Below are 121,896 nucleotides of genomic sequence, written 5' to 3'. Positions count from 1 at the left end.
AAACTTGGACTAAAAGTCAACAAATTATGATAGCAACCTTGGTATACTATGTGAAATAACTGGTATAAAAATTAATTTTAGCACAATGGCTCTATCCTTTTGATATCCTTATGATATGTGGAGATATGACCTTGACCTTCAGAGGTCAGTCAATCTACCCATCCCAACCTCATTTCACATTTTGGGAAAATGATGGAATATCTTGGTGGCTTTATTCATAAACACACAGAAACTATAGCTGGAAGATTCTTAGAGATGAGTTTTCACACTACACAGATGAAGAAACTGAAGCCTGGATTTATGTGACCTGCTTGAGGTCCAAAAGTATAAGTGACTGAGCTGGGACCTGAATCCAGATCTTCTGTCTCCTAACCCACTATCTTATACTGCCTTCTTTAATAACGACCTATGTGATGGGAAAAAAAAAAAACCATTTCCTATTAGAAACATTCAAATTCTTAAAGAATGTTTTAAAATCTAAGAGTCAAATATGTAGGATCTCCTTTTTCAGTTGATGTCATTCCTAACAAGGACATCTATCAATCTACAAATGGAAGCTGACAGTCCTAGATGAGAGTCAGGCACTCAAGTTGTAATCCTGATTCTAAGTAACGTTGTATAGTGCAATAGAACAGAAATTTATTCAGTGGTCCATTAGTGGCCCCCAACTCTTCCTGTTCCTCATCTAAAATAACTCATTCCCAGGGTGTCACTTCTTGGTGGCATCTGGCCAACCAAATTTCCTTTTATCATCCTAAGGGGATCGTCTCCCATATCAAATGAAAACGCACTGCGGGAATTTGTAATTACAATATGCAAGGTTCTATTTTACATCCAGTACACCAAACAAGTTCGAAAAGAGAATCAAGTGTTTTCCATGGGGAAGAAGCAAATTTCCCCATTAGTTCAGGATGGCAAAATCCCAGTACTGGGGAAGTTGCTTTCTTACCCAAATGCTTGTCTGACTGATCTGAGCATTCTCTTCCCACCAAGCAGAGCGAAATGTCTCTACCCACCCCTGGGTAACCTTTGGAAGATCAGAGACAGCAGCAAATTAACATTCTCATTTAGGCTATGTTTTTAAAATATATCAAACAGTAGAGCTCATTCAAAAACAGAGGCCAGCATAATAAGGAGTCTTCTGGAGCTCCCATAATCCAATACATGTCAAAGGTTTATTTCCGTAGTCTAATTAGCATCAGATAGGGAGAGGTGTCTTCAGCCATGAATTCACTGTAGAAGAGATCACATGAAATTAATGGAATCAGTTGGAAGTCCAAGATAAAAATTTAAGGTGACAATCCCCATCACACAGTTGCTACTGATTTACACAGCTTATTCTGCCTTTCTCCAGAGAACTGACCAGCTCTGAGGAAGTCTGCAGGACACCCTGGCCAGTTCATAGCACACTGGTCCATACTGTCATTTAATTGTCCAGGTAGCTAACTTCCATTTTTTCCCCAAAATAAAAGGCCATGCTCCAAAAAATTAATGCTGTGATTTTTTCAACCATAATATAAATTTTAAAGTTTTAAAATATGATTAAGATCATTAACCTTATACCTCATAAGGGCCTTAGAGATTATTTAGTCTAATCCTTTATGAGGAAACTGGGACTTGGACTCATTACGAGGTTAAAGCACAGAGTGCAGACACTTAAGTCAGGAAACCTATCTAAAAATCTTTCTTTGTGGGGGCAGCTAGGCAGCGTAGTGCATAGAGCACTGGCCCTGGAGTCAGGAGGACCTGAGTTCAAATCTTGCCTCAGTCACTTACTAGCTGTGTAATTCTGGGCAAGTCACTTAACCTCGCCTACCTCCCCAGCATCACCCCCTCCAAAATCTTGCTTCTGAAATTTAAGAGGTGTGTGATCATGGGTTTCTTCAAGCCTCAGCTTCCACCTTTGTAAAAATGTGGATAATCAGAGTGTTGATCTCACAAACCTACTGTGAAGATCAAGCATGATAAATTATGTAATCAAGTGTGATAGATTATGTCAAGCAATTCATAAAACTAACTATTATTATTAAGTGACATGCCCAAAGTTCTGTAACTAGTAAGGAACAGAGCTAGGATTTTATCTGACTCCCTCAAACACCTCAACCACTCAGATATTTAACCTGCTAACTTCCCGTGAGTTACTCTACCCTCCCTCACTCCCTTTCTCAATAAAGTTCAATGGCTCCCTATGGCTTCTAGCAGCAAATATAAAATGCTCTATTGGGCATTCACAGCTCTTCATAACTAGTAACTTCCTACCTTTACAATTCTTTTATACCTTAATCCCCAATATGTACTCTTCAATCTAGTCCACTGACCTCCTGGCCACCTCACAATCACTCCATCCCTCAGCTCTAGGACTTTTCTCTGTCTGTTCTACATGCCCGGAATGCTCTCCCTACTGGCTTTTCTGGCTTTCATCTCATCTTTTCCTGAAAACCTTCTCAAACTCCTCTTAATTCTAGTGCCTTCCTTCTGTAAATGATTTCCTATTTATATTGCATATAGCTTGTTTGTATATATTTATTAGCATGTTGTCCCATTAGATTGTAAGCTCCTTGAGGTCAGGAACTATCTTTTGCCTCTTGTATCCCCAATGCTTAGCACAGGACCTGGTACATAATAGGCCATTAATAAATGTTTGCTGATTGATTCCAGATTCAGTTACCTTAACATTATGTAAATGGGAAAGTTCTGTTCATTTCTCCCATTTGAAGTTGGCATCTTCCACTATGACCCACCCACCATTAAAGGCCATTGAAACAACATGACTTATAGGATCACAGACTTGGAACTTAGAGGTCATCTAGACTTACCCCTCTTGTTACAAATGAGAAAACTGAGGCCCAAAGAAATTAGATTTGTCCAAGATTACACAAATAGAAAGTGGCAGTCAGGATTTGAACCCATGTCCTCTGACCCAGAGTCCAGAATTCTTTCCATGGCATTTCAAGCAAAAGACTCCGTATCATGAGATGAACAAACATTTATACATATACACACACACACACACACACACACACACACACACACACACACACAGAAGTAGGCAAATAAAACACAAAGAACATTTAAATAACAGACATTCCCACAAAATCTGAGGAACACTCTCTGTTCCCCTTATCCAACTGAGAACCAATATACCTCCCAGTTGTTTAGGAGCCCCTGAAAACTAGAACTGTGTAGTAATAGAAAGCACTCTAGGTTTGAAATCAGAATACCTGGGGGGTTTGAGTTCTGGCTTCAACACTCACTAGCTGCATGATGCTGGGGAGGGTCACTCCTCTTCATGCATCTTGGTTGTACTATCTGCCTCCTGGGGTCTTTGTGAAGAGAGTGCTTCACAAAATGCAGAGCCATATAAATAGACCTATAGCCATTTTCCACACTGAGGTGGTCGAGAGTCTACACGGTTTCTGAAATGTGTTCATTTTATCCCTCTCCTGGACACCTCTGGGGTGGAACTTTTTTGCTCTTGTAGACATTATAGGGAAAGTAGCTAAAAGATAACAATTTGTCACCTGGGGCCCCCAAAACTTTATGACTTGGCTCAGAAACCGTTTTTCCCTTTAGACCCTAATTACATATATCACTAGGAGAGAAATATTCTACAGCAAACAGTTTAAAGTATAAGATGAATCTGTCTAGATCCCCAGACTGACACTAATCACAGTGGGCTTGATTCACTACTCTGTGCACTGTGCCCATGGAGTTTCAGAAAATCAGAATCTGCCCAAAGGGGATTAGCTTGAGAAACCTAAAAGCTGCTAGAATGGGAAATTTTTAATTGCATCTTTAATGATATGTGTAATTATGGACTATGGTTTTTTTCTTTATGGAAACAATTTTGTGGAATATCAAAGAAAAAGGATTTAGGCCTGGAAGTGTTCTATCATTTGCCAATATTCAAACATGCAAGTCACTTATTCTTTATCATTTGATCCATTCATTCCAACAATTTGCATGAGAATCTATTATGTGCATAGTACTGTGCCAGGTGTTATGAAGGATTAAAGGAAGCAGGAAAAAAATATTTCTGCCCTCTCCTACAATCTAGTTAACTGGGCAGATAAAAAACAGACACACAAACAGTTAAATAATAACAAAAGGCAGTTTGTGATTAAATGCCAACTAAGTCCAAGAGGAGTTCAGAGGAGGAAGTGATCACTATGGGCCAGACTAGAGCAGAGTCTTGAAGGATTTGTGGGATTAAACTAGGCAGAAAGGCTGGAGGGATGGGAGGAAGTATAAGGAAATATTGTCAATCACGGTACAGAAGAGAAATGTATATTATGTTCTGGAGATACTGAGAGTCTCAGTCTAATTAGAAAAGAGTGTGTGTGTGTGTGTGTGTGTGTGTGTGTGTGTGTGTGTGTGTGTGTGTCTGTTTCTGTGTGCCAATATGGAGAAAGGTGAAACATAACCCTGGAAAAGTTAAATGGAACCTGCTTGTGGATGGCCTCGAATGTCAGGCTAATGAAGTTGGATTTCATCCTCACAGATGAAGAGTCACAATTTTAAGCAAGGGAGCAATACTTTGCATAGATCAATATGCCAGAATTGTATAAGGATGTGCTAAAATGTACTTGGTGCAAAGTGGGGGTGGGGAGACTGGAAGCAAGTAAAGCATTTAGGATCCTTGCATTGATCTAAGCATGATGTAAGAAGGGCCTGGATTGGGGAAGTCACCCTAGAATATAAATGAAGGTATATATTCAAAAGAAATTATGAAACAATAGATAGGAATTGGTGACATGATAAATCTGGGGAAGAGGAAAAACTCAAAAATGACTAAAGTTTTAAGCCTAGGTAGCTGTAAAATTATAATACTGGTGATGAAAAGGGGGAAATAGGAAGGTAGAGACAGTTTGGTTGGCAGGATAGCACATCTGTAAGCACTATGTCAACAAAAGGTACACATTTCTCAAGGCTCTGCATCTCCTAGGGAAAATATTCTACTTTTGTTCATTAAAAAAAAAAACATTTACAGAATGCTTATCAAGTATTTACTGTAAAGTTTTGGGAGACCAAATTTAAATAACATCCTTGACTAGGTTCTAACCAAGTAAGTAAAATTCAGTTCAGCTAAATTTGAGAGTGATGACAACTGTAAATGATTAAAAAGTATTCATTTGGTGCAGCTATCAAAAGTGGAACAGAATTCTCTGATCACAGCTAGTAAAAGCTGGCTAGAAGGTCAGCATGCACCATGCTATAAGCTGGGTAGGCTCCTTACAAAGAAAACAAATCTGGGTCCATTTCACTATTTCTGTTCATAACACATCCCATTTCTACTTACTTCTTTCCATAATTCTAAAGTAGAAATAAACTCATGACTCTTTTTTTATATGTCAAGGTCCCATGATTTTATCAATGTTGGCAGAGGAAGGGAAACAGGAAAGGAATAGATCTTTGTATAGCACCTACTTTGTGCCAGGCACATGCTAAGCACTTTTTATAAATATCATTTCACTTGAGATAGTGTAGGTGCCTTCATCAACAATAAAGATTAGAAAGCTTTTTATGTCTTAAATATTTGAAAATGGCTAAAAATTAAACCCAGTGTTCTGTGATATGGGCAGTCTACTGAAGAGCCGCTCTGAACCTAGCTAGACTAATTCTGGACAGTTCTTCATCCTGTTCATACTTAGAAAGGGAAGAGACTGGCCTTGTGATTTCACCAGTATTGGCAGCTCCCAATGAGGAACTTTCTCTACCAAGACATGTCAGAAGTTTCCCTAAAAGCTAGAATCTGGGGGAAGGAGACTCTGAGTCTTTCTGTGTCCTGGACCCTTCTGGTAGTCTGGCGAAGTCCATGGAATCCTGATTAGAATTGTTTTAAAATGCATAAAATAAAATATATAGGATCACAAAGGAAATTCTATATTGAAATACTTATCAAAATATATGTTTTGTAAAAGTTCATGGACCCCCATGTTAAGAACTCCTGTATAAGAAAGTAACCTAGAGCAATAAGAATGAGAATGATTGATTTGCCTAGGAATCTACAGCTAGTATGTGTCAGAACTAAATCCAGTTTTTCCTAGGTTGCACCTCTCCATCCCCACATAATGCTGTCTCTAGCTCATACTTAAGTTATTTAAAATATATTCTATGTTGTCTATATCCTATCAATACAAGTATTAACAATCTGTCATATGTCCAAAGTTGTATACGTAATTACGATCTACACGAGATGTGGTGGGGGACAAGGGGACAAAGAAACACCTTACCTTGTAGAGACTCCCTTAGATGCCTTCATCTTGGAATTGTCTGACCAAATCTCAATCTTGCTTTTTAGGTCTTTATTCTAAAATTGAAAAGAAAATTATATCAAGTTTGTGTAGAAATCCTGGCATGGAATGGTAGTTTTGCATATATGGACTGGGTTTTTTTATACCCAAAGTCTATGTCCCACCTTAGCAGCTAGTCATCTGATCCATTCATTCATTCTTCAGATCACTGATCACAGTACATTAATTGTGTCTTAAATGATATCATGAAAAGAATAATAGCAACCTTGGAAAAAAATTTAATCTAATATGGCCTCAAGCAATATTCTGATTCAGGGTCTGAAATTCAATTGTTGAAAATAATCAATCTTAAGAAATATCTTTCACTTGAAGAATCCCAGAGGATCAACTAAAAAATTAGTTGGAAATAATGAACAACTTTAGCAAGTTGCAGGATATAAATTAAACCTACATAAATCATCAGCATTTATATATATATATATATATATATATATATATATATATATATATATATTACCAAGAAAGTCCAGCAGCAAGAGAGAGAAAGAGAAAATTCATTTAAAATAACGGTAGACAATACAAAACACTTGTGGAGTGTACCTCCCAAGACAAACCCAGGGACTATATGAACACAATTACAAAGCACTTTTCACACAAATAAAGTCAGATCTAAACAACTAGAAAATACTAACTGCTCACAGTTAAATATAATAAAAATTATGATTCTATCCAAATTAGTTTATTTATTCGCTGCTATACCAATCAAACTACCAAAACTTATTTTATAATGAGAGCTAAAAAATAATAACAAAATTCATCTGGAAGAACAAAAGAACAAGAATGTTAACAGAATCAATGAAAAACATATGAAGGAAGGTGTCCTAGCCAAAACAGATGTCAAACTGTATTAAAAAGTACATTACATTAAAACAATCTAGTAGTGGTCTAGAAACAGAGTGGTGAAACAGTGGAAGACATTAGGTACACAATACATAGTAGTAAATTGTTATGATAATCTAGTGTTTATGATAAATGCAAAGATTCCAGTTTTGGGGGGACAAGAACTCACTATTTGATAAAAACTCTTGAGTAAACTAGAACATGGTTTGGCAAAACCTTGGTATAAACCATCATCTCATAGGGCATACCAAGATAAGGTCAAAATGGGTACATGACTTAGACTTAAATGGTAACGCCATATGCAAATTAGGGGAGCACAGAGTAGCTTACCTGTCAGATCTATGGATAAGAGAAGAATCTAGCTCCAGCTCTACCTTGTATATGAATCAGCTCTTTGTGAACCCTTCCACCTACTAGTGCCTTCCTCCCAAAACTAATTTGGATTTATTTTATATATATTCTGTTTATAATACACACAAACACATACATATGTGCATATATATATGTGTATAGGCATGTATGTGTGCACATTTGTGTGTGTATATGTATATTGTGTTACACTGCATGTATGTACACATATAAGTGTTGCACTGCAGCTGTGTATATGTGTACAACACACTTCTGTATATACATGTGTACACTATGTGTAGTTTCATTTATATGCATGCAAAATGCACGTGTATACATATATGTGCATATACATGTGTGTACATCTTATATGTAATACATATCTACACATTTGTGTATATTTATGTGTATGTGTAGATGTAGATGTTGATGTAGTTGTAGATGTAGCTGTAACTTTAGGTGTAGTTGTAGCTGTAGGTATAGGTATAGGTATAGGTGTGGATGCATACATATATTGCATTGTGTGGATGTAGATAAACACTGTCATTGTCCTTCAGGTTTCTAATGAACATTATGTTAACCTAAGCTCATAGTTATCAACAGAGGAAAGTGCTACAGGATATGGACTGAACTTGTCATTTCATTAGCATAGGTACTTCTAGGTAAGTGAACTCCCTCTACTAAGGCCAGTTGGCCCTTCTGCAACTTGGAGAGCTGCCTAGATCACTAAGAGGTTAAGTGACTTGCCCAGGGTCACGCAGCCAGTATATGTCGGAGGCCAGACCTGAGCCCAGGTCTTCCTGGGTTTGAGACCATCTCTCAGTCCAGGATTCCCACTTCTATCCTAGAGGAATGTTCTGGGATGGAATGTGACTAGAAGTGACTAAAATTCACTTCCTGAATTCTCACCCCCATTTCCCTCTATAACTCATCTAAATTGAAGTCGTGTGATAGAGAAGCATCCTCCTTGCCAAGATAACAGGCTTTAATTTGCTGTTCCTTAGTCTCCCCATATGCTTTACCAGCTCTGCCCATGTGATAGTGTTTTCCTTACACAGACTTTTAGGATGTTTCTCCTAAATGAGACACTTAGATAAGTTCTTCTGCATGAATTGCTTTTTGTCAAATAGAGATGATCTGAGCCAATGGTGAAAACGTTTGCCAATCAGGGTTCTGTTTCAGCACAGCCTCCAGGCACTTTCTTCTCTAAAACATATTGATATTTGCCCTTATTACTGAAGCATGGCAGCTCACATCTGAGAGGGGATACAGTTATGCGGAATGATTTGCAAAATGGAAACAAGTGAAGATAGAGAATATTTAAAATATACTTAAAGGTGAACAGGTCATTAGTGACAGGTGCCTAAACTCTTGTATATTTACCAGAAGCTTCAAATGAAGATGAAAAAAAAATCTAAAAAATCAAGGGGCAAGGAATTAAGAATCTCAACAGAGGGAGCAGCTAGGTGGCACAGTACATAAAGCACCAGTCCTCGATTCAGGAGGACCTGAGTTCAAATCCAGCCTCAGACACTTGACAATTACTAGCTGTGTGACCCTGGACAAGTCACTTAACCCTCACTGACCCACAAAAAAAGAATTTCTACAGAGTCATGTTCTGGTGACATTTAAAAGAGATTTTAAAAAACTGAATGTGCAAGAGGATATACAAGACAAAACTTCACAGTCCTGAATCAGTCAATTTCACTCCCAACATGGGAAAAAAATAAGGGCATGATTTATAAGGAAGAGAAAGAAAGAGCCTCACAAAATTGAAAGGTATTTTCCTGCAGAATTTTTGAAATACTTGGAAGCAGAAGGGTATTATACAGTAACTGTGAAAATCACACTAACAAAACCTAAATGGCACTGGACTCATGCACAGAACAAGAAGGTGTTTGCCTCTCTCTATATGGTGTCTCTTTTTTCTAGTTTCAAAATGTTTTTTAGTCAAGAAGGAGGATGTATTTTCTATGGGTCTTAAAATCTTTATCTCCATTAGAAGAGCTTCCTCAGCCAGGATAACCCATATCCTGGCCCTCCTGAGACCACTGTACTGCTTAATGGGATTCCCAGTCATAGAGTGGCCCTCCAGTTCCTGTGACACCTGGCACATCTGTACCTTCAGTTCTTGAGCTCATGAAAACTTCTGTAACCAGCCAGAGAAGTTGTAGGATGTGGTCTGCCCATCTCAAAGCCCAGACTGGATAACATGTCATTATTCCCTTCTCACTATCAAAAATGAATTTTCCCCACTTTAATCAACCAATGTGGAGGATCTGAACATCCATCTGTTTTTCTACAATATTCACTCTTCAACGTGTGAAGAAAATGTCCCAGAAAACATGGGTGTGGAACAAATGGAGGATGGGGTGCCCCTTCTTATACATTGTCATTTCCCTGCAAAAGGACTTTGAGTCAGTACTATAAATTAAATGGAAATTTTCCCTGGGGATAAGTTTTTAGATTTTTTTTTTCAGTCTTCAAAAAAACCAGTCCTTCCTATTCACCAACATAAAGTACATTAATTAATGGATACTCTATTTGAATAGTCAGAACAGGGAAAAAATCTACTCCCAAAGGATCAGAGTTGCTATCCTATTGTACCTATTCTATAGATTCATTTAACAAAACACTTATAAATAACTACTGAGTTCATGGCCCCAAATCTATCAGCTAGTCAGTCACAGTTAGTCAGCCAACAAGCATTTATTAAGAACTTACGTATTAGACACTGTGCTAACCACAGGGGTTACAAAGAAAAGCCAAAAACGAACAAACAAAAACCCAAATCCCAGTTCCTGTTCTCAAGCAGGATACATTTGAATGAGTGAGACAACATGTAAATCATGAGCTACATATAAGAAATATATACAGTAAGTTAAAGTAATCAGAAAAGAGAAAGCAACAACAGCTGGGTGAAATAGATGTGGCCTACAACAGCTCTTCCAAACCCTGTCATTCCTTCCTCAAAATTCCCTTTGCTCTCTCTCCCCCAACCCCTCTCAGATGAGAACCTTGTCTCATATTTTACTATAAAAAATGGAGCCTGCTTCTCAAGAGTTCCCTCCTCCCTCCTCATCTCCTATCACCTAGATGCCTTCTGCCACCATCTGCTCCTTCACCCATCTCATATGAGATAGCCCTTCTCCTAACCGTGATACACACCCAAGTGATCCCATTCCATCCCATCCCATCTTCTCCAGCAGACTGCTCATCTTCACCCTCTCACTAATCTTCAGTCCCTCCCTGTCTACTTGGCTGCTGCCCTGCTGCTTACAAACACACCTGTTTCTCCCTCATCCTCAAAAAGCCTTCCTGTGATTCATCTATCCTCACTAACTATTATTTCCTATCTCCCCTCCCTTATGTGGCTAAACTTGAGAAGCCCATTTACACCCATTGCATCTACTTCTTTCCTCTCACTTTCTTCTTAATTCTCTACAGTCTGGCTTCCAACCCCACCTCATCATTCAACTGAAACTGCTCTCTCCAAAGTATTACCAATTTCTTAACTGCCAAATCTAATGAATTTTTCTCAATCATCATCCTTCTCAGCAACCTCCCTGTAGTCATCTTTCTTATCTGAATGCACCATCTCAACCTGGAAACTGCTGGAAAGCCATCCAAGTCTTGTCCAGTGACCTTGGGTGTCCCAGAGGGTTCTGACTCAGGGCCCCTTCCTCTATTCCCTCTATACTATTTCACTTAACAATCTCACTAGCTCCCATGGATTCAATTATTATCTCTACGCTGATGATTCAAATTTACTTATCTGGTCTTAAGCTCTCTACTGTCCTTTAGCCTCGCATCTCTAACTCCACTGGATATAACAAACTGGATCTCCCATAGACATCTTAAATTCAACATGTCCAAAACTGAATGCAAAAATCATTTCCCCAAAAAACATTTCAACTTTCCAACTTCTTTATTACCTTTAAGGGCATTGCCATCCTCCCAGTCACCCAGGCTCAAAAGTCAGTCATCTTTCTCAACTCCTCACCCTCTCTCACCACCCCCACCTCCTTATTCAATCTGTTGCTAAGGCTTGTCAATTTTGCCCTTGTAATGTCTCTTCTGTTGGCCCCTTTCTTTCTCTGACACTTAATACCTGTAGCATTGCAAGGAGGCTGGTCTCCTTGTCACAAGTCTCTCCTCACTCCAGTCTATCCTCCACTCAGCTGTCAAAGTAATTTTCTAAAACACAGGTAGGACCACATCATCCCACTACTCAATAAACTCCACTGGCTGCCTATTGCCCCTAGGATCAAATACAAAACCGATATGAAAATAGAAATCAAATGCAAAAAACTATTATAAATACCCACATTAACTATAAAGGACATATGAAGGAAGACACTATTTGCAATCAGAGAAATAATTGATAAGGAAAGAATACCAGACAGAATGGAGCTGAGATACTGTATGTGGTCTTAACTGACTCCTTCTGCCCCTGTCCAATAGCCAGGCTGTCTGACCTCTGAATTCTAACAGAATTCCTGTTCATATAAATGCATGACTATAAAATATCTCAGGAAGTTTGGATCAAAGTCACTACCGAAATGGAAAGAATAATTTTCATGATCTGTAAAACCTTGATGCTAAATAAAAACGTGTACAATTTCTAATGCAGTAAAAAAGCCTTGGGTATGCACACACGTGCGCCTAAATGTAGCAAATATTTCCTCCTTACCTGAGCTTCGAGGACATTCACCTTTTCTTTCAGAGTCTCAATCCTTTTATCTTGTTCTTGTACATCATTTTTTAATCCTTCCATCTAAGAATTAGGAAACACAAATGAGAACTTTTTGCAAGTCTTATCAAACCACAGGGAATACTTATATAATTCAGAGGTCATGTGCACTTTACAACTAAATGATTTTCTGAACTAGGGGAGATCCTACACATTAAAGAACATCGCAGGTGATATTTTTTAAATGGACAACAGAAATAGCTTCTGGAGACTTGGACAAAGACTTGTCTTGAGGGCTTCTGAAGTTGCGGGGTTGGTGAGGCTGATTCTGCCCATCATTTTCTCAACTAAATCCAACTCTTTGGATAAATCATTTGGGATCTTAGTGTTTCTCTGCAAGTGAAGTTTTTTGTTCCACAAACAATATTACTTGGTAAGGCCCTGTAAGACCAATGCCTGGTACACTGTGTCTTTTAAGAGCTTCTTAGTCACCCACAACTTTATGATAAGGGCATTCATTGTCTGAGAAGATACTGGAATGCAGGCTCCTTGAGGGTTTATTTGTCATTGTATTATTGCCAAGCCAATGCCTGGCACATAGTAGGTGCTTAATAATTGTTTGCTGAATTTAGCCTGGTACAGAGGAAAGACCTTTAGACTGAGAGTGGTGAGGCATGGGTTCACCCTTGGATGAATCACTTCACCTCTCTAAGCCTCAGTTTCCTCACCTGCAAAATGAGATATTTTTGGACCTGGAGGACCTCTAAATTCTCTTCCAGGTCTAACATTTCAGGATTCTGCTTTACAACCCTTCCATCACTATTCTTCATCAAGTATAGAATACCACGGTTATTTTCCACACAGGAAGGCAAACAATTAAGACCTCTCATCCACCTCTTTGAGAGGTAAATATTAAGGATTTGTTAAAAGTTTTAAATCTAATGCAGGTTGATCACAATCAATGAATCAGTCAGTCTTGAAGACCTGCATGGGCCACATTCTTGGCTGTTTGGCCCAGTCACCACTATCAGCTGACACCACGGCTCCTTCTCCTTGGCTTCTGCCAGAGGTGCCTGGTAAGGAGCTGGTCCCTTCCACTGCACCTACCTTCTAAGTTATCAAAAATCTTGAAGGAAATGAAAACCAGTCCCAGCTCTAGTTGGGAATCTTGAATCTATGAGACACGCTGAGGAATAACCAAGGATTTCTAGACTTGATTTTTTTTTCATATCAGCCAAGAGACTAAAGAACCCTATTTCCAAAGTGCTCCATGCTAAGCACAAGCAGAAGGGCAATCAACCCCAGAGCCAAGTTACATTTAGCAATGCAGGGGAAATGTCAGGGAGGGGAAAACTTTCATTACTTTCATAGCCCAGGCATGCCACTTGTATTTGTTCTTCATCCGGTAAACATTCCATCTCCAGGAGAAAGACACTTGATTAAACTGACCTCCTGGATCACACTGCGTAGGTTCTGATGTTGGGAATGAATCATAAACTGCAAATAGGAAATTTGCCTCTGAAGAGTAGAAATCTCTGTCTGAAGGTCCTTACAACTGGGGAGGAAAGGGGAAAAAGAAAAATGATTTTTGCCAAAAATGATTTTTATATTTTGTTTGTACTAGTTGTTCCTAAATTATTAACAGGTTATCCCCTTACTAAGTGACTTTCCACAGGTGTATGATGAGAGGTATTTGCTTCATTATGGGCAGAATAGGTGCCTATCCACTGGATGACCAGCTGAACAAACTGTGCTATATTAATGGATTTCAGGGGGGTTGGGGCCAAACCTATTGTTTCATCATGGCGGGAAGGGGGCTCCAGGTGCGGACCTCCCTCAAGCAATTAAGATCAGCACTTGTTTTGCCAATGTTTACAGTCTTAGAGATTTTCCTGAGGGAACTGAGATGGAAAGAGCTTATTAAGGGCAATATAGTCATGAGGTGTTAGAGGAAAGATCTGATTGATACCAAGGCTAGTTCTAATTGCCTCTCATATTAACAGAATGGAACATTATTGTGATCTACAGAAACATGAGATCTGTATGAACTGATGCAGAGCAAAGTAAGCAGAACTAGGAAAACAATATTCATGACTACAATAATATAAGCAAAACCACTAAAAGGGAGCAAACCCTGTAGGAATGCAATGAACAAGATGAGTCCTGGAGAAGTGATGAGAAAAGAGAACTCCCTACTTTCCTTGGATAATGCATAGGATCATAAAATTTCAGACCAAAGGGCTTTTGAGGTCATTTAGTATCATCCACTCATGTTGCAAATGAAGAAACTAAGGCTCAGAAAAATTAAGTGACTTGAGAAAGATTATATGGGAGTGAATGGAAGAGATAAGATTCAAACCCTGAGTTCTTTCCATTGTACTGTGCTGCTCTTCAGGTGGGGGACTATGGATAAGAAATGTTGCATATTCTGCCAAAAACAATCACTTTGTCACTTTTATTTGTTACAAAGGAAGCCTCACTGCATGAGGAGGGACAAGTAGGGGGAGGAGGGAGGAGTTGAGGGAGGAGTGGTAATACCTGGAAAATATTGTGATGTTAAAAAAGAGGCATAAAGAAAACTGGTTTTTGGAAGCAATCACGGTTAAGTGACCTGCCCAGGATCACACGAGGACAGATTTGAACTCAAGTCCTCCTAACTCTAGGGCTGGTACTCTATCCATTTTACCATCTAGCTGCCCCATAAAGAAACCTTTAAAAATTAAAATGAAAAATAATTAAAATGGGGAAAAATAGGCAGCTGAAAGTTATAAAGAGTAAAAAAAAAAAAGCTAAAAAAAATATGTAGTTACAGTGAAACAGGATAAGCCTGGAACATAGTAGGGGCTTGAAAAATGTTAATTGATTGATTGATTTAGTCAAATAAGAAAATTCAATAAAGTTCTGAAGAGGGTGAGAGAGATGAAGATAAATGGGAAACACTAAAAATTAAATGAAGATTAAAGTAAATCAGAAGTTATATCCTCATACCCATCTCACACTCACACACACACACACACACACACACACACACACACACCCCAGACTGGTAGAGATGACAAAAAAGAGAAAGGACAACTGTTGGAGGGGCTACATGAAAGTACACATTAATTCACTCCTGGTGAAGCTGTGAATTGGTCCAGCCATTCTAGAAAACAATTTGGATCCATTCCTAAAAAGTTACTACACTGTGCACACCACTCTTCAACCCAGTGATAAAACTCCTTCTAGGCCTGTTCCCCAAAGAAATCAAAGAAAGAGGGAAAGGATCCACATGTACAAAAGCTTTACAGAAGCTCCTTATTGGCGTGAAAACTGAGGGGTTACAGCAGTTGGGGAATAACTGAACTAATTATGGGATATAAATGTAATAAAATAATCTTATGTTATAAGATATAATGAAAGGGATGGTTTCAGAGAAATCCAGGAAGACTTGTATGAACTTACACAGGGTAAAGAGAGCAGAACCAGAACAACTTAGGAAATGACATTATGAAGACATATATATTTTTATTATAAAAACTTCAAAAGACTTAAAAACCCTGATCAATGCAATGACCAGCCATGATTCTTGAGGACAAGTGCTGAACCATGCTGCTCACCTTCTAATAGAGGCAATGCACTCAAAATATAGAAGATTTATGTGTATATACATACATCTGTTGTTTTGCTTGATTATGTTGACTGGGCATATTAGATAAAAAGAGGTTTTTGTTCTTTTCTTCCCTCCCCCCCCCCAGAAGAAGAAATTGAGAGACAAAATAAATTTTTGTTCATTGACATTTGTTTATACTATACATATATCGCTATATACAAATATGTATGAATATATGTATACACACATACACACAATAATACATTATTATTTATTGGTAGTGAACTCCTGGATGAGGAAACTCCCTAAATCAGTGTAGATCAGCAACCTTCCCTGAAACCTATAGTCTTAGAGAGTTACATGGAACCTAACAGGTTAAAGAATTGACCAGTCACACAGCCAATATATATCAGAGTTGGGGCTGTGAAGTCAGTTCTCTATCCACTACATGGCACTATTCCCAGCTAAGCACTAAAGATACAAAGAAAAAGCAAAACTTGTCTAAAGAGTTTACACTCCATTGGAAGAGACAAACAGGCCCATCAATAGGTAGCAAAGATAAATGCAAAGTAGATGAAGGGACTCATGGACAGTGCTGTGACCTGTATGACCTATACATTTTCCAGACCAAAAAACCAAAACAAAGCAAAACAAGAACCCAATAGCAGCTGTTTATGCACTAGTCTGACCCAATATGCCCTTAGCAACTGCCTCAAACTACTTCTGGATGGAATCAAAAGCTCTGGGAAGATATTTATAAAATGTAAAAAGTTAATACAGGTAGTGAATTGACAAAGGGCAATATATGGGATGTTTTCCCTTCTGTCCAACAAAGGCATAGAAAAGACTGGAAAATTGGAAGGTAGGGAGTGATTGGGAGAAAAACCGCATATAAAAACATTACAAGGTTCAGATTGCCATCCTTGGTATTACTTGAAAGTACTTTACCAGAATTTACCATAGAAAAATAAAAAGGAAGCCTTCCCGCAACACAGTCTGCTGGTGATTACTAGGGCATGACCAACCTTGTCAGGTCACCATGATGACAATCACTCACCTATGAAAATATCACTATATATGACAGAATACTGACTGAACTAATCAACTGTGGCTCTGACCAATAGGATATTTCTTATGTTCTTAATCATCTCAGGATAATCGTTTAGGGCTCTTTAAGTCAGAGGAAGTCCAGTAGCCTATTGGGTGAATACTTTGTAGTGAATTTCTGCAAGAATGTGGACTAAAGTCAGACAAGGGTGGACAGCTATGAATGGGCCAAAACTTGCATCTCTGGAGGGAACGCCCAAATGGATGATACCAAAGATCCATCTGAGTAAGTTATATGTTATATAGAAAGAAAAATTATTGCATAATGAAAATGTTAAAGGTCAAAAAGGGGAAAGAGAGGGAGATACTATGATTAAAGGAATGGAAAAAGGAAAAACGACATGAGGTAGAATCCAATGACCTCAAGTCACATGTCACAGCTTAATCTTCCCAGGGATATACCATATGGAACATGCTTTGCTGTCACCTGGTAACTCCTCATATATTTCTTCCAAAGCAGGACCTGACCTTGACTTTAGAAAAAGATTCTCTCCCTGACCCTGCATATATTCCCTAGAATAACAAATATTTCTCCTGAGTTATGATTAAGTCCTTTACAAATAGCCAAATCTAGTTAGTCAATTTCTCCTGATGAAATCGGTGCTACTAGCCCTAAAAATAGTGTTAGGACCACAGCATTCTAGGTTAGAGCTGATGTTTTTCTAAAAGATGCTAGAAATGTATATGCCTATGAAACTGAGAAATACCATATTGAATTTGACTAAATCTATGTTTAGAACTGGAAGGATGGAATCTCAACAATTAGAAGGTTTCTCCCCAATGGTGGAAAGCACCATTCCAACTTAGTTCATATATACAGTTTAAAACACACAGTTAAAACAATCAGTGATACCTACATTCTGTAGAAACAGCTGGTTGTTCAAACATCCTACCAGAAACAGGAAGCATTTGGATACCATAATGCATCCCATAAAACCTCCTCAAAGCTACTTAAGATTTAGTTATAACGACTAAGAACGCCTCACTTGATTTCAAAAAAATTGTTAACAGTAAAAGCTCTGTTTAAATACTATCAAAACACTGGTTCTGATGGTAAAGTTAAACTTAACCATAATGCACTTCCATGCAAGCCTCAGTGGCCATCACCCAGGAAGGAAGCCTAATAGAGAAAAGAGCCCCCCACCACACCAAGTGCCACCAATGGGGCAGACGAACTGGTCTAGGTGAAGCAGCGAGGTGTCCTTAAGGAGAGAGAGAAGGTAGCATACGCCAGCTAGGTTAAACCATCATCACTACCACCACCACTACCCCTCAGATACCAGAGGAAATAGCTTGGACCCAAAGCCCTGGGAATAGCAGCATTCTCCTCCACCACCCCGACTAGCCATAAGCCCTGCTCCCAGGGAAGGCACAGCTATCATTCACTGTGGAGCATGGGGCTTGCCATCTCCACTAATATCAATTATCAACTGCTAAGCAACTTCCATTTATAGAGGATTCAAACTAAAGAGTCCTTAAAATAGTAGCACTCCTTCCCAGACCACCAGCCCTCATTGCAGCCTGGCTCCTGTCCAGGGGAGCAATCCTTCTGGAGATGCAATCTGGCAGCTAACTGCCTCTGTGGGTGCTGAAGCCCATATTTCCTCAATTTTCAGTCAACTAGCATTTATTAAGTGCCTACTATGTGCCAATAGGGGCAGTTAGGTGGTACAGTGGATAGAGTTCTGGGCCTAGAGTCAGAAAGACTCCTCTTCCTGAGTTCAAAACTGGCCTCAGACATTTACTAGCTATGTGACGCTGGTCAAGTCACTTAACCTGTTTGCTTTGATTTCTTCATCTGTCAAATGAGTTGGAGAAGAAAATAGCAAACTATCACAGTATTTCTGCCAAGAAAACCCCAAATGCAGTCACAGAGAGTAGGGCGCTACTGAAAAATTACTGAACAACAAACTACATGCTAAGCACTGCGCTGAGCATCATAGCTACTGAAGACCTCCAAAAAAAGTTCTCAGCATGGTACTTGGCACCATCAAATTTTAATGGAAATGACACTGAAGAAGATGTAATCTCTGATAATGATTGGATTTCCTTGATAACACCACACTCTCTCTATATCCTGCCCATCTTTTCTAAACTACCTTCTTAGTCATTTCCTCCCTCTCTCTAATATTTACCATCTCCCTATCCACTGGTTCCTTCCCTACTACCTTCAAACATACCCAACTTTCCATCATCTTTGAAAACACGCACACACATATGTATATGCATATATACATATATATACACACAAATACATACATATATATACCCGTGTGTATATATATATATACATCATGCATACATACATACATACATACATATCCAGCTCCAGGCTCCCACCTGATTTTCAAGTCCACATCACCAATTATCTTTTGGACATTTTAAACTGTACGTACCAGAGTCACCTCAAATGAAATATTTCCAAAACTAAATTCATTATCATCTAACCCGAATTCACCTCTATTCATTAAATGCTCAACCCTTGCAAATAATGCCTTGTGTACATTTATGAGAGATGGTAGATTTTTAAGCAAGTCATTTAAGAGAAATTATTTGCAAACCTTTTAGCATTTTTAGAGTTCAGCCTGAGATGCTCCAACTTCATTTGCAAAGATACTTTTCTTTCCAACAATAATTTCTTTTCCTAAGGAAAAAAGAAGATGAACTTTAAGATATATTTTCCATTGCTTACAAAATATACTTGATTATGTCAACAACAATAGCACTAAAGATATATATAGCTCCTTCATGTTAAGACCACTTTTCAAAGAAATTGGCAGGATAACAAACGGAAAATAGAAAAGATTCATTTATAATGATCTTTTTCATCATCAGTGACAGTGGAACCACCTCATAAGGACTCTGCCCCCTCAAACTTTGATGCATTGCCATAGGAGGAAGCTGACATAAGACACAAAAGTCAAGAATAGCAGTTGGAACAGATCAGATGAAGTATACTCAGGAAAACCATGATGGAGACAGCGTTATTTTGGAAACATTAAAGGATCATTTTACAAAATATCTCAGGGAACAGAAGATGCCAAAAGAATTGAGAGAAAATCCACAAATTATGTTCAAAAGGTAATCAAAGAAACATTAATAAGTATTGAATTATTCGCCTACTTTAAAAAATCTTTCTAAAATCTTTACAAGAATGATCTACACTTACTGAAGATATGCTTTGTGAAAATATGATAAAGGACCAGCCAAGTTTTCATATATACTTTTCCACATCTGGCCACAGTTTTATAGTCACACAACTGACTAAAACTTTTAGATTACATATATCCTGCTTCAATATTTAATTATTTAATATAAATATATTTCTACTTTAATATTTTTTATAAAAAGGCATTCAATTTCAATGGCCTTAAAAGCTCCCCTCCATAAAGGAATCTCATTCATGCATTAGGATCACACACAAATATATATGGAGAAACAAGAGAACTAGAATATAAAGAGGAATAATGAAGAACAGCAACAAAAAAAAAGAATTGAAGGGTAAACAGCATACTTCTAGACCTCAAGCTTTATTTTAAAGCATTAAACATCAAAAGCATTTGAGGTATTGGCTAAAAAACAGAAATGTAAATGAGTGAAAAAGACTAGACATGAATCAGAAATAACTGATTTCAGGATTTTATAAATCTAAAAACATAATTTCCTAGGAAGAACTCCCAATCTGATAAAAACTGCTAGGAAAACTGGAATGTAGTATGTCAGAAATTAGGTTTAGACTGACAACCTAAATCATACTCCACAACAATTTCAAAATGGATATTTGACTATTAAAGATCTCAGCATTAAAAAATATGCAAAGCAAGTGACGCACCTTTCACTGCCACAGGTAGGGGATGAATTCACAACCAAACAAATAGAGGTAATTACAGAAGATAATGAAAATTAAAATCTTTTACACAAATAAAATGAACACATCTAGGACAATACATCTAGAGAAGTAGTCAACTGAGAAAAAATCTTTATGTCAAATATCTCTGATAAAGATTTTATATTTAAGATATGTACATATATATATATATATATGTATGTATACTTACATATACACACATGTAACCAATAGAAATAGATATGATGGAAAGCCATTCTCTAATAGAAAAGTGAACAAAGGATATGGGCAGTGTACAAACTATTACCAATCATATAAAATAATGTTCTAAGTCAGTAATAATAAGAAAAGTGCCCATTAAAACAAACCTGGGGTGGGGCAGCTAGGTGGCGCAGTGGATAAAGCACCAGCCCTGGATTCAGAAGGACCTGAGTTCAAATCCAGATTCAGACACTTGACACGTACTAGCTGTGTGACCCTGGGCAAGTCACTTAACCCCCATTGCCCCAGAAAAAAAAAACAAACAAACAAACCCTGGGGTTTCATCTCACACTCAAACTAGCAAAGATGACAATAGAAAGGAATAGTCAATGGTAGAAGGCCTATGGAAAGTCAGGCACAATGATGTATTCTGGCGGAGCTGTGAATTCTAGATTTAAAATATAAGCTCCTTAAAGACAGGGACTGTCTTTCTACTTATATTTGTATTCCCAGTGCTTAGCATAATGCCTTGCACACAGTGAATATTTAATAAACATTTGTTGACTAACTAAATGACAGCAGCCACTTTCCTCAGAGATAAAAAATTATTTTTAGAATCTCATTTAGAACAAAATATACACAGAATATCACAAAGTGGGGGGAAGTACTATAGCTTAAATATTAACCTTTTCCAGAGTCTAAAGAAAACAAATTACAGCCTTGATGTTAAAAACAACAAACAAAGGGGCAGCTAGGTAGATAAAGCACGGGTCCTGGAGTCAGGAAGACCTGAGTTCAAATCTCACCTCAGACACTTAACACTTACTAGCTGTGTGACCCTAGGCAAGTCACTTAACTCCAATTGCCTCACCAAAAAAAACCAACAAACCCACAAACAAACAAACAAAAAACTCAAGACAATAATTCTATGTGAGTCTTTAGGCCAGTCATGTAATTATATATATATATATACACACACATATACATATATATATACACACATATATATGCACACACACATATGCCAGTCATGTAATTTTTATATATATATATATATATATATATATATATATATATATATATATATTTACATGACTGGCCTAAAGGCTCGCATAGAATTACTGTCTTCTCTTATAAACAATGAGCTGGGCCCAGAATTGAATAGGAAGAAGAAAGCAGAGCTGGATTGTATCTGGGAAACTGTGTAGCGTGTTTAATGATCCCAAGCTGTTCCTTAACCTCAAAGCCAATCTTTTAAAACACTAATGTTCTCCCAATGTGGCCATATGGAACTTTTCCAAGTTTCTTTATAGTGCTAGACCTACCACTGTCTATATAAAATATACTCATTGAGCACTGTAGATCGAGAGCTTGAAGGGGCCTCAGAGGCTAATAAACACACATAAACACACAGACACAGACAGGATAAGCAGTGGGGTACTATACAGAGCTAATCTGGAGGTCAGAAAGACCTAGGTTCAAGTCTTGCCTCTGACACATAATGGCTCCATAAACCCTGGATAAATCCCTTTTCAGTGTTGTAGGTAGATCTCTAAGATGAAGAAGGCGCTCACTGACCTAAGAAGACCAAGGTTCCTCACCAGGATGTTTTCTGTGTCAAGAGAACCACAGGACTACTACCAATCCAAATGTGTTTATATGTGAACATGGCCTAGTATCTGAAGCACCTATAATCTACAAATTTCATTAGAAAATTTATACAATAGGCCCCTCAAATTCAACTTTGTATTTAAAGTATAATGGAAATGGGTAGGTATATGTACAAGTATATGTGTTCACTATATGTACATATTAATTTATTTGTGTATGTATATGTATAATATATGATCAGATATATGCTCATTTATCTACATATTATGTATGCCACATAACACATATATAATGTACATATATATAATAGTACACATTATTTTATTGTATACTTTGCTGTATATTAATGTATCATATATTGATACGCAATAATATGTACATATAACATATGTATGTTATATGTACAAGGTAAAAAATATATATAACTCTACCCAGTAGGGGCCTGAGGTCAACTAGAAAAATAATCATGCTGAAGAAAAGTTCCTTTCTATAATATATGCATCTTGTGTGTTACACACATGTGTGCATACATATATGTGTATCGTATATAAATGCTTGTGCTAATATGTATACATTGTGATATATACAACTTATATACTGCATCCATATGTTCCAGATGTGCATAGTATATATGATAGGTAATATATACAATATATGTGTATTTTTTGTTGTTTAGTTGTTTTTCAGTCGTATTTGACCCTTTGTGACCCCCATTTAGGGTTTTCTTGGCAAAGACACTGGAGTAATTTGACATTTCCTTCTTCAACTCATTTTACAGATGAAGAAACTGAGGCAAACAGGGTTAAGTGGCTTGCCCAGGATCCCGCAGCTGTGGAACAGTAAAGGTACAGTGTCCGAAGATGGATTTGAACTCAGGAAGATGAGTTGATGACTCCGGGAATGGTGCTCTATCCACTGTGCCACCTACCTGACCACATATCTGTATTTGTATTTATGTATGTATATGTTTGACTGTATATATACACACATACACACACACACATATATATTATACATATATACATATATATTATATATGTATATAATGTGTACACACATTTTATATATATAATGTATATACACACACATATATATACATACACATTTGCATTATATATGTGTGTATACACTTATATTTGTAATTTTAGTGTCATGGAAATGAATCGGCGAGGGCGGGGGGGGGGGGTGGTGCACGTGTATTCTTCCCAGTTGACCTCAGAACCTTACTGGATCAACCCTCAATGACTAAGAGCTACCTCCTCATAATCAGAGTCCAAGGTCGAGCAGTGGCCTTGACTATACATTTTGAGCTTGCCTCACCTTTTTGTGTTCCTACTCTGGCAAGTGGAAAGTCCTGAGCACAGCATATTCTCCAGTCAGTTCTTTTTCTTTTTTTTTAACAAAGCTCCTATTGAACGCCAAAGGTAGCACACAGCACCACCCTGTGGGCAGGTCAGGATAAGAGAGATTCCAGCTATTTTCCTAGCTCTACCATCCTTGCCCTGGTCTCCATCCACATTGTGGCTCTCCTCTAATACTTCTTAGGGATGCTAGGGGCCAAGCAGAGGAGACACAGAACTGACCTTGGAGTCAGGAACCCATCCCTCTGGCACTTGCTGGCCTGGGTAACTAACCATGGGCTTCCTCCAGAGGAGCTCCCTAGACTGAAGAAATGCTAGCTCTAGTCCGAAAAGGGGAGAGGTGGTGCTGGTTATACAATTTAATCATTAAAACAGTAAATATTAGAATCTTTCTAATATTTTTGGTGAAGTCTTTTACACCGTGTCTGAAAGGCATGGCAGAAAGTCAAGGAGATCAAGGTTTTCACATTGGTTTTGCTACCTGATCACTTGAAGAGGATCATCTCAGCAGCTTTGAGAAAAAGAATTTCCTTCTCTGTGCCTCAGTTTCCTCATCTTTAAAAATAAAGGAGTTGGGGGCAGCTAGATGGCACAGTGGATAGAACACTGGCCCTGGAGTCAGGAGTACCTGAGTTCAAATCCGACTTCAGACACTTAACACTTACTAGCTGTGTGTCTCTGGGCAAGTCACTTGACCCCAATTGCCTCACTAAAAAAAAAAATAATAAAATAAATAAAATAAATAAATGAATGAATGAATGAATGAATGAATGAATGAATAAATAAATAAATAAATGAATGAATAAATAGATAAATAGATAAATAAATAAATAAATAAATAAATAAAGGAGTTGGACTGAATGAGCTCTAGGACTCCTTCTGGTTCTAAAATGTAAAAAAGCCAACTATGATAGCCTTTCTATAGCTGACACCAGCAAACTAATGAGAAAACATTATAGAAATGCACTAATTGCAAAATGAACATATGCCCATATTAAATCCTCTTTTTGGACTTTTTGCTTCCTTATCCCTGTATTAGCAGAATTTATTCTCACTGCATTGTTGATTAAAGTGGGACAGATGGTGATGGTTTTAAGTAATACGTTCATTACCAAACCTCATACTACTAATGGCTATTTACCATAGCAGAAATTCATTCAAATAAATAGAAAATGAATCATCCTCCAGAGGGAGCCTACCCCCCACCTATAGTATTGTGAGAAGGTGGTCTGTGCCTGCTATGACTAGGCTTTGGAATTCCTCATCACCCATTCCCTAAAGCATACAGAGCTTCTTGCAACAGCCAGAAGATTAAATGATGAGGAAGACAGAGGCAGAACTTTAGACCTAGAAAGTTAGGCCTGCAAAGCAAAAGCTCTGATAAGTCCCACCAACATGGAAGGTTTCAAATAAGGGTCCAGTGATGAACTGAATAGCTCGCTGTCAGAGGCACAGTCTTGCTAAGGTCAATGAGAGTCTGTTACCCAGGAGCCTTTTTATATGGATCATGGATCCAGAGCAGGATGGGCTTCAGAGACTAAGCTCCTTGGATTTTGGATCAGGAAATGGGCTCAGGGAGGTCAAGGTCACACGAGTTGTTGCAGGTGGGATCTTAACTGAGGGTCCTCCTTCTCAAGGCTGAATAATAATGATTTCTTTGATCACAGCATTTCTCAAAGAACATCTACTAAGTTACAGAGAGGGTGTGATCTGTCTCAAGAAAGAAATTACCCTTCATGAATACCATTAAAGTTACTTGAAATATCAAGGAACCACATTTTGCTAAAAGATACATGAAGCAATAAAATATATATGATATATAACATCTATAATATAATAAGACTATATCATATGATAATATAATATGCCATGTACATTACATATAATATATAAGGACAATAAGGTAAGATTAAAAATTATAGCAAGTTTCTCTGAGAAACTTCTTTCTCAAATTTGTAAACAACTGAGTCAAATTTATAAAAATAAGAGCCAGTCCCTGATTGCTAAATGGTCAATAAATATGAACAGGCAGTTTCCAGAAGAAGAAATCAAAGGTATCTATAGTCACGTAAAAATTCACTATTGGGGGCAGCTAGATGGCGCAGTGGTAAAGCACGGGCCCTGGATTCAGGAGGACCTGAGTTCAAATCCAGATTCAGACACTTGACACTTACTAGCTGTGTGACCCTGGGCAAGTCACTTAACCCTCATTGCCCTGCAAAAAGCAAAACAAAACAAAACAAAAAACAAAAAACAAAAATTCACTGTTACTATTGATTAGAGAAAAACAAATTAAGACAACTCTTGGGAACTACTTTATCCCTATCAGAAGTGACAAATGCTCAAGGAGTTGAACGAAAACAGGCATATTAATTACCTGCTGATGGAGTAGTGAACTGGTCCAACCATTCTGGAGAGCAACATGAAACTATGCCCAAAGGGCTATAAAATTGTGCATACCCACTGATCCAGCAATACCACTATTAGGTCTATTTTCCAAAGAGATCAAATAAAAAGGAAAAGGACCTGCATGCAAAAAAAAATATTTAAAGTAGCTCTTTTTGTGGTGGCAAGGAATTGGAAATTGAGGGCATGCTCATTAATTGGGGAATTGCTGAACAAGTTGTGATATTTGAATGTAATGGAATACTATTGTGCAGTAAGAAACGATGAGCAGGCAGATTTCAGAGAAACCTGGAAGGACTTACATGAATTGATGCTGAGTGAGATGAGCAGAACCAGGAGAACATTGTACACAGAATTAACAATAAATATTGTGTGTTGATCAACTGTAACAGACTTGACTCTTCTCAGCAATACAATGGTGCAAGATAGTTCCAAAGGACTCATGATGGAAAATGCTCTCCAAATGCAGAAAAAAAGAACTGTGGAATCTAGATGCGGATTGAACCATACTATTTCTGCTTTTTTTTGTTTTTCTTTTTTGAGGTTTTTCCCTTTTGTTCTGATTCTTCTTTCACAGCATGACTAATGCAGAAATATGTTTAATGTGATTGTACATATGTAACCTATATCAGAATGCTTGCTGTCTTGGGGAGTGGGGAGGGAGAAAAATTTGGAACTAGAAATCTTATAAAAACAAATGTTGAAAACTACCTCTACATGTAACTAGAAAATAATAAAATACTTTTATGACAAAAAAGAGAAATGATGAGGAAGGTGGTTTCAGAAAAAAACATAGCAAGACCTATATAAACTGATGCAAAGTGAGTTGAGAGGAACCAGAAAATCATTGTGCATAGTAACAACAATGTTGTAATGATGATCAATTGTGGTAGACTTGGTTACTCTGATTAATGCAGTGATCCAAGACAATTCCAAAGGACTCATGATGAAAAATGCTATACATCTACAGAGAGAGAACTAGTCTGAGTGCAAACTGAAATATAATTTTCTTACTTTATCATTTTTGCAATATGGCTCATACAGAAATATGTTATGTATGATTTCATATGTATAATTCATATATTATTTGCCTTCTCAATAGGGGAGGGAGGGATAAATAGGCAGGAGAGAATTGGTAACTCAAAATTTAAAAGGAAAAGAATGTAAAAAAATTTTTTTAAATAAAATTACTTGAAGTACTGAAGTCTCCAATTGAGGAAAGTTTCTAGTTTGCTATTTAAAATAGAAATGAGTTAATCAAGCCTTCCTATTAGCCAGTCCTGATTCCACATCAAAAATGTCTTTCATTAATTAATATAAAACATTCTTCATACCTTATTAGTTTGAAGTTGCACAAGCAGCTAGATAGCATATGAACAGAGTGCTGGACCTAGAGTCAGGAAGATCTGAGTTCAAATGTGACTTCAGATACTTACTAGCTATGTGACCCTGAGCAAGTTACTTAAACCTCTATGTGCCCCAGTTTCCTCAAACTGGGGAATAAAATGGGTATAATGATAGCACCTACCTCCCCGGGCTGTTGTGAGGATTGAGTGAAATAACATTTGTAAAGTACTCTGCAAACTTTAAGGTAGATATATACCTAATTTAAATATAAACGCTAGTTATAACTATTATTACATAATAACACTAAATGCAAATCAAAATAACTGTTTCTCCTCACACCCTGCAAATGGAATATTCCCATCTTTTGTCATCTCTGCCAAAGTTGGAAGGCACTGTATTGCATTGTTGATGGAACTGTAAATCAGTACACCATTCAGGAAAGCAATTTGGAATTATATAAATCGAGTGACCAAAATATCCATACCCTTTGACTCTGAGATTCCCTGCTAGGAATACCCAGAAAGTCAATGACACCAGAGGACAGATGAAGAAGCATGCAACTAGAGAGAGGTTCTAAAGATGAAGATGAGAATGTGGGAACTTGTTTTGCTTAACTATGTATATTTGTAGAAACATTTTGTTTCTCTTTTTTCCAGTGGGCTTAAGAAAATAAATGCTTCTTACTTGAAATTTTTTTTAGTTTAACAAACAAGCCTGTCTCCAAAAGAAGGGATATAAGACACTCTCCACTCACCCCCAACTCTTTTGAAGGGGTGACAGCAAGCCAAGAAATATTTATTAAGTGTCTGATATGTGTCTGACACTGTGATGAGTGCAAAGAAAGGCAAAAGATAGTCCTTGTTCTCGAGGAACGTACAATTCAATAGGGGGAGACCATATGCAAATAACTATATAAAGAATAAACTGGAAATAACAGAGGGAAGGCACTAGAATATACATCAGATGTTTTTAATCTATTGGTTTGTTTTGCTGATTTTTTTTTACTGATTCCTTTTTTTCATTAAAAACTCTGCTGCAAGGGATGACTCTCAGAGGCAGGGACACAGGGAAATGTAAGTGATTTAAAAATAAGAGATTATAAATAATTTTTTTTTCAAAATCAAGATGTACATGGTAAGAAGTTATGGTTTCACAGGTAGTCCTTTTTTCTGTCCTACTCAAAGAACTGTTCATAGTATATTTAGTATACAAATTAACCCTAATTTTACTTTTTGTTACTTCTTTTTTGGAAATAAATTTTTGGGGCATCTAGATTGCACAGTGGATAGAGTACCAGCCCTGGAGGCAGGAGGACCTGAGTTCAAGTCCGGCCTCAGACACTTAACACTTAATAGCTGTGTGATCCTAGGCAAGTCACTTAACCCCAACTGCCTCACCAAAAATAAATAAATAAATAAATTTTTGTTTTTACATCACCTAAGTTACCCATTCCATCCCTTACCCTTTTCCTCCCAGAGTACCATCTCCTATAATAAGGAACAAAAAAGAAAAGAAAATCTCAGTAAAACTAACCAATATAAGAAAAAAAAATCTGACATTATATGAAGTGTTCAATAGCCACTGTCCCTGATGTCTACAAAGAAGGGTGAAGATAGACAGTAACTTTTTTACCTCAAAGATTCCATTTTAAAATCCCGATTCCCTAAATACACATACAAAAAAAGGAGACTGCAACACATAATCTCAGGTCTTTTTTTGTTTGTGCTTCCAAAAGCTCCGCATATGTTCATGTTGCAATGACTGCGTTTGGGCAAATCTTTAAATGGCGTGGCTATTAACACAGAGGGGCTTCGTTTAATGATGATTCCTCTGGCTGGTGGAACTAGCACTAACTAAAAAAGCTAACCAAATGAAAGTTTTCATTTTCCAGCATTTGGAGTCATTTTTTAATTGTTTTGGTATTCTGCTGAAGGCTTGGTTAGAATCAGCTTCAAGCCTCGCTGGGCTTACCTCTTCCATTCTCTGTACTAGGTTTTCCAGTTCTGTGATCTTGCTGTGCTTTCCTTCGAGTCTCTCAGTTACTTGCTTCAAACTTTCTACATGTTGTTTGAATTTCTGTTCTTTTTCAAGTTTGCTCACCTGTGATGGGAAAACACAGTTGTCCATATAAAAACAGTCATTTCTAAGCAATTTATCCATTTCCTCACACAAACTATCAGATTTCCTTGTACAATTTTTCAGATAACCAAAAGAGAGAAGAAAGGGAATGCATAAACCTGTAACAATTTTAAAAATCAATGTTTCCTTTAAAAGTAGCTTGAAATTATTGAAAAATGCTATTTCTAGGGGCAGCTAGGTAGCTCAGTGGATAAAGCACCGGCCCTGGATTGAGGAGTACCTGAGTTCAAATCCAGCCTCAGACACTTGACACTTCCTAGCTGTGTGACCCTGGGCAAGTCACTTAACCCCCATAGCCCCGCCAAAAAAAAAAAAAAAGAATGAAAGAAAAAAAGAAAAATGCTATTTCTATTAAGAATGGATGAAAGAGGGGGCACCTAGGTGACACAGTAGATAAAGCACTGGCCTTGGAGTCAGGAGGACCTGAGTTCAGGTCCAGCCTCAGACACTTGACACTTTCTAGCTGTGTGCCCTGGGCAAGTCACTTAACCCTCATTGCCTGCAAAGCAAAAACAAAAACAAAAACAAACAAACAAAAAGAATGGATAAAAAAAAATTTAATCAAGTGCCATAATTGATATACAAATGATGTAAGAATATTTGCATAAGCAAATATATAATACCTTACAAGGAGATATGGTGATGGGCAGATGAATGGATCATACTTTAGGACTAGGAGGAATCTAAGAAGCCATCTAGTCTCACCCTTTCATTTTACAGATGAAGAAACTGAGGCCCAGAGAGGTTAAAATTTCTGCCCAAAGTCAGGTGGTAATCATATAATTATCAGGTGGGATTTTAACCTGGGTAATCTAATCCTAAATCTAAAGTTCTTTAAACTGCAACATGCAATAATAATTACCCAAAAAATACTAATAATCTTAAGGCAAAATAGAATGGTAAGAACATATAATGTGAAGATCCTGCCTTGAGGCAGTGGAGGAGTAGATAGAGTTCTGGGTCTAGAGTCAGGAAAACCTAAGTTACAATCCAGCCTCAGACACTTACTAGTGTGACCATGGGTAAGTCAATTCACCTCTGTTTGCCTCAGTTTCCTCAACTGCAAGATGTGAATAATAATAGCACCTATCTCCTGGGGTTGTTGTGAGGGTCAAATGAGATAATATTTGCAAAGAACTTAGCACAGAGCCTGGTACAGAGTAAGGGCAATAAATGCTTACTCCTCCGCTTCCCCTCCCACTTCAAACAAACAAAAAAGGACAGAATTTTGTATGTATAATTAAAATCTAATTTAATTATAACTAAGATTTCACAAAATAAAGTTTTATTCTCCATTATACGTCTCAGAAATCGGAAAGTATAATCAAGAAATGAACATATGCTACAATATTTCACTTTTAAGGCTCACAAAGCACCCCAAACTTACTTAATCAGTTGAGGGAGAGATGCTGAAAGGCCAAAGAATATGAGAGGTAGGAATGTCATAGTATCTTAGAATATTGGAGCTGGAAGACCCTGGAGATCATGCAAATTGACCTCCTAAATTTATAGATGAGGTAACTGAGGCACAGGAAGGTGAAGTGATTTGCTTAAATCACTGGTTTGTATCAAAACTGAGCCTAGGACCTAGGTCTCCTAACTTCCACCTGTACTATGCCATACCTATGCAGAAGCATCTCTCCTAATGTCCTGTTACTTTGCCTGAAATTTCTAGCCTTAGCAGCATTTCACGTGTGCCAATCACCTTGTTTCCTGAGACAATAGTCTAACCCTTTTTTCCTCCAAGATAGGTTCACATAGTTAAGCGCCTGTTGTCAGATATCAGATACCAGGCTCTCAGAAAGACAGCATGACCACACCAGGCAACTGGAGAGAGAGAGAGAGATACTTAAGGCAAAATTTGCTGGCTTGATAACTGTGTCCAAGTCAGCTCTGTTCACATTGTAGGAAGATCATCACGTCACAGACTTAGAGTTGGAAGGGACCTCAGAGGGACCAGAGGTCATCTGGTCCCATCCCCTAAGACTCAGAGGTAAGATTGGAACCTCAGTCCCCTGACTCCACAACCAAGGCTCTTTTCATAAGTATCATACTGTCTGTGTGCTCTGTAGTAGTAGCCCAGGAGAGTACACAGGACCACAGGCCTATTTGGACACAGGGCCAGGGTCAGAATAGAGATGGCAATGAGGACCCAGAAATATCCTCTCTACTGAAGGCCCAGTCCATTCCTATGGATCCATAGGTTGCGTCTGCAGCCACTTAGAAACCTGTAGCTTTGACCATTAACTCTTTTACACTCAATTTCCAAGGGAGGAAATTGGACGAATTGAGAGGATTGGCTTTTAATTGGAGAAGGGATTTTATACCTGTAGTAACTTTTTATCATCTTCGTGCTTTTTCCTAAGTTCTTCAGACTGTTTCTGATAGGTGTCAAATAATTTCTGGGCAACATTTCTCAGTGCTGCAGCGCCTGCTTCTCTGGAGGCTTCCAACTAAAAAAGAAAAAAAAGCCACTGTATGATATTTATATTTTAAAGTATTGAGCTAGAAACATTTGGGAAGCAACTAAAATGAAGAGGCAGTAACCTTTTGGAACATAAGAGAAAATCAGGAGAAATAAAACATAGGACATACTGAAAAGAAAAAATATCATTTCAAATGATTAACTTCTTATTTAGTAAAACCAACAATGCAGCCGGACTATTAGGTATATATGAAAATTCTAACACTTTTACAAGAGATAAAGAGCATTACTGATTGTAAAATAGACGATTTTGATTATGCTGAATTATAAAGGGTTTGCACAAACTTCTAACACGTTCGTGTTTACAAAATAATTCCCTTCAAAGGATCAAAGAGCAATGCCTCAACTAAGGAAGAAGATAAAGGTTTAGCCCACGGTACTCAGCTAATTTTTCATGAAGCTGGGAGTAGCACCCATATTTCATTGCTCCCATCACAGAATAAAACAGAAATCAGAAAGCTGAGAAAGTAAAAAGTAGACTGATAGGTAGAAGAAAGTACCCTGTGACTAAAACCAGGCCCTACTCTCCAGCCTAATACAAGACCTAGAGAGAGTAACACAACAATGAGAAAACCAAAGACATTCTGCATGTGGTTGAGCTGAAATTCAGTCAAGTGACTGATCAGACATCCAATGATGTTCTCTGGTTAATTCTTGCTGCAGAATTGGGGGAAGCTTACAATTAATACCCTTGACCCGCCTGTGCATTTTCAAGAGTACAAAAGCACCACTTCTAGGAATTTAAACATCTTACTGACTTAAGAATGCAACCACAATCACCACACCTTGATTTTCAGCACTTCATTTTCTTTGTTCATTTCTAGGAGCTGTAGGTCTTTGCCTTTCATCTTCTCCATAATCATATCAAAATTGGAGCAAGAGGTCTCCACCTGGGATTCAGGCCCACCATCAGTATTGTGACAGCAGTGCTGGAATGAAGAAATATGAAAGATAATGATCTTATCTCTTGTCCAAATCCAAAATCTCTGGTGGCATGAGCCATCCCATTGAGTTTCACAAAGGAAAGAGAAGTCAGGTCAGGGCATATAAAACAGAAATCCTGATTCACTCATATGGCTAATGCAGTATGTAGCCACACCAAATTCTAGACCACATCTCTTGTATCTGGATTTTCTATAGGCTTGGAAGAGACCCTAAACAAGTGAGGTGATGAAGTTCTGTTCTACTACTTCTGATTGCAAAAAATATAAAGATGGTGTTAATAAACAGGAAAATATCATGTCCCTACTGCACTGGTCATCAAGTCATTTAAATATTTAATTATTAATGATTCAAGTACTCTCTTAACCCTGTCTATTGTGTTCATTTACTTTTGTTGATTAGTATGATATCACTGGTATAGGGAACTCTGGATGAGGAACTCCTGCCTCAGAGATTGGTGACTGTTCTGAACCTTCAATCCCTAAAGAGTTGTCCTGGAGGACTCAGAGGTTCAGGTGACTTGCCCAGAGTCACAAATCCAGTATGGGTCACAGTGGGACTTGCACCCAACCCTTCTTGACTCTGTAGCTGGCTTTCCACCCATGATGCCACAGTGCCTCATGGACCATGTAGCTGTTATATTTGTACTATACTTTGAATCAACTTCTTAGATAAAGAAAAGTATGTTTCTAGAATTTATCACTTGATCACTTTGGTGGGTTACTGCCCTCGGTGAGTTTGCAACTATTAATATCTCATCCTTGACGACTTGCTAAGCAACAGGTCAAAAGTACCACATCATCAATAGAGCTGAGATAGTAAGTTCTAGCTTGTGCCCTGCATGCCAGTCACCCAGTGTATATTCTACAAACAATGAAATTCATTTCTTAATTCAACAACTTTATAAATTTAACTTCATCAGTACAGAATTCTTACAAACAATAAAAGTTATGTGTGCCTAAGATAAAAGCAAAGAAAATCTGATCTAGCTCCTATGTTATATTTGAGGATCCTGGGCAGAAACTATTATTTAAAAAAAATAAAAATACTATACCTCTTCATTTTTAATGCAATTCATAACAGGTTTACTTAGAAACCAGATTCCTCCTTACATAAAAAGTTCTCTCATTTATTACCTGGGCTCAGCAAAGCAAAAGTGTGACCACACTTGTTAAGTGTTGTATTCACTCTAGCTCCACCATTCTATCTGTTCCAAAGAAGAGATCCAATCCTTTGTAGCTTTATAAACCCCCTTCTCAATTCTCCCACAGTGCCTAACACGTTATCTGCACAAAATAAGTACTCAATAGATTTTGAGTAGAAAATTGATTTTCATGGCTATCAGTACAGAAATTTTAGAACACGTAGTAACAATGCATTATGGGAAACTTTCAAAAAAGGACCTCCACCCCACAATACTTCCCATCCCAAATATATAGGGTCTCCTTTAACATTCCACCTCCAAGGAATGTTTTTATAGTTATCAAAAGAAATCACAAAATAAAATCAGTGACCTTAGCAATTTCTTGTTTTCTGAATGCAGAGAAGTATGAGGAAGTTTATTAAGCCAATACCTTTGCATCTAGTTTGTGATTTGTGTTCTTGTGACCTATATCGTCTTTAAATATCTGGTATCGGATCTTCTCTAGTGTACTTCGAATCTGTAGAAAGAAAAAAAGAAGTGATTTTGTTGTTTAGGTGGGCTTTTTAGTAGTCTTTCTCTAAGCAAACTTTTTATTCTCAGGATCCCTTTACACTCCTAAAAAATTATTGAGGACCTCAAATGCTTATTTCTTTCCTTCTTCACTCTGATGCTTATAAGTCAAGGTACCCAATATAAGCATGGCAACAAGAAATATGGGCAGGGATATTTAAAATTACTAAGTTCTGTGTAAATATTGCTTTTTGCAAATCTCTCTGGATATTTCTCAGTAATCCAAGCAAAAACAAAGTTCTTGATATAAGACCTTGTCAAGCTAAATTAGAATCAAAGACAATTATAAAGCTGTTACTAAGGGAGAATTTTATAGGATAGCATATCAGAGAGATTGATTCCTTTAAGAGGAAAGACAAATGTTTTGCCGAGCTAAAGAATTTGAAACAAATTTAAACTGATGAATTCTGTTAGAATATATTAATCCTGATATTATACAGAGATTATTCAATCTCAAGCAAGTCACACACTAATTGATGCCTCAATTTCCCCATTTGTACTCTAAAGGCAATCCTGTGCAACAGTTTACAGATATTTTTAAAGCACCATAAACAGGACTTTCTCCTTTAATCAATGACTCGATCAGCAAATATTTATTGGGTACCTACTAAGAACCATTGAGAATTCAAAAGTAGTATAAAACAAAGTCCCTATGAAGAGCCCAAAATCTAGTTGAAAGGATGAGGTTAAATAATAACATATTTTGTTGTTGAGGTTCCATTGTTCTTCAGTCATGTCTGACTCTTCATGACCCTATTTGGGATTTTCTTGACAAAGATACTGGAGTGGTTGCCATTTCTTTCCCTAGCTCATTTTACAGATGAGGAAACGAAGGCAAACAGTTTTGCCAAGGGTCACACAGCTAACAAGTGTCTGGAGTCAGATTTGAACTCATAAAGATGAGTCTTCCTGACTCCAGGCCCAGCACTTTAACCACTGTGCCACCTTGCATGTAACACATATAATCAAATGCTATATAATCAAATGTTTGGTGATACAGAGTACTAAGTCAGACTCAATCACTCATTTTATTAACTGATGAAAGTCTCTGTACTATGAGTATATGACAGCATTCCAGTCTTTGTATAGAAATCATTTAATACCAGAGGGCTGGAATTTAAGAATATTTTGAAGGACTAAGCTGCATCAATTGATACAGTGTACCTACATACACTAGAGACAGTACTATGAAAGTTTTCCTTTCAAAGCAAAATAGCATCTGCTTGTATTTATATTTAAAGTGCATTTGCACAGAGAGGAGAAATTATAGCAAATTACGGTAAAATTAAAAAATATATTTACAAATTATTTTTTAAATCTTTTCTTAATTGATATCCCTGGTCTTTCTCATTATAGAAATGATGTGATTGGAAGAAAACAAATACTATTGCATTTGATGTCATGATTGGGAAGCTACAATAGTATCTAAAACTCAGCACAAAGCAAAAGAGCAAGAATGAACATTTCACATTCACCTTTTTCACATATTCCGTTTCCTCAATAATGTGGGCAGATGTAGATTCATACAATGCTAAATTTTCTTCTTCCACCCGCGTCTCCTCCTGGAGTACTTCCTTGGTCATTGTCAGGGCTGTCATTTTGTACCAGTCTTGTTGCTCTATATTTGGGGAAAACAGAATTGGATTAAGTAAAAGGGATTTCTTTCTTTGAGTATAAAAAAATGCATCCAAATGCAGTATGAAATTCTGGAAATCACTTGTGTTTATGCATGTTTAGAAATCTAGATATAAAAGCATAAAACTCATTTCCCCAAAACAATCCTTACTAAAAATTCAGTAGTTTAAGAGCATTAGAGAAGGAAAAAATGTAAACCTACCCTTTCTATTTAGTATATGATTATCAACAGCCAACAGAAAAGAAAGTGAAATCTGGAAAATGAAACATTAATGAGTAGTTCAATCTAAAAGCACAAAGAAAATGCCCACGTTTATTATTCTTACATTGAAAAATATACAGTCCTTAACATAGCCAAAGGTCTGTATTTTCTCTTTAACCCAGGAGGTAACCATTTTATTGTAAATATCCTAGTAATAGGCATGTCTTTTCTTTATTATTTGTATATTTTAATAATGCTATTCAAGCATCTGCTTTTAGCAAAAGAAGAGCAGAAAATGGAGGCCCAATATCTTTCTGTGGATTAAATTTTAGACTAGAAAGAACTTTGAAATTTTAGGAATGTACTTTCTGTCATGTATTCTACTAAGTTGTCAAGATACAAATAGGGGCAAAAACATGTAAAAAATATGCCCTCAGGTGGCACAGTGGATGGAGCACCGGCCTTGGAGTCAGGAGGATCTGAGTTCAAATCCGACCTCAGATACTTAACACTTAATAGCTGTGTGACCCTGGGCAAGTCACTTCACCCCAATTGCCTCAACCCCCCCCAAAAAAATATGCCCTCATGGGTAAAATATTCTAATGGCAAAGACAATGTGCAAATAATTATGTACATACAGAATATATACAGGGTAGATAGGAGATAAGGCAAACAACACAGTAATGCCTAGAGCTACATGCTTATTCTGGGTAAGACAAAGGATAAGAAAATGAAGAAAAGTTCTATTACCATCTAGGTTTAATTTTGTATTACCAGCTTTACCATTTTTTCCTTTATTTTATGCCATCTTTGCTCTTTACTTTCCCTTTTTTAATATTCTATATCATAAATCTGGAGTTCTCAATACTTAGCTGAAAGAGGTTATGTAAACTGACAGAGTTATAAGACACTATTTATTATTCATAATCATTCTTCAGAATTATTCTAAAAAACAAGCAAAGAAATAAACAAAAAACCTTGAACCTATAGAAATTTTGAGAATCATATAAACCTGTTCTATCATAAAAGGCAAAATACAAAATCTTTATTATCTGAAGTTTTTTATTCATAAGTCAGAAACAGCAAGGAATCCCTCTCGTTTGGCTGTTGAAACTATCCCAGTCACCATGGAACACAAACTTTCTTAATGATAGGGGATGACTTCATTTGCTGCACAGTTCCAAGGTCTACTATCCAAAATCATCAAAATGAAATGAGAGCTTTGTTTCAAGATCTAAAGACAACAATTACAAAGGGGTAACTGCCACTGCTATTTTTGGCCTGGACTATTTTACTATACCCATGATCCATTGTTCTTAAAAAATTTAAAAAAACAAAAACAAAGAAAAAAGACCTGCATACTAGTAGAGGCTAAGAAATGCCATGTGGTATGATTACTCTTGGGGAAAATCCAGTCTGGGCTTTCATTTAAGCCTGAACTAAATCACTCACACAAGTTTTCCATCTAAGTCGGTAGCAGCAGCAGTCTACTATAGGTAAGAAGTGTGTTGCATTTTCCTAGATTAGTCAGGGAAAGCAGAGCTGCCATCTTGTGAAAGTGATAGCTCAGTATTAGGGGTGTTTGACTTCTGCTGTGTAACATTCAAAACAACTTTCAGAATAAATGAACTTGGAAAAAGAAATCTATAGTAACCATAGCACATGATAACCCAAACCAGTGGCATTCATCCTTTGCTGCCAAACCTATTCATAGAGCACCATCCATGCAGCACTTTTTAATCTTTGCAACAAGGAGGGAGAAGAAAAGGGCCTGACTTGTAGGCATGGTTACCACTTACTCCAAACCATGTATCAGGATGAATGTTCCCAAAAAAGATACTCCTTTTTTGAAGACCCCACTAAAATACATTTTCCTTAAAATTGGCACTGTCTATAAAAATCTAAGACATGTGGTCACCATAATGAAGGGCCTTCATCACTTAAGGATACAATGTACATGCTTGCTGCTATCTTACCCTCCGTGGAATCTTACAGGACTTACTGATTAGAAACATAGACTCTTAGGTCTGAAGAAAGCTATGAAAATTAGAGATAAACCCACTGTTATCTGGTCTAACCAAATTATGATCCCTATAAACACAGTGCCTCTGCTTGAGAGTCAGCCTGGTAAAGTAGATCCAATGCTGGGCCTTGAGTCAAGAAGATATGTGAAACTCCTGCCTCAGATAGTATACTGACAGCGTGACCCTAACAAGTAACCTCTCTGTGTATCCGTAAAATGGGGATTCCCACAATACTTGCCCTCATTATTTATTTATTTACTTATTTATTTACTTATTTCTTTACTTATTTATTTGCAAGGTGATGAGGGGTTAAGTGACTTGCCCAGGGTCACACAGCTAGTAAATGTCAAGTGTCTGAGGCCAGATTTGAACTCAGATACTCCTGAACTCAGGGCCGGTGCTTTATCCACTGGGCCACCTAGCTGCCCCCATTATTTTTTATATAGTGGTAGAAATGCTAGCAATAGCAATAAGAAAAGAGAGATAAATTGAAGATATAAGGATAAGTGAATAGGATATAAAACTTCCAATTTGCTGATATGATTGTTTACTTAGAAAATCCTAGGGAATCAACAAAGATGCAATCTGAGACAAATAATAGCTTAAGCAAAGTTGAGGATACAAAATTAATACACAAAAACTCACAGGGGAAATCATGAAAAAGTTAGGAATGAAAGGATTATAGCATTTCCAGACTTTAAACTATTATAAAGCAGGAGTCATCAAAATCAGTTAGTATCAGTTAAAAAAAAATAAAAGTAGATTGATGGAACAGAATAGATACTGGAGAATCTGAAATAAACCAGCTCCATAACCCAGCATTTGATCATTGGAAAACATAAATTACTTAGGAAAGAACACCCTATTTGATAAAAACTTGGGGGGACTATAAAGCATTCTGACTGAAATTAAGGTTAGATCAACATATTACATACACCATATTCCACAACGATATCAAGATGGATATGTGTCCTTATTATTAAAGATCATATTGAGGCAGCTAGGTAGTGCAGTAGATAAAACACTGGCCCTGGATTCAGGAGGACCTGAGTCAAATCCAGCCTCAGGCACTTGACACTAGCTGTGTGACCTTGGGCAACTCACTTAACCCTCATTGCCCTCCACCCAAAAAATAGCATATCACCAAAAACTTAAAAGAAAAACAGATCATCTACCTTTCACAGCTAGGGGTGGGAGAGCTATTCTTAACTAAACAAGGGATAGAAACAATTACAGAAGATTAACTTAACTGATTACATGAAACCAAAAAGCTTCTTCACAAATAGAATTAATACATCTAGAATAAGAAAGGAAGTGGTCAAAGGAGAAACGTCTTTGTATTACATTTATCCAATGAAAGTTTTGCTATCCAAGACATATAGAAAACTAACACACACACACACACACACACACACACATATATGCAATGTGTATACATAACAATATATGATATGCAAAATTTATAAAGGTATACTAAAGACAAAAAGCCATTCCCAATAAATAAGTGGTCAAAGGATATCAATAAAGAGCTTTTAAAACAATTGCAAAGTATTAACAAACCTGAAGGAATGCTCCAAATCTAAGAATAGAAATGGAAATCAAAACAACTCTGAGATTTCAGGGAGCACTTCAAATTGGTAAATAGAACAAAAGATGAGAAGCTAGAATATCAGTAAATTGTTTGTAGACCTGTGAATCAGTGCAACCATTTTAGAATGCAATTTGGAATTATGGATATAAAGTGACCAAAATGACCATATCCTTTAATCCAGACATTTCACTACTGGGATCAATGAGATCACTGATAAGAATATAGTCCTCCTACATGCCAAAATATGTATGACCTATAGATTAGGAAATAACTAAGGAAAATATGGTACATGAGTGAAATGGAATATTACTGGGATGTTAAAAACAAAAGAACAAAAGTGATGAATCAGAGAATCATGGAAAGATTTACAACATCTGATGCAGAATGACCTAAGGAAAGCCAAAAAATATGCACAATGGCAATAGCAATGTAAATGAAAAAATCACAAAACAATTAAAAGATAACAATGCAAAATTTAAAAGAAAAATTATGGTCCCAAAGAAGAAATGTGAGAAGATACCCCTCACCCTAATCCTTTACATAGTTGGAAAGTTTATTGTTGTGGAACATGCCATATATGTTTAGACTTTTTATATATTAATTTGTTTTCCTGACTTTTTTTCTCTTCTACTTTTTCTTTAAAAAAAAATTACTTGTTCTATGAGATGGCTCTCTGAGAAGAAGAGGGGTTAAGATTATTGGAAGAAATTCTAGATGTATAAAAAACCAAAATATATCAATAAAATTTTAGATAAAAAATAAATCACATGAACTTTAATAAGATTTGACTGTACTTGGAAAAAAACAGTGCAATGAACACAATTACAAGAGTGTTTTAAATGGGGTGAAGTAACATTTAAGTAGGCTCTTTTACAGTTCTTTACATTGTAAAATGTTATTCACTATGGGAATCTGGTAAAGTTTTCTCATTTAAATTTATCAATCTTAGCTAGTAAAATGGTTGATTAATCTACCATTTTCAATCTGTAAACAATGTTTTTCCACATGGAATTTTCGATCAAGAAATAACCGTGACCCAAGAGTCAAGATCCAATTTCAGTTATAAAATATGTCAGGGGATAGTTTTAATTTATCTTTATCTCCAGTTTTCCGATGGCTTCAACATAGAATAAAACTTGGTATTTTACTTAATTTTTATTTATTTTGTAAACTTGAAAATCTCAGATCTTATTCAAACTTCTATTTAAAAAATCCTTCAAGGCCTAATTTCTTTTTCTTTTTTTTAACAGATAGATGATAGATAAATGGATGGGTGGGTGGATGGATGGATGGATGGATGGATAGATAGATAAATAGATAGACAGATAGATATAGATAGATAGATTGATTGATTTACTGATTGATTTATAAAACCCAACCTCCCTTTCTAACCTCCTCCCAGGTTGGAGTAGAGGGAAATGAGGCTGCACAAATAGTAGCGAGGAAAGCCCTAGTCCTCAGGTTCAAATGGGCATTGTCAATGGGTACCATTGACAGTCATCTTGCACCCCCTGCTGGTAGGTGGCAATGTCTACAGGCAGTTCAAGGTGCCATCATTGGTGGTGGTACCTCTGGTGGAGATGTGGGGCTGGGGACAAGGCCTAATTTCTACTTCCTTCATAAGGGTCTCACTCCAGTAGTTCATCATGGTGGAGAGATTCAAAAAGCTTTATCAGCTAAAAGCAGACTCTGATAGGCTCTGTCAAGCTGGCAAGGCGTCAAATATGGGCCTGACACCAAGGTATGTCTTCTATTGAAGAACCAGCCCGCTGTACAAGTTGTTGTACTGAACCAAAGCCACATTGACGTGATTTCTGTAAATGAACCCAGAAGGCAAATAGAAGCTGCAGCACATCCACAGGACAGTTTACACATTTTTCCTCAGAAGGAAAGAAAAGATTTGAGAAACAAGAGGTCATTTTGTGACACCAAGTCAGGAGAGGCTGTGTTTGAATCCTGCCTCAGACACTTTATACCAAGATATTGTCTGACATTATCTACTGATGATCACCACCGATGTATGAGCAAAAGCTAGAAAAGGTTTAAGTTTATAATGGGTTGAAAGTGACACTTCAATTATCTCTTATATACAGGAAGAGGTCTTGCTTCCTAATGTGAGCTAGAGGGTTCCTATCAGTTTTCCCTCCTTCCAATATTTATTTATGCCAACTGGGGCTCTTGGAGTCAGAGCCCAAATTTAGCAGTTCTTGTTTCAAGATCTGTGGGAAAAATCCAATTTGTCCAAGTACATGTTGGAAGGGAAATCGTTTAGTCACTTTATCTATAGGCTAATAGTTTTTGTCACACTATAGGAAAGGGTAGAGAATGAATCAGTCTTAGCAATTAAAGGTCAATAATGAGCAAGAAACCACTAGGGCATTTGTTTTTATTCTAAATTTTTTAATTGATATACATTTTATACTGTTTACATTTGGGGGGAAGGGACAATGAGGGTTAAGTGACTTGCCCAGGGTCACACAGCTAGTATCAATTGTTTGAAGCCCAATTTGAACTCAGGTCCTTTCTAATCCAGGGCCCATGCTTTATCCACTGTGCCACCTAGATGCCCGCCCCCCCCACTGTCTACATTTATACTGTCCCTCTCACTCATAACAGTCCTCATAACAAAAGAGAGAGATAAAGATAGAGACAGAAACAGGCAAAGACAAAGAGACAGACGGAGACAAGGACAGACAGAAAGAGAAGAAATGAAGTGAGAAAGAAAGACAGAAAGACAGAGAGAGGAAAATGCAGAGAGAAAGAGAAAGACAGACAGAGACAGAGAGAGAACAAGTTCAGTAAAGCTAACCAACACATGAAAAATGTTTGACATTGGGGAGCTAGGTGGCGCAGTGGATAGAGCACCAGCCCTGGATTCAGGAGGACCTGAGTTCAAATTCGGCCTCAGACACTTAACACTTACTAGCTGTGTGACCCTGGGCAAGTCACTTAACCCAACTTGCCCTGCCCAAAAGGAAAAAAAATGTTTGACATTATCTGAAGTGTTTCACTGCCATAGCCCCCCACCCCACCCTCAGCGCACACATGCACACATGCACACACACCTCTGCAAAGGGAAGAAGTACCTTTAATTTCACAGCATGAAATTTCCATTGTTTTGTGGTGGCTATTTTTTCCATATACACTGTTATAGTCATTAGTCATTGTATATATTATACATATATTTGTGTAAATGATCCCTTTTTGAACAGCCAGTATATGTCACTGTGGATGGTAAAACTGAGTAAAGGAGGGCTTTCTCCTTCCCAACAGAAATGGTCAGTTACATCTCTCTAACTACACCTGTCTTCACCCATGGGGCTTGACTTTGGGCAAAATCTTCTCTTTGGCCACTGTCCCTTCTGTGTACAGTGATAAAATCCCAATTCAGTTAAAACTCTGCCTTTTGTGAAGTTTACATAAATATATAAATTTGAAGTTTATAATAGTACTATTGCTGATTCTAACTAACGCTAAGGACAACACTATTGCATGTTCTACTGGACAGAGGGGTGGGTTTGGTTAGGCACCATGCTAGATTCCCCATCTAAGCAAAGTGGTGACCAGAGGAAGGAAAGGCTCTGGCCAGTTCTTCATTTGCTATTGCTACTACTCAGATCCCCCTTGAAGAAAGGTGCAACTTCAATCTAATACACACAGCTCAGTCCACTCAAGCCTTGAAACATTTTACATCTTTCCAAGCTAAAAAACAAACAAACAAACAAACAAACAAAAAAACAATCTACAAATAAGGAGAGGGTTTAATGTTACTTTGTCTACCAGTGAGAGAATGTTTGAACCTAACCAAATTTCTCATTATATTCTTTTTATATCACTGGCCTCTTTGGGATTTATGCCTAGCAGTGGACACTCTGGGTCCAAGTGTATAGATATTTTAGTCACTTTCTTCTCATAGTTCCAAACTGCCTTTCAAAATGGGTGTAAGTTTTTACAGTTCCACCAACAGTGTATTCGTATGCCTTTATTTTTTTTCCTCTTTTTTTTGGGGGGGGGGTAATGAGGGTTAAGTGACTTGCCCAGGGTCAAACAGCTAGTAAGTGTCAAGTGTCTGAGGCCATATTTGAACTCAGGTCCTCCTGAATCCAGGTCCTGTGCTTTATCTACTACGCCATTTAGCTGCCCCGATGCTATATTTATATATATATAGGTTTCTTTCCCTCCTTTGTTTGCTTTGGGGAGTATTCCTACTGGCTCAACCTGACTTTTGGGAAATAGTTCCACATTACTTTCCAGAATAGCTAGACTAATTCACAACTCGACCAACAGTATACTGGTATGTGTAACTGGGATGCTTTTAACAAAAGCATACACAAATATGTGTCTGTGTGTATATATGTGTATATATACAAATATATGTACATATATATATATATATGTATGTATGTATGTATTTCATTTGATCTTCACAATGACCCTGGGAAATAGGTACTATTATTACTCCCATTTTGCAGGTAAAGAAACTGAGACTAAAAGTGGTTAAGTGATTTTCCCAGGGTCACATAACTCAGAAGTGTTCATGGCAGGATTCAAACCCAGATGTTCCTGACTCAAGTCCAGGACCCCATCCAAATTTTCCTTACTTCATGATTTCTGACTAAAATCATGCAGGTAGTAAACCACCTATGTAGCCAGAGCTATAAAAAAAAAGAGAAAGTCATTGGCATAACACAACTTAGCAAGGAGTCTTATCTACTTTAGTAATCGCAAATAAACAAGTCTCTAGGAAAAAGCTTGCTTCCCTGTACTTTTCATTCATACTAGTTTAGCAGAAATCAATGAATCTCATTAATAAAACAAATAAGGAGGCACAGGGATTTCTAGTTCTTTCTCTTTCAGATTTCAGGGAGGGAAGGGTATTGCTCCCCTGTGCATTGCTGAACAAGAGAAATTGGTACCCATTAACTTAAAGTGAAATACCACCATGAAATTGTGCAGATCTTTTCTGTCGATAGCAGGATTCTCCCTTTGTTCTTGTTTGCATTGTTGCTGTTGTTGTTGTTGTTGTTGTTTTGTCCTCTGTCCTCAAAGAGGACCATAATATTGGGAGGTGATGCCATGACTTGCATTGAATTGGATTTAAGTGAGGAAGGGCTGTGTAAAGTCATCAACCTTACTCTTTCCTCCAGAGCCATCAGGTTCCAGTGGCAAGATATACATCAGGATGACAGGACATGGCCCTGGATGTTAGAGGCAATCAGACTTGCCAGAGATACACAGCTACTAAGTGTCAAGTCTCAGGTCCTCCTGACTCCAGAGCCAGTCCCCTATCCACTGCACTGCCACCTAGCTGCCCTAATTACTGCTCATTGCAGTAAGTCCTGGTACACTACAGAGGGCCCCCCCCCCCCGTGAGAAATACACACACACATACACACAGCTTTATTTTTGAATAATAAGAATCAGGATAAAGCATGTACTTAGCTTAATGGATATTAATATCCAAGTCCTCAATGAGGAGAATGATCTCATATTTCCCAAATGAAAGGAAGCAATTCTCTCTTAGTGATTAGTTTAAAGAGGGGAAGGGACCATTGATAATCACTTTCTTAACTGATTATCCAAAAGAAGAAGATTATAATCAACCTTCCTACGAAGTGATTACCTTAAACAACTGAAAATCTAATATGAAAAAGAAAAAAAGCCACAACAAATACTCTTTTGTTTACTGCTCACAAGAAAGGATGGATGTATCTGGAATGAGAGGGAAAAAGGTTATTTTGAGAGTGGATGTAGTCATATCCAATTGTCTTTGCGGCCTCTGAACTTAATTTCAACAATGTCTCTCCAGAGCTGAAAACTCAGTGTAGGTCAAACCCATTTAAATGATTCATAGATCAGAGGGTACCACATTCATGATCAGCAGACAACTTTTAAAAGCTAGGAAAAGGCTAACCCATACAGCGTAGTAGTTCCATTGTCCTTATTAATGAAAAGGATTTGGGGGTTTTTTCTTCAATTTATAGGTTTTTCCATCTTTCTGCTGTTTGTCATACCTCCTTAGTGTATTTCTAAATTTACTACAGATGACTTTGCTTATTTTTGTCTCTTGCCAAGATTTCTTTAAGTATATTTAAGCTGGATGTTAAAAAAAAAAAAGTACCTAATAAGTAGAGCTATCCAACTGTAGGATGGATGGCCTCAGGAGGTGATCTGTCCACTCACATGATAAATCTTTAAAGTATGACGATCACTTGCCCAGATAAGAGCTAAAGGGGATTATTGTTCAGATTTGGGTTGAACTAGATGGCCTTCAAATCTTTTTCAACCCTGAGATGCTGTCATTTTCAAATTACACAACTAATTAAAAGGTATGGGTAGATTCAGATATGTGTATTAATTTTTTATCCCACATATTTTACCCAGTAGAATAAAATATATCCTCAAATGAGGTGTTTCCCACGCACTTTAAAATCATGAATATTCTATGACAAGTGCAACCATGGAAATCACTTTATCCAATAGGACACGTCATTATGTGATAATTAAAACAAAAAGGCATATGCTGAAGGGTGCTCACCAGTGCCAAGGATGATATTCTACACACTTCAGACCAAGAGGGATTCTCTATTGATAGTCATGTTTTCCAGATGCACCTATTTGCAAGTGCCATTGTATTAATTGCATCAAGTCAGAAATGAGAACCAAAATTCAAAAGAAATCAAAAAAGTGGATGAAAATTAGTATTTCGAAGATTACTTTGTGCAGGTGAAATGCAATTTATCAGTGTATCTGATAGGGACAAATATTGTAGATGAACACTTATATGGTTATAGAATTAAACTAAAGGAAGAAAACAGGCCAAATATAAGGTCTCTTCTAGCTCTCAATCCATGAACCCTTACAGCCGGGAAACTGTACAAGTTTCAATTAACTCAGCTCTTTTAGTGCTTTAAAAGCCCATCTTTTTTTTTTTTTTTTTACCACTAATATTCTTTCATTAAGACCATAAAGTTGTAAAACAATCACTTAGGCCTCTTAAGGAGTTGAACCCTGGATGACAGGGGATACCTACCACTCATTGTTCCTCTTTGAAAACAAAGGACAAATAACAAGGTTGTAAATCACAGAATACCATGATCTCAGAAAAATCAAAATTGCAAATGGCCCAAATAGCAATAGATAACTTTGTGGCGTTTTAGCTAATCTATAGCATATGTCAAAAAAAAATGTTTTCACATAAAAAGTGACATAAAGACATCATTTAAGACATGTACCAGAAAGAAAATGAGTCAGTCATGTAATAATAATAAAGAACTGAATGCTACACAAATGCCACAAGATATTAAAAGAATCAGAACAAAGCCTCCAATGCCTTGGATACATCTTCTATGGGTGATTTGTGGAAAGACGTGGATAAAAATCATCAATATATAATGGGAAAAGGAAATACCCCCAATGATGAAGCCCCATGTCTAACAAAGAAGAGAAATAATTTCCATTTTAAATATTATATCTATGCAGTATTGAAAATATTTCAACTCTTTAAAAAACTACCATCATATTTCACACTGTACTATTGTCAACATTACTCCAAGAAGTGATTTCTGAGCTCCAACTCCCCTTTCCAGTGGGTCACTCTCCTGATCATTTAGCAAATGGTCATTAAAACCTTGAGCAAGGGGTCTGCTGGAGACACTTCATTAAAAACTCAAGAGCTGATTGTTAAATTTTCAGCAAGAGCACTCACAACTCATAATCAACAAACATACAAATCAGGGTTTAGTGTCAAACTCAGATAGAACCCTAGATTCCTGCTAGCCACATGCTGACTTAGAAAACCATAAATTAATATTACCTATATTGTGTTGCATCTTTATTTATTTTGTTAACATTTCTCAATTGAATTTTAGGCTAGTTCTGCCAATGGAGTTATCAAGAGTCTTGAGTCTGACACCCCTGTGTAGACTTCAGAAAGTGACTGAGAAAATGTTAATAATGAAGATAAAGTGTATTGTTGAGTGCCATGTTAAACATTTACCAGCATGTCCTGGCTGACTTGATCACATTCAATAAAAGAAGTACAACTTCTTGGAGGGAAGAGGAGGGTTATGGATATTTGATGAGGGCAAAAGCATATGATCCTTTAGTGACAAGTCTAGCTATACAAATGCCACATGACACAAAGCAGGATGGAAACCGATCCTAGCTCATGTACTATGTATAGAAATAGAGGCTTTGTCTTAATACTCCTGAAGAGGCAAAACTCCCACAAATATGATGAAATTAAGAATAAATGGGGGCGGCTAGATGGCGCAGTGAATAGAGCACCGGCCCTGGAGTCAGGAGTACCTGAGTTCAAATCCGGCCTCAGACACTTAACACTTACTTACTAGCTGTGTGACCCTGGGCAAGTCACTTAACCCCAATTGCCTCACTTAAAAAATAAAAAAAAAAAGAATAAATGGAGGATTTCTTAAAATAAGTAGTAAGTATCTAAAACCAAGCCCAAGTATTATCTATAATGGGGAAATAAATTTGAAGCATTCCCAATAAAATCAGGGGTGAAGCAAGGGTATCCATTATCACCACTATTATTCAATATTATTTTAGAAATGCTAGCTATAGCAATAAGACAAGAAAAAGAAGTAGAAAGAATAAAAATAGGAAATAAGGCAACAAGGCTATCACTCTTTGCAAATGATATGGCAGTATATTTAGAGAACCCTAGAGAATCAGCAAAAAAACTAAAACAACTTTAGCAAAGTTGCAGGATGTATAATAAACCCACATAAATCATCAGCATTTCTATATGCTACCAACAAAACCCAGAAGGAAGAGATAGAAAGAGAAATTCCATTTATAATAATGACAGACAATAGAAAATACTTGGGAGTCTACCTGACAAGACAAACTCAGGGACTATATGAACAAAATTCCAAAACATCTTTCACACAAATAAAGATAGGTGGCAGATAGGTGGCACAGTGGATAAAGCACCGGCCCTGGATTAAGGAGGACCTGAGTTCAAATCCGGCCTCAGACACTTGAACACTTACTAGCTGTGTGACCTTGGGCAAGTCACTTAACCCCAATTGCCTGGCCAAAAAAACAAACAAAACAAAAACAAATAAAGATAGATCTGAACAACTGAAGAAATAATTACTCGTGTGTAGTCTGAACCAATTTTAAAATGACAATTCTACTTAGATTAATTAACTTATTCAGTGCCATACAAATCAAACTACCAATGAACTAATTTATAGAATTAGAAAAAAATAACAAAATTTATGTGGAAGAAGAAAAAGTCTGGAATATCATGAGAATAGATGGGGGGTGGGGAAGTGTTTAGGAAAGTGGTCTAGCAATACCAGATTTCAAATTATATTACAAAGTGGTAATAATGAAAAGAATCTAGCACTGATTAAGAAATATAGTGAATCAATAGAATAGATTAGATGCATACTACACAGTAGTAAATGACCATAGTACTCTACTGTTCAATAAACCCAAAGATCCAAGCCTTCAGGATGAGAACTTATAATCTAACAAAAAAATTCTGGGAAAACTGGAAAGCAATTTGGAAGAAACTAGGCATAGACAAACATCTCACACCATATACCAAGATAAGGCTAAGATAGATAAGTATTTAGACATAAATAAATTAGGGCAATATGGAAAAATGTACCTCTAAAATCTATGGATAAGGGAAGAGTTTATGCCCAAATAAGAGAGACAGAGAGACAGAGAGAGAGTCACAGGCAGTAAAATGGCTAATTTTGATTACATAAAATTTAATAGCTTTGCAGCCAAAATTAGAAGGAAAATAGTAAACAGGGATGGGTATTTTAGAGAAAGTTTCTCCAATAAAGACTTCATTTTCCAAATATATGGAGAACTGAGTGAAATTTATAAGAACACAAGTCATTCTCCAATTGATAAATGGTTAAAAGCTATAAATGGGTAGTTTTCAGAATAAGAAATCAAAGCTATCAACAGACACATGAAAAAATGTTCCAAATCACTGTTAGAAAAAAAGCAAATTAAAACAAGTTCTGGGATACCACCTCACACCTATCAGATTGGTTAAAGTGACAGAAATGGAAAATGACAAATGCTGGAGGGAAAGTGCAAAAATTGGGACACTGATGCATTGCTGGAGTTGTGAACTAGTTCAATCATTCTAGAGAGTCCAAAGGCCTATAAAATTGTGCTTACCCTTTGACCCACTACTAGATCTATATCTCAAGGAGATCAAAGAAAGGGGAAAAGGAATTATTTGTACAAAAAGATTTACAGCTCTTTTAGGAGTGGCAAAAAATTGGACATTGAGGGGATGCCCATCAATTGATAAATGGCTGAACATATTGTGACATATGATTGTGGTGGAAGACTATTATGCTATAAGAAAAGTTGAACAGGATTGTTTCAGAAAAACCTAGTAAGACATATATGAACTGATGGAAAGTAAAGTGAATAGAACCAGAATATTGTACACAAAAACAGTAATACTGTTCAACTGTGATTAACTGTGAAAGAAGTCAGGAAGTCCTGAGTTGAGATCCTGCTATGACCACGTGCAAGTCACTTAACCTTGCCTTGGCCTCAGTTTTCCTACCTACAAAATGATGGGGTTGGACTTGATGGTCTTTAAGATACTTTTTAGTTCTAAATCTACGATCCTTGGTATCTATACTCTCCATTTTATCATATTACATATACCTTTAAAAATGCAAGCAAACGGGGCAGCTAAGTGGCGCAGTGGATAGAGCACCAGCCCTGGAGTCAGGAGTACCTGAGTTCAAATCCAGCCTCAGACACTTAACACTTACTAGCTATGTGACCCTGGGCAAGTCACTTAACTCCAATCGCCTCACTAAAAAACAAACAAACCAAAAAAAAAAAAATGCAAGCAAACATTATAGGTAAATATGTATGCATATTTCATCCTCACTCTATGTTACAGAAATAGAGTCTAAATTACTTAATCTATAACAATTTGGTTTTGGTGAGACCAGTGATTTCACCGTTACAGGGAATTTCCAATGAAGAAATTCCTACTACCAATGCAGAAACTCCTACTACCAATGCAGATTACCATCTACTCAAAAATTAAATTTAATGAAACTGAGGCAACCAGAGTCAAGTGACTTTCCCAGGGTTACCCAGTCAATATCTGTCAGAGGCAGGATTGAACTCAGGCCTTCCTGACTCTGAGGCTCTCTATCCAGTATTCCATGATACTATTCACCTAGAATAACAGTCATTTTCCGCTTTACCCATTGATGGAAATAGAGTTTTAGCTTTAAATGTAGCATGAGCATTAAGGACACACCATCAAATGAGGACATAACTTGAAATGCACAGATCCCAAATGTGTCCCAAATCTTACCCTATATGAGCAAAGGCACATTCCCTTTCCTCCAAAGCAACACCCCAGGCAGGGCCAAGGAAGTGACTACTTTGTATTTAGGACCTCCATCCACCTCCCTCTTCCTCCCCCATCAATACACAGGCATTACTAATCTAGCAGTGAGGCAGGGGATTTCTGAATCAGGGTTGGATTCCTCTCAAGTCACAAAGAGATAACCTGGAACCACTGTCCCCTCTGTTCTGAATCTTACATGTGAAGCATCATTGCCTAAAGCAGTCTAATTAAACTTAAACTAACCCCTCAACTTTTTGTTGCATTTGATATTTTTAATTCGAAAACTGAGAGCTTGATATCTGCCAAACAGGTTCAGTGGAAATGCAGGTTTGCCAGGGTACAAAGTAGGGCAGGGCACAGCAAAGTTATGTGAGGCTATCAGGTGCTACAAGGCATACCCTTGATTGCGTGCATACATACGCTGGGTCATTCTAGACAATGAAATCCTGCTGTTGGAACAGTTAGATAAAGGCACAGGAGGCATTTTCATCAAACTTGCATAAGGCACAAAACTATAAGGGGTAGAAAACATACCAGATGACAGAGTAAAAATAAAAGGGATTGGCAGCTAGGTGGCACAGTGGATAAAGCACTGGCCCTAGATTCAGGAGGACCTGATTTCAAATTTGAACTCAAACACTTGACACTTACTAGCTATGTGACCCTGGGCAAGTCACTATTGCCCTGCCAAAAAAATAAATAAATAAAAGAAAGAGGTGGCACTTGGCCTTCAAGGAAGAAAACTATTTCAGCAAGCAGACATGTGGTGGGACAGAATCCAAGAAAAGGCCTTTGACTAGTAATTTTGGGCAGCTAGTTGGCGCAGTGGATAGAGCACTGGCCCTGGATTCAGGAGGACCTGAGTTCAAATCCAGCCTCAGACACTTGACACTTACTAGCTATGTGACCCTGGGCAAGTCACTTAACCTTCATTGCCCTGCCCCCCCCCAAAAGAATTAAAAGGATCTTGAAAGGCTAGAGCCCTGGGCTGAATCTAACAGTGTGATAGGAGTAAAAGAAGGATAAAATATAAAGTCTTATACTTGTATGTAAAAAAAAAAAACACAACAATTTTGCAAATAAAGATGGGTGAGACATCATCATACAGTGATTTTTCTGAAAAAGATCTGAGGGTTCAAGTTGACTTCAAGCTCAATATTAGTGAGCAATGTGAGATGGCAGATTTGAGACTAATTTGATATTGGGCTACATTCTGAGGAGCTGAGTTCCTTCCTCGGGAAGGTGACAATTTTATTGAAATCTGCTCTCACGGGCGGCTAGGTGGCGTAGTGGATAAAGCACCAGCCATGGATTCAGGAGGACCTGAGTTCAAATCTGGCCTCAAACACTTGACACTTACTAGCTGTGTGACTCAGGGAAAGTCACTTAACCCTCATTGCCCCACAAAAAATTATAAATAAATAATAAATCTGCTCTCATCAAATTTCACCTGAAATATTGTGTTCAATTCTAGACTCCATGGTTCAAGAAGGATATTGAAAAGCTAAAGAATATTTAGAACAGGACAAGCAGGGTGATAGATTGTAAGGCAAGAGCTGTAATTTGCCCTTTTTTACCCCCAGTCTTACCTAGCTGTCCACAAATTAGAGCTGTCCAAAACTGGAGTGGGCTTTCTCAAGACTGGGTGCATTCCCTTTCATTGGAGGTCTTCCTGCAGAGAATGGATGACCACTTGCGGGGTATGTTATAAGGAGGATTCCTTGTGTATAGGTTGGACTAGAGGACTGCTGAGCTCCCTCATATTCTGTGATTATGTGAATGCCCTTCCACACAATATGATTTTTACAGAATAGTCCTGGGTATTAAGAATAGTTAGCATTACTATGAAAATATGTTTGTGTGTGTGTTTGCTTTTGCAACACAGATAATATGGAAATGTTTTTCATGGCTTCATCTCTTCCCTCTCAATGAGTGGGGAAGGGGCAGGATGGAGGGAGAAAATTCAGAACTCAAATTTTTTTTAACAAATGTTAAAAATAAACATTTTAATAAAAATGAGCATTTTGATAACACTTTAAGGATTGCAAAGAGCTTTGCAAATACCTCATTTGATCTTCACAACAACACTGGGAAATAAATACTAGTATTATCACCCCTATTTTGAAGATGAGGAAACTGAAGCTGAGAGGAAGGGAAATGACTTGTCCAAGGTCACATAGCTGGGAAGTGTCTGCAGTGTTATTTTAACATGGGTCTTCCTGATTCTAGACTCAATGCTGTATCTTCTGCTCTATTCATTTATCAACCTCCCGATTCTGTGCTTTTTAAAACTATTCTTGACCTTGGAAACACTTTGCAGCCTCCCAATTCCCTGCTTTTTAAAAACTATTTCTGGGGGGCAGCTAGGTGGTGCAGTGGATAAAGCACCCGCCCTGGATTTAGGAGTACCTGAGTTCAAATCTGGCCTCAGACACTTGACACTTACTAGCTATGTGACCCTGGGCAAGTCATTTAACCCCCATTGCCCCGCCCCCCCAAATATATATATACACACATATATATATACACACATATATATATTTCTGACCTTGGAAACTGCTCCATAGGACAAAATAAAGAAATAGATGTAATTAAATGAAACAGCAAAATTAAACAGCAACATAGTGACTAACACAAGAAACTGATTCAAGTCTCTCCAAACTACCATGATAACTGAGCTTTTGCCACATATTAAATTCTCACCTATTCCCCTAGCTACATATACATATGGCTCAACGGTGATATCCAGTGTCAGCTAGATTAATCTCAGGTGAGTTGACAAAGTTTAACTGAAGGACATGCATGAGGTATTTCTGATATTTTTTGTCCCTCCTTAAAGAAATACAAGTATCACTTTTATTTTTGAATCAAAGCCGCAATTTCATGGTCATGGGAATCTCTTCACTATTCATTCAGAGAATCACTGGCTTTGCAAGTTATGATATTAGGTTTCCTGGGGCACCAAGAGGTTAGAGGTGACTAACCAGGTGCAATGCAGCCTGTATGAGTCAGAGGCAAGCCTTGGACTTGAGACTTCCTAACTCAGGGGCCACAATGCCTACAGCCACATACTCATTTGGTGTTGTTTGTTTTTATTGTCATCATTGTTTCAAATGTAGTACAACAAATGTAGTACAACAAAAAGTTACCTGAACTTTCAATATGAACTGAAAATTATTATAATAGGTTAAAGGGCTGAAGTCGCTGTGTAAAGATTTTATACAAATGAAAGCTTAACTAGCTTAGGTTTATTCTGTTGTAGCATCATGGTTCCCTGTGACCTAAAATATAATGTTGAACCTTTGAAAACCAGGAGAGGCTGCAAGTGACAATACACAGCAGCAGAATGGATAAAGATGGGGCTTAGGAATGGGAGCAAACAGCTGGGGTCGTCCTACTTCCTGGTTGCTATAACTGCCATGGCCATGAATAAACTTTGACAAATAGTAAGCTCTAAATGATTTGAGCCCAAAACAGCTTAGTGGTCAGGGCTGTCAACACCATGGAACCCAGAAACTTAGTGCCCAAATTTAACCTTTGGAGAACCTGAACCAGTGTTCTGCCCTGTCAGTGGAAATCTCACATACATACACACACACTCACACATATACACACACGGATGTGTGAGATTTAAAATTGGATATTAGATCATAAATCTCCCCTACTTAACCTTTCCCTTAATTTATCTCCCAGTCTAGTAAATGGAAGAAGCTTCTGGTTTTCTAGTTAGAGCTTTTATTGTATGGTAGTCACAAGGTGATGTTGATTAGAAGGATAGGAAAGTAGAAATACAATACAAATCATCTTAAATCTAGGCTTAGTCTATATTCCGTATAAAACTCACCAAAAGCCGAAGGCCACCTTTTCCGATTTTCTAGAGCAAGATTCCATTCCCTTCAGAAGTGTTTCTCTAGCGTCTTTTAATCTTTGGAAATCCCTATCGTTATTATAATTACACTCTGGATCCTTTAGAGGCCATTCCACATCGGCCTTACCCTTCACAACAAGGGCATTTCCTGCTGAGATAATATCTGTAATCTCAGTTGGGGACAGTAAAGTTTCCATAAGGCAAGTAACATCAGCCCAAGTGGGTTGATATATATTAAATATAGTCCTTAACTGTGAAATTACAGTGTTTGGATTTTTCTCAAAACTAGGGATGATTGATTTCCATGCGCTCAAGTCACTTGGTTTAAAGGGGCTATATTTTCTGCCTTGAATTGGTGCTCCTTTTTTTGGTATGTTCTATAGTTTCCTGCAGGGGGAGCAGTTTCTGCTGATCTGATTCTAAACTTGGATCATCTCTAGTAGAAGGAGCCATCTTGGCGGCTCTCTCCATATGTGACAATTTCCCCCATATTATAACAATGATGATAGCAAAAATAAATTCCTTAGTCGTATGAACTATGGATGTGGTATTAAAAGGTATTTCAATTGCAGGCATAAAATTTCTACTTATATTAAACGCATTTTCCCAAAGATTCACACTTAGACTATTATACAAAAAACTTTTTGCTGCCTGAATGAAGAAAAAACCAATAATCTTATGAAGGACCATTGAGTAAACTATTCCTCTAAGTCGAGACGTTATGCTGTCCCAATACATTCCGATGAGAAAAATCAAAGGGATAGTAGAATATTCGAGCATCTTGCCCTTTAAACTGGGCCGGCTTTTCTGTTTAAAGCAAGGCTTTTAGAGGCTTAAAGCAAGGGAGATTAGGCAAATGAGGGAAAGTCTGTGGGGGTATTTAAGAGAAAGTCCACTAAATTAGGTGGCTCAAGGCCAAACTATTGAAAACCAAGTTACTACAAAGACATTCTCAACAAAGTGCAATAATTATGGACATCAACTTGAATCCTCCACAGCAAAGTAATAATGATCACTTATTGTATCCTAAGGTGTTTTAGCTGAATTATATTACTTACTGTAGAACATGGGTCTTTGGAAACAGATGGAAGCAGTTTCCTCATAATTTATATATACACAAATGTATATATACACGTGTGTATCTACACATATACATACATGTGTCTATGCTCTGTGTATTGTAACGATTGGAATTCCGCCACCTGCTGGAGAGCTACCGTAGGAAAGCTCCACCATGAAGAGAAGGTGTCTGAGGGCAAGCCATGCAGTTTTCCTTGGTGTCAGGAAGTGATGTTTGCTCGTGGGTACTATCTATAAAAGAGGCGAGACTTGCTCTCTTGGTCTCTTTGTAGAGGACCTCAACAGGGAGAGGAGCTGGAGGCATTCGCTCCCTAAGATAGATACCTGAATCTAAGCCTTTCTCTCTCTCTTCACCAAATTCTTATTCTCCTTAATAAATGCTTAAAAGTCTAACTCTTGCTAAAGCTTATAATTTATTGGTGACCACTCATTAGATATTTTAGACAGACTAGCTAGAATTTTAGCCCCTTACAATATATACACATATCTGTGTATAAACATACATAGGTACACATATGTGTATACACGTGAAGATATATACATGCATATATGTATTGTATCCAAATTTCTCTCCCTTCCCCCCCTTATTCCTACTACTCTGAACTACTCCCACAACTCAGCCCAAAGGCAAAATAGAACCTTACCCAGAAGAGAACATACTCAACCCAAATGCCAGCAATAGTTAAGTTCTGTACCCAACAAGAAAGAGGTTTTCTTTTTACCTTCCCTGATAATTTTCTGAATATGACATGATATTTTAAGTCCAAATTTTGCAAAGGAAATCCCTAATTTTAGCTTGAAAAAGAAACTGTCAAAAATAAAACAGATTTGCATAGCACCTTCATTTACCAGAAGAGTTCATTGAAATGCTCAATTACCTAGAACATTGTGGTGATTTTTATTTTCCTTGAGGATTCAGAGGATCCAACCCACAGGAAAGAAGGGGAAAAATACAAGAAAATAAAGGAAGAGTAATTAAACATAAATTCCAGACAATGAATTTCCCAGGCTAAATTAATACAAATCCAGCATTTGTCAGCCGTACTTTTGCATCCATTCCTTCAGTGATCAATGCATACTGATATTCAGAAGTATAACTCAGCAACACTGAAAGATGCTGAATCAACTAAGAAAGATTTAATTATGATCACTATATACTTATTAAATAGGGCAACTAGGTGGCAAGGGGATAGAGCACAGGGCCTGGATTCAGGAGGACCTGAGTTCAAATCCAGCCTCAAACACTTGACACTTGCTGTGTGACCCTGGACAAGTCACTTAACCCTCATTGCCCCGTTTAAAAAAAAAAAAAAAGGTCCAAAGTAAGTCATAGGGATAAATCAGATTCTTTCCCTACTTCCTTTCTCCTTCCTTTGCCCCTTCCACAAATTACCATGCTGGGAAAAAAAATAAAAAGCCAAAGCATGGATCTGGGAAACAAAAACACCAGGTAGCTAACATCTTGTTTCACTCCCCTGGAGCCCCTAAAAAACCTAGGGTCACTGCCCTAACACACTTCAGAGATGATACTTTTCCTGTAAAAAAAAAAAGGGGGGATAGCTAGGAAGCCAGCTGTGGAACTGCCATGCTCTCACCCCAATCTGAACTCAAACTTGGAGCCCTGCAACATCCACTCCCAAGCCCGGTAAAGAGAATCCTCCAATTAACCTCATTAATTTTAATTAATTAATTAATTAAAAGTCCAAAGACTTTTGTCTTGTGTCCATTCTATCCTTCCCCCTTCAGAATGTGGGAGCTAGTTTAGCTTTTGAAAGCAAAGTAAGAGTTAAAATGGAATTGAAAAACTGGCCAGGTCTCAATTCTAAATTCCTAGAACTCACACAAATAGCCCTCATTGGAACTGCTGCTAGGAGTCCCCCTAATTAACCTTGGTTGAGGAAGTTTCCTTACACCAATGAAATCACAGGTCTGGGCCTAAAACAAAATAAACCAAAAAAACATAAACAAAAACAAACAAACAAACAAAAAACCCTACCACTTTCACCCAAGCCACCATCGCTATTATTATTTTAGCTTTCCTAATATAGGGCTTTACACAGAGTATCAATAATACACGGGGATAAATGTTAACTAACTCAGGGGATATTCAGAAAGAATTTTTTTAGCACATAAATATACACTATAAAGGAAACAATCTTGAGTCTAAGAAAAAAAAAAAGGAGTAGCCTGAGGAAGTGTCTGAGGGCTTGCCGGTGATAAAGTGAAAAGCTGTGGCCAAGCTCCAGTTCAAACAAGCTCAGCCTGTAAAATACTGAGAATTCTTCCTGGAACAGAGGAGGGAAGCTAACCTCAATCATGTCCTGTCTCAAAGCTATGAAGGAAGAGTTGTTCTCCACGTGGATAAGCTATTCAATCAGTAGGGCATTTATAATTAAAATTGGACATCAGTAGTTATACCAGAAGTTGAATGTTCTATTTACCATTTCTAATGATGAGTTTCCTTGGTGAGTTTAGGATTGTTGTTGTTGGGTTTGTGTTTTGTTTTTTTTTAAGTAATAAATGGTTAATACCATGTAACTAAAACAGGAAGGGGAATCAAAGAAAAAGCATGGCAAAATGCCTGACCTTGACAGATGTAAAATGGGTCATAGAAAATGCACCACACTCAGAGTCAGAGGACCAAGGTTCCAACCCCAACAAGGCTCTCTGAAGCTCAGTTTTGTCATCTGTTAAATGAGGAAGTTGGGCTTACATGATCACTAAGGTCTTTTCTAGTTATAATAATATGTAATGTTTGTAAATGGCTTGCTATGTGCCAGGTACTGTGGTAAGGGCTTTATAGTCATTATCTTATTTGACCCACCAACCCTGGGAGGGAGGTGCTATTATTCTCCCCATTTAACAGATGAAAAAACTGAGACAAACAGAGTTTAAGTGACTTGACAGGGTCACACAGCTAATAAGTGTCTGAGGCTACATTTGAACTTGGATCTTCCTACTTCCAGAATTCTATCCACTGGGCCACCGAGTTCTGGCTAAATTAATTACAGCTAAATCCTATGTTCTTATTATCCTTTTTCCATCATGAAGTAAAATGACTGCTAAACCACCAAAAAGAATAAAAACAATGATGGGGGCAGCCAGGTGGCTCAGTGGATAAAGCACTGGCCCTGGATTCAGGAGGACCTGAGTTCAAATCTGGCCTCAGACACTTGACACTTACTAGCTGTGTGACCCTGGGCAAGTCACTTAACCCTCATTGCCCCACCAAAAAAAAAAGAGAGAGGGAGAATAAAACCGATGACCCCAAACCACAACCAGGAGTTTATATGAACTGTGTTGAGGCTTTTCATGAAAGCCTCTTGTTTGGTTTTTGCCCCCAGCTAGGGTTTTCCCTAGAACAACAGTATTTGGCTTATGTCTTGTTGTTCAAACACTTTTCAGTCATGTCCAAATCTTTCATTGGGTGTTTTATTGGCAAAGATACTGGAGTGGTTTACTATTTCCTTTTCGAGATCATTTTATAAATGAGAAAACTGAGACAAACAGGGTTAAGTGACTTGCTCAGGATCACACAATAAGTGCCTGAAACTGGATTTTAATTCAGGTCTTCCCAACTGGAGGCCAAGCAGTCTGTCCAATGCACCACCTCGCTGCCCAGCTTCTGTCTACACCTCCACAAAGAAAAGAAATGATAGGAAATACAGAGGACTTGTACTCCAAGCTCATAATATGTGAAGACAAGGCTCTTTTCTTTTCTAAGTGGGCCTCCCTCCCCCAGGGTCCCGTATAGTCTTTTAGGCTACACGTATCAAACACAAAGCCACAAGAGACCACCAACAGTCCCAAGTGTGTGAAAATCAAATTAAAATATAATTGGGAAATACTTGACAAAATAAATTTAAAATATAATAAAATATATTACATTTTAAACATTACATTTTAAAACTAGATTAATATGCTGCTAGCATCCTTATTTATGGTTTAGTGGCCCCCACTTTTATTTGAGTCTGACACCACTTGTGGTGAAAGCCATATACTTACATTATTTATTTTCTATAGTATTTTTATTCATTTTTGTAAACTATTTCCCAGTTAAATTTAAATCTGCTTCCCCCATAGCATCCATGTTTGACACCTCTGCCCTAGACTTATAGTACCACTGAAAAATTTATATTGATTCTGTATCATTTTATAATTGATGGTATTTACAGTACATTTATTTTGTCCTATAACTGCTGAAGTCATGATTCTTTGTCTCTGAACTCAGTTTAAAAATTCAGCTGGCCTGTAATGAGTTAAGTTTAGAAATCTAGTTCTACTAATCACTGTTTTATTTTTGCCACAAGGAAATCTGTCATCCTTGAGGGAGTGTGGTCCAGGATCTCTAACCTTGCAGGTAGAATCAAACAATTAACATTTCTTAGTCACTGGAGTTCAGTTTCCCCCTCTGAGTTACTTAAAAGAAAACTTGTTAACTCTCATACCTTCAGCTCCTGGAAAATTCCATGACGTGTTTGCTATTTTTGAAGGCCTACAAGCTGACCTGGTACATTTCCACAAGATACACTGTCCATCCTTGCCTGTCCTTCTTCACTTAAGGAGGGTCTTATCTTCTAAGGTGCCGGGGAGTCTGCTAACTCAGGTCTACTAACAAGGTCTATAAGATGCTTCAGGGGTCCCTTAAAACAATTAACATTCCTTAATTGTCAGAGAGGGTGATCAGTAGCCCCACCCGGATGTGCTGGCCCACTTTCTTTAAAATAACCAATCACATTGTCCCCACACCCACAATGCTACCTGTTCTGTAATCAACTGAATTGTCTTCTCCACCTACCCAACTTTGTACTCCCCAAAACTATATTAACGCTGGTTTGAATTGTCTGAGGAAGATTCTGAAGATCACCTGGCAGGATATAAGGTACTGGACACTGAGGTCCTCTCTAAAGCATTCAAACTCTACTGCAGAGAGCACAACTCCAATGATGCTAGCCAAATGTACATTTGCCTAAAAGACTATTTTTACAGAGAACTCACACAAGGCAAGCACTCACATGGTGGTGTGTGATACAAGGACGCTTTCAAGGGCACTCTCAAGATCTCTCTGAAGAACTTTGGAATTGATTGCATTACATGGGAGACACTGGCACAGGATCACCCAGCACAGTGTGCCCGCATCAAAGAAGGCACTGTACTATATGAGCAAAGCAGAACTGAAGCAGCTCAAAAGAAAATCAAGATGCACAGATTTAGAGAATCCGCCCCAAATGTTCACACGGATTATTTGTGCCTGACCTGGGGTAGAGCATTCCGAGCTCATATTGGTCTGATCAGCCACAGTCAGACACACTATAACTTGACTCTAACATAGTGATGTCATTTTGGTCCTCTTTGAGAAGGAAGGACAACAGTCAACCAACCATAGAGGCTGATGAGCCCTCCCTCGGCAGCTTTGGTTATTCAAAGAGGCCACTGACCCAATCAATTGGTACTGCTAGCTTAACTGATAAATTGATTATACTCAGACCACGGTCTCTCAGCTTACCTTAATTTTCTTTTTTTTTTTTCAGTGAGGCAATTGGGGTTAAGTGACTTGCCCAGGGTCACACAGCTAGTAAGTGTTAAGTGTCTGAGGCCGGATTTGAACTCAGGTACTCCTGACTCCAGGGCCAGTGCTCTATCCACTGAGTCACCTAGCTGCCCCTTACCTTAATTTTCTAAAGTGACACAACTGTAGGGTCCACCTCTACAGACAAATAGAGATACACAGATGGAAATCAGGATAGAGAGTCAATCCATTTCCCCACCTTGCACAGTTCACAACTGTAGTGGCAAAGAGCAGGGTCCAGGTTTGTTCCCTGATTTCATGGCTCTACCCTTCTTTATTGCCCTATGGTCCTAGATTCTGATTGCTCTAGGAAATCACTGGTGTCCAGAAGCTCCTCTGATGGGTCCAAGAGCTCCTTGGCTCCCTGATCACAGCTACTAACTCATATTAGAAGAGATCCAGGTTTGGCCTAGGAATTGCTCCTGCTACCAGCTCCAAGGCTGTGTTCCCCTCCTCTCCTGGGCCCTGGTGGCTCCTTGATGTAGCTGCTTTCCCAGAGAAGTCACATGTGACAGGACCAGGGTTCCCCTGTTTCCAGTGACAGCCTGGATTAGTTTTTCCCTACGAGTCAATAAATTTGTCCCCTGTCTCCCTTGACTCAGCTTCCTGTTCAACTAAGGATATAAAAAGTCCCAACAACATGGGGTCAAGGCCCCTCTAACTTAGTGAATGTCTGAAGACTGAACAAGGCATCACACCCGGCTTGCCCTCATGACCAGATGTGAGAAGTGGGGGGAAGGCACATCTATAGTACCTGTGCCATTGTATGCTTCTTCTTGGATATCCTTGCTGGGATGTGGCAAAGCAAATCTCCATTTATTAACTGTTCAACGGTTTCAAGTTTCTCATTTTGTCCCAAATCAGAATGAATAGGGCGCTGGCACTAGGCCCGCCCCCAGTGGGATGACATGGCCACACAGGCTTCTTCCCTTAAGGAAACTAGACTCAGTATGTGTCCAACCAGCTTTTCTCCATCATCTCTTTAATTCTGTCCCAGCTCGGCCCTTTAATGGCCTAATTGAAGTGTACAGGCCCAAACTGGCTGAACTCAACCTATCATCCTTAAATGTGTTATCAGTGGGCCAGATACAAGGCATGTTTATACGTTATCAAGCAGACAGCAATGCCAGAACAAGGCCTCATCCTGTTAACAAGGGGTTACCCTGGCCAACGAAATTTCCCAAATGGTTACTAAGCTACAAGGAGGGATTACCCAGCACCTCCTGGGCATATCCTCTATAATAAACCAATTCCTCCAGCATGAAAGGGTCAATGGCTATTCAAAAACATGATTTGCTGGTGAAGCAAACAGGGTAATTAGAAAGCCAGCTTGGGGGTAGCATTACAGAAAAAGGATCTTGCTAACTGTACAAAAGATGAACCCGCAGGCCAACAAGGGCTCTGTTATATACTTTGGCATCATCGTTTCAACCACTTATCTATTCACAAGCCATCTGTTAAACACCAGTTCTGTGTTAGACAGTGGGGGAGATAGGGCCTAGACCTGTGATTTCATTAATACAGAGAACTCTGTAAAGAGGAAATTCCCTCCACCAACGCAAGTCAGCACCTTCTGTGCAACTTATAATCACAGAGTGCGGCAGAAAACCTAGATTCTTAAATTGTGGGCTGGGCCCCCATGTGGGTCATGAAAAATTTGGCAACGGCAAAAGCTAATGTATACCTCTTTTATATACCCATATACCCAGAATCATGTAAAAAATTCTTGGATGAAAAGGAGTAGCAAGTGGGAAAAGTTTAAGAAGCCCTGAAGTAAAGCAGGGCTCAGTGTTAAGAAAGCTTTTTTTCAACTTTTTAAAATGAAGTTTTATTGTATTTATAAAATGGGAAAAAAAATTCTTAGCTTGCCAAGAGCAGGATATGGCCCCTGGGGCATATCTGCTAACCCCTTAGCCCAAGAGGTTGTTACTTGGGGTGGTCAAAGAGTCAGTGTATGTCAGAAGCAGCACTAATAACAATAATAATAGCTAATATTTATATAGCACATACTATGTGCCAAGCACTATGTTATATGCTTTACAATTATTATCTCATTTATCCAAGTTCAAAAGAGCCCTTGACATTTCTTAACAATCTTCACAACAATCTTGGGAGGTAGATGTTATTATCCTCATTTTATACATGAAGAAACTGGGGCAAACAGGTTAATGGACTTGTCTAAGGTAACACAACTAGTAAGTATCTTTAAGCCAAATTCGAACTCAGGTTTTCCTGACTACAGGCCCAGTACTCTATCTGTTGTACCACCTAGCTGTACAGGTTTCCTCCCTATCCACTATTTTCTGTGTATATGTGTGTGTTTGTATGTGTACATGGATATATACACATATTTATATACATATGTATATATTACACAAATACATGTGTATATACATTATATATAATATATAAATAGTATACAAATGTATGTGTGTGTGTTTGTATGTGTACATGGATATACACACACATTTATATACATATGTATATATTACACAAATACATGTGTATATACATTATATATAATATATAAATAGTATACAAATGTATATGTGTGTGTTTGTATGTGTACATGGATATACACACATATGTATATACATATGTATATATTACACAAATACATGTGTATATACATTATATATAATATATAAATAGTATACAAATGTATATGTGTGTGTTTGTTTACATGTATTATGCGTGTGTGTATATAACCCAGGGCAGCCAGATGGTGCAGTGGATAGAGTGCCAGACCTAGAGTCAAGAAGACTCATCTTCCAGAGGCAGCTAGGTGGCACAGTGGATAAAGCACCAGCCCTGGATTCAGGAAGACCTAAGTTCATATCCAACCTCAGACACTTGACATTTACTAGCTGTGTACCCTTGGGCAAGTCACTTAGCCCTCATTGCCCTGGGGGAAAAAAAAAGACTCATCTTCCTGAGTTCAAATCTGGCCTCAGACACTTACTAGCAGTGTGACCCTGTTTGCCTCCGTTTTCTCACCTACAAAATGAGCTGGAGAAAGAAATGTCAAACCACTCCAGTATCTCTGCCAAGAAAACCCCAAATGGGTCACAAAGAGTCAGACACAACTGAAACAAATAAACAACAACAATTATATATATCCGCATGTACAAATGATAAAATGTATAATGTGATGGCATATGAGACAATATCAAATTATTTAAGCTATATAAAATTGTTTTGCAAACCAGAAAGTACTATATCAGTGCTAACTAATATCATTATGTCTGGCTGGGGGGGGGGGGGGCCGGGCATGAAGATTGCTAAAACACTGTCTCTTCCCTTATACAGCTTATAATCAAATAAGTAATCTGGTAAAACTGAAATATTAGGAATTCAAATTACAGCATATGTAAAAAAGGTTTTTTAAAGATATCCTACTTAGCAAGTATATGGGATGAAATCTCTAACTTTCTTCTTCCTTCCTGAGATGTGCTTTTTAAGGCATCCGTAGTAGTATCTCAAGATACTGATGCTGAAATTATGTCCCTAAGTAAGAACCGAGTCAGAAAGAATAATTTTCCTTTGCCAACAAGCAAATTTCCGAATCTGTCAATGAACAGCCCATGCCCAAAGAATGAGTCATCTATACCCCAGAGCAGTCTGTTCCTATTACCAACTTGGAGGTCTTTATCATTGGGCCTCACTCTGTTTCCCACCTTACTTTCCACTACTTTGCTCACACTGGCTTTCTGCTTCAGCCAGGCCAGTCTTTATAATCTTATGAGTATGCCATGTGTCCAATCATATTGTCTTCCCTCATGGGAAGGCTTCCCTTTTCAATTAATCCAGATTCTAGCCATCCACAATTTTGGTGTATATGTGTGTGTATGCATGCACATGTATATGTATGTACCTATATATATATATATATGGGTACATACATGTGTGTATATGTACATATATGGGTACATACATGTGTGTATAAACATATACACGTGACAATGTCCTTGCCCTCAAAAAGCTTAAAATTCACTTCAGGAAACAAAACATAGACAGTACCATATAATATTAGATTCATCAATATATAGTGGTATATGATTGAGTGCTAGCTGATTTTTTTCATCTGTAAAACAGATATATTACCTGCAGTATCTATCTCACAACAGATATGAAGATCAAATGGGATTTGTGTAGGGCATTTTGCAGACTTTAAAGTAAAATGCAAATACCAGCTATTGTGACTAATGACTAGGCCCAGCTAAGATTACTTCTATAGGCCCTAGTCACTTCGGTGAATGCATCATTTTTTTCAGATAAAAGAATTCTGTATCACCCTACACATCACCAGTATGGTCAAAAATGTTTTCATAAGCATTTTAGTTTTTATGGGTCCTAAGCACAGTGACTGGCCCTGGTGGTACACATATGAGTGCAGACTCTGCCATGCATAGCTCAGCCTTCAGAATACCACTGTCACTGATACCCTACTTGCCTCAGGGCACACCCCCCTCACGTAAGCAGCCAGCCCCTACAGTATCTCCTTCTCAAACAAAGCCCTCCCAGAAACCTCCTCAGTCATACCAAAGAAGGATTCCATTTGTTCTTTTAAGGTCCCACAGGACAGAAATGGGAACAATGGGTAGACTTTACAGAGAGACAGATTTAGGCTCTAGGTAAGAAAAAGCTTATTAACAATCAGAGTTACCCCACAGTGAACTGCGAGCTATAAAAGGAGATGTGAGGGGAAATTTTCAAGTTGGTTGTCAGGAGTTCTGCAAAGAAGATTCCTGCTTGGATTAAATGCTCTCCCATGTGTGAAATTCTAAGTTTCTATGATGGGGCTTTACAAAAAGGCCTAATTTGTGAAAACTAATGAAGTTACAGTGAAAAATAACATTAAAAATAAAACAGGATAATTAGCTATGTTGGCTAAATATTTTAAAACCTCAACCCACTGCTAATCATATTGTAAGCCATCTGATTGATTAATTGGGTAACAGCTCTTGATTAATTGAGCAACTTACACCTATCAGAACCTCAGTCCCCTCATATGAAAAATGAATAGGTTGGATTCAATCAAGAATTCTTAAGCTAGGGTTCCCAGATTGATTTCCGGGGACCATAGACTTAGATTGGTGGAAAATCCATCCATATTTAAATATAATTAGTTTTGTTTGTAATTTTATGGTTTTTTTTTACTTTATGCATTTAAAAACATTATTCTGAGAAAAGGTCAACAGGGTTCACGAGATTGCCAAAGGGGTCTGTGTCATATAAAAAAGGTTAAAAACCTTTGGATTTCATTCCTAACATTCCATGATCTAAGAAGAAAGTGCTGAGTGTACTGTAGGCCAGTCAACAGTTGTCAATCAATTAGGCAAATCACTTAACCTCTCTGGGCCTCAGTTTCCACATCTGTAAAATAAGTAGTTGGTTTGGGCCTTAGAAATCTCTAAGGTCCCTTTCAAATCTAACATTCTATGACTATGATTCATAATCATAAATAAAACCCAAGTAACCTCTGAATTTTAAAAAGAGAGTATTCTTTACATTTTGATCAGGAGAGGGCTGTTGATAATTGAATTATTAAAGGTCATGGGGTTTTTTATTCCCACCCCCCCAAAGCCTAAAATTAAAATATCATTAATTCAGTGTTTTACTTCTTTCCTTCATAAGTGTCCCCTTACAGGAGGGAAGCTTCCTATTTCTGTTTATTCTTAGCATAGTAGCTTTGCTACAGTGGCTGTAAGAGCAAAATTTGCTCTCAAATCCTGTAGAGAGAAAAAAGCAACCAAATAGTGTGACATCACCAAATGTGTCTGCCAATGCCAAGGCACCTGAGACACCAGGAGAGTTCAAATTTCTGGAAACTGTGACTTATGCAAAGGTGAATTTTTAATAGCATTAGACAGAAGCAAAACAAGAGAGATCATTCTGGTCCCCTTCCCTCCTGTTGCAAATGAAGAATGATTTTCTTTTCTATTTTGCCACTCTTCGTGTAGCTTAGATTTAAATAAATATGGAATTGAACATACTTCAACCCAAGCAAGAAGCATTTTTCTTAAACTAACTTAATTTTTAAAAAAATACCTCCAGCTTGGTGGCCTATTATGTTGAAGTTGAGGCTGGCTTGTGCTTTGTCTACTGATTTTTTTTTTCCAAAGAGCATATAAGATGCAAAATTAATTTCACTGTCACCCCTAAAGCATTCTCCACTGGCCTGTTGTGCTTCTGTGCCTTCCAGGAAAAATGATCCCTCTTTATAAATCACCTAATGATACTTCTACTGCAGCAGAAAAGACAGTATTAAATGACAAACAAATGTTCGTTTTGCTTCTTTTACCTCTCCCTGAAGTCTGGGGAGCCAATAACACAGAGAACCATCCATTCCTTTATCTTCCTAAACACTCAGAGCCCCGAAGTGCCCCACCAGCACCCTAATCCCCCACCACAAACAAGCCATGATGAATGGGGGGATGGATGGGAAAAGAGGGGCATTTCTCCACCTCTGGAGTTATAATGGATAGACTTAGCAGAGAGACAAATTTAAGCTCCAGGTAAGAAAAGGCTTACTAACAATCAGTTACTACCCTACAGTAGACAGCTGTCAAAGGAGATGGTGAATTCCCCTTCCGTGGAAATTCTCAAGTAGAAGTTGTTTGTCAAGAGTTCTGCAGAGAAGATTTCCTATTTAGACTAAATGCTCTCCCATATGTGAAATTCTATGTCTCTACTATGGGTGTATAGAAAGTTCTAATTTATAGAAACTAATGATGAGCATACAATATGAGCGTACGCTGAGAATAGATTAGAGCTATATAAGTCACCAATAAATCACGAAGAAAATGAATCATCTGTGAGACTAAGCCACACAACCACCACCAATCAAGCAACACGTTGGGAAAAAGTCAACCTCTCCCAACCAAAGACAAGAAAGTTCATAAGATCACAAATATAGGAGTGGAAAGGACCTCAGAGATCATCGTACAGATAACCAAAGAAAAGCCCAGACACAAAAGCATCTTACACAAGGTCACAGAGGGAGGGAGTGGCAGGGGTGGGATTCGAACATTCGTTCCGGGCCCAGCGTTCTTTCTTTCCTCTGTCTTCAGCGCGAGGTTTAGGAGAGAGGCAATTGACCACAACCGAGACCCAGCAGAGAGAAGAAGCTCCACCGAGGCCCGCGGGGGAGGGAGGGGGAACTTCGTAGAGGGAATCCCCGCCCCCAGGCACCTCGAGGAACCCAGAAAGATGCAGCCCCACCTTACCTCCCAGCTGAGGCTACCTCTGGCTCCCGGTAGCAGGGGGCTGAAAATGCCTGAGTCTGGGGGCGCCGAGCGATCACAGTCCGAGGTCCTCCTCCCGCTCCAGCCCTTCCCGGGAGCTTTCCAGTCTCAGCTGCCCAGGGGAGGGGCTGCCCGCCGGGCGCCTCTGGGTTCATGCTCCGCCCAGGAGGGGGTGCGGCCGGGGACAGAGTCCGGCGTCCGCCCAGGCGTGGGCTCCTTGGCTAAGAGCAGCGTCCCCTGGGACCTTCCTGGGCTCCCCAGCACTTCCTTTCCCTGCTGACACCTGTGTATTCTAGTCTCCCCCACCTCTTCATCTCAACTTCAAACCCTGACCACCTTAAGTTTTCTCTCACCTGCCCATCTTCCTTTAAGAATACACATACAGGGGCGGCTAGGTGGCGCAGTGGATAAAGCACCGGCCCTGGATTCAGGAGTACCTGAGTTCAAATCCGACCTCAGACACTTGACACTTACTAGCTGTGTGACCCTGGGCAAGTCACTTAACCCCCATTGCCCCGCGCAAAAAAAAAAAAAAGAAAAAAAGAAAAAAAAAAAAGAATACACATACACATCCTAACACAAGGAAATTTATTGTGCTTAATTCAAACTTCCCTACACTCTCACCTCATTAATAAACATCGCATTAGTTTAACCTACTTCTTAATGTAAGTTTCCAACAACCCCTTATACTATGTTACAGTCAGAGAATATTAATCTAACTAATTATTTACGTATAGATCAGTTTTTACTGCGGCCAAAGAGGGACTTTCCATTCTGGTCACAGAATCACAATTTGAGAGGAGGAAGAGCTGGTACAATTCGCCAAATCCACAAATCCAGACCTTTTTTCTTTTCTTTTCTTTCTTTCTTTCTTTTTTTTTTTTTCAGAGAAAAGAGAATCCCATATTCAAAGTCAGGCAAAATGATCTTTCTATCAATACTTGTAAAAAAGTGGTGTTCAATGCCATTAGATGAAAATAGACATTCAGGGACCAATAACATGAATTAAAGTTGATTTTTAAAAAAAAGAGTTTTAAGGTAGTTATGTAGTCCTAATTGATAAAACAATCATAATTATTATCAAATAGTTGTGTTGATTATAGACAAATAAATCACATTCTTCAGCAAGCTTGTGGAATTCTGCCTCGAAGGGGCAGATCTTTTGTCATTTACCATTCTAATTTATTTATCCAGGGTTTTGCCTTTTTTTTTTAAACTGTCATATAAACTTAGATTTCCTTTTTTCTGTCTTTTGATCTAGCTTTTGATCTTAGCTTTTGGGGACACTCCTGCTCCTTCCTGTCGGGCTATGGAGTCAGTGGGAGGGAAATCACTGACAACGCAGTTTCCCCTGTGTTCCACAGGTAAACACAGGAAGATAGGACGATGCTGGCATTGAGAATTCCTCAGTTTCTGACGTCACTAATAGTACCAGTGATACTCTGGCCTGAAACCCTATTTTTTTCTCTGAAGAACATGGCTTTCTTTGTGTGCACTGCCATACACACTAAATAACTGAAAGAGAAAAGATTAATGTGCCTAAATTTAAATTACTTCCTAATTCTTCACAAATGTAGGGCAACAGGTAATTTATTTAAATAAATGGAGAACAAGGCAGTTTAAGGAAAACTAAACAGAATAATAAAAGGCTGAATTACAGAATAATTTTTTTGCTTTTTAAAAATTTTTTTCTTTTTAATTTATGAAATAAGACAAGCATTTCCACAACATAGTATAATTTTTTAAATGATTGCATATGAAGCTGCAAATCTATTATGTGTGCCTTACTATTTATTCCCTTTTAAATATATAATAAAGTTAATATTTGAAAGTATATTTTTTGTTTGTTTCACCATTAGGTAGATACAGCAACTACAACTACCCCCAACAAAATGCTTTAAAGGAAAGCTCCAGCTTCAGGTCCCTTCCAGCTCTATGATGCCTATTTTCCTTGATCTCTGGAGATGGTGCTAACTTCCAGATTCTTCCTCCTAATATTGTATCTTAAATGCCCAGAAAATTGAGTCATGAATTGAATTACTTTTTTAAAAAAATTGAATTACTTTTTATCAAAGTGGACTGAAGAACCTATTCCCAGGTGGAAATATATTCCATTTATTTCCTGGCCCATAAATCAAATAGGTTCTGGCAATTCGGGCTTCTTCTTGGTCTGTATTTTCCTGTGTCTGGTTTCCTCAGGTCCACCTCGGCCTTGTGGTCTTCTGCCTGTAATGATTGGAATGACGCCACCTACTGGAGACTTGCTGTGGGAAAGCTCCACCATGAGGAAAATGCCTCAGAGGCATTGTGGCTTTTCCTCCTCAGGAAATGACGTTTGCTCATGGGTGCTGTCTATCAAGGCTACCAGCCAATCAACTTGAGGAGCCTCCTATGGTCTGGGAGGAGACAGGAAGGAGGAAAGGGAGCCTGCGCAGAGAGCACTGGGGCTTTTTGGCTTCCTAACTTGATGGTGGTGGCGGCAGAGGTCTTCACAGGAAATTTGAGGAAAGATAGGAATGCCAGGCTGTTAGAATTCTGTTCTCAATCTTTTTTTTTTTTTTTTGGAATATGCCTATCAAAAATAATACCTCTAGAATCAATTTTTTTAGCTTAGTATACAATTACTTTTTTGAAAAATCTGAACATATTTAAATACAAGTTAAAGCACAACACAATCTCAAAGAAAACTTACAAATGTTCCCCCTTTTTTTTTTTTAAGGTTTTCCTTGATAGACAGCACCCATGAGCAAACGTCATTTCCTGACACCAAGGAAAAGCCACAATGCCTCAGAGGCATTTTCCTCATGGTGGAGCTTTCCCACAGCAAGTCTCCAGTAGGTGGCGTCATTCCAATCATTAGATGCCCAAGTCTCCCTCTTCCTCCAGAAAACCTCTTTGAGCTCAATTCCCTCACCATAAGTCCTTCTCTTTTGCCTTTACCAGGATTTCCCTCTCCAGTTTCTGGTCTTGTTCCCAATTCCCACACCCTCCAAATCTACTTATCTCCTTTTTGAGCCTGAGTCATTCTCCTCTTTCATCTACCCAAGACTCTTCCAATGGTCAAAGTAATCATTTGTCAGGCATGTTTGGACTTAACTGAAAGGATTTTGGTCCTGATATAGGCAGATTGGACTGAATGACCTCTGAGGCTCCTTCCTTCTCTAAGGTCCTACAGTGCTCTTGGAGTCTGGCAATATCCTTGGAAAACAAACAGACAAACAAAACAAACCACGAGACCTAATATGGATTCCTGATGTGGCCCTTGGTAGATGCATCGCATGTGTGTGGTTTTAGAATTTTCTCTCTGATGCTCTGGGGACAGGAATGAAGAATACCCATTAAGCTCCATCACTATGAATGTACATGTGGTTAAATCAAGCAATGCTACCCAAATACTGTGTATGTCCTACTGGGGGAAAAAAATATAATGTATGGGAGACATAAAGACACATCCCTTCGCTTAGTAACTATTGGAAACCAGTGGAGTTACAGAAACAAGGGGGCAGCTAAAGTGAGTTGCAATCAATCAATAAGCATTGATTTAATACCTATTTTGTGTCTAGCACTGTGCTAGGTACTGGGTACAAGAATTCAAAGATGGGAGTAGGTAGGTGTCTCAGTGGATAAAGCACTGGCCCTGGATTCAGGAGGACATAAGTTCAAATCCAACCTCAGATACTTGACATTTACTAGCTGTGCGACCCTGGACAAGTCACTTCACCCTCATTGCCCTGCAAAAAAAAAAAAAAAAAAGAATTAAAAGATTTCCAAGGCAGGAGAAGTGTTCTCAAGGGATTTATATTCTAGTCCAACATAATGGCTTCACAGGAACTGCTAGGCTGAGGCCACTAGGCCTGGCAACCTTCCCTAATCCATTTCCTTCATCTCCCCTGGGTTCATTACTCTGGGATTACTGGCTTCCTCAACAGGGAAACTAGGTTCTCAATACTTCAGTATCATTCCATCTCAGATTCCTAAGAAATGATTCTATTTGAGATTCTGGTGCAAAGGGTCCTTCCTGGGAAAAAGAAGGGAAGGGGATTCAGGACTAAGAAAAGATGAAGTTTTACCCAGAATACAAATAGAAATCAAGTTGGACAATGACAATTTTATTCACAAAGAGGATGCTAAGATAATAATAATAGCTATCATTCATATAGTGCTAAAGGGCAGCTAGGTGACACAGTGGGTAGAGCTACAGTCCTGGAGCTTGATGGAGCTGAGTTCAAATACAGCCTCAGACACTCACTATATGACCCTGGGCAAGTCACTTATTTATGTTTGCCTCAGTAAAATGAGCTGAAGAAGGAAATGGCAAACCTCTCCAGTATCTTTGCCAGGAAAACTCCAAATAGGGTCCCAAAGAAGCTGAAACATTTCAACATCAACAAAAATATACAACTTACTCTGTGCCAGGCACTGTGTTAAGTGCTTTACAATTATCTTACTTGAGTTTCACAACGACCCTAGGAGGGAAGTGCTACTATTCTCTCCATTTTACAGATGAAGAAACTGAGGTTAAGTAAGTTAAGTGACTTGCCCAGGGTACCAAAGCTAGTAAGAGTCTGAGGTAAAATTGAATTCAGGTCTTCCTGACTCCAGGTCCAGGGATCTATCTACTGCACCACCTAGCTGCCCCAAAGAGAGGCTAATATTCAGACATTTTTGGTCATTCTCAAACAGATTCTTTGTGAGAGCTGCTTATTATCTATTTTACAATTCACCTCCACTGAAGGCTGACAGAACAATGCCCACCACAGCTCTTTCTTTTGATTGTTCCTGTCTCTGAAGGTGATTCTTTCCCTCCCAACCATTTGGTCACTATCTGCCATTGCAACAGCACCAGCAGCCAGAGATCAGATGCTGGGTGCCTGGGGATACCAGCTGCCTTTTGAAGTTTCACAAGACCTTTTACCAAAAGAAAAAAGGCATAAACATGAAGTTGCCCCATCCCAAACACAAGGCTTACCTAGGAATCCATGAGTTCGTGACCTTCCACCCAGTGAGGGAAAAGGACACCCCCTCCAGTACCCTGAGAGAGCGATCTTTATATATCAAGGCCAGCAGGAAAAAGAGGCCCGAAGAGTGAGCATTGCTACTTTAATAATCCGGACTTTCAGTTCAGAAATCAATTAAAAGGAAGCTCCTGGGCCTGTGGGAAGGACTCAGAGAGTGTCTGTGCCCCCTCTGTCATGTCAGACTCTTCGTGGCCCCATTTGGAGTTTGTTTGTTTTTTGTTTTTTGGGGGGTGAGCAGCGAGCCGGCTTTATTCTTTATTGTGGGCCCCGTCGGCCTTTTCATGGGGCTGCGTCTAGTCGTGCTTCAGGCTCAGCCTCTGGAACAGGTATTCTCCCAGCCCGGGCTGGGGGTCGGCCTGCACGTGGCGCAGGGTGGTCAGGTGGTCGCCCAGGTGCTTCAGCAGCCTCACAGCCTCGCCCAGGTAGTGGCTCTCCAGGAAATCACAAAGGTGGGGATCCCCTTGGCAGGAGCCCAGGGCGTGCAGCTTCAGGAGGGCCTGGTTCAGGCCCTTCTCCAGGCTCAAGGCAGCCTCCATGGCATCCAAGATGCGGCCCCACTCATCTTGACCAGGCTTCTGCACAGCCTGGAGGAGTACCCGGCCCCCACGTTGGTTCTGGAGCCGCATAAGGCGCTCGGCGCCCTCGTGTTTGTCCTTCGCCCGGTCACAGAAAAAATGCGACACCCTCGGCAGAGCGACATCGTCCCGGTCGAAATAGAAACCCAGGGACAGGTAGGAGTAGGAGGCCTGCAGGTAGAGTTTGGTCAGGAGGTTGACCGCGGCCTCGGCCTCAGAGAAGTTTTGGCGGATCTGAGAGCGGGAGCTCATGGCACCGACGGCAACGGGAGGAGGCGGCTGCTCCCGGAGCTATTTGGTCTCCGAGGCCAAGGGCGAATGGTCCCGGAGGCGGATGGTCTCGAAAGCGGGGGTCGGGTGGTCCCAGGGGCTGGCAGGCTGCAGAAGGACGAAGATCTAGCACGAGGGGAGCTGGGGGAACCCCCCCCCCGTCTGTTCCGTCCAAACACTGTTGAAGCAAGAACCAGAGCCGGGAGACGAGGTCTCCATTTGGGGTTTTCTTGACAAGGATACTGGAGTGTTTTGCCATTTCCTTTTCCAGATCATTTTTACTGATGAGGAAACTGAGACAAACAGGATTAAGTGACTTGCCCAGGGTCACACAGCTAGTAAGTGTCTGAAACTGGATTTGAACTCAGAAAGATGAGTCTTTCTGATTCCAGACAAGCGCTCTATCTATAGAGATTTGATTTTATATTTATGGGTGCCATTAGTAATTGTTTAAAATGGATTGCTCTGCAGCCTGACCACCTATTTCCCAAACATCTATCAACTCTCTCCTGCCCTGAGGCATCATGGATCACAGACTCTTAGGCTTATTGTTCATACCTGGGAAAGACTTGACTTGAAATCCAAGGAGCTGGAACTGAACATGAGCTCATGCCACTCCTTGCCTGAGTGGTCCTGAGCACTTCTCTGTAATGAATGTAAAATGAGAAGGGTTGGACCAGATGAGCCCTTGCAGCTCTAAATCTTATTGGTCTAACAGTTCTTTTAACCACATTTCCAAGTGGTTCCTAAATAACCAAATGTTCCCCAGTATTTCCTAATAAAAGATTTTTCAGAAGAAAAATGATTCTCAGCTAAATTTTCTCTCCTTCCTTTAGAATGAATGATGTCATTACACTTACTAGCTAGCTGTGTGACCCTGGACAAGTCACTTAACCTTTGTTTGCTTTAGCTTTTTCAACTGTAAAATGGGGATAATAATAACACCAGGATTGCTGTGAGGATCAAATGAGATAATATTTGCAAAGCACTTAGCACAGTGCCTGACACATTGGCATTTAATAAATACATATTCCTTTCAGTTGTCTTTTTAAATTGTTATTATAGGGGGCAGCTAAGTGGCACAGTGGATAAAGCACTGGCCCTGGATTCAGGAGGACCTGAGTTCAAATGTGACCTCAGACATTTGACACTTATTAGCTGTGTGACCCTGGGCAAGTCACTTAACCCCAATTGCCTTACCCCCCCCCAAAATGTCATCATAGAATTTTTAAAGCCCTGTTAGATTTATTTTCTTTATATTTTAAAAGCCTTAATGAATGATCACTATTATTACTAAGAATGCCTTACATCGGTATAGCATCTTTTAGTTCCTAAAGTGCTCTCCCATCCACTATCTGATTCTTACAACTGCTTTATAAAGTAGTTAGCGTAAACATTATTTTCCCTGTTTTAGAGACAAGACTCCCAGGATTCAGACCTGCAAGGAACCTTAGGAACCATCCAATCTCCCTTGTTTTACAAATGAGGAAACATACTCAGAGAGGCTATGTGACTTACCCATGGCCACATGGCTTGTAAGTGGTGTACTGGGATTTGAACCCAGGCCAGTGAGCTCCAAATCCTGTGCACTATGCTAGTCTTGTCAAGGACATAAATGACTTGCCCAAGGTTGATTACACAACTAAGTAAATGGTAGAGCCAGGTGCGGAATCCAGATCAGATAACATACAAAAAGACCTTTGTAAAAATGCAATGTGCTATTCAAATATAAGTTGTTGTTGTTATTTTTGCCATCAGCACTTTGTTCAGCAACTACTCATGGTGGAAAACAATCGATGCATACAGAAAAACTTGGCAAAAGCAACGCTGCAATGCCTGGTATGTTTTCATTTTGAAGCTCAAACTTAGCTAGGATCAAGTTAGCACATCAGAACAAATTTAGGCACCTATTTTCCTTCCCTTGAGCCTCAGTTTCCTCAACTGTACATTGTAGCATTGGACTCCAAGGTCCCCTTCAGCTCTAGATCTATGCTCTCTGATGCCAGATCTCTGAACCCTCCTCTAAAAACAATCCTTTGAACTACTGAGTACATATAAATTAAGAGCTAGTCGGTCGAATAATAGGATAATAAATTGCCCATTTACACTTTAGTCTAGCATTGTATTCTAACCAGTATTGTGCAGTTAACTCTTATAAACTACTTGAAAAATGTGCATTTTTTCTCTTCCTCAGGTTCTGATGGAATTTAAATATTTCAAAAAGATTATAAACTTTCATTTTAGATGATTAGCACACTCAAAGCTTAATTTGAGTATAGGGGACACCAATGATGATGATGGTGATGTTTTGTATTAAGCTTCCAGTGCCCTTATCGGACTGTCTACAGGCCTCTTTCCCCACTCCCCAAGCCCAATAGTATTTGCATTTTAACATGTCAATAATCATTTATTACAAAGAAAGGCAATACCTTGATCCTTTTCAAGTAGCTGACAGTGTACTCAAAGGGGAGGCAACATAAAAACAACTCTAATTGGAGATAATCAACAGGGGGAAAGCCAGGAACTGTGCTGGAGATAAAGAAAAAGCCAATAGCCTTCTCTCAAGGAGCTTAAATTCTAATGAGGGAAACAACACATACATAAATATACATTCAGAGGAGATGGGCAGGAAGGATAGCAGAGCTTCGATTTGAGTCCAGGGCTTCTAACTCTCTATCCAGCACTTTTCCCACTGGACTGTATTTCTTCTCTGGGCCTGTACACCTATTGTATACCCCTCAGGTTATTCTTGACTAGACCTGCAACAACTCAGAAAGACTGGACTGGAGGTCAGATTCAGGTCACTTCCCAAGTCTAATTCACTCAAGTGATTTAAACAGTGGCTTGGACCTGACCTTGGTACATGGGGGGAAAGGGCAGGGGCTACCTACTTAAGATTTAAGGGACTCCAAAGTCTTACCTTGGGGCAAGTAGGCGGCACAGTAGATAAAGTACTTGGCTTGGAGATAAGAAAACTCATTTTCACTAGTTCAAATCCAGCCTCAGACAATTACTAGCTGTGTAACCCTGGGAAAGTTACTTATCCTGTTTGCCTCAGTTTCCTCATCTGTAAAATAAGCTGGAGAAAGAAATAGCAAACTACTCGAGTATCTTTGTCAAATGGGGTCATGAAGAGTTAGACAGGAAATAACTGAACAACAACAACACAAAGGTTCTCCTTATTGGTTTATTGATCTGACATTACTCACTTCTTTGCATTAAAACTTTGAAGGCTTTGCCCAAACCCTCTTAATTTTACTGCCTTCCCCCTGTTGATTATTCTCTATGTACACACACACACACACGTGTGTTGTAATATATTTCTGTATCTACATGTATGGATATATGTATTATCATATATCTAATAATATATTCTGCATTTTAAAAATATTATATATCTTTATTTTATATTCCATAGTTTACATTATCCATGTTATATAATATAGTAGGTAGTATAGGTAGGGGAAAACAACCCATACACATGAAAAGATACCTAAACGTATAAGTCAATAAAATGTCAGATCATAATGGAAACTTATTAAATGTTTCTTTCATTTAGCTGCTAATGACTATAAGTACTCTAAGAGATCTAGAGAGAGGAGATAAATCGATGTGAGCTGATGCCATTTGAGAATTCTTTTGGAGGAGGTGGATGCTCATTTGAGCCCTGTGGAACGGGTGCATTTTTTAATAAGGGAGGTAGAAGAAGGGTATTCTAGGTATGAAAAATGGTATGAGCAAAGGTATAGAGGCAAGAAAGCAACAAAAGTGTTTGGACAAGAGAGAATGGGAGCACATGGTGATGGGGAGTCAGCTAGGTGACACAGTAGATAGAGCACTAATCCTAGAGTCAAAAATACGAGAGTTCAAATCTCATCTCAGACACTTAACTGCATGACCCTGGACAAGTCACCTAACCCTTGCCTGCATAAAACAGGAGAAGAAAATGGCAAACCACTCTAGTATCTTTGCTAAGAAAAGACATGGACAATTTGTCCAAGGTGTCACAATGAGTTGAGAAGGGAAAAAGTTTAGGAAAACTTGGGTTGGCCCATTGATGAAGAATTTGGAATGCAGAATAAGAATTTAGTTTAACCTTACTCTCAACTAAATAGACTAAAAGAGGTAAGAACACACACACTCACAGTTTGGTATAGAAATACAACTCCCTCAACAAGGAAATAGGAGGGAAAAGGAAGAAGGAAAAAGAGTAAATCAGAGGGAGGGTACTTTGAGGGAGTAATCAGCCCTAAGCAAAACAAACTGTAAAGATGTACAATATTTATAGCTCTTTTTGACGTAGCAAAGAATTGGAAACTGAGGTTGTGCCCATAAATTTAGGAATGACTGAAAGGAGTATGGTATATAAATGTCATGGGATACTATTGTGCTATAAGAAATGATGAAGAAGATGGTTTCAAAGAAACCTGCATAGTGAAGTAAATGGTATCAGTAGAACAATTATTTATTTAAAGACAACAACATGGTAAAGGCAAACCATTTGAAAAGAATTAGGAACACTGGTCAGTGTAATGGCCAACCACAATTCCAAAGATCTAATGATAAAACATGTGACCTACCTCTGATAAAGAAGTATAAGGCTCAGGGGCAGCTGAGTGGCACAGTGGATAAAGCACAGCCCCTGGATCCAGGAGGACCTGAGTTCGAATTTGACCTCAGACACTTGACACTTACTAGCTATGTGATCTTGGGCAAGTCACTTAACCCTCATTTCCCTGCCCCCCCCCCAAAAAAAAGTTTAAGGCTCAGAGCACGGAATGAGCATTTTGTTTTGTTTTGTCTTATTTTGTTTTTGAACATAGCCAATGTGGAAATTTGCTTTGTTTGTACAAACCTTTTTTTTTTTTCATTCTCAATGTGGGGAGGAGGGGGTGTGGTTGAGATGGAAGGGTGAGGAGGATTTTTTACTGATCTAAAAAAATAAAATTTAAATTTAAAAAGAACCACAGCATTAGTTGTTCATCAGTATATCATTTACAAAACATTTGTGCATAGTGTCTGCAAATGTGTGTGTACATAAACCTGTCTGAAAATGTGACTCGTTTTCTAAGGTTCCTTTCAATACATAATGGAAATAGAAACTGTGACATAACACAGTAATTGCTTACAGCAACCATTGCTATCTTAACAAAGCTCAATAGTCTTTTCAGAATTTAAAAGGTAGGTGGCTATTTTGTTTGGTATTAGTAGAAGCCATTTTTATAAATTAGAAGTGATGAGTCGTTTTATGTATTGTCATGGCCAAGGAATTCATCACACATTGGCCATGAGCATGAATAACCATATATTGTAATGTTAAGAGATCCAGAGGAAAGTGCTCCAGCATTTTGAATGGTCCACCTGCGGATAATTCATGGGAGAATCTTTGCAATCTTTATCCTATAAAATAAGAAGGTATGGATGCATTGGGATCAGTACCAAAGAAGAAAGTATACACCTAAATGAGAGCCAGGATCCACTGACATATTGACCATATATTGAGTCTTGGTTACAACACCCTGACAGTTCTCTGGATAAGAAAATGCCCCTTTCCAAAGGGGATTATGGATTTTAGAGGCTAACATTCTATGGATCAATATCATGCATTTATCATTTTTTAAAATAGTGATGAGAGGAAGGATAGGTTGGAGATAGAGATCTGGCCTCAATCAAAGTCAAGAAAATCTGGATTCATCCTACTTTCACTGTCCAGTTCCAGGTTCAGCTACTATCTAGAATTGCTTTTCTGTAGATTTTTTTTTTACCATTACCTTCTTTTTAGGAACCATTAATGTATCCTGGTTCTTTGGACCCTGGGCAAAGGTCTCCTGTGCAAGGCAATTCTCCAAGACTTTGAGTTTCAGAGAAAGTGCAGATCTCCATTGGTAGAGGGATCCCAGGTCTAGATGCCCCACAAAATAGTGATGAGGATGAGGGTAGAACAAGCAATTATGTTGAGTTATCTGCATCAGAATGGCAATGTTGCATAGTATGCTTTAAACTATCATAGGAATCAAGAGAGGCAATTTGGCACAATAGGTAGAGAACAAGTCTAGGAGTCAAGAACCTTGAGTTCAAATCTTCCTTCTGGCATAAATTAGCAGTATAACTATGCTCAGTCAGTGTTGCAAGCCAATCCTCCAAGACTGGAAGTTACAGATGAGTTGCTATTGTGAGGCATGACATTGTAAAATAAGCTTCAGGGCAGTTTGAGTTAACTTTTCAAGCCTTTTCTTGACCATTCTGTGTTTTGAGGAGGGAGCTTCGGAGATCTCCACAGAATCTTGTTTCAGGTTGCTTTGACCTGCTTTTGGCTACTGGTATGGTTTGGGGTTTTGTTTTGTTTGTTTGTTTTTGCCTTTGGTCACAATTAATAAATAAGAGAAGAAAATATCCAGAAACTGTGGGATGTTGAGGGAAGAGGGGAAGGGGAGGACATTTTCAAGTAGTATGACCTGTATCGCAGGCCAGATAGAAACACCAGAAGGACGCAAGGAATGAGCAATTAAAGATATCCATTTCATCAAGATTTGGACTAGAACTGGACAATAAAAGTGAGACAGACTTGTCAGAATAATGTTACCTTGGCATTAGGGATCAAAAAGGACAGCATGCAAAAAAAAAAAAAAAAAGGGCAGATGGCCATACAGGGCCCCATCACCTAGGATTATTTTCTCACCCCTTCATTTTATAGATAAGAAAACAGGTCCAGTCAAATTAAGAGGTTTGCCTGTGGTCCATCCAGTAGTAATTGGCAGAGCTTGGATTCAAAGCACTCAGAGTTCTTTCCACTGCAGCTCAACATATTTAATACTTTAAAATCTGGAGTTTTCACCTATGAGAGTAACAGGAGGATTGAGTAAATTAAATTAATTTTAAGATAGACAAACACTTGCTCCTCATCTCTGCCTCCTGGCTTCTCTGGCTTCCTTTAAGTCCCAGCTAAAATTCTGTCTTCTATAGGAAGCCCTTCCCAACCTCTCTTCATTCTAGTTCCTTCCCTCTGTTGATTATTCCCTATGTATCCCTTCTATAGCTTGTTGATACATATTCGTTTGCTTGTTGTCTCCCCTCCCCCATTAGATTGTACATTCCTTGAGGGCAGGTCTTTTGCCTCTTTGTTGTATCCTTAGCACAATTCCTGACACATAGTAGACACTTAATAAATGTTTATTGAATGATTGGCTATACTCCTGAAATGCTTCAACTGTATGGAGTTTGTACTCTGAGATTTCTTCACACTTAAATTTAATTATGACTGATTATGTGTGCCAGTGCGCATGTAAACTCTATCTAGCAGGCTTTCTCTCTTGTTAGGTCAATGGAAGGAGATGTTCAGAAGCATCAAAAAGTGGATGGATGATTGTCAAATACAGCCAGGGGTGGGTCCCCCAACAATAAATAGGAGCAGGGCTACAGATTGGGAAATGGAGTGTTTTGTTTTTCAAAAAAAGGGAAATAGTGGAGTCTACAAACTGTAGACTGACGTCCTTGATGTGGATCCCTGACAAAATTCTAGGGTCTCTAGGGAATTTTTAAAGGGAAGCAGTGATAGCTATGAACCTGGGAAATAGAATTCTGGGCTTCTGTTTCCCATTTCTGGGATGTGAGGGCAGGGAGAGTGTTCCAAGCATAGGGAACAATTGGAGCAAGGGCAGGTAATGATGAGTGAGCCAGTTTGTCTGCAACAAAGAGGAATCACGTGAGATGGGGCTAGTCAAGTAGGTTGGAGCTAGATAATCTTAGGGGTGTAGGGGCATGGCATGAAGAATTCGAGTTGGCACAGTGCACTGAGCCACCACCACCCCAACTCCAGTCTCAGAGATAATGGTTATGGAGAGGCAAAGGCAGAGCTTCTCAACCTGAGATAGCAAGTATAGAGAGGAACCTATAGCTAAGGTGAGGAGAGGCATTCTTGGACCTATGATCAAGTAGATTTCCTTGTTCTCAGACTTGGCTTTTGTTCTTCAGTCCAGGAAGTCTTGCTAATCCTCTAGAAGGCCATGGTTCAAAAAAATCTACCATGTTGCCACGGGCTTCCCCTCTCTGTGGTTGCCAGGTTGTGGTTGTCTGCCTCTCTATCTCTTTCCAACTCTATTGAGTCCAGGAACTAGATGTTAATGAACTCTACCACTGCCCTGAACTGCTGCCACCTCTTCCTGGGCTACCATTGCTGGGGTTAGATGGGCAGGGATGGAGGTGGTGGTGTCTTGGGGAAAATAAGTGAATGAATAGATGTTAATCTATCAGAGACCCAAGTCTAATCACATGCTCTGTCTACCAAGGTGCTCTCTGGTCCCTGGCCTGTGCTCAGCTCTCTCTCTTCTTTCTTTCTCCTTCTCCTTCTCCTTCTCCTTCTCCTTCTCCTTCTCCTTCTCCTTCTCCTTCTCCTTCTCCTTCTCCTTCTTCTCTCTCTCTCATCTCTTATCTCTCTTTCTTTTCTCTCTCCTCTCTCTCTCTTCCCTCTTTCTTCTCTCTCACTCTCTTTCTCATTATCTCTTCTCCCCTCTCTCTCACTCTCTCTCTTTTCTCTCTCACTCTCTTCTTTTTCTCTCTTCTCTCTCTCCTCTCCTCTCTCTCTGCTCTCTCTTCTCTCTTTCTCACTTTCTCTTCTCTCTCTTCAGTCTCCTCTCTCTCTTCTCTCTCTGCTTCTTTCTCTCTCTCTTTCTGACTGTCTCTGTGTTTCTCTATCTCTGTCTGTTTGTCTCTCCATTCATTTAAGCAGATCTGTCTGCATCTCGTTAGTGACTCAGTATAAGGAAAGCCATAGTAGATGGGATAATGGAAACGCATCCCCAAGCTGTGTTGGCACATCTAGCATACCCATGCCTATAGGGATACCTCTGGTCCTTAATATCCTGAGCCATTTAAACTATCCTTAATACTGAGTCTTAATCACTCAACTTTCATGAGGTATGAATGAGCTGAATACCCAGAACTTGCATCCTCATTAGGACCAATCATCTGAACTCCCTAGAGTCATCTCAAGAAGCTGGTAATGGGCTTTTTGGAGAATTCTCTTCTTAGGTCAGTGCTCTGTGAAGTAGTGCCATGTTCAGCTCCACTGGCAAGATCATGAAGCCCAATGGCACAAAGCCAAATATTTGTGACTTTTCACAGCCACAGTCCAGGAAGTTTTGCTACTCCTTCAAAAGTTCATTGTTGAAAAAAAAAATTCATGGTTGAAGAATTCCTTCCTGTGGCATTTCATAGGCTCTCCTGGCTTTGGAGATGAACTTTGATTTAGTTCAGAATGGTTTTTATGTAACTCTTGAAATTTCTTCTTCAGTCACACCATCTCCTTTATTTTCCTTTGAACTAAGTTTTGAGATTTTCAATGTGGTCTCATCCTCAGAACTCAACTCAGTATCACTTTCAATCATCCCAGGAGGTAACAGGCCACTCTACATCTTCTTTTCTGACTGGCTTGCATGATCCAGTGGCCACTTTGAGACTGATGAACTTTGATTTAAAGGCTCTATTTAATAGAGCTTTATATCACAGCACATCAGAAAATTTAAATTGGAGATGGCAGAAAAATTGTCATTATCTTTGGTCCAGTTCCTCAGTTGACCTCTTTTCAGAAGATCCAAGTATAGCTAGTAGGTGAATTGGAGAAAAGAACTGTTATTAAGCATGAACTCTTTAATGCTCAGAGAATTCTTCATAAGCCAACAATATCTGCCACATTGCCATGGGCTTCCCATGAAGCCCTTCCACATGAGAGCTAAGAAAAGGGTCCTATGAGTCATACTCTGACCACTGTGCATGATGCAGTACTTGAAGACTTGGTGTTCCCAAGTGAAATGTTTGGCAAGAGAATTTGGGTGAAACTAGATAGCAGCAGGCTCATAAAGGTCCATTTGGATAAAGCACAGCAGAACAATGTGAAGCACAATATAGAGACATTTTCTAGGCCTGCATAAGAAACTGACAGACAAAGATGGTAATTTTGAATCCCCAGAGTTCCAAATATAAATGCAGAAATGATTAGACTCCATTATTCATTTTTAAAAGGAGCTACTAATAGACATGTCCAGACCTTTCATAGAGCCCTTATATCTATTCCATCTATTCATGAAGATATGACTTAATCACTCTATGGGAATGATTATTTATTAATGAAAATAAAATCAGTCTTCTTTTAAAACATGGAGTCCTAAACACTGGCATCCTTTAAGCTTTATTTTTGAGGGTAAAATGACTTACCCAGGGTCCCACAGCTTGTAAGTGTCAAGTGTCTGAAACTGGATTTGAGCTCAGGTCCTCATGAATCCAGGGCTGGTGCTTTATCCACTAGCTGCCCCTCATCCTTTAACTTTTAATCTCATAAAGTGGACCCTCTGGAGTTAGGCAAAACCTTATGTTGCTAAGGGTTCTCACCATCCTCACTTAACTATTCTTACTTTCTCCTGATAGGTGACTCCCCATCATCATCTCACTACATATACTGCCTTTTCTGTAGACCCAATACTCTCAGGACAGTCCATACCTAAAACACTCTCCCCATAACCACTGCCTTTCCTTCTATTCTGCTATGCTCAAAAAATGAGGCCAGTGTCCAGCCTCCAGTCCTGGGCTCCTTAAATCCCCAGTCCTGTCCCAATCACGATCACTTACTTAATTTAAAAAAATACATTTTTGTTGGTATCTTTTGTCTTTAACATCAGTCAGTAAACATTAAGTGCCTACTATGTGCCAAACACTGTGCTAACCACTGGAGATTTCAAAGAAAGGCAAAAGGCATTTGCATTTCCCACTGTATTCTTCAACTCCCTCCCCATCTCCTTCTAGACACCCATCCTTTATAATGAAGAAGAAAAAAGAGGGGGAGAAAAGTTCAGCAAGATTAACCGAATATATTGAATTATTTATTTTCTATTTCTACCCTCTTCCAAATGGCAAGGGGTGAGGAGGAACTCATCCCATGAAGATCTGCCCTCCCCCATTTCTTTCTTCTCCTTCTGTCATTTCAGAATACTAGGCTTTCCACGTTGTCTCCTTTGGTGTTTCCTGGCAAGGTATTCTCTGCTTAAGGTATCACCTTTCTACAACCAGCTCCACCCTTCCTTATTTTGATGGATTGCGAGACTAATCATTCACACACTCTAAATTTCTGAGTCATCTTTGACTTCTTCCGACTTCACCCTGCATACAATCAGTCCCCAAGCTTGTACCCACCCTTTATTTTCCATTTCCAAAGTTACCAGTTTAATTCAGTTCCCTATTACTTCATGCCTGTCTAATATCAAGTGTCTTCTAATTGGTCTTCCTGCCTCTTGTCTTTGTCGCCCCCCCCCCCCATCCAGCATGCAGTCCTGATAGTTCTGCCTCGCCGTAGAAGCATACAGCATACCATCTCAGCTCTCCTGTGTAAAGGAACTTTCAATGGTTTCCTATTATCTGCCAAATAAAGTAACAATTCTTATCTGGCATTCAATGCCCTCTACAAATTGAATCCAACTCACTTTTCTAGCACTATCTCTTATTAACTTCCTATGGAGAATAGCATGGGAAGGTGGTTAGAGAGTGGCACTTTGAATCAGGAAATCCTTGGTCAGAAAATCCCTGTCAAAAAAGGGGGGGAGGGGCAGCTACGTGGTGTAGTGGATAAAGCACCGCCCCTGGATTCAGGAATACCTGAGTTCAAATCCGACCTCAGACACTTGAGACTTAACTAGCTGTGTGACCCTGGGCAAGTCACTTAACCCTCATTGTCCTGCAAAAAAAAAAAAGAAAAAGAAAATCCCTGTCTCTGTTGTATACTGTGTGATCATGGGACAAGTCTCCTAACTCAGTGCTCCAGGCACCTCCCAAAGACTACAAGTTACAGATCTGTGTGCTCTCTACCTGATAATATCATAAGCCTAAATAAATAAATAAAAAACCTCCTTCATAAGTCACCCTCAGGTTCTGGCAGTAGATTGCCAAGCTTTCTAAGGAATAGACTGGCTGAATATTGGAAAGCTTGCTGTAATGTCTGTAGTTTAGTTGTTTTAAGTCATGTCTGACTCTTTGTGACCCCATTTGGAGTTTTCTTGGCAAAGATGCTGAAGTGGTTTGCGATTTCCTTCTCCAACTCATTTTACAGATGAGGAAACTGAGGCAAACAGGGTTAAGAGACTTGCCTGGGGCTGCAGAGCTGAATTTGAACTCAGGAAGATGAGTCTTCTTGACTCCAGACTGGTCACTCTTGTGCCCCCTAGTTGCCCCTATTATGATACACTGTGGGGGAAGGCAGCTAGGTGGTGCAGTGGATAAAGCACCGGCCCTGGATTCAGGAGTACCTGAGTTCAAATCCAGCCTCAGACACTTGACACTTACTAGCTGTGTGACCCTGGGCAAGTCACTTAACCCCCATTGTCCTGCAAAAAAAAAAAATGATACAATGGGAAAAGATTATGGATTTGAAGTCAAAGAATGTGGATTGAACTCCTAGCTCTGCCACTTGCTACTGATAACCCAGGGTAAATCACCTAATGTCTTTGGGGCTGTTTCCTCAATTGTAAAATGAGGAAATTGAACTAGGTCATCTCAAAGGTTCTTTCTACCTCTAAATCTATGACTTGTAGGCTAACCACCTGAGGATGAATTCTTGGGCCATGCATGACAACATATGAAATGAAGAAAAAGAGAAAATGAGCTTCAGTATTGTTCAAGCCCCTTTTCCTTTTGCAAGAATGGGCAGAATGGGGGCAGCTAGATTGGCGCAGTGGATAGAGCACCGGCCCTGGAGTCAGGAGTACCTGAGTTAAAAACCAGCCTCAGACACTTAACACTCACTAGCTGTGTGACCCTGGGCAAGTCACTTAACCCCAATTGCCTCACTAAAAAACAAAACAAAACAACAAACAAACAAAAAAGAATGGGCAGAATGACAGAAAAGGGGAGAAAGGATGCTAAGAATACAGTTTCTTCCATTTGACAATGAGTTTATCATTATCTCATTGCTACTGTTTTCTAGAAAGAAAGAACCTACTGGAAAAGATGTCTGAAATCTCTCTATTCTGCCCTCCCTCAAAAGAGGGAGATTTCCAGAAATCCTCTCCAGTGAGTCTTTAAAAATATTGTCTATAATTGACCTTTCTCATCAAATGACTGTTGGTGCTAAATAAATGTTTTAAGTGTGGAAAAAAAGAATCACAGAGTTTTCAGGCATTCTTATAAACTTTAACCTGACTTTATTTGTATTCTAAATGTGAGTCCATGTCCAACATGGTACAGTGGAAAAGTGCTAAATTCAAAGGAAGAGGCCCAGAGTTCCAATCGAAACCTCTGTTACTCAATACTTATGTGAGGCTGGACAGCTCACTTAACATCTCATGGCTCTAGGTTCCTCATCTGTAAAATCAGGTGATTGGACTGGATAGTCATCAGTGTCTCCCAACTACATCTGTGATCCTATGATGTTGGAGGGATGGAATCATATTGCTCTTGACCTCTCACCCTAAATGAAACTAAAAGGCAAAAAAGTTATAGCTACATGAAATGATGTTTCACAAGTGTTCCTTGGAAAGACAAATAAAGGAGTAGGTGAAGTTGGTTCTATCTTATACCCAACAAACAATATCATATCATGCAACATTTAATCATCATTACACATTTACAAAGATAACCAGGAAAATTATTGTAGCTCACATGCCAACATTTGTTGCAAGAGAGGAAGAGGTAGAGAAATCCTATACATTTCAATTAGACCCTCCAAATGAAATCAGCATATATTTTGATATTCTATGAAGGGAAAATAAGCATTTATATAGTACCTACTATGAATCTGGAACTGTGCTATTCTGTTTTGTTTTGTTTTTAAAAAAAATAAATATCTCATTTTATCTTTTTTGTAACCCTGGAAGGTAGGTACCTCTTATTTGGAGTTTTCTTGTCAAAGATATTGAAGTAGTTTGCCATTTCCTTCTCCATCTGCTTTTTTCTTTCTTCCTTCCTTCCTTCCTTTCTTTCTCTCTCTCTCTCTCTCTCTCTTTCTTTCTTTCTTTTTTTTGGTGAGGCAATTGGGGTTAAGTGACTTGCCCAGGGTCACACAGCTAGTAAGTGTCAAGTATCTGAGGCCAGATTTGAACTCAGGTCTTCCTGAATCCAGGGCCAGGGCTCTATCCACTGTGCCACCTAGCTGCCCCTCCATCTACTTTTGTTTTTAGTAAGGCAATTGGGGTTAAGCGACTTGCCCAGGGTCACACAGCTAGTAAATGTTAAGTGTCTGAGGCCGGATTTGAACTCAGGTACTCATGAATCCAGGGCCGGTGCTCTATCCACTGCGCCACCTAGCTGCCCCCCCCATCTACTTTTATAGTTGAGGAAACAGAAGTCAAATGATTTGCTCAGGGTCACAATAAATGTCTGAAGAAAGATTTGGGTTTTTGTTTTTGTTTTTTGGTGGGGCAATGAGGGTTAACTGACTTGCCCAGGGTCACACAGCTAGTAAGTGTCAAGTGTCTGAGACCAAATTTGAACTCAGGTCTTCCTGACTCCAGACCCAGAGTTCTATCCCCTGCACCACCAGCTGCCTCTAACGAATGAATTTAAATGAAAGGTGGAAATAGGTGTAGCTGGTAAGAAATCTTAGAAAATATGGATCAGGAATAAGGAACAAAAGAGGCTAAAGACTTACAAACTACACAGAAAACTTACATCTATATACTGTGAATAGAAGGCTCTAGAAAAAATAACCTTTTTTTGTAATTTTTTGGGGGGTGGGGCAATGAGGGTTAGGTGACTTGCCCAGGGTCACACAGCTAGTAAGTGTCAAGTGTCTGAGGTCGAATTTGAACTTGGGTCCTCCTGACTCCAGGGCCACTGCGCCACCTAGCTGCCCCTGAAATAATAACCTTCAAATAATATCTCCCCCTAAAATGAGATGGATTATAGTTTAGCTGACAGGAAATTACTCATTATTGATGTTAAAATCATTTCTGCATCAACTGCTGGTGCCTGACTACAGAATTGTTAAAGTAAGCACTAAAATCAATATGAAACCAGAAGAAATAATGAAAATAGGAAGAAGATTTGGTGTCTAATTAAAAAAAAAAAACTCCATTGTGACCTGTTTGAGTATGGTATAGATGAAGAAAAATGGGAAGTGGATGAAAGAAAGACTATAAAGAAAGACTGTGAAGTAATAATTCCATAGGGCAGCTAGGTGGCACAGTGAACAGAGGACCAGGCCTGGAGTCAAGAAGACTCTCCTCTTCCTGAGTTCAAATCTGGCTTCAGATACTTACTAGCTGTGTGACCCTGGGCAAGTCATTTAACCCTGTTTGCCTCAGGTTCTTCATCTGTAAAATAAGTTGGAGAAGGAAATAGCAAACCACTCCAGTATCTTCGCCAAGAAACCCTAAATGGGGTCACAGTCAGACACAACTAAAACAATTGAAAAACAATATTTCATGCAGAAGTAGAACCAATGTAAATTTAATGCCTTCACAAGGAGAACAAAAGTAACCAAAAAGTACCATAGTGAGGCAAGGTGTTGTAACAAGCATTTATCAAGCATTTATTACTATGTACCAGGCCCTGTGCCAAGCACTGTGGATACAAATTCAAGCAAAAAGAAAAGAAATCCTTGTTCTTTAGGAACTTACATTCTAATAGGGGAGGACAACACATAAAAGGGAACTGGAGGTTGAGGAGGAAGGCATTCATTAGAGACAGCTGGTGTTTCAGAGGATAGAACTCTGGATCTGGAGCCAGAAAGACCTGAGTTCAAATCCTTCCTCAGACCCTTATTGTGACTCTCTGTTTCCTCAACTGTAAAATTAGCTGGAGAAGGAAATGGAAAACTACTCCAGTGGCTTTGCCAAGAAAACCTCAAGGGGGAACGGTGTCCCCTCCACCCCCCATCTCCCTTCTTCACAGAGACAGCATTTAGTCCTGGGGCTTTCAAGCCTGCCGACCTGATGCTCATAGCAGACTGGAGACGGTAAATGCTTCATCCTTCAAAGGGACCATTGTCAACCAAAGCTGAAGATCCCCAAACAATTCTGGGCGCATGCCTAAGTTCCCGTGTCTTTGTTCATTAAAGTGATGGGAATATTGTATTAAAACATTATTTCCCTTTTAAAATTGTTAACTTTGTATGAATTACAAGATTTTATAACATTTCCAATGAGTACATTAAATAAATCTAAGCTTCCATGTAAAAAAGGTGGGGCATCTAGGTGCAGAGTGGATAAAGCACTGGCCCTGGATTCAGGAGGACTTGAGTTCAAATCCAGCCTCAGACATTCGACACTTCCTATCTGTGTGACCCTGGGCAAGTCGCTTAACCCTCATTGCCCTGCAAAAAAAAAGAAACAAAAACAAACACACACAAAAAAAACCCTCAAAAGAGGTCAAAAAGAGGTACCTACCTCCCAGGATTGCAGCAAAGATCAAATGAGATATTTGTTTAAAACAAAACAGAGGGGCAGCTGGGTGGCACAGTGGATAGAGCATCGGCCCTGGATTCAGGAGGACCTGAGTTCAAATCCGGCCTCAGACACTTAACACTTACTAGCTGTGTGACCCTGGGCAAGTCACTTAACCCCAATTGCTTCACTAAAAAAACAAAAACAAAAACAAAAACAAAACAACAACAACAAAAACTAAAACAGAACAATGCCTGGTTCACGGTAGATGGTATATAAATGCTTATTCCCCCTTCATGGAATATCAAAGAGATATAAGGGATACCTTGCAGGGGTGGGTATCAAAGTTCTTAAGTAAGAAGCAAGGTTAGGAGGGGAATAAAGCATGGCTGGGCTGGGATCATCCCCAAAATGCAGGCCCCCAAAAGAACTCACCAGTGGGATAAGAGGACCAGCATGGCAGGGATATACTGTAGGGCTAAAAGGCTACAACGTCTTGAAGAAAATTATAGGGTGAAAGGACAGCTGACTCATGGTGGCAAAGTCAGTTCACTCAGAAGCATACCCGGGAGGTGGATGTCAGCAAATAAAAGTCCTCCAGGACTATACCTTATCTGACTTTTGTGAAGTCAGCCAAGCCTGACATTTGTCAAATGGAAAACTATGGCTGCAATATCTTTGCACTAGTAACAGCTCCTAACATCTTTCCAGTTTCCCACCTCTACACCTTTGCTTACATCATTTCTTCCATCTGAAGGCCCTCTTTTCATTATGCAGATTAATCCAATCTATGTCCATCTATGTTGTCTAGTTAGGTGGACAATATCGGTTGTCTGTATCTATATCTGTCTATATCTACATCAACCATATCTATATCAATATCTGTCTTGGACAGACACTGTAAGTAAACAGGTTGGGTCCAGAATTAAATAAGCAGAAAAATAAGGTAGGGTTGGAAAGCTCATTAAATGACCCCGTATTTCTCTTTTTTAATATCAATGTCTGGGGAGTCCAAAGAGGACAGTGAAGAACGACAAGGTAAGTATTGGTTGTTATTGTTGTTTAGTCATTTTTAAGTCGTGTTTGACTCTTCATGACCTCATTTGGGATTTTCTTGACAAAGGTACTGGAGTGGTTTACCTTTTTCTTCTCCAGCTCATTTTACAAATAAGGAACTGAGGCAAACAGGGTTAAGCAACTTGCCCAGGTTCATATAGCTATTAAGTGTCTGAGGCTGGATTTGAGCTCAGGCCTTCCTGACTCCAGGCCCAGCTCTCTATCCACTGTACCACCTAGCAGCCCAAGCAATGTACTGCTGAGCCAGTATTTAGGGAGCTTCTCTCTACTTTCAGCTTCTGATTTTAGTTGGAGTTTTCTCTATGAAAAAAATCAGGTTCCACCATCTTTCAATGTGCATAGACTTAGCCTTTATTCAGTTGTTATGTCTTCCACATAGTCAATAACAGGCTAGGGAAAACCCTTCAGCTACTTTCCCCTCATCTAAAGAGAGCCTGTCATTTCCTTGAACCTTGGCTGTTGTAGACTTTTTCTCTTCATGAAAAGTATCCTTGCTCCCATGTGCCAACCTCCTTTAGAACACAGATGGTCTAGCCAGTAGCTAGCTAAGCTGTACACTGGCATTTCATCTGTCTTTAACTTTTTTTTTTTTTTAGTGAGGCAATTGGGGTTAAGTGACTTGCCCAGGGTCACACAGCTAGTAAGTGTTAAGTGTCTGAGGCCGGATTTGAACTCAGGTACTCCTGACTCCAGGGCCGGTGCTCTATCCACTGGGCCACCTAGCTGCCCCTGTCTTTAACTTCTTCTTCTTGTTCACTAGGGGCAAGGTCTCTGTCAATTCATCCATCCATCAATCAATAAACATTTATTAAGTACTTAGTAAGTACCAGAAATCGTGCTAAGCACTGGGGTTACAAAAAGAGGCAAAAGACAGCCCCTTCCCTTAAGGAGCTTACAATCTAATGGGGGAGACAACAAGCAAACAAATATATACAAAGTAAGCCATACACCCATTAAACGGGAAATAACAGAAGGAAGGCTCTAGAATTAAGAGAGGTTGGAAAAGGCTTTCTGTAAAAGATGAGACTTTAATGGATATTTAAAGGAAGCCAGGGAAGTCATTAGGCAGAGTTGAAGAAAAGCATTCTAGGCATGGAAAGACAGCCAGAGAAAATGCCTGGAACTTGGGATATTTTGTTTCAGAAACAGTCAGGAGGCCCGTGTCTAGGAGGCCTCTGTCCCAAACCTCTATCTGACTTTTGCTTAGAAGCTCATTTTAACTGCTGTTTAATCCTTATAAGGATGAAGTCCCTTCTGACCCTGCAATTCAGTGATACGTGTTACCTAACCATTTTAGGAGGGCTTTGCCAAAGAAGCCCCATAAATGTTAATCAGGGCTTAGGTACTTAGCTTTTCCCTGAGCCCTAGATTACTTAGGTCTTTCATGTGAATGAAAGGGCAAGGAAAAGGCCAGAAATAAAACCTCCCAGGTGGAATCACATCAAGGCATCCCCTTCTACCTTAATCCTTTGTCCCATATGCCTGTCTCTGTTATATCTATTTGGTCTACCACAGATCTCTAGGTTTCAATGTGGCTTTCATCCATAATGACTTATATAGCGTAACATAATTAAAGAAATTCAACAGAATAAATTGTTAAAGAGCAAGGTATTTTTTGATCAGTTCAGACAGATTATGTTGTTTCTAAATATGAAAAAAAGATTTGCATCTTGTTATGAAAAGAGATTTACCTCCCCCTATCCCACATGAGATTTTTATCTTCACTAACAAATAAGTGGTCACTTTTCTAAACATGATTTATGTATACCATATCATCCTGTAAAATACTTCAGTGCAATAATGTTTCAAAGGGTTTCTGTGCTAAAAATGTCAAAGTAGGAAACAGCTCTAATATCCACAACCAGCTTTAACTCTCTAGGTGCCAGGTTTTCCATAGCCCTCTCTATCCCAAACCCACTGACTTCTCTTGAGGCTTCATAAATCAGCAATCCCTTGTCCTTGCTTCTTCCTTTCTGGATCACAAAACTCCTCTATGTCAAAGCTCCTTAAACTGTCAGTCAAAACCCAAAAGGGATCACATAACTGAATATGAGGGTTACAAAAATTTTGGCAACAATAAAAGGTTATGTATACTTATTTTATATCACTATATAAGCAGGGTTGTGCAAAATTTTATCTGGCAAAAAGGGGTCACAAGTGGAAAAAATTTAAGAAGTACTGCTATATGTAACATATACCCCAAAGTGGCTACTCAGCCTTTCTGCAAACTTTCTGAAGCAGCTTATGCCATTTTAGGACAACTCTAATTGTGAGGAAGGAGAACTTTGTTTTTGTTTCAATCCCAAGTCTCCTGCTCTGCAATTTCTACCTATTGCTTCTGCCTCTGCTCCTTGGAGTAGAAGGAGTCTAATATCTCTTCAAGATGATAAGCCTTTTAATATTCTAAGGTAATAATCATTACATCATTGATTTAGTGCTGTAAGTCCTTTGGGGTCAACAAGTCCTACCTACTTTTTCCTTTTCTTTTTCTTTTCTTTTTAAGATTTTTGGTGCCTTTTGTTTTGCTTAACATTACTTACTACTTTTCCCAACCCTATGTCCAGATTGAAACTTCCCTCATGACAAAACTAAAGCTAAAGCAAAATACATAAAGTATATCTGATAATATGTATAATATCATGTCCTATACAGGATTTACACGTAAAGGGTGATACCATAAGCAAATTAAGAGAATATGGAATAGTTTATCTGTCAGATTTATGGATAACGGATGAATTTAGGACCAAAAAAGATATGGAAAACATTATAAAATGTAAAATAGGCAATGTTTAATTATATACAATTAAAAAAAAATTTTTTTTAAGTGAGGCAATTGGGGTTAAGTGACTTGCCCAGGGTCACACAGCTAGTAAGTGTTATGTGTCTGAGGCCGGATTTGAACTCAGGTCCTCCTGACTCCAGGGCCAGTGCTCTATCCACCGCACCACCTAGCCGCCCCTAATTATATACAATTAAAAATTTTTTACACGAGCAAAACCAATGCAGACAAAATGATAAGGGAAGCAGAAAATTGGGGGAAAGTTTTGCAATAAGTGTCTCTGATAAAGACTTCATTTCTCAAATATATAGAGAACTGAGTCAAATTTATAAAAATACAAATCATTCCCCAGGTGATAAATGGTCAAAGGATCTGAACAGGCAGTTTTCAGACAAAGAAATCAAATCTATTGATAATCATATAAAAATGCTCTGAATTGCTATTGATAAGAGAAATGCACATTAAAATAACTCTGAGGTACCACCTCACACTTATCAGATTGGCTATTAAGGAAAATGATGGATGTTGGAGGTGATGTGGGAAAACTGGGACACTAATGCTCTTGGTAGAGTTGTGAATTGATCCAACTATTCTGGAAAGCAATTTGGAACTATGCCTAAAGGACTATAAAAATGTGCATACCCTTTGATCCAGCAATACCATTGCCACATCTATATCTCAAAGACATCCAAGGAAAGGAAAAAAAAGGCCTATTTGTACAAAAATATTTATAGCAGCTCTTTCTGTGGTGGCTGAGAATTGGAAATCAAAGACATGCCCATCAATTGGGGAATGACTGAACAAGCTGTGGTAAATGATTATAAAGGAATATTACTTTGATATAAGAAATGACAAGCAGGATGATTTCAGGAAAACCTGGAAAGACTTACATGAACTGATGTTTAGTGGAGTGAACAGAATCAGGAGAATGTTGTATATAGTAACAGCAATATTGTTTGATGGAGAACTGTGAATGACTTTAGCTCTTCTCAGCAATACAATGATCCAAGACAATCACAAAGGACTATTGATGAAACATACAATCCACCTCCATAGAAAGAGCTGATATTGATTGAATACAGACTAAAGCATGCTATTTTTCTCTTTCTTTCATTTTCTTCTTTTATTTGTGTCTTCTTGCACAAAATGACTAATATGGAAATGTCTTACATGATTGTACATGTATAACCTATATCTGATTGCTTACCACCTCAGGGATGGGGAAGGCAGGGAGGGAGGAAGGGGTAGAATTTGGAACTCAAAACTTTAAATACAAATGTTAAATTGAAAAAAAAAACATGCCCTAGTCTTTCACTTCTCTGCCATAAAGGAGTGACTATATTTCATGAGGGCAACTTTTATCTGTGTCTAATGGTGGCCATCTTGGAGCTTTAAGGAAAGTTTTATGATAACATTATTATTATTAACAAGTTGACCAAAACAAATTTGCAGTTTCATATACAGTCCTTTTTTTTTTTTGCAGGGCAATGGGGGTTAAGTGACTTGCCCAGGGTCACACAGCTAGCAAGTGTCAAGTGTGTGAGACCAGATTTAAACTCAGGTCCTCCTGGATCCAAGGTTGGTACTTTGTCCATTGTGCCACCTAGCTGCCCTATAATCCTTTTTTCTCCCATTCTACTTTGTTATGGAAATGCTTGATTTATTTCTTAAATTCAGAATAAATAAATATAATTTACCCTATTTTACAGATGAGAAATCTGAGGTTTTAGAGATTGAGTGAGTGACTTGCCCAGAATCACAAATCCAAGCAAGTGACTGAGACGAGTTTAAAACAGGTCTTCCTTCCTGAATTCAAGTCCAATCTTCTACCCAGATGGAACAGATGGAATTTATTAGAAACTGCTCTTAAAAAGTGAGCTAAATATGTGAGTGAGACTGCAATTCAGGTAAAGCTGTGAGAAGGAGCTCCTTAGTATTTAAATATTGATCTTCACTGCAAAGAAATACAGTTCCTTACTTGGGAAAACTAATTGAGGCTCTGTGCTAATTAATCACTACGCCTCCATAATGAGAAGCTGCCAATCACCCTGTCAGAATGTTTACGGCTGAAATGCTGTCTTAAAAGGTCTATTCATTTAGCTAATGATCTAAGTTAAATTTAACCTGTGTCTCAGGAGCTCAAACATAATTCAGAGAACGGGAGAGCTGCTATCTTGTTCTTAGAACTCCTTTTTTATGGTTACTAATCGTTGATTCTTTTGTTACCTCCCAGCCCACCCAATTCCCACATCTCTCTTCTTCTCACACAGAGCCAAAGTTTAGCTGAAGCTTCCCAGAACACTTAAGCAAAATTAACATAAATTTCAACACCAACTTCTGTGCTTTTTTCTTCTCTTGTCCCACATGACTCAGCTTGGTAAATAAAACCTTTCCTTTGGGAAAAAAACAAACTTTTACAGCAATTTATCTAAATTTTTGAGTCCCTTTGCAATTAAAAGGAAATCACCATTTAAAGCAAATTAAATGAGAAAGCAATTGTTATACATTATATACAGACCTGCAAGAAGATCTAAAATATTTAAAAATTATTATGCCCTGGGGGCAGCCAGGTGGAACAGTGAATAAAGCAAAGGTCCTGGATTCAGGAGGACCTGAGTTCAAACCCAGCCTCAGACACTTGACACTTACTAGCTGTGTGACACTGGGCAAGTCATTTAACCCCCATTGCCTTGCCAAAAAAAAAAAAATTATTATGCCATTTCCCTTCTTGCATAGAAACGCCAAACTGGTAACAATTTTTATAATATATGTATGCATTTTGAAAAAGAGACTTCTACTCAGTTTTCCTTTGTTATGTACAAGGTCCTTATGGGGCCATCTCCAGACATACTGATCTATATCTTGCCATTGGACCCAGATGGCTCCAGAGGAGAGTGAGGCTGGTGACTTTGCACAGCCCGCCCTCACTTAAATCCAGTTCACAGTGTCACGGGAGAAATAGGTAGGGGCCCTTAGGTATTCCTCTGTAAAGAATTACCCTTTCACATACAGTCCAATTAGAATTAAAGTGGTCTTTTATTTGGCGCTAGAGAAAATGACCGTGTGAGAAGTCAGACTTCACCCCTGGGGAGAAGGTGGTTTAGAAACATCCTCCTCCCAGAAAAGAAGGAAGGCAAAAACTTTTAAAGAGGATAGATGGGGTGTCCACCTGAAAATAGAAAGTTCCTTTTTGAGGCTGGGGTGGGGAAAACCTGGATGTTTGTCATATTCCTGAGATTCAAGTGGGATTTTTTTTTAATGATGGTCCTGACCTTTGGGATTATCTCTTCCTAGCTCAGGTCAGGTACTAGTCAAACCTAAGTAACTTTCCTGCTATAGAATTTTATCTCCCCTTATTTCATAGGTGTGTTTGTCTGATATCTAGTTGGCCAATCTAAACTTTAATAGTCCCTTGATTCCTCAATATGTCTGTCCTATTTCTGGTCATCTTTGGTTTTGCTTCTCACAGAAACTTCTTCTGATTTATCCTAAGTCCATGTTAATGGCACATTATGACTTCACCTCCCCATTATCACGGTCAGCTTCCAGAATGAAGGACAACAAACAATATTCTCTGAGTAACAGCAGTCCCACTGGGGACTCAACTAGCTCCAGTTGGACAATGCAGCTCCTTCCTTCCTTCTTCCTTTCTTCTTTCCTTTCTCTTTTCTCCCTTTCCCTCCCCTTTTCTTCCTTTCCCTTCACTTTCTCCATCTCTCAACTCTGCCCAAAAGAATATAAGTTTGATTGCCTAAACCTCACAATACATTTTGGGGATTACTGGCTAGACTTCTTCTAAGAACCACTCCTTAAAGCCAAATCACCCCAGCTCTCATTGATTTAGCCAACAATAGGTCCCAGCCCAGGCCTCGTTTGGCCATTGTTTGGACTTCTGATGGCTCATAGTAGGTATAAATAGTAATTGTTTCTATTTTGGCCAAAAACCCTGAGAGGAGCCCCACCAAAAAAATATAATTTATTTTTATTGTGACTAGGTAAGAGTCCTTTCTCTGCCTCATTTCTTACCCAGCCTTAATCACTAAATGGGCATTGCCTCAGGCAAACTGAGACCTGTGAAAGACCTTAACTTAAAAAGGTCAAGGTCTCCCATTGCATCCTGGGCCAAGTTTAGTTGTCCTGACCTATATCTTGCCACTGGATTCAGATGACTCCATAAGAGACAGTGAGGCTGGTGATTTTGCACAGCCCTGCCTCACTTAAATTCAAGTCACTGCAAGTCATAACATCACCTCTCTGATGTCATGTTCCTCTTCAAGAAGGGAGGACAAATAACAAGAAGGCTCTTAATTGCTAAAAATGAGAATTTAGGGGATTCCAGAAAGGAATCTGGAACAATGTGAGAATCTTCAACTCTGGAATGTGAAAAACTACCTTAGACACATACTTCAAAGTGGCTGTTTCTTAAGTTGAGACCTTGGTTAGATTAAATTGTGGTAATGGAAAACCAATCCCAACTAAAGGATTCAATGAGTTAATAAATCAACAAACATTTAGTAAGCACTTATTATGTGTTGGGTACTGTGCTAGGTGTAGGGATACAAATCCGAAGAATGAAACTGGATCCATAAGATATTTCCATTATTTTTAAAATTCAAGAAAAAAAATTAATGCCTAATATATACGAGTCATTGCTCTGAGTACTAAGGACAATACAAAGACCAGTGTGCGGAAAAGAGTCTCTGGCTTGGAGGATTTCACAGTGCTATATAGTATCATGCAATAGGAAAACCACCAAAATAAACACAATACTAACCGGAATGTTAAAGTACATGAGACTACAGGGATGTAGTAGAGGCAAGAGTAGCTGGCTTTTGAGAAACAATTATTAAATTTTCAAAACGGTGAGCATTTACAACTCAGAAATCAGTAATCACTACAGACCAGGGCATGATTTATTGTTTTATTTATTGTCTATGCCTAACAAAGTAATGGAGGCAATGTTAGTAATGGACATTAAACTGAAAAGTGTGTTGCATTTTGGAGATTCAGTTGTTAAATCTGTACCAACTCCCCCTCACCTCCCACCCCAACATGAGAGGCATGCTAAAGCACTGTTGGTGGAACTGTGAATTGGTCTATTATGGAAAACATTCTGTAATTATACAAGACTTACTAAAATACATATACATATATATACACATACACACATGCACACACACACACACACACATATATATGTATTGTGTATGTCTCTGAGCAAAACTACTATTAGGCATATACTTTGAGGAGATCATGGTCAGAGAAAGGTCCCACTTCTACAAAAATATTTGTAGGATAAGGAAGGGCAGCTAGGTGGTGCAGTGGATAGAGTTTTGATCCTAGAATCAGGAAGACTTGAGTTCAAATCCAGCCTCAAGCACTTACTAGCTTTATTACCCTGGGCAAGTCACTTAATACTGTGTGCCTCCATTTTCTCATCTGTAAAATGAATTAAAGAAGGAAATGGCAAAGCATTCCAGTATCTTTGCTAAGAAAACCTTAAATAGAATCATGAAGAGTTGGACATGACTGAAATGAGACTACTCTGCCATAAGAAATGACAAACATGAAGAATTCAGAGAAACTTAGCAAGGCAAATAAACTGATATAAAATAAAGTGAGCAGAACCAGGAGGACAGTTGACACAGTGACCAGAATGTTGTAAAAGAAAACACTGAAAGACTTCAGAACTGATCGGTACAGTGACTATCATGACTTCTGAAGACTCGTGGTAAAGCATGTCTCCCTTCTATTTGCAAAAAGATGATGGACTACAGATGTGAAATAAGGAATATATATTTTCAGACATAGTCAATATGTTTTGTTTAACTATATTTACTTGTTACAAAGGAAAGTTCTACTTGGGTTTAGAGCTGGTGAGTCTTTGGAAAATGAGAGTGATATAAAAAAGAAAAAATTAGTGATAACCATTTAAAATAAGTGAAAAAATACATAACAGATACAAAATGAATAGTGGTGTTCAGCTTTAATAGGGTTAAATTTAAAAATCTGACCCTTGACCCTTACTTATTCTTTCTAAAAAGTATACCTTTCAGGGGCAGCTAGGTGGCGCAGTGGATAGAGCACCAGCCCTGGATTCAGGAGGACCTGAGTTCAAATCCAGCCTCAGACACAACACTTACTAGCTGTGTGACCCTGGGCAAGTCACTTAACCCTCATTGCCCTGCAAAAAAAAAAAAAAAGTATACCTTTCTAGATCCTCTGCCTAAGAACTATAAAATATAAGGATTTGCTGCAAGATAAGTGATGGTAACTTTAAAGTTAGACTTTCACTGGATGTAGATAACCAAGAGAGGTAAGAGATTAATACAAATAATAGGCAAATATTTTCTGTATATCACTGTCAACTGATGGAAACTGGTTTGACTGGTATAGCCTCAGCCCCCTAGGCTACCATTAGGCCAAGGATAATAAACCCAGACACTGGGCCTTAACCCTTTTTAGCCTCTTGCCAGAATGGTATTGTTGAGGTTAACCTTCCTATGTCTCTATTCTTGATTTCTACTTTCTTGCTCCTCATTCTTCTCACCTTATTTGGTAACTTAGAAAATACTTTCATTTTACTGGTCCTATAGATAATAAGACAATTTCCCATTGGTGTCATACTGGTTCTTTGTCTCAAATAACATAGTCATACCTGGGCACTTGTTGGCTGCAAAACTCACCAAATTTGGTGTTTGCCACATTTCAATGAGAAAAACATGCTTGGCACTCATGTTACTTGCTAAAACATGTATGAGTCAAGAAGCTACCCCCTGGAGTGAGTAAGACTCATTTTCCTCAGTTCAAATGTGGCCTCAGACACTTCTTAGCTGTGGGACCCTGGACAAGCTTACTTAATGCTGTTTGTCTCAGTTTTTTCATCTGTAAAATGAGCTGGAGAAGGAAATGTCAAATCATTGTAGTATCTTTGCCAAGAAAACCCCAAATGAGGTCACAAAGCGGCGGACATGACTGAACAACAACAACATATTAATATCAAGAAACACATTTTAAATGGTAGAATTTTAGACATCTGTGAACAAGGTGGTCTGGAAAATGTATTTTTGAGTTGGGGACTTTGCCAATGTCTTGCAATATAAAACACCAGACAGTATATATTAATATCCTTCCCATACTATGGCTAAGTACATCTTTTTTATATTGTTCAATGACCTATGTGAAAAATATCAATAAGCATAGAAGTTTCACTGCTTTATTTTGAAAATACTGCCTTTACTATCATAGCCTCTTCTCTCTACTTCCCAAGAAAGTCATCATAACAAGGAAAATCAACCAAATTCATATTGTTTCTGAAAATTACTGATCCCTCAATATCATAGGGCTTCCACTCCCTCCAGTTCATGTAATTCCAGTCAGTGTTGGGGTAGAAAGTGAGTACACACTTAGAAAAAAACAGCTGTGAGATACATAAATGTCTGGGTCAAATCACAACTCTGGATTGTAGGCCTGGATTCTCTTTGGTCAAATTAAGTAACTCATGTTACCCATTGGGCAAAATTCATTCTCTACTGATTTCTCCACTTCTCATTGACTCTCCTGCTAGATCCTTTTGGCAAAGAAGTTTTTCTAACCTCTGCTAAGTCTCTATAAGGGTTGTAATGATTGGAATGTCGCCACCTGCTGGAGACTTACTGTAGAAGAGTTCCACCCATGAAGTGAAGGTCTTTGAGGGCAAGACCAGGAGTCTTTTCTTTGGGAAAAGGAAGTGACGCGGGCTAGTGGGAGGAGGAAGGAAGAGACTGGCGCTCAGTCTTGCTCTCTTTCCTCTGGACTCTGGTGGAGAGTGGAGCTAGAAATGTGCTCTCCCTTTAATAGATAGGAATCTAGGCCTTTCTCTCTCTTTACCAAATTCTTATTCTCCTTAATAAATGCTTAAAAGTCTAACTCTTGCTAAAGCTTATAATTTATTGGCGACCACTCATTAGATATTTTAGACAGTTTAGCTAGAATTTTAGCCCTTAACAGGGTGTTTATCTTCACTGAAACTGTACCTAGCAACAAATGGGGCAACATATCTTTTCTCCAGTTAATTCTTTTTTAAAAATATTTTATTTTATTTGTGACTTATAATTATGTTTTGTACAGATATAACATATACAGAGACACATATGACATATATAATGTAAATTTTCTACATTATTACATTTAGATATGCCTAGATATATTCTTTTTTTTTTTTCAGGGCAATGAGGGTTAAGTGACTTTCCCAGGGTCACACAGCTAGTAAGTGTCAAGTGTCTGAGGTCGGATTTGAACTCAGGTCCTCCTGAATCCAGGGCTGATGCTTTATCCACTGTGCCACCTAGCTGCCCCCCTAGATATATTCTAATACATATAACTTAGTATTTTAATTCCTAAAATAACTGTTTTATAAATAACAAATACATATCAATTTATATAAATAATTTATATGACAAATTTCTTTATTCTTCAAATAAGAGGATTGTGTTCCAACCAATTAGCAATCTGCAAAATTTTAAGTCAAGAACAGTTCTTTGTAAAGTACAGATGAAAAAAACCTAACTATCCCCATCTATTCTTCCCAAACCAAAGAGAGTAGGAAATGATGATACAGGCAAAAGCCTGAGATGCTTCCTCTCTTTTTGAGGCTGACGATAGCTGTAGAGAACAAAAATGACCAAGTTCTCTATTGGGATTGTGCCTTGTCCAATCAGTTTCCAGCATCTACAGCTATCTTTCCCAATAACAAGTACAACTAGAGAGCTAAGGAGATTAGTCAGCTCAGCTCACTCAGCACAAACATTATTGTGCTTATCTTCTGCTTTCTTCTGCCAAATGAAATCTATCTCTAACAATTTCTGCCTTTTCCATTTTTTTTACATATGCAGCTTCTGGGTCATTTTCTTGCCTAAGATTAGTGCATTCATGTGTTGAGTGACTCATCCCTAAATCCACCTCTGTCAGGTTTGCACTTGTCCCACAGGCCCCCTGAAGTTATTTGATTTCAGTTTCTCTGCTTTAACCTTCAAGACTCTAAAAGCAATCTTATGCAAATAAGCTGATCAACCACAATGCACAGCAGCCATTTTTATTTCCATCACTGCTCTGTCCTCATTCAGGTCTTCTCAGTACATTTATCCAATGGGGAAGTTTTCTCTTAGGTCCTCCCCACTGTCTCAAGTGCTTCTTCTCACATAAGAGTCCCTTTTTTGCCCTTTTTCAAAAAATATATGTATATATGAAGCAATGCTTTATGGATAGAAATAGGGAAGTTTGGAAGATAGTGGGTTTGAGGGGAATGATAAGTTTGTTTTGGACATATTGACTTTGGGAAATCACTGGTATATCAAGTTTGGAATATCCAATAAACATATATTGATGCAGGACTGAGACTCAAGAAAGACACTGGGCTCCATATACAGATTTGTGAGTCATCTGCATAGAGGTGGCAATTAAACCCAGGGGAACTGATGAGGTTACCAAAAGAGAATACATAGAGAAAGAAGAGAAGACTCAGGATGGAATCCTGGGAAACACCTATAATTAGAGGCTAGGACATGGATGATGGACCAGCAAAAGATACTGAGAAGAGACAGTCAGGCAGGCAGGAGGAGAGCCAGGAGGGGCTCATGTCACAAAAACCCAGAGAGGAAAAAGAATCCAGGAAAATAGGCAGTTCAGTTACATTAAAAATGCTTTGGGGGCAGCTAGGTGGTGCAGTGGATAAAGCACCAGCCCTGGATTCAGGAGGACCTGAGTTCAAATCCAACCTCAGATACTGGACACTTACTGGCTGTGTGACCCTGGGCAAGTCACTTAACCCTCATTGCCCTGCAAAATAAATGAATGAAGGAATAAATAAATAAATATATACATACATGTATGTGTGTATACATACATATGCATGTATCTACATATATATCTATATGTATATATCTATATATATCTATATATATCTATATCTATATCTATATCTATATATTTAGGGGGCAGCTGGGTAGTGCAGTGGATAAAGCACCAGCCCTGGATTCAGGAGGACCTGAGTTCAAATTCGACTTCAGACACTTGACACATTCTAGCTGTGTGACCCTGGGCAAGTCACTTAACCTTCATTGCCCTACCCCCCCCCAAATGCTTTTAAAATATACAAACTTTACATTATTTTGCATTTGAGAAAGTTTCATTGTTATTCATGTCTTTTTATTACATAGTCTAATGAACTTGTCTGCTTGTCAGTGTCTGCATTAATATGTTTGCTTATATTTAATTGTATAACTCAACAAAGAGGGAACTTTTCCCTCTTGTACATTCAAGCACCTGGTATGGTGCCACTGGACAGTGTTGTATATTCTCTATCACTTATGAAATGTTTGTTAATTATAGTTATACTTAGTAGGGATTAAACTGGACTCCTCGATTAGCAGGGATGTCTATTTTTTCCCTTTCTTTGTATCCCTAGTGCTTAGCACAGTGCCTGACACATAGTTTGGAACTTAATAAAGACTCGCTGATTGACTGACTTTTTTCACTTTCTGATCACTCTAGATGACTCCTGAGGACCCTTGTATCTCTCAGTTTCTGTTATTTTGTGATAAGTACATCTTCACTCTGTTGCAGTTCATTTTTGAACTTTTGACAAAATACAACTTTTTGTTGTTGTTCTTGTTCAGTCATTTCAGTCATGTCTGACTCTTGGCGACCTCATTTTAGGTTTTCTTGGCAAGGATAACGGAGTGGTTTGCATTTCCTTCTCCAGGTCATTTTACAAATGAGAGAACTAAGGCAAACAGGGTTAAATGACTTGCCCAGGATCACATAGCTAGTAAGAGTCTGAGGTTGGAGTTGTGCTCAGTTTTTCCTAACTCCAGGAGCAGTATTATATCTACTGGGTAACTTAGTTGTCCCCATAACTTGGCGGGGGGGTGGGGGGGGTGGGCAACGAGGGTTAAGTGACTTGCCCAGGGTCACACAGCTAATAACTGTCAAGTATCTGAGGTCAGATTTGAACTCAGGTCCTCCTGAATCCAGAGATGGTGCTTTATCCACTGCACTACCCAGCTGCCCCCTAAATGTATAGATATAGATAGCTGCCCTCCCAACTTTTTACAAACCAAATAAATAATCTCCAACAGAAATCTTGAATGGTGCCATAAATTGAGAACATTTCCACCTGTAGAACCACTGGGTAGAGTGATGGATTTGGACTTAGGAAGACCTGGTTTCAAGCCCTACCTCTGATATTTTCTGGCTGTGTGCCCAGTGGCAAATCACTGGATTTCTCCAAGTTTATTTCCTTATCTGGAAAGTGAGAACAATAGTAATAATAATAATATCTGTATCACTTGCCCCCTTACTGTTGTAAATCTCAAATAAAGTGACAAAAAGGGCTTTGTAAACTTTAAAGCACTATAAAATATAACCTATCATGTTGGGAGTGTAGCTTGATTGACATTTATGAGGCTTCTGAGGTCAAACATAACGATGAAAAGATGTTAAAGGCACACTAAATTGTAGCCAAATTATTTTTAAAATCTTTCTGACCTAAAGAAAATATTGAGTGTCATTTCATTCAAATCCTCTCAAAAATCAGGTTATCTGAAGCTTTCCTACATGCTTTGATATGGTTGTAATTTGGTTCACTACAATGCCCGTTATGATTTTGGAGAGTAATACCATGTAATTGTAAATATGACAGTCTATTGCCACCTAGTGGAAATTTTGTAAAATTTCTATCTCTAGTATTTGGGGCATTCATAAAACCTTAAATCTATAAAACCTTCAAGTTCAAGGTCCAAAAGGTCATTGTTTTAGTAGGAATACTGGGGGCCATTTCATTTTGCTGATGGGGAACTGAGGCCCAGAGAGGTAAAGACACAGGGATAGAAAGTGGCACAACTGGGATATCAAACCAGGTCATCAGATTCCAGCTTGGATGCTCTTCACACCATACCAACCTTCCTAATCTTGGAACTGACCAGTCCAACAATCTTGTTTTAACACAATAGATATTTAAGGTCTAAAGAAGCAAAATTCTTTAGAGTCAACCATTCAATATGCTTGGATAATCAAAGATTTATCTTATTTTATTACAAATAGAGGGGCTTTAGCCCCTTCAATCTTGTTCCTAAGGTCTGGGATGGGCTTAACTACTGAAACAAGAGTTTTAGCCCTCATTGCCCTAAGGGTCCAAAGAAAATCTTGAAAATATATTCTAGTTCTTTCATTGTTCTTCTAATATTAGAGAGCTCAAGTCATGTCCAGAAATAGCTAGGGAAATCGAATGTTCTTGACTTTCCCAGTCAATAGAACCAGTGCTCTCTCAATACATACCTATCTGTAATTTAAGAAAATCCAACATCTGAAAATCAAAATTTGTTTGACTATTAAGTTAAGGGATTGTTGCTCACATCCATTCATCCAACAAATATTTATTGAACACCTGTTGTGCATAGAAAACTCTACTCATTACTGTCAAGATATAAAGTTTTGATGTAAACTGTCTTTATGGAATTTACATTCTAGTAGAGGGATATGACACATACACAAATAGCTTTTGTGCACAATATTGCATGGCGAATGCATTAGAGATGTGTAAACTTGTTATGTGAGTTTAATGGGGGGCCTCATATATTAAAAACCAATTGATTTTAAAGTATATATATTTAGCAAACTCCATTAGGCTTTTTTTTTTACAGGGCAATGGGGGTTAAGTGACTTGCCCAGGGTCACACAGCTAGTATGTGTCAAGTGTCTGAGGCCGGATTTGAATTCAGGTACTCCTGAATCCAGGGCCGGTGCTTTATCCACTGTGCCACCTAGCCGCCCTCCATTAGGCTTTTATGAGAGATTCATTTTACCCACAACTTCTGAGAAATCTGACTACTACATAAAGGGAAAGCTATATCTACTTGTTGAAAATATATATTTTGCTTCATGTAGGATATTTACTTTTATTTATATTTTTTTTCAGGGCAATGAGGGTCAAGTGACTTGCCCAGAGTCACACAGCTAGTAAATGTCAAGTGTCTGAGGCCATATTTGAATTCAGGTTCTCCTGAATCTAGGGCCAGTACATTATGTACTGTGCCACCTAGCTGCCCTCACATTTACTTTTTAAAAATCTGTTTTAGACAGGCCCATGCTACCCCCTGACTTACAAATATGCCATGCTTCTTCTGTCTTCTGAATCTTATCTCACATTGGTTACTTGCTTCTGCATTTCTTTGTAGTACAGAGGGCAAAACAATGGGTGGAAATTATAGTGAGGCAGTTTTGGGGTCAAAAAAATAAGAATGGTCTCTAACACTTTCTTAAATCTAGACAATCAATCAATAATTCAATCCCTTATTTATTTCCAAATTCCCAAAGATGTAGATGCCCACACTGTAAATTTAAAAAATTGACACTCCTAGTGTTCTGGTTAAATGGGTATTAAATGAAGGCTGTCCTGCACCCAGATAAATACATATCTCTCCCACTATTCAAAATTGTCAGCATTGATAGTAATTCCTTAAGGGTTAAGCCATGCTGCCTTGGGAGGGTAACAGATTAGCAAACTAACACATTAACAAAGATTAATTTGTCTAATTAATCCTTTACCACCTATTATCACCTAGTAGGAAATCTGAGTCCTGAAGGAGTAACACATGGATTTTACAGGAAGAACCTGGGTAGCAAGTAAAGTGGGACCCTATCCAAGCCAGAGAAGAAGTTAATGAAAAATGAGCAGAGAGGTCTCAAAGGTTTCCTTGCCTAAGACTGGACCTGATTATGACAACTGAAGATGGTAATTCTTAATTCTATATATAAGATGGGTTGGAGCAAGGCAAGACTACAGAGAGGTCAATCAGCGAGAATGCTGTAATGGTCCAGGCATAAGGTAGTTAAAATTAGGACCATGAATAGAGCTTTGGGAACACTGAGCAAGGGGAGAGGAGAGGAGGAGATGGGTTGCGGGGCGGGGGGGTAATCTGAGAACTATCAAAGAGGAAAAATTGGCTGAACTTGGTGATAAACTGCACAAAGGAGAACAATGAGAGAAAGGAATGAAAGATATTTTCAAGATTGAGTGTCTGGAAAACCACACTGTGAGAATTAGAGCACTATCAACCTGTTGAGAAAGACATTGCAGGGAAGCTCCACCATGAAAAGAAAGCATATGAGTTAGCATCTGGAAATGACCTTTTCTGGGGTTTCAAAGATGAGATTGGCATCAGGAATTCATGTCTGCCACCCATGGGTCCTGTCAATCAATGTCACCAGGCAATTAGCTTGGAGCTGTGTGTATGGATGACCCTGTTTCCTGTTTCACAGGAGGCTTCTGGGAGAAGCCATGGAAGAGTGAGGTCCTTTTGGTTCCAGACTTGGACTTGGTGGGCGGATGGAGGCTGTCTCTTAGAGATAGTTAGATGAAGGCGCTCTCTACCTCTCTCTTTGTGTCTCTGTCTCTCTCTCTTTTCACTAACTTCTAATACACTTTAATAAATACTTATAAGTCTAAACTCTTGCTAAAGCTTCTAATTTAAGGTGACCACTCATTAGATTTTAGACAATATAGCTAGAATTTTAGGACCTTACAATACTCAAGATATTTCTGTCTTCTTACTTTGATGATTATTTAGCATTTGCGATGGGGCAAGAAGTACTTTGGGAGATTTAGGGGTATGGCTTGGTAATTATAACCATGATTTATTATTTAGAAATTTTCATACAACTCCATCTTTCCTTAGGCTTATTTTTTTGCACTGTTATAGAAATGTTTACATTAATGTAATGAAGGTAGAATTGAAAAGGCAAACTGAATCCAAGAGAAATAATTACCCTAATCCATGTTTTACCCCTAAGGCTTCTGATTAAATTTTAAATTAAAAAAGGAGATATTTTTCTAGATACCATAGAACTTGGCTGTAATTCAGAAAATAAGTTCTAATATCATTTAAGAATATGAAGAATGTCACACTCGTACTCAACTTGGGAATATCAATCACTCCCTATATTACCTTTTCTCAAAAAAGAATAAGACAGATTTGAAAAATAATAATTCACATTTATATAGTTTGACAATTTGCCAAGTGCTTTTCTGACAGTAGCATGACTACTTGCTTTTAATGACCATTAAATGGACATTGTATGAACATCATATATCACCCACAGCCTAGTGGCTCTCCAAGGAACCCTGAAAATACATGGCCTGGATTCCATCATAGTGGTAGGAGTGTAGGTCTATCCCAAGATGGGTTAGGTTCTCTTTTAGTTTCTGTCTATAACCCAGAATCAAATTCCAAAGAAATCTGCAAAACAAAGCTTAACTATGGCTTATGTCTAGGGTTTCCCCATATTTGAGTAACAAGGTCCCCTCAAATAAAGCTACTCAAGTACAATATGGTCATTGGGCATGGGATTACATAGTCTTTCCACCACCCCAGAAAATACATGAGACACAAAGGACTCCTAGGAGCACATAAATAAATAGAAGAAACATAAAACACTCACAGAGACCATTATACTCATCAGATTAGCTTGTAAAGGTTTTAAAAAAAGACTATAATGAACAAATACTCACTATTCACCTTAGGCTTTCACCATTTGTGAAACCTAACAGCATCAGCTTTTGGGTTGTCCCATGAGAGGTTCTTTCCTCCTCTGTGAAACTCTTCATTGGGGAAATCTTTCTCTAAAAAGCTAATACTTGACTTTTGAACTGATGTAAACCTAAGGATGGAAACATCTATTCTCAAGATCTAGTCTTTGACTTGCATTTAAAAGAAGCAAATAGAAAGATAGAAGGCAAGCAGGAACTTGATGGTGAGCTGCATTCTCTGGCTTACCTGGTCATGCATAAGCTGTTTGCATTGTCATGTGTTTCTCCTACAAGTTGCCATTTTCTGTTCCTGGTGGGGTTTGAGGGAAGAGAGAAATCCACTCCTATATCTCTTTGCTGCAATCCTATCTAGATATCTATGGGTAAAAGGGCCATAAAGGGGTAGATCCATTTCACAGCTTCCTCCTACCACAGAAAGAGTAGATCTTCCAAAAAGAATCTATCTTCCAGGTCCTCAGGGACTCATCAACACACAGTCCCTCACCAGAGACCAATTAGAAAAGTCGTCTGTCTGTGTACACTCAGCATGAAGCTAGGGCTCCAATGGAGATGTTCCTACAAGCAAAAGTCCATGCCCAAAAATCTCATCAAATTGATTGGGTGGGATTAAGTCATAATAAGATCTTTGTTTTGGAGAATTCCTTGAGATTCACAATAATGTTCTCCATTACTCTTATTAAAGAGAAGCCATGATCAAGACAGGACAGAATGCCTGTCTTAAGCTTGTGTCAGGTTAACTTCCTTGCTTTTTGGACAAATTGATAGAACAAGGAAATGCTAGAAATAGTCTTCCTGGATTGCAAAAAATCTTTTTTTTTAAATTATTTTCCATTCCAAATTTTCTCCCTTCTTCTATTCCTCCCCCACCCATTGAGATGGCAGGAAATATGATACCCATTATACATAGTAAGTCATGCAAAACATATTTCCACATTAGCAATGATTTCGATAAATCTTTTGACAGGCTCTCTCATGAAATCCTTGTGGATAAGATGGAGAGATGAGGACTGGATAATGACAGCTGGTAGATGACCTGTGGATCAGAAGTGACTTAGAGGGAACCCTCTAGTGAAGACTTCAGGGCTCTGTTCTTAGGCAATACTCCCCTCTCCCGGCTACTTAATGTTTTTATCAATGATTTGTAAGAATGCATAAATACCATGCTTACCAAAGCTATATAAAATGCATAAACTATGGGTGGAAGAACATATTGAATGATAGAGTGAAGATACAAAAAGATTTTGATAAGCTGCAGGTAGGTGGCACAGTGATTAAAGTACTGGGCCAGAAGTCAAGAATAACTGAGTTCGAATTGGACCTCAGACACTTATTAGTTGTATGACCCTCAGTGAGTGATTTAACTTCTGTTTTCCTCAGTTTCCTTATCTATAAAATGGGGATAATAATAGTACCTTCCTCGCAGGGTTGTTGTGAGGAGCCAATGAAATAGATATTTGTCAAACACAAAGCAGAGTCCCTGGCATATAGTACGTGCTATAGTTATTATTGATGTTGTCGTTGTTAAGTTAGAAAAAGATCTTTATCCAGTGAAATATATAAAATCTGGTACTTGAGTTTAAAAAAATTATCCACATGGATTGTAGCTTGACAAGTGATTCATATGAGAAAGATCTGAGTATTTTAATAGACCATAAGGTCAATATAAGCTAACAATGTAGCACAGCAGCCAAAATGTTAATGAAATTTTAGGTTGCTTTAAGAAGTATTGATTATATCCAGAATAAGGATGCTGATTCAGAATGATGCACACTGTACTTTGCATCAGGCCAGAACACATTGCCTTTTGTGTTCAATTTGAGGTACTTTATCTTAGGACGATCTTTGACAAATTGGAGTATGTCAGAGAAGAGAAATTAAGATAGTGAGTGGCTTGGGAGCCATGTCAGATGTCAAGTGAGTATTGGGACTGGAGAAAGGAATTGGAATTAGCTTGTAAACTTATTTTTATAGGTCTATAAGACATCATTACTCATAATTGTGCACCATTTTCCACCCATAAAATGTTTAGAAATATTTTTTTAATTTTTATTGATGTCTTTTTTATTTCTTATGCTACATAACTCTTTTAACTCAAACAAGATCAAACAACATAGTGACTATATTTGATACTACTTAACATCTGTAGTTCCCTCCTGGTCTTCCAAGAAGAAAGAAGTATATTTCATCATCTTTCTCTAAAACTAAAATTACTCATTAACATCAATCAGACTCCAGCTTCTTTATATAGTTCTTTTCTTGTTCTTTTATAAATCATTATGGATTTAACAACAGTCAATAAAAATAAATATGTAAGCATATAAAATAGAGTAAATATTAGAATCACTGAAAAACAGAATAATGGAAGCTCAAAGTTTTAATGCCACAGAACCCATGTAATCCAACTTATACTTGACTAAGGGTCCCTTGGGGTTATTTTCACTTTAATTATTGTAGTCATTATGTCTATAGTTCTTTTGGTTCTGCTTTCTTCATTTTGCATCAGTTTATACAATTCCTGAAATGCTTCTCTAATTTCTTATATTCATTATTTCTTTTTTTTTTTTTTTTTTAGTGAGGCAATTGGGGGTAAGTGACTTGCCCAGGGTCACACAGCTAGTAAGTGTTAAGTGTCTGAGGCCGGATTTGAACTCAGGTACTCCTGACTCCAGGGCCTGTGCTCTATTCACTGCACCATCTAGCTGCCCCCTGGATTCATTATTTCTTACAGAACAGCATAATTACATTATATTAATACACCACAATTAGCTATTCCCCAAAAGATGGATATTGACTTTGTTTACAATTTTTTCTACCACAAAGCACTTTGTGCTATCATAAATAGTGCTACTATAAATATTTTGGTATATCTTGGCCAGCTATTATAAGCAGAGCCTGTCCATCTTTAACCTCCTAGGGTAAATAAAGAGTAGGGCCAAAGGGTATGAACAATTAATGACTTTTCTCATATAATTCCCAATTGTTTTATAGAACAGATGGACCAATTTACAACTCTACCAACATTGCATTAATTGTCCATCCTCCCGCTGCCCCTCCAACACTGACTATTATATCATCTTTGTCCACATATTTTACAAATGAGTTTATATTCTAAATTGGTGTTACCCTTGGCTACCACATCTTTCTGCATGGCCAGGAGATCAAGTGTTTTCTAGATAATATCATTTCTAGGATCTTTTGATTTCCTAAATGTGACAATTTATGTGAGTTAAACTCCCTTAGCAAATAGTGATACTCTGAGTTGATGTCTGTCTTTTACGTTTTCCATTTTTTGGCAACAATGTCTTGTTTGAATAGGCAAGACTGTAGTTCATTCACATGTCATACTCTTGAAAAAGATTTCAAAATAAAATTTATTGATATCATTTGTCTTTATATCATGGTAATTTTCTGTCAACCTGCCCCAGCCCCCAGAATGAAACCACCTTTGCAACATAATAAAACAAGAAAAATATCTGATACAGAAATCTTATCAGATGATATGTATGTATGTGTATATATATATATATATATATATATATAATATTCTATCTCCTTTGTTCTTCACCTTTGTGTCAAGATACTGGAATAGCTTGCTATTCTTTATCCAGCCCATTTTATAGATGAGGAAACTGAGGCATACAGGATTAAGTGACTTGCCCAGAGTCACACAGCTAGTAAGTGTCTGAGGCCAGATTTGAACTGAGGAAGATGAGTCTTCCTCACTACAGGCCTGGTGCTCTGTCCACTCTGCCACCTAGGTACTCTGGCCATAACTGTGATACTTTTCTAATTATTTTTATGTTGAGGCCTTTTATTCAAGTCACATATTGATTTTGAACTTTTACAATCTATGGCATATAATTCAGGTAGTATAATTTCCACCAAAATTATTCTAATTTTCCTGATTTTTTTTTTTCATTTTAAAAGTATTCTTTCTCTCCAGCAATTCATAGGCTTAGCAAATAGTTATTGTAAGTATTTGGGTAGAATGTTTTTTATCATTATTTCTTTCAATTTTTCATTTGTGCTTTACAGAAATGCTACTCATTTTATGGGGTTTGTATCCTCATATCTTTTTCTGATTTTTTATCCTTTCTTCTAGTTTGTACCATCCGTGAAAACAGTGTGATAGAATGGAAAGAATACCGACTGTGGAATCAGAGGGTTTCAGTTCAAATCTGACTCTGAAGCTCATTAATTTTATTACTCTGGACAAGTAATTTAAACTTCCTGAGGCTTCAGTTTTCTCATCTGTAAAATGAAGTGTTGGAATAGAGGGCCTCTGAGTTCCTTTCTAGGTCCAGATCTTTAATTCAGTGGTATTGATTTTGACCTTTGTTCTACCAAGTTGATGGCTTGACTTAATACAGATAGCTGATTTAGTTACCAGCTTTTTTCCCCTTTTTATTAAAATTTAAGCCACTTTTATTGTTGTTGTTGTTGATATATTTGATGCTCATGTTGATTATCTCCTGACTGTCTTCATAAAGAAAATATTCTTAAAATATATGAGTGTTGGAGGCTTCTCTACAGTCTGCATGCCTTTCAATTTTTCTCTTTCTTAGTCCCAAACCATATTTTCCAACATTTTTTCACCATCTTCTCCTATGCCTCTCTTTGAATTGAAATAACTAAGTACTAAAGTGTATATTGATTTTATTTGAAGGGCCATATCAAATTCTTTGCAGAATTTCCTCTGTACCTTCTCATCCTCAGTGACAGATGTTGGCACATAAGCTGCAATTACCTTCATGGTAGTCTTTTTTACAAGCACATTTCATGAGTACTGTTCTATGAGATGATCAAATGTCCCATGAAGTTATCGTTCCTGTTGCCCTTGTATGAAAGGGGAAAACAAAAACAAAAACAAAAAACAAAAAACAACTCCTTTATTTGCCTCTCAGGTGGATTTGTGAAAGGTTGAGTGGAAAATTTCTTTTGTCTTTTGGTTTCCTTTATAGTGAGAATTTAATTAGTTTCTTTAAGAATATGTACAGTCATTAGTCACTGGATAAGCAGGGTCATATAGGTGCTATTATTGTCCCACAGATGAGGAAACTGAAGCAAACAGAAGTTAACAACAGTGAAGATGATGTCTAGAGATGAGTCTAAAAACCCTTGGGATCCCTTCCCCCCCCCCCCGCCCCACCTTTCCTTCTATTGTAATTGCAGCAGTAGAAAAAAGTCAGGACTGTTTAGTATTTTTCTTTGTTTTGTGTATTATCACAGTCAAGTGATTCATCTAGTGGTCAGACGGCATGGCTATGGATCTCTTTGTACTTAGCTAGCTTATTCTGTGGGAAGCAGATGCAGTCCAATACAGAGATACTGCTAGAGAAGGACATGGTGGTCAAGCAAGAAAAGGAGGTGGCAGCCTGGTCAGGACAAGTGAGATAGGAAGTTTTGCTTTGTCCCATAGGGCACCAATCCAAGGAAAAGAAACTTATGCTCTTGAATGTTGGCAATGAAGGAAAAGTTCCAGGCACTCCATGATAGTTCAAACTCTCAGTATTAAACTAGGAATTTGTAGAGGTCTATATATATGCCAGACTTAACAAATATTTATTAATAAATAATAATTTTTGTGTTTGTCTTTATATGCTTGACTGTATCTTACCACAGAATGCTCCAGGGCTTTCTTAAAAAGATTCATGCCCAATCAAAAGATAAGGACACAGGACAAACAAAGAACTTCAATAAGTGGAAAAGTTGGTGTGACAACACTCCAGGTGAAAAAAATATCAAGAACAAAGACATGGATGCCAGATCACCTGCATTCTTCACAAGGAACAACAAATAGTCTGCATTAACTAGAGCCTGGGTTGCATATAGGGAAAAAGTTGTAGTTAAGATTGATAAAATGCTCATAGCCTATATCATCCAAGTTAGAAATAATGTCCTTTCTTGAAATCTATGTTGTTGTGTCATGAGTTCAAAAGGGACAGCCAACAGTCAACCTGTGTGCATCATTGGAATCTTCATAATGTTAAGAGAAATCAAGGAAGGCTGCCTGCAGGTTTGAGTGGGGCCCCTTGTGCTGAACTTCTGGGAGAGCATAGAGAAGAATTACACAGGATGGGCAGGTATTGATGAGTTGAAATCTTCTTTGTTTGAGGCAACACCCCCATTGATAAGTACAATTGGAGTATTGTGTATGTGAGCATTTTGTTCCAGTTATATTAGACTTTTCTCCCCAACTAGATGATATTGGAGTAAAAGGGAAACATCTCATGAATAGAGACACAGACTCATGAAGCTTTAAGGTCATCTAATTTATCTGTCTCATTTTAAAGGTTAGGAACCTGAGAATCAAAGTAGGGCAATGACTGACTTACCCAAGGTCACACACCTAGTTAGAGGCCAAGCCAGCACTAAAAACCAGGTTTCCTGACTTCTGGTCCAGAAGTACCCATATTATCATAGTATTTATGTATCCCCTCTGGTGTTAGGATAATCTGAACACATATCGGGTGCCTAATAAATCCTTGCTGGCTGATTGCTTCTAACGAAAGGTTCTATAACATATGATCCAAGTTAATTGCTTCCGTAGCTACTTTGTGTTGTTGACACATTTTGTCTTTTGGGAAGCACATGTACTGAGGCAAAAATGGAAGGTGGTGTAGGCTGCCATATCAAAAATTCATTCCTAATGTGAATGATAGAACAAAATAGGATGAGAAGCAACTGCCAAAAAGTGTTCAGACTTTTTCATGAGATCTAATGCTATAGTGAAATATTTGTATACTATTATATATTCAGCACACATGCATGTCAATTTATAGGCCCACCCATGTAACATACATCCTATAGTAAATACAAAATGTGATAATAGCTAGCATTTATATAGCATTTTAAGGTTTGCAAAAAGCTTCACAAATACTATCTCATTTTATCTTCACAACAACTTGGGAAAGAGGGGTTTTGTTATCTCCATTTCACAGATGAGAAAAATGAGACATGCAGGCTAAGTGACTTGCCTAGGGTCACACAGCTATTATCTGAGGCCAGTTTCAAATACAAGTCTTCCTGGCTCCAGTGGTCTATCCACTGCACCACCCAGTTGTCCTCCATTAATCCATCTACACCATAGCATCCCATCTCTAAGGAGTTTTCAGCAAAGGTAACATAAATGCATATTTTCTACGTTAAGTGAGGAAAAGCATGTATTTGATTACAATATCATACTCCATAGTACCTAATGCAGGGAGTTGTAAATGTGTGAATTCTGGTCTCACAGACAACCAATATATTCAAAAGAATATTAGGGAAATTTGATTCATGGATTAGGGTATCTCTCCACCACTTTTAGTTCAATTTGATAGATTCATGGGGGCAGCTAACCTTTGTACCCTATTCAGATCAAGAGGAAAGAGACTTAGTAGGGAGATACTTCCTATGGTGTAGGGTTTGGGATGTGGAGATATACATTATTTCATACAGTGAATAAGGACAGTGCCTTCTGTAATACAAAGTAAATCTGCAATACCCAAGGTATCTCTCTTGCCCAAGATCATCTGCAGGCCTAAGGCACAAAAATGATTTACCTTAAATAAATGGCATAGTTTAAAGGCACAAATATTTACTTAGGCCACCAACAATTAGATTTTCCCTGCCTTGCTATCTGGACGAATACAGGTTTCCTGATATTTGGTGAGGAAGCTTCCTAGAATCCTCAGGTGGCACTCAGAATTCTCTATTTCACAGAAACCATGTTATAAATAGCCTGGTTAGATGTAGTTGAAGTATGACTATAAATTCTAAACTTCTTCTACACTAGAGTTCAGATAGCATTCTATGGATGGATCTGAGAATTTCACTACCCTTTATAAAATTTATATGGGGAAAAAGTATTCCAACTTAGAAGCAATTAACAAAAGCAAATTATTTCTAGAACAATCGGTAGGGCTACCAATTCTTTTTTTCCTAATATGAGCATTATATTTCTTATGATTACTCAATAAAGATATTAATTAAACTAAGAGGGCAATAAAAACAGAACCTTCTGCTTTAACTAAGAAGTGTCAAAAGTGCAGAAAAATGGAAAACTGTAGTTTGAAAATAATCTCAAATCACAACTGAACTCTCTAAGATAGTTCAAGCTGAAATTCACTCAGGAAAGGCCATTCCAAGGATAATTGTCCAAGAGAATGTTTTCTTACACAGGAAATTAGAGACAAGAAAAACGTTATTAAAATAAAAATTTGCAGATTTGGGGGGCTGCCAGAATGTGAAGTAGCTCTTGTATCCCCTTATGAGAGTAACAGTTAAACTGAGGTTTAGAGAGATATAGAATTTGATCCATATTCCAAGCTGAAAAAACCTTGTGGAAGGAGGAATAAAAGCAAAGAGGGATTAAAGATGTCATTTGACCGTGAATAAAATTAAGAAGCAGATAAAGTGATCATACCCCATTCCCTCCTACCTAGTCCTCCTAGTGTTGAGAAAGATAAAAGTTTTGATTTATTTTTAAAAAGAGATATTTTTTTAAAACCATCCAAATATATAGATGCTTATTTTTGTGATATAGATTTCTGTAATTGTATATATAGAGGGTCCTAAAATTCTTAGAGCAATTTGAAGTTTTTAAAGTTATGAAACTGCATTAAGACTTTTGGGACATCCTATATGTGTATGTTGTTAAGTTATTACAAAATATAAGAAATAATTATCACAAAATCTTATGGTTAAATTATTTGGACAAGATTGAGGTCAATTATTTAGATATATGTATGTTTGCTAGTGGAGGGTAGGGGGTTAGGAAGATAATATTAATGTAAATTTGAGAGAGGTTTTAGCACCTAAATCATGTTGTTTATCTATGTAGGGGCCAAATTTAATATGGGGAAAGTTAATTGTGTGGCTTGCCATAATATTGGGGTTCAGACAATAATGAGGGACCTCTAGGTCCAAAGTTTCCTCCCCTCTGAACTGCCTTTTTTAGTTATTTCTCCCAGACCAATAAGAAAGGGGATCGAGAGCCTCTTTTCCACAAACAAATCAGGTTTTATTCATGGGAATAAAATACATAGCAAAGGTGAAATTAATCAAGCCAATGACAAGGGAATAGGGAAAGAGGAAAATGGATAATCTCCCTGGCTCTAGCAAAGGCTGACACAATCCCTAAACTTGCTTCCAGCTCAGCTAATTCAAAGAGTTGGATTAGTTTTTATTAACTCCCCACCTAGAATAGGAAACAGCTGTGTAGTCTCTTTGCAGTCTGCTCTCAGAAGCTCACTGACAGGAAAAAGACCCAACTTCCTGTTGAGGGTCCCTTTATCTACTTTTTTCTCCCTCCCACAAAGGGGAGGTCCTTCAAGTTGTGTGGCTGAGACTGGTCTCCTATTGATGACACAGTCCACAGCCTCTGAGGACACTCCTTTTCAGGGTTGGCCAAGTTTAAACTAGGTTTAACAGGGCCAGCCAGGTGTGGCTAAAAATCTAATCATCTTAAGTGGGTACTTAGTAGTTTCTCATTCACACCCAATTCAAACACTACTAAATCAATCAGGTCGGACCCCTGGGCATCTGCCAAATTCCATTATTTTACCACATCTACAAACTTAATCAAAAACACCAGATAATTACTTGAATCTTCATTTTACTTCAATGACTTAGATATACAATTAAGTGAATTTGTCCATGTAAGAGGGACTTCATACCCCATAAGCCTAGGCACAGTATGGAAGGTGATGAAGCTATTCTACTACATGCTCTGTTTTTGGGGCATAGGAATGAAAGACAGTGATTTCAGAGCAGCAAGCCAAAGATCTCACAAAGGGTAAGAGATGGGAAGACTTGAGCTAATGCTGGGAGAAAAGAGAGAAATGCCAGTGAGAAAGAAGGAAATGGCAGTTGTGTCTTGAATTCCTGTTTCCCTTCTGGACCTTGATAGAGGTGATGAGAAAAAAGCATCCTTAGGAACCCAGGGTTTCATTGATCAACCAGTTGCTGCTGTCTCAAGACACCAAGTTCCCTATGGCTTAGAGAAGCTGGTGTTCCAAAAGTTATTACTGCTACTTACAGGTGGATAGGGAGGTAACTAAGCAGAGAGACTGTTCCTGACACTGATTTTAAGAACCTATAATGAGTGACTCATTGAACGTGGCTCTGGCAGTCTCGTAGAAGAAATAGTTTTGGCATATGGGTGGTGAGAATGTTTGCCGTTGGTTGTCATTTATTTTTATTTATTTAGCATTTCAAGTTTAAGCAAATGCCATTTTGAATTTCCATGGTATGGTGTGTGTGTGTGTGTGTGTATGTGTGTGTTTGAGATTCAAAGGGAAATGGTGATTGTGTTCAAAAGAACCAAACAAGTTTTAGATAATACAAGTTGGCATTTAGATAGAACTTTAAGGTTTGCAAAGTCCTTTACATATATCTCTTTATATTATCACAACAACCCTGTAAGCTAGGTGTGATTATTATCATATTGTATATGAGGAAACTGAGGCTGAGAAAGACAAAATATCTGGGCCAGGATCATACAATTAATGTGCATCTGAGGCACATTTTTAACTCAGGCCTTTCATGAACTCCTAAGTCCAGGTCTTTATCAACTAGGCCATCCAACTGTTTCATGATAACCACAAGTAGCATTTAGGGGTGATATATGTGGTACTGAGACATCTCTCCAAATTGTACCTGATTCCAAAAAAACGGAATACAGAATCATCCATCAGTA

The 121,896-nt window shown here is 38.4% G+C and overlaps 2 protein-coding genes and 1 pseudogene across 2 annotated transcripts; 1 reads left to right on the top strand and 2 right to left on the bottom strand.

The window, feature by feature from the left end:
- Positions 1-822: 822 nt before the first annotated feature.
- On the bottom strand, positions 823-69,662 carry CCDC68 (coiled-coil domain containing 68). The gene is made up of 11 exons (XM_043976279.1): positions 69,532-69,662; positions 36,423-36,565; positions 34,808-34,894; positions 33,077-33,220; positions 32,134-32,259; positions 29,639-29,767; positions 19,456-19,538; positions 13,645-13,750; positions 12,196-12,279; positions 6,234-6,310; positions 823-1,233 (listed from the first exon to the last, which is right to left on the bottom strand). Exons 2-11 carry the CDS (start codon positions 36,543-36,545, stop codon positions 1,176-1,178), a joined length of 1,017 nt encoding a protein of 338 aa, XP_043832214.1. The 5' UTR covers positions 36,546-36,565; positions 69,532-69,662; the 3' UTR covers positions 823-1,175.
- A 5,198-nt stretch (positions 69,663-74,860) lies between these two features.
- LOC122735031 (ferritin light chain-like) lies at positions 74,861-75,394 on the bottom strand. Its single transcript, XM_043976280.1, has one exon. It carries the CDS (start codon positions 75,392-75,394, stop codon positions 74,861-74,863), a length of 534 nt encoding a protein of 177 aa, XP_043832215.1.
- Positions 75,395-75,460: 66 nt separating this feature from the next.
- LOC122748693 lies at positions 75,461-85,390 on the top strand (annotated as a pseudogene).
- Positions 85,391-121,896: the final 36,506 nt, after the last annotated feature.

This window comes from Dromiciops gliroides, chromosome 1 (genome assembly GCF_019393635.1).
Source record: "Dromiciops gliroides isolate mDroGli1 chromosome 1, mDroGli1.pri, whole genome shotgun sequence".
Lineage (NCBI taxonomy): Eukaryota > Metazoa > Chordata > Mammalia > Microbiotheria > Microbiotheriidae > Dromiciops > Dromiciops gliroides.
The sequence above is the reverse complement of the archived record's forward strand: the minus strand, read 5'-3'. Positions and strand labels throughout refer to the sequence as shown.

Coding starts and splice junctions, on each gene's coding strand:
- CCDC68 (XM_043976279.1), bottom strand. CDS start 36,545: ATGACAGCCCTGACAATGACCAAGGAAGTACTCCAGGAGGAGACGCGG. Junction 33,221..34,807: donor ATCACAAACTAGATGCAAAG/GTATTGGCTTAA, acceptor TCTTCATTCCAG/CACTGCTGTCACAATACTGA. Junction 12,280..13,644: donor TACGCAGTGTGATCCAGGAG/GTCAGTTTAATC, acceptor CCTAATTCTTAG/ATGGAAGGATTAAAAAATGA.
- LOC122735031 (XM_043976280.1), bottom strand. CDS start 75,394: ATGAGCTCCCGCTCTCAGATCCGCCAAAACTTCTCTGAGGCCGAGGCC.